The sequence below is a fragment of the Puma concolor genome, chromosome A3, assembly GCF_028749965.1.
Source record: "Puma concolor isolate L17-30 chromosome A3, mPumCon1.1.hap2, whole genome shotgun sequence".
Classification (NCBI taxonomy): Eukaryota; Metazoa; Chordata; class Mammalia; order Carnivora; family Felidae; genus Puma; species Puma concolor.
In genome coordinates, this window is record NC_141669.1 from 25,565,964 (window position 1) to 25,693,613 (window position 127,650).

The 127,650-nt window shown below is 48.2% G+C and overlaps 2 protein-coding genes across 3 annotated transcripts; one reads left to right on the forward strand and one right to left on the reverse strand.

The window, feature by feature from the left end:
• Positions 1 to 590: 590 nt before the first annotated feature.
• Positions 591 to 26,840, reverse strand: CAPN14 (calpain 14). Of its 2 annotated transcripts, XM_086699825.1 has the most exons (21): positions 26,601 to 26,825; positions 25,277 to 25,346; positions 24,316 to 24,434; positions 24,043 to 24,179; positions 23,439 to 23,613; positions 22,764 to 22,829; positions 20,045 to 20,130; positions 18,704 to 18,778; positions 17,484 to 17,647; positions 16,153 to 16,316; positions 15,622 to 15,630; positions 13,075 to 13,280; positions 12,067 to 12,103; positions 11,253 to 11,309; positions 9,706 to 9,763; positions 7,073 to 7,137; positions 5,463 to 5,531; positions 4,507 to 4,585; positions 3,780 to 3,896; positions 3,372 to 3,427; positions 591 to 1,030 (listed from the first exon to the last, which is right to left on the reverse strand). In XM_086699825.1, exons 1-21 carry the CDS (start codon positions 26,823 to 26,825, stop codon positions 1,004 to 1,006), a joined length of 2,061 nt encoding a protein of 686 aa, XP_086555951.1. In that variant the 3' UTR covers positions 591 to 1,003. The 2 variants fall into 2 exon arrangements, with proteins under 2 accessions (XP_086555951.1, XP_086555952.1); XM_086699826.1 differs by lacking the exon at positions 15,622 to 15,630 and having other exon boundaries at positions 16,132 to 16,316; positions 26,601 to 26,840.
• A 24,687-nt stretch (positions 26,841 to 51,527) lies between these two features.
• On the forward strand, positions 51,528 to 78,590 carry EHD3 (EH domain containing 3). Its single transcript, XM_025927358.2, has 6 exons — positions 51,528 to 52,448; positions 61,122 to 61,298; positions 64,474 to 64,571; positions 71,868 to 72,280; positions 72,936 to 73,100; positions 76,363 to 78,590. The coding sequence occupies exons 1-6, from the start codon at positions 52,222 to 52,224 to the stop codon at positions 76,888 to 76,890; spliced, it is 1,608 nt and encodes a 535-aa protein (XP_025783143.1). The 5' UTR covers positions 51,528 to 52,221; the 3' UTR covers positions 76,891 to 78,590.
• The last annotated feature ends 49,060 nt before the right edge of the window (positions 78,591 to 127,650 follow it).

A 127,650-nucleotide genomic window follows, 5' to 3' on the forward strand; every position in this document is an offset into this window, starting at 1 on the left:
AAATGGGATATTTGGCTAAGGCTATTTAAAGTTAAGCCTATTTAAATTGGATAGCCATCATCTTCAAGCGACCAAAATGTGATCGACAACAACATAAACTGTAAAAAGGCTTATCATTGAATTAGCAGTAAGTCTAGAGATAGATGATTCCAGAGTTGGTTGAGTAGCTCAATAAAGTCATCAGTGGCTCAGGTTCTTTCCATCCATCTGCTGTGCCAACTTCACGCACTGGATTTCATTCTCAACCTTGTTGTAGCATAAGCCTTGAGAGCTGTTGTTATTTTCTCTCTTGTAATGCAAGGATCTGACTTAGGCTTTGGTTGACCAGCATCTTGAATAAACACTTTACCAGCCATAGGACTAGATAGAGAGATCTTGGTTCATTTCTATAACTGACCATTTGAACCTCTTGTTTCTGTTTTTCCCCCCTCTTCCCACTTTAAATTCCCACTCTTGTGTTAAAATTCACCAACAGAGAATGAACCCATGAAACCCTGCCCACAACCCCAGTAAAAGGAGAACCCCAGGCATTCTCTCCCTCTCTCTCTCTCTTCCCCTCACAACAACCTCACTGTGCAGCCCTAGGGGTGCTATGTAATTTCCAGGTCTTATAAGTAATAAATCTTTATTTTTTCAAAGTTAAAAAAATAATAAATTGGACAGCCATGGAGGCAGTATTGTCAAAGGTTGACATACCAACTCTGGAGTCAGATTTCTTAGACCACGTCAGCTGACATCCCTGCTGTGACAAGGTTGTGGCTGGAGAATGACAATTGGTCTTTACAAGTCCAAGGCAATCTTTGCTAACTCCTTTCCCTTTTTGCACACTGCCTATCCAAGGGGAAGTTCTGCAGAAAAGAAATCTTCCCAGCTGAGAAGGCGATGACTGGAGACACGGTCCTGAAGAACAGTAAATGGGCTGAATGTGGATTGGTTTCAGTCAAAGGCTACCTTTGAGCCACATGCAGAGTTCTCAGTGAAGGCAGACAGGGCTCCAGCCTTCTCAGGAGTACAGAGTCATCATCAGCCACTGAATATATTGGGGAAGCAAATTACGGTCAGTGCAGGCCCACCTGTGACATTCAGCTAAGGGTGCTTCATTTCTCTGTCACCAGACCCAGGAGGCTGACACAAGACTTAGGACCTCCTCCCCCTCATTCCTGGGAAGCCACAGAGACAGGACATTAATGGATGGTTTAGCCAGAGGGACCACACCATCTGGTAGTAAGTATAAATCAACCTGAAATATAATCAACCTTGACTTCTCATGGTGCCGGTGAATGATGATAACCAAGATACAGGCTGATTCTGTATTCAGTTCTCAATGCAATTTTCCGCCATGAATTCAACTTGGCATGCTCATGACAGCGGTGTGCAGGTGTGTGGACCAACTGGGTAACAGAAATCCATTAGAGTCTATTCTACATGTTTACATTTAAGGGCCCATTTGTCTGACAGCTTTATGTGGGTGTGATGAACAGCCCCTCTAACTCACACAGAGAGAACCTTTGGAGAAACCACTCCCCAAGCCAATTACATCAAAATGGTGATACTGATGATGGTGGCGATGAAGATGATAATGTGAAGTTACCAATGGCGTCAGAGAAAACCTGCGTGAAATTCTAACAAGTTGGCTGCCACTCCCTGTAGGCCTCCTTGGATGGCCCTAAGGATCTCTTTCTATGGAGCCAGAGGTGGTTACAGCTGAAGAGGGCCTTAGAGACCACCTAGCCCAACTCATTCATTTTACATGTGGGGAAGCTGAGGCCCAGATCTATTCAAGTTGATTTGCCTAGGGTCTCAGAGCTAGTTACAAGAGTGCTGTGGGTTCTACCTGGGGCTCAGTCCAGTTCTCTTCCTGTGATGGCACATTGCATTGCTGGGGTCTGCTCAGGCTGTGGACTACCCTGTTTCATGAAGTCCTGCTCTCCCAGCTCTGAGTCTGCACTATATAAGCACTGCTTGGGATCTGGACATGAGCTTGGGGATTTGAGATGGAGATGGACCCAGAAGATTCTAACCATTGTCCCTCTAGCTGAATCTTACCTTCACACTCAGACATGGCCATGACTGAGGTGAGACACATGCTGAGGGTCCCAATATCTTGGGAAAATATTACATGAAATGGACATTTGAGGTCAAGGAAGAAACCTCAGCTTTTACTAGGACCTTTTTAAGCAGCCCAAATAGAAGATGTGTTTTTACAAAGAAAGGGCAGATGGTTTAATTCCAGATTCCAGTGTCTTTGCAGAAAACCCCACTTGGCACCACATCTGACACATAGCAGGTACACAGTAAATCCATGAGGTTTGAAGGATCGGGCAAGACAATCAGTGTCAGGCACAGATTTGTCCTCTCGGTTTATCGCCTCTTTCACTCAACAAACATTCGTGAAGCTCCTATTACATGCAAAGCACACTGTATGAAGTTCAAGAAGAGGACATCCAGACAGATCAGAATCCCTACCTTTATGGGGAAGGCTAAGCCAGCTGTTGAGAAAGATCTGACCCTGATCTTTCCAGACATCTTAAGCCAATTTTGTCATTCTTTATACTCTAGCCAGGACTGCACACAATGTTCCCTCTAGAGGAGGGAGCCTTTCCTACTCTCCACTCTGCCTCCCTGGCTCCTTCTGATCTTTAAGGTTTCAACTTCAATGTCACCTCCTCCAGAAAGGCCTCTGTGAAATGCCCTATTCAGACCAGCTATCTTATTACTGTCTATGCTGGACTTCATTGCTGGCCTGGGTCTTCACCCCCCTCTGTGTCCGTGCCCTCTGCAAGTGACTTTGATGTTCCTCTCATGACAAGGAGAAGGCTCTTTCCCCAAGTGCTGAAAGTAGGCTTGGCCACATGACTTGCTTTGGACAACAGAATGAGTTGCAAGGCACGATGTACCTGATCTCAGACACCCTGCGTGTTTAAGCTCACTTCCCTGTGCTTCTGCCATTGTCCTGAGACCATGAGACTAGCCTGGCCAGAGCTTCCTCAATGAAGGTACCCCAGAAAAGCCCCCTGTTCACCCACTGATCATGAGCCAGCCAGCTGAGATCCACTGACTTCCAGCCACGTGGCCGGGGAGCTCCATGAGTGTTGCTGTCACTGCTGAAGTTAGGTGGATTTGTCACATGGCATTATTGTAATCATAGTTATTGGGTCCCCTGAGTCAGTCTCCTGGTCCCTGCATAGGTGCCCAGCACAGAGTGAGTGCTTCGTAAAGAGCTGGCAAATAGACAAATAGGTGTAGTCAAGGCAGGGCTACATCCCAAACTCAGTAGAATGAAGGACCCAGAACCCTGGTCCTTCACATGGACATGCCGTGACCACCTCTCTCTAAGATGAGGTGTGTCAACCCCACAGAGAAGGGCTTACCTCTGGCTTCTGGAGGTAGATCCCTTTGCCATCTTGGGTTAAGTTCTGAAAGGCATCTGTGAACATGCACCAGAAAGGAACACAGATGTGTCTGGAGACATTACAAACTGGTTCCTCCATCCATCCCCTCACCTGCAAACCCGGTTTTAGCCTGTGTGCAGCCATGTGTGCACTTTACAAGTGTAAGTGAACTGCCTCAGACCTTTGCCTCTGGGACAGGCAAGGTATACATGAGTTTGGAGCAACATAGCTGGGTTTCTTGGGTGCAGAGCCAGAGTGCCCCATAGCTCCTGGCCTATTGTTTCCGCCCTGGTAGCTGTCTTCTCTCCTGCTTGGACTGGGGGCAGGTGGGCAATCCGTGAGGCATGCAGAGGAAGCACCGGCCCTGCCTCCTTCCCCCCAGCTCACCCTCCATGTACTCTGCACGCAGCATCAAGTGGACGAAGCTGACGAAGTCCATCTGGAGGTTGGGGCCGCCATAGCGGATAAGCATCAGCTGGCAGACGTCATTGCTGAGCATGATTCCTGCATTGAACACAGACTCCCCCCATGTGTGCTGGGGACCTCATATCCCCTCCCCTCCACCTGAGGCCCCTTGATTGAAATTGTCCCTCCCCTTCCAGGACCTGAATCCTGATAACACGGGGATCTTCTTTTATGGGGCTCATTAGTTTAATTATTAGCCAATTTTCTTTGTCTCATCTCAACTCCCCCTTCCTGCCCCCTTCGGCCACCAGCTCACCATCTTTTTAGTGAGCGGGTTACTGGCCTTCAAGGCAGGAGGCAGTCTATGCAGCCGTGGTCAAGAGCATCCGCTTTTGAGCCTGATCATCCTGGACTCAAACTCCAGACAACTTACCTAACTTGCCTGAGCTCTAACTTCTCCCTCTGTAAAGTAGGGATTATCCCACGGTGTTGAAGATTACATGAGAGAGTGGATGTTCCAAACCCCACCCCCCGCCAAATGTTAGCTATGACCATAGTGATAGCAATAATAAACCCTTCTGTTATTTGCAGATCCACATCTTTGGGCCTCTGGACTCAGGGAGCAACTGTGCACATTGGAATTACTTCAGAAGCCACACACCCCTCCCCTCCCCGCTCCGCCCGCAGCATCTGCTTGGCCTGCATCTACCTGCATCCCTCATGGCAGCCTGCAGCTGGGTCCTGTTCAGGTATCCTGAGTGACTGCTGTCGTGCTTGTGGAAAACCTCCTGCAAAGAAGCCACACCAAAGGCTCGGGAACCAAGCATTTCCGTGCACCACGTGAGAGCCCCCCCCCCGCCCCCACCATGCCCCAGCATCCATGCTGCTATTGGCCATCGTGAGGCTCTGCCAGCAGCACCTGCTGCCAGCACGAGAAGAGGCAGAGGGTCCGGGCTTCTGAGAAAGGGAGCGTTTTTTGCTTTTGTTTTTGTCACGGGGATAGACAGTCTGGGTATAGCAAAATGTACTTGATTGAGGCACGTCATCCTAAACCTTGAAGGGCTTCCAACTTTCTGACTCAGGAAGGTGAGAGGGACAGTTGTGAGTAATAACTGGAAAAATGGGAAGAAGCCACTTGATGCAGGACTTTAAATGCCATGCTAAGGAGTTCAGACTTTATCGGAAGACCGTGGAGAGTCTCAAACAAAGCAACATGATCAGACGTGCACTTTAGAAATCCAGGAGACTATCGGGGCACCTGGGTGGCTCAGTCAGTGAAACGTCTGACTTCGGCTCAGGTAATGATCTCACAGTTCGTGGGTTCGAGCCCTGCATCGGGCTCTGGGCTGACAGCTCAGAGCCTGGAGCCTGCTTCGGATTCTGGGTCTCCCTCTCTCTCTGCCCCTCCCCCTGCTTGTGCTCTGTCTTTAAAAAATAAATAAATGTTAAAAAATAAATAAAAAAAAGAAAAGAAATCCAGGAGACTATTGCAACAGGCTCTCTGAGTTTGGGAGAGAGGGAAGGCTGGCCCACTGGAGGGAGAGCAGAGCAGACTGGGTGAAGAGTGGGGTACACGGGGCTGAAGGGGTAGTGGTGCCTCACCCAGCTTTGCAGAGCTGCTGCCTCTGCCCCTCCCTCAGGGACGTGTTGTGAAGACGCTCTTACCTGACACAGCATCAGCTGCTTCCACAGGTCCCTGAACTCCTGGATGCTCACGGTACCCGACGCATTAAGCTGATAGAAGGTTAAGGTCAAAGCCACCAGGGGAGTTGCACTCACACCTCTGAGAGCGGCAGCTGACCCTCCACACGACGGGGCGCGATTTGTGGACAGCCCTGTCCCGTGTCTGATCTCCCTACTTGGCCTCTGCTGGCTGGTCAGTCCAGCCCACGGCTCCCTCACCCTTGCTAGGAAAGGACAGAATGAGCCAGAACACAGCCACACTGGGAGAAGTCTGATGACGGCGGTGATGATGGTGATGAAAACAGCTACCGTCTAGTGAGACAGGAGAGTTCGACCCAGCCAATTTGATGTGATTTAAATAAAAAACAGTAACTCTTTTTATGTTATTAATTGCTCAAACCAACTTCTGGAAGGGGTCAGTCACAGGGTGGCTCTTTTATTTAGTCATTTTAGAAAAGGTTAAAAGCTTAATGAGTGGCTTTGAGCCATGTCCAAATACCCCTGCCTCAGAGAGACTGGGTCAAAATATCGTCACACACACCTCCATCTGGGTCCTTCGGGTGGCTCTAGGACCGAGTTACACACCTTAATTACGTTACTTCATTTTCACCTCATAGGTGAGGTGGGTACTCACTCCCCTCTAGAGTGGATGATAAAAGGGGAGCTGATGAACTTCCTGCATCTGGTGATGAGGTTGGGACCTCCTGCAATGCCTGTGCACCTGACTCCCGTCCCGTGATGTCCATGCTGTCTGCAAAGTTTCTATGAAGACTGCTTTTGTATTCACAACCCTCCCACCATGCATTCACACACCTCTCTGTAGTACAGATAATTTTTAAAAAAAATTTTTTTTTCAACGTTTATTTATTTTTGGGACAGAGAGAGACAGAGCATGAACGGGCGAGGGGCAGAGAGAGAGGGAGACACAGAATCGGAAACAGGCTCCAGGCTCTGAGCCATCAGCCCAGAGCCCGACGCGGGGCTCGAACTCCCGGACCGCGAGATCGTGACCTGGCTGAAGTCGGACGCTCAACCGACTGCGCCACCCAGGCGCCCCTGTAGTACAGATAATTAAACCGTGATTAAATGGTTCACGTAGAAAGAGGGTTTGCTAGAAACATCGGAACCAGGAAGGCAGAGTCTGTGGCATGCACTGAACTTACTGAGCTCTGATTTCCTGATCTGTCAAGGCGAGCAGCCACTGCCCTGTCACCAAATGAAAACTTGGAACCCTGAGGCTCTTGTAACAGTTTCTTGTTACTTGGGGGATTGTTACTAACCACCACCCAGCAGCTGCCTCATCCTCCCTATCAGGAAATAAGATTATTTTTAGCAATAGCTAATAGTGAAAATGTAATCGATGACAGCACTTTGCCTGGGTTACCCCATTTGCATTCTCCCACTGATACTACAGAGGAGCTGTAGCATCTCTATGGTGCACACAAGGACCTGGAGGCACAAGGAGGCTACATGATGTGTCCAAGATCACACAAATAGTAAGTGCTTGGGCTGGGATTCAAACCCAGGCAGCCTGGCCCAGAGCGAGGCTCTCCACCAGCAGCATGCGTCCTGCCACAAACCTGAAAAGATACATCCAGTAGGGCCAGGATCCCCTGGCAGGCGTCCAGGCTGAAGAAAGGCTGGGCACTCCCCAGACCTGCAGAGGGACAGAAAGAGTCTGCATGGGGCCCCGCCCTAGGACTGCACAGCCCTTTTCTTAACAGTAAGAGGCAGCACTATCTAGGCCACCTGTAGGTTCTAATGACTGTCATTCATGGGGGGTAGAGGGAAGTAGGAACAAGAGGGCAGGGAAAAGAGAGAAGGCTTAGTGGTGATTCCTACACCCAAAAAGCACCATAAAACCCTGCAGAGAACATCTGATTATAGCCTGGTCTTCTTCCACAGAGGGTCAGATGAATGGAGCCCTGTGTACCTAGGAGAGAGGTACCCTCACAGAGTCACGGGCTCCCAAGTCTGAAAGAGATCTGAGACATTAATTTGTTCAACTTCCACCTAAATGGGAGGTTTCTTTCCTCAGGTGGTTGGTGGATGGTCTGTCAGTTACGGGTGCTCACTTTTTCACATGGTTGGATAGCTCCAGTCAGGAGAAATTTATGTTAATTCCGAAAGAACCGCCTGCAAAATTCAATCCCTGGTCCAAGTTCTGCCTCCAGAAGAGCATGAACAGACATCCGTCTGCTCTTCGATGTTTCTCCTGCATTCTAAACATGCCTTCTAAACCCTCTCCATCTTCTTCTAGACCCTATGCTTTGCCACCTTCTCTCTAAAATGCAGAACCAAGACGGGAACGTACTCCTTCAGCTACAGTTTGATGAGCAGAGAACAATGGGGCTATGACTTCACAAATTTTCAAGCTGCACTTCCCAAAAATTATGTTCCAAGGATGATGTTCTGCAGAGAAAGTGTTTTGAGTTCAAATACATTTGAAATATTTTGTATCTATAGACCCTTTTTCTCCATTCACCATGCATCTTAGCATATAATAGGTACTGAGGAGCCAACATGGAAATTTTGTTTTTGTTTAATGCAGGATTTCCCAAGCACAACTGACCACAGAATCTAACCCCTTTTATTTCATGGAACACTTCCTAAAACTTCTTAGTCTCTAATCTTTCTTGCAACACAATTTCAAAAATACAAATCTAAATGTTTTCATTAAACATAGCCTGAATTCAGATGAGCTGATTTAGCAGCAACTTGAAACTGTTAGCTTGTGTTAAGCTCCAGGTCAATGAAATTAACCAGATATCTTTCACATAAACCTCCACAAAAATGAGATCTCTTCTGTTAGGAACTTATGCAATTAATTTTTAAAAAAATAATGAAATGGCAGTTTTTCATTATCAACCCGACTCTGTTTCATCTTTTTGGTTTTGGGCACAGTCTGTTGTGAGCATTTTCAATTCTGCTATCTATTATGTTAATGATTCCTCCCAGCTTTGTGCCATCTGCAGATCTGAAAAGCCTACCTCCCATGTCTTCTTCTGAGTCATTGATAAAAGCTAGGGAGATGAAGGGCACCAAGGGTAGAAACCAGAGACCCTCGTCTATACTTAGAGACTCTCATCTATAACATAGAATTACCCCTCCGGTTTTATATTTATATAACTCTTGGGAATGGAACATATCTCATGTTGCTACTTTCCAACCCACATGTCATAATTTATCATCAGATAGTTTACCAAGTATTTTGCCCAAATCCACAGCTCTCTGATCTGCCAATCCAGAAATTCTCTCAAAGGACTACAAGAAAGCAATTTGCCCATACACTCTTTGGAACACCATTTTGCATGCTTGTGATCAAATAATCTAAAAAATCATAAATGTGCACAAGCTATCTCTTCTAGATAATTTCCCTAGATTTTTTCCCCCCAAGATGTGGGGGAGCTCTTATAGTCTATAATTTCTAGAATCTCTCCTTCTGGCTCTTTTATGATACCTGAATTTGGCTTTGAGGAACCATCTGGAAATTATTCCAAGCCCTGAGCTATACAACACCCTGGACTACAATTTGTTTGGACTTGAAGTCTTGGTTTCACATAAAGGAGAAGTAATAACATATCTTAGGTGGCAAATACCCTTTAATTGTTTGGTTTACTTTTTTCATTTTGAAGTCCTTCTTCCTCCCCAGAGAAATCATGTTCTTCTCTCTTAAAATATACATATAAACATTTTTCCATGGACTTTAAGCTTTCCTAATAATTTTTCTCAAGCGTCATATGAAGGCATCCACACTAGCCATTTGCAGCCCCCTAAGGGAATGTGCTCCCCTCCTTCGATTTTTATAGGTTGGTCAATTTAAATACGAGTTCATTAGAACGTTCCCTGGTCAGCTCGTCAATACTTAAGATTTATGTACCAGCTTGGGTATGGTCTTCCACACAGAATTTATATGCCAAGAAGTACTCGGATATTCTACTCAAATTCTCAAGCTAGCAAAACTTCAGAAATATTTATTTTCACAGCCATGTATCTCTACACACCCCAACTAAGCAAGAAAACCTCCAAAACCAAAACACTATTTTCCAAGCTACATAAACTTCTCTACTGCTTTCTCAGACCACATGACCCCCTGATGTAAGACACAGCTGTCTGGGGGACCATTGTGCAGCAATTCATGTGCTCCACAGGGGAAAGAGAACAGACCCAGGGTTCAGCAACGTTGTGTCCCCGGAGTCCTACAGGATGACTCTGAAATACTCACTTGACCAGGTCATGTGGTTCAGGACCTTCTGCAGCTGCACTGCATTTATTTCTGGACACTGAAGGGGAAGCAGAGTGGCAGGAGGAAACCATCATTAACGAAGGCTCATTAGATGCAGAGCGGCCGCCACAAAAGAGGGCTGGGAGTCCACTCCCGCATCAGCTCAGCATGGTACACATGCCATTTCTGGGTGGAATAAGTGATGCTGGGGGTCAAGTCCCGAGGACCCCAGCAGGGCAGGGCTCTTAAGAAGCGGACTAATAATGGTGATTTTCAAATTGGGTTTTATCAAGATGCTTCAAAAGTTCGGCAAGCTATTTGGTTTGAATTTGATTTTATTTTTTAATGTCTTATTTTTGAGAGACAGAGAGACAGAACATGAGCAGGGGAGAGGCAGAGAGAGAGGGAGATACCAGAATCCGAAGCAGGTTCTGAGCTGTCAGCACAGAGCCCAATGTGGGGCTCGAACTCACGAACCGTGAGATCATGACCTGGTCCGAAGTCGGAAGTCAGATGCTTAACCGACTGAGCCACCCAGGTGCCAGTGAATTTTATTCTTAATAAGGCATCTTCAGCCAAGGCTCCAAATTTTAATTTCAGAGTTTCTCAGAAGCAATCCTTTACATTAACATTTAACTTTAAAAAATATAAATGAAATACAAGCAACATACAGTTGAGCTTATGAAATAGATACATACTCACAATATACCTTTTTTTTAATCTGTTTTTTACATATTGGGGTTCTTGGTGAGATTCCATTAGATAAAAGGACTGCAACAGAAAATGTTTGGAAACCTCTGGTATGGAGGAAAACCTTTATAACAACTTATGTAAGAGTCTGACTATCCTCTCTGACTACACTATGCAAAATTCCAGGGGTGAATATGAGAGAACATAGGTGCAGGCACATAGTGAATTAAATCCAGTGTTATGAACACAAGGAGCTCATGGTCTTCTAGTTTTAATGACCTCACTAAGGTGTCAGACCCCATATTTCTACAGTATTTCTTGCCATATTCCTCAATGGATTTAGTGCCCTAAAGGTTAGGGATAGAGGGGCCTCCAGAGCCTTGCACACATACCACTGGCCTCCTGATCTGGGTCAAGGAAAGAACTCAAGGGAACCAGGTAGGTAGCCCCAGGCCCTCCTCTTCCCTAATGCCCTCTTACCAGCCCTATCCCCTCTCTAGGTGACCACCCAAGGGATCTTTCTCTTTGGGCTCTCCCAGACTGCTAGGGCTTGTCATGACCATGCTCTGGGCCACTACCGACACTGACTCTTGGCTCTACTATAGTCCATTTTCTCAGGGATTAAAGATTAAAGCTGTTTCTCCTACAACTGATCAATGTTGCTTCCAAGAAGAGATATGCATTTTACAGGAGCCTTCTGGAGACAGTCCACTTTCCCCCAGTTGTCTAAAAACTTGAGGACTTAAATAGAAAGTGGCAGTCTGGCAAAGAGCAGCCTTACATCGTGCTTCGTACACAGGGTCAGTACACAGTCCCCGGCTTTGCCCACTGCTCGCCACCACACCTGGTCAACTTACCTTTTCAAAGAGTTTAGTGAAGAATTCATCCTGCCCTTCATTTTTGTCTACTATTTCCTATAGGAACAGACACACAGAAAGACTTAGTCGTTCACCTGGATATGTGGACGCTCATGGGCGCACTAACGTCTCATGACCCCCAGGCCCCAGAAATCCCTAAGTTTGACCTTGTGCACTGTCTTAAGTTTTCTACCACCATGTTCACACATTCTTTGTTTCTCCAATTCTCACTGCCTTTGGGGAAGTAGCAAACAGTGAAATGGGCAAAAGAAACATCAGGTAGAAAGAAGCAAAAGCAAGTAAATGTATCACCCATGTACCTGGGGCTCTGGACCCTCAATGACAATGATGTGACCAGAAGGATGTGACCAGGACAGCTCCTCTGGTGCAAAAACAGCAGAACCTGGGGGTGCCTGGGTGGCTCAGTCGGGTCTGACTCTTGATTTCAGCTCAGGTCATGCTCTCATGGTTCATGAGGTTGAGCCCACATCGAACTCTGCGCTGACAGCACAGGGCCTGATGGGGATTCTCTCTCTCTTCCTCTCTCTCTGCCCTTCCCCCACTCATGCTCTCTTTCTATCTCCAAATAAATAAATAAATAAATAAATAAATAAATAAATAAAATTTTTAAAATTATAGAAAAACAGCAGAACCTGGGTGCCCTCAGGGCACAACAGGTAATGAAGTATGGGTGCCATGGAGTAGGGTCTGCAGGATCCGCCAACTTTCCCCCACAGCCTGAATGTGAGGGGAGAAGCCCACCATCTTGGCTTTGGAAACAGTCCTGCATGTAGAATCCCACTTGCCTACGTACCTTAGAGAAGACAGCACTGGAATTGCATCCAATTTCACTGAGGGAAAACAGAAGGCAGAATTACTTCTTGGGATCATCTGGGGAGCACTTTGGCCAACAGTCTCCCTCCCCTAGGAACACATCTTCCAAGTTCCTTAGCCGTGTGCCATGTGGGCTTTGCCCAGCTCTCATGCCTTACTCTCACATCTCCTGCTTGAAGTCGACAGAGCAGCCACGTGGCCCAGCACACTGCTTGTCCCTCCCAACATGCCTGGCACTGTTCCTCATCTCCCCGCCTTTGCCCACACCAAGCCCCTTTTGTTGTCTCCACCCACATCGAACTACTCCTACTCATACGTATGACTCGGCACCGACAGGCAGTGAGGCTTGAGGTCAAGTCAAACTACCCAGAGCCAAACCATGGAGAAAAAAAGAAAGGGAACTGGATTCTAAGCATTGAAGGGCTGTCGTGTCAAAACAATCATAAGCAGAAGAATAAGTTGGGCTGGAATGTGTTTGTATATTGATTCACCTACACACACTTATGGCGTCTGAGCCTGCTCATTGATGACGGCCTCTCCTCATCTGCCCAATCCCCTCTATGCATCTCCTAGAAACTAACACCTCCCTGAAGTCAGCCCTGTCTCCCCCCAGGACCATGGAAGGTTGGCTCAGATGCTCTTCCTTGGTGTTCTCCTAACACCCTGTACAGATAAATGCTTGCACTGGATGCAGGATAGCATAAATAACTACTCATATGTCCCGTCCCTTCCAGGCCCTGAGCTTCCAGAGGGCAAGGACCAAGCCTGTTGTAGCTCTTTCTCTTGAATGTCTAGCAGACTGTTCATTTGTTAGAAGAAGAGTGGGGAGGAAGAGGAGAAGGATGCTCTCCATGCAGGGAGCTCCCTGCTCTCCCTACCCCTCTTCTGTGTTGGCCACAGACCCCGTCCTCTGCCATTTCCACCTCACCTTCTGTATCTCCCCTAGCCCCAAAAGGCCCCCACCTCCAGGGAAGTCCCATGTCCTTACTGAAAGATGTGCTTCCTGGAGAATATTCTCAGGACAAACTCTGCTTCCTGGCCAGCCTTGGATGTGCAGGGCACAACGAGGTATGTCCCTGGCTCCAGCTGCAGTTCCTGACTTACTTCTTTCTCTGTGAGAAATGCTTCAGGCCATCTTATGGGGGCATTTTTCCAGAAAAACTCAGAGGGCAGTCTCCTCTGGTCACCATAGTGCTGTGGGTGGAGGACGGAAGAGTCCCAGTTAAGGTGATCCCCAGGGTGTGTAGCCTGGCCTGGGGACCTTGGCCAGGAGACAGGATAAGGTGGTCTCTGATTAGCCAAACCCTACTGCTCCAGGGGAGGGGTGAAGGGGTGAGGAGTGGAGATGAAAGAATAGACCATGACAGGAATGGATACCGTTGCTGGAACCCTGTGCGAGGCTGAGTAGACATGTCAATTCACTTGACTTTATGTTAAAAACAACATCATATACAAATGATGTGAGAAACGTCACCAGGCCTGTATTTTCCATTTATGGTTAAGGGTGTGAGGCTCAGACAAGTCAGGTCATATGCCCAAGGTCACCTAGCTGGTAAGAGTCTCGGCCACGGTTGGAACTCAGGGCAGCTGAGCCTCCAATGTCCATGTCCTTTACACTTCCCGTGGCAGTCCCCATGTATGCGATACAACTTCAAGGTTAATTATGACATGATTATGGTCACCCATAACAGGTGGACCGCCAAACATCTCCCCGCCTACATTATAACAGCTACATACGGATAAATTGGACATTCTACATCATCTCAGTGGAGGGGAAAGAGAGTAGGACGAAAGTTCAGAGGACCTGAATCAGGGCTCTGGCTCTGACATTGCCTGGACACGTGTGGGTTTTTTGTTGTTGTTGTTGTTTTATCTCATACTCTCTTTCTCTTACTCTCTCTCTCACCCTCATTCTCTCTCTCTCTCTGTCCTTTCTTCCTCCTTTATTTCTCTATCTTTCCCTATCTTTCTCTCTTGCTGCCTCTCCCCTTTGTTCTCACTCAGGGTTGTGGAGGGAGACAAGGACCATAAGCAGGATCCTCACTCTAGTTTATATACAGATAACAAAGACATGACCTACCCACATAAAAACATATTTCACAGATTCTACTCAAGGCCACAGAAATAAAATAAATCTCCTGATGACGCATGCTTTCTTTATCAGATGATGAGAACTAGGGAATCATCCTATTGTCATCTTTGCCTTGGCCTCTAGGAATCTCAGAACTAAATTTTATATTCAGCCATATTAGCTGTCCTAGGTTTAGGGTTCCTGGTAGAATCAACTGCTTACTTTATCCATGTATGACTTTTTTCGTGCCTTTAAAATTTTTTTAAACTGTATTTATTTTGTGAGAGAGAGAGTGGGGGGAGGGACAGAGAGAGAGGGAGAGAGAGAATCCCACACAGGCTCCACACTATCAGCACAGAGCCCGATGCAGGGCTTGAACTCACAAACCATGAGATCACGACCTGAACCAAAATCAAGAGTCGGATGCTTAACCGACTAAGCTACCCAGGCGCCCCTTGTCTTTTAAATTTTGAACTGGCTTATAGTTTTGTTCTGTCTATAATTTAATTGTAGGTTGACCCATATATATATATATATATATATATATATATATATATATATATCCCATATATATATATCCCATATATATATATCCCATATATATATATCCCATATATATATATATCCCATATATATATATCCCATATATATATATATCCCATATATATATATCCCATATATATATATATATATCCCATATATAGAGAGAGAGAGAGTGGAGAGAGAGAGAGAGAGAGAGAGAGATGCATGATATAAATAACTATTTTTAAAATTTTATAGGCAACTTTGGGAGCCTTCATGTTCCCACAGGAGGGAAAAAAACAAAACTGACCCAAGATACCTAATGCAAAAATGGTTTCTGTTAAAAAAAAAAAAAAATCAGTTTAATTCAGTTTAATCAGTTTAATGTCAAATAATTAAGTTTTCCACTCCTGTTTCTTTGGGAAACAAAACAATAGCTCCCACCCTTTTGGAGGCTGGGATACCTCAAACCTTAATTGATCCTTCTAGGCTGCCACTGCAGGTAAGGGACAGAGTGGTTCTTGCCCTCTGCCTGGATTTTTGTCCCACTTTCCCGAGCCTTTGCCCCTTGTCTCCAAGGAGATGGGCTGCATGGTCTCCCAATGTCCCATATGTTATAGATCTGTTTTATTATGAGCTTCAAAACTCAGGCAAGGATGTGATTACCATTGTCCCTATGCTGTGACAGCCTCTAGCTATTTCTGTAGGAATTTAATAAATTCTAAAATTTATTGGTTCTGCACCAGGCTCGGAGACCTCCCTATAGATGCAGAAGGATTTCTCAGGGTCCTTGTCAAGCACTCATTTCTTCTACACACACGGGCAGCCAGCATTTTTGCCAGACATCCTAGTAGCTCCTTATGTAAGGCTGCTACGGTCAAGCTGAACCTCACGGGTGACATCACTCCAAACCAGGGCCAGCTGGTCAAGTGTGGAACTCACCTTGCTCAACTGAAACACACAAAAAAAGAGAGACCTCATTAGGCAGGAATCCAACTCTTGCACAAGCCCTAAGTGACGGAGGCTGATGTATAGGGAGGCTCTAGCCAGAGGCCCCCTTCCCTCCCTTAAGACTTGCTGTTCTAGTCAGGGACATTTTAATCCATCATCAAGAATTCTGGAAAAGGGTGAGGGAAGGCAACCTTGGCTCCTTGGGAGAGGAAAAGAACACCAGCCACCAGTACTGATTATAGAAACTGCGTGCCGGGCACCACAATAAAGCCCTGGTGCGTGATGTTCTTTTACTCTACCCTTTGCATAAATATCATCGTCCTCACTTTACAGAGGAAGCTGACGCTCAGGGGCAAGGAGGTGACTTGTTCCAGATGACATATTCCTAAGGGATGGAGACAAAGCCTGCACCCAGGTCTGTTTGTAGACAGAGCAGATGGGGAGGAAGTCGGGAAATGGAAGAAAGGATGACCAGTGGTGGGAGACACCCCGCGAGGCCACATGCCCCCGAGGTCCACCTACCCTAAAGAGGTAGAAGCCAATGGCCAGGTGAGGCTTCCAGTTGCGGTGCCTGTGCCTGGGCTTCTGCAGCAGGGACACCAGCACGCTGCAGGGCATAGGGAACCTCCTGTCTTCCTGAAGGCTCCAGACAGACAGCAGGAACTGCGGGTTCTTCCAGAATGTGTCTGTAGCAGAACACAGAGAGGTGGGTCAGGCCTCCCCACACCCCTAGCCTCTGGCTCCCACAGACCCAGAGCACCTCCCCTGGGCTTGCCACCCAGAGGTCCATGTGGACAGAGTCGGGTTCTCAGCCTCCCCTCTATCCACCCTCCCACTCCACCTCCTCACCCCGTGTTCTGCCATAGACATGCAGACCGGAGTATTCTCACTGCTATAGCCCCTTCACCCAGCACACTCACTGCCCGATGAAGTGACTGCATTCATGAATGGAGGAGAACATGTCCATGACCTCAGGGAGGTTTGCATTTTAACACGGACCAAGCCTTAGCTGAAGGGCAGCTTGAGCGTTGGGGCGGACCTCTCTGGCAGGAGGGGGGAGCCGGAGCAAAGGGCGCCTGGCCGGCTGAGACCGTAACCCATGGGTCTTTCCTTCCAAAGAGATGGCTCAGCACCTCCATTGTGGAGAAAGGGACACAGTCACCAAACCTCTCCACTTGGAGAGTTCAGACACGTTTGCCCCCTGTAACCGGTGAGCTAGGAATCCTTGATGTTATGTCACTACCAAAACCATAGGCAAGAAGGGGCCGATACAGATGATAAAGTTACCATTTCACTCCTGCCTTTAAAGGGTGGTTATTTCGGGGCGCCTGGGTGGCTCAGTCGGTTAAGTGTCCGACTTCGGCTTGGGTCATGATCTCACAGTTCGTGAGTTCGAGCCCTGCATCAGGCTCTGTGTTGACAGCCTGGAGCCTGCTTCAGATTCTGTATCTCCCTCTCTCTCTGTTCCTCCCTCTCTCTCTCTCTCTCTCTCTTAAAAACAAATAAAGATTTAGAAAGAAAGAAGGAAAGAGAAAGAAAGAAAGAAAGAAAGAAAGAAAGAAAGAAAGAAAGAAAGAAAGAAAGAAAGGGTGGTTATTTCAGCATGGAAATGACCTTGTCCTAAAATCAAAGATTTAAGCCACCCTTTTACTGCGGCATGTGTGCCGAGGAGGACACAGCCCAGGGCCAGAGCAAACAGCTCGGTCAGTGAAGTCCCTCCACGCCTCAGCCAGATGGCCCGTGCAGGGTGAGGGCCTCACCACCATCCCCAGCAGCTCTGTCCGCATCCCCACCCCTGCTGGCCAAGCTGCCACATTAGCCCCAAGGGCCCAGGCTCCTGTGCGCGTGCTTACCTCGGGGTGACTTCATCGGGCCACCGGCCGTGATCCCCTTTTCCCATCTTCCCTCCCGCATGGTGTATGTCCACTTCTGGCCTACATCCTGACTCAGCAGGCCCGGGGTCAGTTTGCAGATGACCAGAAGCATGAAATGTGTTTTAAAGTCCTTCAGTGTCATCCTGTGGAGAGGAAGAGGGAATAGTATGACGTCTCCCCATCAGGACCAGAGTGGGGGCTGGAACCAAGCTGCCCCACCAGCCCCAGCCCCACACCACACCCTGCTGAGCTGGCCTTGGACACAGGAGAGCACAGCTGGCTAGATCAGCGTGAGGGTGCATCGGGGGTGATGTACCACGCTCCTGCCCCCTACCCGTGGCTGCAAGCAGCCTCCCACAATGGGTGCCTGGCGGCAATGTTCCTGTTTCGCGGATTGTGGTGATAAAGCTGAACTGAGGCACTCATAACTAGCCAATTAAGATACAAATGTTTGATAATATTTGCACAAGTCGGTTCTCAATTATAAATTGAAAAATTCTTAGCCCCTACTTGCCAACTTTGTGGGTCAAAGCGTGCTAGCCGAACTGGCTGATGCTCAGTTTACTTATCTGTAAAGTGGAAATAATAGTATTTTCAGGGCTTTGCAGTTCAGTGATGACTTCCAAAGAAAGAGGGGTCGCAGCGGTCTAGAACGGGTGCAGAATGGGAGAAGGGGGCCCGTGGGAACAAGGGTGGAAGTTAAGAGTAAGGGCAAAAAGCAAAGGGCAAAGGGAACAAATGGGGCTCATGTCAGACACCCAGAAACCATATTAGCTCAGGGTGTCTTGGTGGCTTTTCATAAAAAAGGGGTGAGTGGCTTTGGGGAGGGTGGCAGTGATGTCATGGCGCTCTGGGGGGTGCAAGTGAGATGGCTCAGAGTTTATAATCTCATCTTCCTTTCAGGCCAGGAAAGGCAAAACCTCAGGATTGAGTGCATTGAGACAGAGCACAGAAGGAGGTGGCCAGCCAGCCCTCTGCTCTGCTTTGAGGGTCCACTGAGCCCCACACCAGTGGTCACAGGTCTCACTGTAGAGACTGTGACCGTTTGCAGGGGCTGTTTGCCCACTAGACTGCGGGCCCCTAGTGGGTCTTCTTGATCTCTACACAAGAGGTGCCTGGCATACACATGGCACCCGATAAATAGGCTGGGTACCCAAATGTAAGCTAGGGTGTTTGTCTCGAGTCCCCGAGTCAGATACCAGAATTCTCCGTCATTGCTTTTCCTCAGGAGCAAAATCTTCTCCTTGGGGCTCAGTAGCTCCCACATACCCGAGCTGAAAATAGAAAAGGGATGTTTCTGGGGTGGGGGGATGAAAGGGTTGCAGAGGACGTGGCAGAGATGCTTTAGTAAATCCTCTGCCATGTCATTATTTACCTCATCTTCATGCTGCTTTGCAGACAACCACACCTCACGTCCTGCTTTATAAAAGTAACACGTAACCTTAACTCATCCCTCACTGTGCCCCCAGCTCTGGGCCAGGCTCTCGACATACTTTCTCTCATATAAGGCTGACCACAATTTTTATTGCCGTTCTACACATTCGGAAACAGAGGTTAAAAGAGATTAATTCACTTTCCAGAAGTCACAAAGTTATGAAATGTCTGAGAGTATTTGAGCCTACATTGGTACTCTGTATTTTCAAAGCCCATGGTTCTGAACTTCCATTGCTGACCGTGAAGGAGTTAAGGCTTCCCTGCGTCAATTCCCCACCATAAACAACTAAAAATGGGAAAAAACATTGAAACAAACAAAACAAACAAACAAAAAAACCTGTTCTCAGATGTTAGACTGCAGGCAGCATAGGGTTCTGACCCCGAGAGAAGGGGAACAATGTCACCTAGACCAGTTTCACCTAGACTCCGCCCAAAACTAAATACCTGGAGGGTGACACAGGGAATCACATTCCGGTAATAGCGATAATAGCGGAAAGCCCAGAGGTCATGACTGGTCACCAGAAGGTTGAGGCCAATCCAGATCGTCTACCTCTGACTCAGCAGGCTCAAGAGCACACTGAACCAGGAAAAGAACACTGGGTTAGACTCCAAACACCTTGCTCGAGTCATGCTGAGAGACCTTGAGGAATTCCTTCGCTAACTCATCAACATCTTCATCCGTAAGATGGGGATAAAACGCCCTACCTTACAAGAGCATTGGTCAGAGGACTAGAGGTAATGAAAATTCAAAGTGCTTGGTGGAAATATGCAAATAGGGGAGACTTCCGCACATGTGAAGTAAGTGCAATTTTTACTTCCAAATAAATAAAAAAATAAACATGGGCAGGGAGAAAAAAAAATATTCAAAGCCGCTTAGCACAGGGCTGGCAAGCTCTCAATAAACATTAGCTCAATTATTATAATGAATGAGAACACAATCTATATATCATTAAGCATCTCATGAATGTGAGAGCTTGACCTTCACAATCTGAAAGCTCCCCTGTCAGCCCAAGAGAACACTTGTGAATTTGTGTGCAGGCGGCCAGCTCCTTTGCTGGCTTGCCCCGCCCCCTCCTGGCCCCTGGCAGCTGGTGTCAGGTGCTCACCTGTCACTCCAGTCCCCTTTCCATTCCACTTTGCCCCAGGGGTTCCGCAGCTTGACTAGATATTCTGGTCCGTGTCTGCAGGTCACCTGTGCAAAAGGAGTTGCAATTTAGGTGGCTGGGCTGAGTGCCAGATGCAAATGTTGCGGATATCTGGGTGGGACTTGTGCCTGCCAGATGAGACCTTGAAAGGGAAGGTTAAAGGCGCTGAGGGTTAAGAGAAGAGAAGAAGGCTCTGTTGCTTCTTAGCTGCTGAGACCTATGGCAAGTTCCTTAACCTCTGTGTTCCCTCATCTGTAAAGTAAAGCTAATTGTCACATCTCGCTGCAATGGGTTGAATGGTGGCCTCCAAAAGTCCAGTCTACCCGAAATCTGTCAGGGTGATCCTATTTAGAAAAAGGCTCTTTGCAGATGTAATTAAATTAAGGATCTCGAGATAAAATCACGCTGGATGAGGGTGGATCCTAAATCTAGTGACTAGGGAAGGGAAGGAGAGGGGGAAAGACACAGAGGAGAAGGCCATGTGAAGATGGGGGGAAAGATTGGGTTCTGCATTCCAAGCTAAGGAAGCCGGGAGCCACCATCAGCTGGAAAAGGTGAGAAAAAATCTGCCCCCAGAGCCTTCAGAGGCTCTCATGACCCCTTGATTTTCAGACTGCCGGCTTCAGAACTGGGAAAGAATACATTTCTATTGTCTGAAGCCACACGATTTGTGGTGATTCCTTATGGCAGCCCCACTTGGCTAATATGCCCACACCCAGGGTTGTTGTAAGGATTGAGTTAACATTTGTAAAGCAGTTAGGACACTAGTTAGAGCAGAGTAAGTGCTAAATTTTGTTACATATGTTAAATAAACATGAAACAAAACATAGGTATAAACATGTAACTGCTATACTGAAAAGCTGCAAAAATAATACAGTTTCTTTATTGACCTCACCCTGCCCTTCCCTACTGTTAACAGTTTGCATAAGCAGGGTGTAATTATCAACTAAAGAAACTGAACATCAATCAATGAAATGTCAAGTCGACTACATCTCATTTGTTTAAATGGATTTTTTTTAATGTTTATTATTTATTTTTGAGACAGAGAGAGACAGAGCGCGAGTGGGGGAGGGGCAGAGAGAGAGGGAGACACAGAATCTGACACAGGCTTCAGGCTCTGAGCTGTCAGCACAGAGCCCGACGCGGGGCTCGAACCCACGAACCGTGAGATCATGACCTGAGTCTAAGTCGGACGCTTAACTGACTGAACCGCCCAGGCGCCCCTGTTTAAATGGATTTTAACAGGTAAAAACACATGGTTCAAAACAAAAATTATATGAAAAGCGCTGTATTAAGTAGTCTCTTGCCTACTTAGACCTCTCCATTTCCAGCCATGCTTCCTTCCAAACACTTTGAATGCTTCTGTATTCAAATATGAATATATATTATTATTGCCTTTTTAAAAAAAATTTAATGTTTATTTTTGAGAGAGAGACCGAGCATGAGTGGGGGAGGGGCAGAGAAAGACAGAGACCCAGAATCCAAAGCCCGAGGAGAGGCTCAAACTCATGAACCACATGATCATGACCTGAGCTGAAGTCAGACACTTAACCGACTGAGCCACCCAGGCGCCCCTACTGCCCTTTCTTTCTTAAAGAAAAAGTAGCATACGATATAAATTCTCCTGTCCCTCACTTTTTCTACTCAACAGTGTTCTGGAGATTTTCTGAGGCACTGCATGAAGCACTTCTCATTCTTCTGCAACAGCACAGTGACATAAAAATCTAAGTTTTGTTAAAGGACTATGAAAATAAGTCCTTTAACTTATTAAAGCTCTTGGCATGCACACACACACACACACACACACACATGACTGGTGCAGATCTGGGAGGAGGAAGAAGTCAGGTTGCAGTGGAGTTCAAGAAATTTAAAACAGTTAAAGGGAATCAGGGACTTGGGGACATCAGGCCCTCCAGGGGACATCAGAGGGTGTTTAAGACTGAACCGGTGGATTTCTTACCTGCATGCTTTTCTGTGTGGCCTCCTCCACCAGGAGTGCCCTCACCAGCCACCCTTCAGGGGCCAGGTCAATGTCACCTCCTCTGTGAAGTCTTTTCTGACTTCCCCCAACCCAATCAGGAGAATGTCTTCTCTCCTCCCTCTGAACCTTGAAATCCTTTTGTCTATTCTATCGGCCCCCCAACTTTTGACTTTGCTTCCTTACCATTCTTGCATATGATGTGTCTCCACACCTGACTATAAGCTCTGTGTAGGCAGGGACCCTGTCTGATTCATCTTGCCCTCAATGGGGGAAGAAAGATGAATAGCAATGAAAAGAACCTGAGAGGTTGACAAAAAGGAACTTCTGAGAAAGAAGTAAGAATTTGGGTGGGAAGCCCCAGATATGAAGGTCATCAGTGGCAGCCCAGAGTGAAGGGGTCTCAAGGAAGGGGTGGAGTCCAGCAGGGCTGGATGGCTGATCGGCTGGGCTGCCACAGGGCAAGAGGGACTGGGATGGTGCCCCATAGGTGGTAAAGGCCAGACCCAGCCCATCACTCCAGAACACAGGTGCACAGGTGCAGGGCACCCACCACCTGCTTTAGCAGGCCTGGAAAACCCATCAGACAATTTGCCTCTGTAGACTGGGCACAAATAATAACACGCACTGGAGCCTTGCTGAGAAGCCTTGGGAGAGAAGGAGAGGGGCCTGAAGAGAAAGAAAGGGGCTGGTTCCACCCACCTTTCTGATTCCTGTGAGGGTATAGGCATGGCCGCCCACCAGCCCGTTCTCCAGCACCCTCTCTTTCTGTGGAGACAAGAGAACTCCTGTCAGCCCACTGCTAACGGTTTATGTGGGGGTCATAGGGACCTGTGTGGTCAAAGCAAGGGCTTAAGGGGAGGGCTGGGAGAGACCCACGCTGTGTCCTCACAGTGGTCAAAGCTCTTCGGCACCCACAGTCTCATTAGAGCCTCTAAATCAGGGTGCCATTCTGCAGCGAGCCCCATCCCATTGTACACAGGACAAACTCAGATTCAGAGCTGCTAAACCATCACGTGGGGTGGCATGGCAGTTGCTCCTGGAGGCAGGGCTGAACCCAGAGCTCCCTACTCTAGTTAGAAGTTTTTGGTTGTTACTAAATCAGGCAGTAAAGACCAGTTGTGCTAGTAAAGCATCTTGCCCCTGGGTGATACTTAGTCACTGTCAGCACCCTTGTCTGCATGCCGTCTGCATACTACTGTGGCCTTGCCCACCCCGAGGGTTCTGCAAGGCCGCTCTGGTTTGAACATCAGGACTCTAGGTGTAGGAGCTGGGTGGGAGTGTCAGGGCCCACACTGAGGTGAGGAGAGAAGTGTTGGTGGATGAAGGGGATGGGAACAGGAGAGGACATTCTGCCAGCACACAACCCACTCGCACCCCTGAGTGTGTCTGGCAGCCAATGAGGGTTCTGCTGTAGGTGGCCCAGGTGAGGATGTCCCAGAGGTTGCCAGGGGCCTCTGCCGGCTTGATGGTCATTGTCACCCCTCCAGTGAAGTCCACAAGTGCTTCAGACACCTGTCCACGCTGCAAGTCTTCATAGGAGCCAGACAGCCTGCCCGGGGAAGGAGTAAACATGGGAGGAGAGGGGAAGGGGCATTTGTATTGTAGCCTAGGATGATCCAAGTGAGTCTAGTGAACCCCCTGTTTGGTTCTTCTCTGGGCATGCACCTGTTACTCCTTCCTTCCATCCCCGGGGCAAAGGAAAATCTACACTCTGACTTCCTGTCCTTGTTAAATAACTCCATCCATTAGGGAAAAGACAAAATTCCTGACTGCCTGTTCAGATGGGGAAAAGTCTACATAAGAGATTCTGGATACATCACTTCTATATTCAAGGAGCCATGCCTCAGTGTCTCTTGTACCTCCTTCCTCTTGCACTCTCCCAGCATTGATGAGTTAGAAACAGAAAGAGAGAGTGGGGGAGGGAAGGGTAGGGAAGGGAAGGGAAGGGAAGGGAAAAAATTTCTGGTGGTTGTCTTACTTAGCATAGGCCTTTTCCAGAAGAGCTCCCCAGAACACGTTTTTGTAAGTGGAAGAGACAAAGACCAGCTGGCCAGCTGTATTCACAGGAAGTCGGTCGTCTATCACCACAGGAACCCACTTCCCAAAGTGCCAGAACTGGAAGGAGAAAGTGTCCACTGGTGAGTAAAGATTGCCATGGAAGGCAGTCAGCTCAGGAGGCAAAGGCATGACTCTTCCAAGAACCTTCTTTCCTATGGCTTCCTCTGGGCTGGGACACCAGGAGGATACTCACCCAGAACTGGAAAATGCCGGCATAGTTCTCAGTGAAATTCTGATTCAGGGGAACGACACGGCTCAGGATGTCCTGATGCAAAGTCAGAGCTTGCAAAGCAGCCAAGAACCAGCAGTCACCTAGGCCAGAGAGTACAGTGTCTGCATGGATGTACCACACATTCAGGCACATTCTACAAGTGTCTGCATGAATCTATTGAGGACTTATCACATGTAAGAAATGCCTAGTCCCAATTGCTATCCTCTCTGGACTTGTAGCCTAGTCTCACAGAAGGGAAAGATCTACTCAGAGGAAGACAGTTAGTGAGGAGGAGGTGGAGAGGGGCATTGGCTGGAATCTCAACTTGACACCAAGAATCGAGTCAGATTCCTGGACCAGCTTTTGGCTTCCTGAATGCCACATCCTCAGGAACTTGGACCCAAACACAACCAAACTTTTCTAAAGTCCTACCTCTGTAAGTGATTTATGTTCTCCTGAGAAAGCCTCAGCTCTCTCTGGACTCCATTTTTCTGTCTGTGAAATGGGTATCACTACATTTCCCTTCCCCAGTGGCCAAGGTTTTTTTTTTTTTTTTTTTTTTTTTTTTTTCTATTCCCCTAAAAGGAAAGTTGGGATGAGAATGGGCTTACTTGGACTCTATCTGGGGTATCTAGTGACTGGTGTGCTGAAAAGGACTCATTAAGGGGACTAGAGTAGAGAGAGCACATTCTCCCAAGACAAAACTTACACCTGTCAACTGGTAATGAGGGTTATTGTTAGGCAAGTTTGGGCGTTCCCATACATCCTCAGAGGACCAGCTGTTATCATTTTCCCAGCAAGGCCACAGCACTTCAAGGTGAAGTTCAGGGTGGCCATTTTCCCCCATTGGGATCTCTCACTTCTCCTCTTCCCCACCCTCACTCTGGGCTGGGCCAGGCTCGCAGGTGCCAGGCCTATGTCTCCAGGGGCTGTGCAGACTTACCTACCACTCCCTGGCACAGGTCCAGCCTTTTGGTGTCAGCAGAATAGAACTGGGGATTGCTGTGCAGCTCCTGCAGTGACAGACGGAATCATCCTTCTGACCAAGAAGTTCCTGGAGCTACAGCGACTGTAGTTTCCCATACCCCAGGACTGGACTTATGGGGATATAGATATAGGATACATGTGAAAGCAGGGCTGGCCCAGGCAATCTGGCATATGGGTTCAGCCCACTGTACTTCTCACTCCTTTTTGCAGCCCACATAAGCCGGAGTCCTGGAGAACTCTGTGTGGGCACTGAGGTACAGGGCTTGTACCCACAATGCCTTTTCTTAGAGCTTCTGTTTAAAATGGAAGTATGTCTTTTGGAAGGTGTTCTCATGTTTTCCTAGAGATCTTCACATTCTCCTCACTGTCGTCCCACGCCTTCCCACCCCACCCTCCAAAATAATGGTTTCTTTGCCTTTCTATGCTGAGACATGGGGCAAGGTGGTGGTGGGAGGTGGGGAGGGGTGGTCTGTGCTTCATGGGAAGCACCAAACCCCTGGGGTTCTGCACTGGCACAGCTCTCCTGAGGTCAGGTATATGACAGACTCTATGTCAGCAGTTTCCAAACTTTCTGGGAAAAGTAGAATCTTGGCTGCTCTCTAGATTGGGAAGCCCACTTGGGAATCTTATGCACAGAAGGGACTTGGTCTGGGGCTGCAGACTTTGATGAGAAGTCTGGACGGGCACAGAAGAGTAGAGAATTTGTAGCACACACTGACTTTACTTTGTTATAGATGTGACTGGGAAATTGTTTGTGTAAATCAAGTTTGGAGGGGGCCAGACTGTCTTTGAACACATTAAGTCGCCTTTTAAAGGAGAACCATCAGAGCACTTTATAAAGTGAAGAACATTGTTGTAAAGTGATTAATAGCTTCTTAATTTACGTGTTCCATGGGCCTGACTTTGGGGTTGGGAGTGAAAATATGTGAAAATGTGTCTCTTTGCAGATGGCCTCAGCAGAGACTCAGGGCGTCCTACCATCTTAGATGAGGTCAGACAGTACTTTGGCCACAGATGCCCAGTGTATTTCCAGGGAGGAGCTGAGGGAGAGACACACCTCAGACCCCTCTCAGCATCACCCCTGGTTTTCTCCATCTGGAAAATAGGAATGTGGGCACTCCCCCATTCCCCTCACATGAAAATCAATGACAGTGAGTAAGATGCTGCATCTGGAATACTCCACCATTCTTTGGTCTGGGTTGACTTGGTGTGTGTGTGTGTGTGTGTGTGTGTGTGTGTGTGTGTGTTGAGGGGATGCTTCCCCACAACTCCCCCCTTACCGGAGGCCTTCTCCACTGCAGGCCGGGCGGCAGCTTCCGCAATAGGGGCCCGCTGCCCACAGAGCACAGGCTGGCCGGGAAGCTGTCATCTTCAAAGAGGCGGCCTTCCATCAGGCACCTTTCCCTCAGGGCCTTGTAGTCCTGCTTGGGGAACTGCGAGGAGCCCCCCAGTGAATTCTTCTGCCCCATCTTCCATCTGCCTCGGAAAGACAGACACAGAGACATGGCAGAGTGTGGATACGGACCCCCGGGGTCTTCTGGGATGGTCTCTGTTGCTCCTGGAATGGAGAGCCGATGTTCAGTTTACTTGCTGCATCCAGAGAAGAGAAGGATGGAGAGAAAGTGAGATGGGCTGGGGCACCTGGGCCAGTTCTCGTCCTAGAGAGTTAGGGTCCTTGAGTGCTTGCTCCAGTGCTGGGGCTCGAGTTGGGGGTCCAGGCTCCACTACCAAGGCCTGAGGGAAAAGAGGGGTGTCGCCAGCCTTAGGCTGGGTCCTGGGCCTGTGACCATGCCAATGTCACTGGGACACTTCTGTTTAGCAGGGAGGTGGGGAGGAGGGCAGCAGGAAGCAGAAGCTCAGTCCATTGGGCTTGAGGGTCCTGGTGCCAGACAAGGAAGGAGCAGTGGCTGCACCTTCTGTCCTGCCCCACAGAGCCTGCTTGCCATCACCCCTACACTCGCACACGTCCTTCCTCCTGCAACTTCCCTGTCTCTGGCTTTCCTCATTCTATATTCTCTTCAAAATTAACTCCTTCCTTAAAGACATTTTTGGCAATGTAAAAAAAAAAAAAAATTCACATACATATCATGGCAAATACTGACAGTTGTCTCTACCTACCCATTCACTCCTTTGCCTTATTAATAGGATCTCAGTTTGGGTCACTCAATTATAAAACTTGATTTCCAAGACCTTCTTGTAGGACAAGTTGGCCACCAATACAGTGCTGGCCAATTAGATCAACATGGTAATCTATCAGGTGGGGCTTTTGGAAAAGCTGTGACTTTACCAGCTTTCCCAGTTGGCACCACTTTTGACTTCTGCCCTTTCCCCTTCCTAGAAAGCAGATGTAACACCTGGAGATAGAGTAGCTGTGTTGGGATCACTAGGAGAAAGCCACATGCCAGGAGTCTGGATCTTGATGATTTCCCTGAACAAATGTGCAGCCTTGGTGGCTTGCCTCTAGACTTATTACATGAGAAAGATAAGCCATTTGCTTATTTAAGCCATAGTGGTGGCCAGACTCTGCAGGGTTCTCTACGTCAACCATTGTTGTGTCTGTTACAGGCAACCACAGCACTCCTAAGTGACAGTCAATGGCATGCAAAATTTTACATACATTTTCGTGAGATCAATGGATCCTCCTTCTGGAGCTCGTCAACAAGCTTCATGTTAAGAGCTCTGCAAGCCAATGGGACCCCACCAACCCCAATATTCTAGTGCTTCCTTACATCTCCTACATCTATTTTTGTGCAGTGGTGATTCCATAAGTCAATGGTTTTATGGCCTCTATTATTTGCATTCTTGTCTACTTAGAATCTGAAAATGTCAGAAGCTAGAATAGGCTTTCGAAATCATCAAATCTAGTATTTCCCCAAAATTATTTTAGCTGTGGGGTTCCTTCTTCAAATGAAATCCTATAGAAACTCAAGGGTAGAGGCAGGTTGGACCACAGTGCATCTTTGCAAGGTTTCTCATTTTATAGTTTGAAACCCACCAGTCTTATCTAGCCCCACTCATTTGTTAAGTATTAAAACAAAAACCCATTCATCCATTGGCTCATCAAAAATTTTACTGGGAATTTGTCATCTGGTGGGCTTGAGCTAGGTAGGCATCATTCCCCAGAGGCAGTCCCTGCCTTTATGGTTCTTCCAGCCTAGTGGGGGTCAAATGATCTTCCCAGGGTTGCATGGGAAAATTTCACCGAGCCCTATCCAGAACCCAGGGCCCTGATCCCCATAACAGTTCTCAGCCCTCAATGCGAACAGCTCTCATTTGCACCAGTACAGTGCTTGGGACAGATTGTATATGCACTCAAAGCAGTCTGCCATCAAGTCTATGCCAAGTACAAGTACTCCCTCACAGCGGTAGGATGATCTGCAGGTCCTCATCATTTGTCAAGGTCTTACCCATCCTCCAAAGTCCAACTTTATCTCCTCCACCAGGAAGCCTTCCTTGACTTTCCGGTCTTCACTGAGTTCCCCTCACCTTGCCTGTCTATTGACCCACTGCCTACCACCTAGGACACTGGTGCTTCTAACTGGTGCTTCTCAAATTATCACTAGCGAAGTACCTATATTCTTTTATCTTCAACTTGTCACACAAATTAATGAATATAAATTATTAGAAAAATGAAATTTAAAAAAAGATATACAAAATACAAGGCTTCCTTTAAAAATTCTTTTCAGATTCAACAGAAACACAATTATTTGGTCCATTGCTATAAAAGTTCCTGAACACTTACCCTTGGTTTTGTATTTAGCTCATCAAGCGCCGTGAGGGACCAGTTCACGAAACGGCCTTGTCCTTGGATTCCCCTGCGGGCTCTGCTCTGAGTGATTCACACACTGAAACCTCACCTGTCTAACACCCGTTTTCATGCCCCACAGGATTAACGCCAGCGGAATGCCGTTTGTCTCAAACCCTTACCTCTCTCTGAGGTTAGCCTGACTCCCTGTTGTTCTTCTATGTCACGGTTGCAGGTATGCTTCCTGGGGGAAGACCCAGCCCCGTCCCAACCGGGGTTACAGGGATCCAAACACTGTTACTGGGGCCTTGTGTTTTTCCCGCGAGTTGCTTACTGATATGGACAATCAGGCGAAGCTTCCTGCACCACATTTACACTTATAAACAAACACAGAGCCACAGAGAGGCTAAATCTTGCTGTTTTTGTCCCTTCAAGCCTGAGCGGCAATCCTTCACAGCTTGTGACATGACAAATAATAACAGGTCCCTCAGCTTCAGAAGCTGACCCAGGCTCGTGCCCTCCTTCCCAAGGGCTGGGTCACACTCAGATCTCTCCCCATGCCCGAAAACATCCCATCACATAACGAGTCCTGGTGCCTTGTGGGGCTCAGAGGATAAAGTGCCCAACACAAGATCCTCTCACCCTCCAAATTTCAGAATGAAACCACACACACAAATATCTTGCCTTTAAATAAGTATTCCTAAGGCACTTGAAGGAGAGTCTACACCCAGATGTGGGCAGTTGGCGATTCTTATATGTCCTCTGTATGTTACAAGTTGTGGGTGAAATCAGCTTGTTCTCAGATTGCCACAGCTCTCTGCAAAGGGCCAGATGCATCTTGGTTGTATTTGGAAATTAATTTTAACTATTGTAAGTAGACAGTGCTGCAGCAGGCCATTAGCATAAGACTATGCAAATGAATGTGGAAAAGCTGACCGGGGCACCTGATATGCAAGTGTGCAGCCTAGAGACACCCCCTCCCCCCATGCCTGAACGTCCTTTCCTTGCCTCCCCAGAGGGTGCTAGACTCCTCTGTCACGTTCTTCATGTCAGGGTTCACTCATACTCAGCAAATTAGTACTCAGAGCCTCCACCTTCACTTGTGAACATTGGTTGTCCTTGACTTCGCGATAGACGTTCGGGGCAAGAGGGACATTTATGATGGGGTGTCCCTCGTGCTCCTAGTCCAGATGAGGCCTTTGGGTGCTAACTGGCTGGTGAACACTGAGGGGCATGGCCAGGTGAGACACCTGAGTGTTCCATGCCTTGAGTCCCTGCCCTGATGTTCAGTGAATTCAGATGTTTACTGAGCACCTACACTGTGCCAAACACTGTACTCACGCTAGGCACATACACTTAGCCCTTAACTCACATAAGGGTAGAGACGGGGCTCTGGAAAAGAAACAAAAGAAGTAAGAACCACATTCTCATTCACAGGTGCTACGAACCTAAAGAATCCTCTTAGGGGATGACTGATTGCCAGAGAACTCTGGCATCCTGCCACAACCCACCAAGCTGTCAGAGGTAAAATTGGAAAAGAAACCTAGGCTTCTCACACCATGGTCTGTCTGCATGATAAAAAGCATCGGATTGGAAACATGATCAATCCCAGGCTCTTGGCAGCTGGAACAAAAGAACAAGACTACGTGTCGGCCCTGCCTGATTTATCTTGGGCAGGGACTATACTTCTTTTGTGTCACTGGCGAGGTACAGTGGTCACGGAGCACTAGATGTGGAATTAGAACACCCAGAACGTGGCTGGGTTTGTCCCTTCTTACCTGTGTGACCGTGGGCAGACCCCTTATCTTTTCTGAGTTGGTTTCCTTACCTGTAAAATGGAGCTCACATATACTGTGTCCCCTCTCAGAACTCAAAAGAGATAACTGTGTAAAGTAGTTTGAAAAAAACTTTAAAGCGGGAGTTGGCAAACTGTGGCCCATGGGCCAAATCTGGCCCACCACTGGTTTTTGTAAATAAAGTTTACTGAAACACAGCTACACTTACCTGTTTTTGTACAAGGTAATAGTCTGTGGCTATTTCTGCAACATACTTTACAACAGCAGAGTTGAGTAGTTGCAACAGAGATCATATATTCAACAAGCCTAAAATATTTACTGGCTGGCCCTTTGTAGAGAAGTTTGCTTAAAGCACTGTGTAATTCACATAGACTGTTATTGCACAGGGGTAGGCTCCAAGTAGGAATTCAGAGAATAAAATGTGATTAACTGGGTCCATCATGAAGAATTTATCTTAATGCAACGGAATTTTATCTCTAATTGATTCATTACTTTTTTATAGACTCTTAGTATTTACAGTTACATTTGTGTCTCAAAAAGACTTGAAGATGTGGCCTGCCATTTCTCTGTGCTAAAGTCTTGTCTCTAATTAATTTTTTTAGATGTGATGACATCAGACATTCCTGGGCAGCTTTCACGTGGTTTTGCGGGTACTGATTATGAATAGGAAAACCCACATCTCTATGAACAGATCATGACCTGTTTGTAAAAGAAAAATTATTTTGCAGTGTAGGGGAGCAAAATTTGCCACCCCAAACTGTCTCTTTGGCATGTGAACTATTTTAGGCTGATTATTTTTAAGAAACGGAGGACTCAAGAAGTGTTTCTTTTTTTGCCTCTCTCCTGACTGCCTAAGTAAGAGAGTTTAGATAGAGGACTTATTTCAGAAAAGGAGCTATTACCATAGATAACTACAGTACAGTATGAATTAGGTGTGGTAGACAGGGTAGGACCTAGAAAAGTCTGTTGGTTAAAATTCTTCTCTGTCTCCCATTGTTGCTATAGGCTCAGCAAACATTTCTTTACCAAACATTTACTCGTTTTCATCTTCCTGTGGATTGTCTCCCTTTCAAGTCCTCAACCCTACCTCCTTTTCATTAGCTTTGAATGGCATATAAGCCTCAATTGCCTGATTGCCATATTCTTTTGGACCCCTCTTACGTAATTAAATTTTATTTTCTCTTGTTAATCTGTTTCATGTCAATTTAATTCTTAGACCAGGCAAAAGAATCTGGGAGGGTAGAGGAAAGTTTTCCTCCCCAACAGCAAAATTAATGGTTTGAAAGGATCATGAAATTTTTTACTATTTAGATATGTCTAATTTGGATATAGTTTTTAACAGAAGACCTCAAGCATTCCTTTATTTATTGGATGAGACATTTGTCTTTGAGGAAACAATGAGGAATGTGCCCCAACTATGAGCTATTGAAGATAAGAATGGTATATATCTTTTTCTGGATTCAACAAAGCCAGGCAATATATCATGAATAAACAGATGTTTGATAAATGCTTGCTGACAGGCTGACTAAATGAACAAATGGATGGTTCTTCATTTGCAAAACGTAAAGAATGATAAAAGCCTACCCTCCCTGCCCCCTCCTGATGTGAAGCTTAAATGAGATATAAAATGTGAAATTTTTTTTCTGAGCCGTCAATCATTTGGCTGCTCTTCTGTTGTTCTGATCACATCCCTAAGGACTAATTTAGGTTGAGGTTTGCTTTCGGGGGCTTCATTAACAGCCCTCCCTTCTAATCCATGCTGGCTTTGGGGTTACTTTCCAGAGGAATTATGCAGATTCTAAGGCAAAGCACCCTGGGGAACAAAGTAAAATTAAGGTCAGCCTTCAAGGAGAAAGGAGTCTCCAAAGGGAACATACACCTTGGGAATAGATTGGGAGGAGGAGAGGCAGAAAGCCTCCTGCTTAGCTAGTGTTCCTGAAGGTTCCTATGGGCTGACTGTATGCCTATTTGGAGATGTTAAACTTTTTTGGAGCTCTCTACCACTCCCAACTGCCCCATCTTCCATCTGATTCCATGGGACACTGCACAGCCACAAATGTGTGGCCTCATAGAAATACAGACACCTTTGGGGAGATAGCTTTCCTTGGGCTTAGGAATATTGACTTAGCTGTGTGGAATGGTGTCACTCATTGCATATGAACCAAATATCAGGCTAGAAGGAATTTGGTGGTCACCCCATTCAGCATCTCTGTGTACACGTGAGACATCTGAGGAAGTTCAATGGGCCCTCAGCCTGTTTAGCCATATGGGGGTGAGGCCCTCATCTAGAACCCAAGTGGGGTCACTCTGTTCCCTCAAGCCTGCTTCTGGTCTTACAGCACCCACCCAGGGTCAGTCCCTGCCCATGTTTCTCCACCACCGTCCACACTTTTAATGGACCAACCCCTTTGATTTGTCTCCTTTCTGCACATTTCAAAACACATTTGAATAAGAATCAGTTCTAAAACAGATCTAAATTAGTTCCTCTTATTTTTTTCCAGAGCATTTGCATCTTAAAAGCGTCCAAGACTTAGTGCTGCATTACCTGGTCAGACAGAGGTAGTTTTTCTTCCAACTGATCCTACATTTGCTTCTGAGTGGCCATTCCACACCACTCCCCTCAGATCCACACAGTCCGTAGCCTCAAAGCAAATGGCTCACCTCTTGGTGTTTTGGCCCCCTTCTGTGTAAACAACCTGCAGCACACTCCTCTCCTCTATCTCAACTTATCTTTTTATGTGCACACAGACACAGGGTTTTTCTTGCTCTCTCTGGTTCCAATGTATCCATCCTTCAAAGTTCAGCCCAAGTTTCCCTTCCTCCCCAGAGTCCTCTCTGCCCCTCCAGCACACTTGATCTTCTCCTCACAGGTGAGTCTCCTCTCTGATGTACCAACGTATTACCTTAGAAAAGGTATTCTAAGGGTCTCTGATCTTATGCAACAGAGACCATTGTAAAAGGAGCTGCCTGGAAAGGACAGTCCTGAATCTGTCATGACCTAGCGCTTACTTGACCATTGTTCAAGTGTGTGAACAGGGTAGGAGGATGCTGAGTAAGAGCATTCCCTGCCCCCACAAAGGCTCAGTCCCAGACTTGAGGAATGATAGCCCCACATCTTCAGTTATGATTTATACTACTCTAGAATATCATGCTGTGTAGTTAGAAACTAAGACAGAACTTTGGAAAAAGTAAGTCCATCAAAAACATCTTTTAGGAAAACTATTTGTCTATAAATACTAAAGCTAAACATATACACATCCTATGATACAACAATCCCTGGATGTAACCCAATAAAAATGCTTAAATTTATGCACAAAAATACATATACAACAACATTCATAACAGCATTATTCAAACTAGGCCTGGACTGGATATGGACTACCCATATGCCCGTGAACATGGATGAATAGTATTGGGCTACATTCACACAACAGAATACCACACAGCATTGAGAATGAACAAACAAGAACTACTTGGTACAATACGGGTAGAATTCACAAACACCAGTGCTGAGTGAAAAAATCCAGGCACAACGACCCTATGATGACATTTACGTAACTTTCAAAAAAAGGCACAACCAATCTCTGTGTTAGAAATCAGTTTACTGGTTACCCTTGGGGTGGACACATTTATCACAAAGCCAATTATGCCACTAATAGATGAGTCTATTCTATTCCTTTCTATTGATTGGTCATTAGAGAGATTTACAGGGAGATTGAAAAGTGGTAGATTCAACTCATTTAAACAAGGCTTTATTGAGTGCCTCTATATGGGCCAGCATTGCCCTTGATTATAGGAGTACAGGATGAATTAGAGTTTCTGCCCACAAGGAAATCAAGATCAGTGGCCAGGCTCTCCCTCTAGTGAGGGCCTTCTTCTCTTCATTGCAAGGTGCTCACTCTGTATAATGGTCAGCACCCACCAAGTCCAAGAATCTTCATTCTAAAAGTCAAAGACACCCTCTCACCCTATCTTGTCAGGGAGATTCCCCAGATCAAAAAAGGTAGGTCCACTCCACTGGCTCAAGGATAGGATCACTGTCCTAGCCTTGAGTTCCTGAAGACTACACCTGGCATTTCTGGAACAATGTTTAACCCATATCCAGGGTGCATCCCGCCCCAAACCACAAAAAAGGATGACAAACTGAGCTGAGAGCTGACTGCCTTCCTCTAGAATCATCCAGAGCTTCAGTTAGTGACTTCTAATGTCCAGAGGCCAGCAAATGGCTCCAACCACAGTGACTTCTAGATTTCTGGTCTAAATGAGTTCTAGCACCATACAGATAACTACTCTGTGAGAGATGTAGGGAAGGAAAAAGTTCTCCTCGACACTTTTAGGGTCCTGGCTGGGTCTGAAAATGAAACTGACAAAGACAGATTAACAGGAGAAAAGCACACAGATTTATTGACTCTTTACATGAACATAGGGGCCTTTATGTGGGAACACGGGATAAAGACCCAAAGTGGCCAAAGCAGGAAGCTTTCATACCTTTTAGACAAAGAAATAATAAATCAGAATAATTGACCAGACAAAGGAGTTTGGGCTAGTGGTAGCCCAACTAAAACTAATTAGTCCTAAATCTCTTTAACTAAGACATGAACTTCCTTATCTAGGACAAGAACAAGGAAGATAAGGGTTAGATTAAGTAGGTGTGTTTGTCTATTGCCTTCTCTGGGCCTGTAAGAGCATGTCTCCAATAAAAGGAGAATTCATTTCCTGACTGTAGGCAGAAAAGGGAGAACTTTTTCTGTGTTTACTACTGGTCAATTGCCTTCAGCTCAACATAATTTTTATAACAAAGAGGCACATTTTAGGGTGGCACATTCTGGTTTCCTTCAGGAACTATCTCCCTCTCACAGAATGTGAACAGCATCACTGTTGTAGTCTTCACATCTGATTTCACAGAAGTCAAACCAGCCTCCCTATTCGCACCCAGAGAAGAGCCTACCTCCCAGAACATCAGGATCTCACAAGGCTCCAGACAGGAACCAGTCACCTCCCAACCCCTTCCAAAATCAAGGAAGCTCTGAAGCCCCCTGGAATGCTCTGAGCCCTGGGAAATGTCAGCACCTAGAAGTATGAGTCACTCCACAAATAACCACGGATAGAAATCAAAGCTGGAGGAACCTCAGAGATCCCCTAGGCGCGAAGACCCCCTTCTTTTAATGATGAGACGGAGGCCAAAGGGCTGAAGTCTATTCCTTAAGGTCACACGGATTCGCAATGGCAAAGTTGAGAACAAAATGCAGGTCTCCAGACTCCACAGCTCTTTCCGTATGCACTCTAACCTGCAAAGTTCAAGCCAGGAGAAGCAGCTACCTTTCCCTCATCTTCTGAAGCCAGAGTCTCTGGAGGTCCCTAGGGGCTCTGGGCTAAACTGGATCCACTCTTGGAGCTAAAGAAATTTACCTGCACTGAAGATCTTGCTTCTTTAAGCAAATGGACAGGCTCTAGTCTTGCTGCCCAAGACCAACCTTATATATGGGCCTTTTTAAGCACATGTGCTTAGCTGTGAGTCTGAGTTCCTGGCTCCCAGAGCCTTGGCTCCTCCCTACTGTATGTTCTCTGGAAGGGAGGGTACATCCAGGCTTTGTGAAGGTATTATACAAATCCAATTATTTTCTTAGAAAACCATACAGACAGAACTTGTTCCAGTAATGCCTTGACAAGAGAAAATTAGTCATCTTCTCACTTCCAGATAAGGGAGGGCATTTGGAGGTTTGATTAGAACATTATTTCATTACAGGAAATAATACAGTGTTTATTTTTGTGTGTGTAGTCTTCGGAGTTTGATGCAGCCCTCAGGGCTGTTTCCTGCTGAAAAGGAGCACTGTGATTCCTCTGTGCTGTTGAGAGATCTCCCTCTTCTTTCCCAACCCTACTTCCTGGGTCCCCCGTTTCCGTCCATTTTGTCTTCTTGTCTTTAGCCAGTCAGGGCGAGAAATGATCTCTATTGATGGTTTTCTTGCATTCCACGCTGGTTATTCTTCCCTCGAAACATTTCGTGGCACTCCCGTATTTGCCCTTCAATGAGGATTTCTTGGCTCTCGCAGGACCCTCATGCTCGTCTCCCAGCACAGCTCAGGCAGAGCTCAGCACAGAGAAGAAGGTGGCTCTCACTTGCCTGACTCCACACTTACACTCCTCGGGTCTCCAGGACATAGAAATGCCTAGTAAGTTCTCAATACCATCAGAGGAATTAAAGAGTCCCTCACTTCTAGAACTCCTTCCTCCTCTTCCTTCCGTGTCTCTGCAGCAGTCTTTGCTCTGACTCTAATGTTTCATACCTTGATCTTTTTGTGCAACTATCTATCACCTCACTGATTTTATTAGTACTGAAAAGGAAAATATATAACACTGGTAATAATAGATGTGATGGACTGACTGTGTCTCCCCAGAAAATTGACACCTTGAAGCCCCAACCCCTTGGTGTAGCTGTATTTGGATTAAATGAAGAAACAAATCAGGTCATAGAAACATGCAAACCAATAGAAGAAACACCAGAGATACCTCTCCCTCTCTCCCTCTCTCTCTCTCTCTCTCTCTCTGCATGTGTGCATACCATATGCAGGTACAGTGAGAAGGCAGCTGTCCATATGCCAGAAGGAAAGATCTCACCAGAAACGGACCCTGCCAGACCTTGATCTGGGACTATGAGAAAACAGAATTCTGCTTTTAAGCCACCTAGTCTATGATTTTTTGTTATGGCATTCTGAGCAGACTAAGACAATAGCCAGCGTTCCAACACTTATGGGACACTTGTGACATGCCAGGTACAATGCTAAGTACACCGCATGCAGAATCTCACTGAATCTGCACAACTTTTGAGATGGTACTATTGTCCCTATTTTACAAAAACGAAACTGAGGCACAGAGTGGTAACTTCTCCAAGAGACTCGCAGCTAGTAAACAGCAGAGAAGGAACTCAGTCGCAGGTGTATCATGGTCCACTAACTTTTCATCATATCGATCAAGAAACCATGTCTTTCTGTCACAGGTAAGTAAAACCCAAAGCTTTCCTCCTGAGTTCAGAGTTCTTTGAACCCTTGCCCCATCTGGTGTTTAAACAGCCAGCCCAGGGGCACCTGGGTGGTTCAGTCGGTTAAGCGTCCAACTTCAGCTCAGGTCATGATGTCACAGTCCATGAGTTCGAGCCCCGCGTCAAGCTCTGTGCTGACAGCTCAGAGCCTGGAGCCTGCTTCGGATTCTGTGTCTCCCTCTCTCTCTGCCCCTCCCCTGCTCATTCTCTGTCTCTCTCTGTCTCAAAAACAAATAAAAACATTAAAATTAAAAAAAATAATAATAAATACACAGCCAGTCCATCCTTACACTATTTGGTCTGAAGGTGTTGTGTGGACAGCAGGGGTAGTGGGCTTAGGACTCATCAGACAGGGGATAAAATCCTGTTTGGTTAAGAAGACTTCAATGTTCTCTTCTGAAAAATCAGAATAATGATTCAACCCTATTAATGATACATCATGTCATGCTTGTGAAAATGTTTTATAAAAACTGCAGGGATCAATGCACATGCAGAGGACTGTTGTTATTATTAGTCTCCAAGTTATGTCTCAGACATAATGTTTTCATTTTTAACTCCTCACCTTGGCATTGATCTTCCCTCACTTGTGTCATTGTTTCAGGAGCTTCCGGCTGGGGCTGTTTCTCAGCCTTGGGTACACTGCCCCATACCTAGTGCAGGGTTGGGGTCACTCTGCATCAGAGCTGTTTTTGTTAGGTTGTCACTGGGCTCGTCATAAACTGTGTGGAAGAGGGCAAGGCCCAGGGGCCATTTCCTCCTTTGACACTCCTGAGAATTTGACACACCTCTGTTCAAGGTGAAGGAAACAAATAGCATGATGGGCCTTCCTAGCACACCCAGAAATCACACAATCATGAAGCTATTGGCTATTCCTGCAAAGAAAAAACATCCAAAGACAGAAACTTTTTAAAAGGTCTACAATATGATTTGTTTTCATTTCTTTTCTGGCTCTAAGTCTGGTTCTCTAACAGATAAAAAAAAATGTTGTCTAGACTTTTTTCTTTCAGTGTCTCATTGTAGACATGTTTTTCTCTGCTTCTATTCTTAATTGTGTTCTTGGCATTATTAAACCTGTCCAAATCGATACACATCTATGGAATATATTTCTAACCATTCCTTTCCCTGCTCCTTACTTTGTTCCTGACATCATTTTCCCCTGAGTGTCTTATAATGTTACCTTTACTTATATATCTGTTTGGGTTGGTTTGTTTATTTTCCTTTTGACTTGTGATCTGGCCTATCTTTCTTGGCAGAAAGTTTGTTTGCCACTGTCATGGTCATGATAGGGAAAACTGACGGCTGGGGGAAACAACACAATTTCCACGTTTCCTTCCGAGAGGTGATGGCAAGGTTTCTGTTAGGAAAGAAGTCCTGATGGTGAATAAACCATGACTAATCTCAGGGATACAAAAATGAGTAAGACAGGTGCCTAATGCCCAGAAGATCCCAGAAGGAAGGCGGGGAACATCCTGAAGTCTGCAGCATCCCAGATGGGTGATGACTCCAGCAGATCTGCCAGTATGGCGGCTCTAATTCCTGAGAGTTTTGTCGTGTGTATAACCATGCAAAGTAGTGTCTCTATCGTGGAGGCTGCAGGGTCTGCAATCGAAGGAATTCCTAACCTTAACAATTATGTCTGTTAGCCATCCTCACCCTCGCATTCTCTGAAATAAAAGGGTTTCTCTACATCCAGAAGACAACAGGCTTTTATGGAGTTGTGTGGGCGAAAGCCTTCAACGGGAACATGGCAGGGATTTCTGTTGAAACAGGTTGTCCTCCCACAGTTTCGTGGAAGGGTTTGTGAGTGCCTTTCAAAACATAAAAGGCCAAACATCCCTTTAACTGAAAAGCATACTTCTGATAGGCTTATAGAATGAGGCAGCAGCTGTTAAAACATCAGGCACCTAGAGGGCCTTCGTGTCTGGGCCTCCCCAGTGCACGGTGCCTCCTACCTTGATCTGCCCTCTCTGGAACTGTGGTGTTTGTGTCCTAGAAAGAGCTTACCTTTGGAGCCAGAGAAACCTGGAGCTTGAACCCAACTACACCACTTACTGGTTGTATCACTGTACCCAAGTTCATCTGCCTGATGCACAGAAGAGACTATCACTGGGACCTTGAGGACACAGCAAGGAAAGGGATTATTTGAAAGGAAGCCAGAGGTGGAGACAAGAGGACAATGCCCCAAATCTACCTCCTCCAGGAAAGTCAGGCAACTTTAAAGGCAAATGGGAAAGGCCAGGGTGAAAAGTTGCAGCTGTGTTTATTGGTCTCATTAACCCTTTGGATACTGGTTTCAGGCAGATAGCTAGCCTTGAGACACTAACTTACCTCTGAGGGTCTCACTCAAATTCTCTGCAAGGTAGTAACCATACGTACTTGGTAAGATGAGCGGAAGAATTCAACATTCATTTTGTAATGAATACAAAGTATTTAGTTCAGTGGCTAGTACATAATAAGCACTCAACAAATTTTACTGAAATAATGATTATGACTATTCCATATGATTGGATTCAGTGCTTCCAGATGGGCCTTTGAGAAGCCCTCAACCCCCAAGACTGAGGGTGCTGCCTACAGGACATCCAGGGCATGCCTAGGCTGCAGATATGATAGTTCATGATTACCCAGCATGAAGATAGATGGTAATTGAAATCTGCAAGCAAGTAATAGCTCAGGAGTAGGTTGATTGTTTGGGGCTCACTCTATATCCACAGAGTTTGCCCTTCATGTGATAGCCCTTCCAAAAAACTTTAAATTTTTTAGTGCTTTAAATTCCTCACAACACAATGGAGGGACTGGCTCCCTCACTGTTGAACGTGCCACATCAAGCTCTATCTTGGGTGTACTGCTTCAGTTCCAGGCCCTAGACTTCATCAAAACCGTGGCACGTCCCCTGCTCTGCCTCATTTTAGGTACTAATCTTCGGTTTCTCCCTTGACGCTTCGAACTGGCCTCGAGAAAATGACATGAGTCATCTGTGTGAGCACACCTAGCATATGTATCAGGCTATTGGTGAGCACTGACAGTCATCGTTCCCTATGTTTGTCTTCATGCAGCTAGAACGTCCTGGTTATTTTTGGCAACCACATCTAAGTTTTGACTCACGCTGAGTTCTCCATAAGTTAAATCTCATGTCTCTTCAACATGTGAATTCTGGCCCGTCCTGTAAAGGAAGACCCTTTGAGGAGATCCTGGGACAATGCTTCAGTGTCCTGGTCACTATCGCTAGATAACTCCCCAAGCTCCTCCTGGGATCTCATTTCTGTTAATGCATCACCAGCTACCCAGGCTTCCAAAAAATAACACTTGGAGTACATACGTATACATGTAACTAGGTGTGTAGGATTCTATAGGCACACAAATACGTGTGCCTGTTAAATTTGAGAGGATTTAACTACTAGGATGCTACGTCCTAGATGTTCTGTTGTAGTAGAATATTTTTTATCTGACCAAAAAGAAAAGAGTGCTGTTAGAGATCACAACTCTCAAGCCAGGGGAGCAAAGAAAGAAAAATCTAGACAGGCATCTAGAAACCAGGAACAAAACAAGAATGTTCCTTTTTAAATTTTCAACATGGTTCTGAAAATTCTGGCCAAAACATGAAATATAATTTTAAACCAAAATAGTGTTAATAAAGAAGAAAAACACTAGCTGGATGATCTTCATATAACTAGAAAGCCTAAAAATAAACTAGAAATTATTATATTAATGAGTATTAACTGAGATAACTATACTTAAGACAAATATTCGAAGAGTAACAACATCCCCGTATACAACAATAAGCAGTTAGCAGTTATCGTAATAGAAATACCTTATCCAGAGTGACAATAAAAATAGAAAATAGCAGAATAATCTTAAAGGAAATATTTTGACCCATTTGATGTAGACTACAAAAAGTGTATAAAGATGTAGAAAACATTTGAATAAATAGGAAGTCATACCATCTTGGATGGAAAAAGTCAATATTAAGAAGACGTTTATCCTCTTAAAATTAATCTATGGCTTTAATGAGATTTTGATTGTAAAAATCCAAGGATTCCATTTGGCAGAGAGGTGAAGAAACAGAGAAGTTCATTGGCAAAACTTCTTTAAAATTGTTGTTGGTGAATAAACACATGACGGACTAATGTCCTTATTGTAAATAAGGAGTTCTTTTCAAAACAATGAGAAAAATGTTACATGTTTTTAGAAAAAGGGAGGAAAAACAAAAATAAACAATCATGGAGGAAATATAAATGGTTACTAAACACACAAAAAATTTCCAAACTTTTTGTAATGATGCATATACTAATTTTTAAAAATGAGGTATCATTGCCCACTTCCCAAACTGGTGAATATTTTTAACTAATAATATACAGTGCTAAAGGGGTAAAAAAAAAAAAAAACCCTAGGAACTCTGATATCATTGTGATAGGGATATAAATTAATGTACCTCTTTTGGAAAACAATTTGGTGGTAAGTACCAAAAGCACTGATAATGTTCTGAATAATTCCATTTTTTAAAGTGTATTTATTTATTTTAGAGAGACAGAGCAATCAGGGGAGGGGCAGAGAGAGAGGGAGAGAGAGAGAATCCCAAGCAGGCCCTGCACTGCCATCATGGAACTTGACCCAAGGCTCGAACTCACCATGAGCTGTGAGACTATGACCTGAGCCGCAATCAAGAGTTGGTCACTCAACCGACTAAGCGCCTCCCAATAATTCCATTTATAAATATGTATTAAGTAAAAAAAAAACATGGGTGAAGATATAGACACAAAAATACTCCTTTTTCATTGATGATCATTAAAACAGAATAGATAACTTTGAAATAGAGCTTTTATTGTTGTTGACGATAATTCTGCAAATGACTTATATGTCCATCATGGAATATGGCTAATTCAATTAATGAAATTTCCATGTAGTTGAATATTAGCATCCATTCCAATTTAATGATTTGAATAATTTTCCAGGATATGTGAAATACTCAAGGTATGATGTTGACTGGGGAAAACAGCACAGCTACTTTTCCCAATTACTTTTCAGTTAGAAGAAACAAAACATGGAGAAAGAAAGAGAGAAGGAGGAGGAAGACAGTGAGGACAAGAGGAAAGAGAATATCTAAGAAATTTCAAACCCACATAAGTAAGGGAGGGTGGATATTCATACAAGATATAAAAATGTATCATAATATCATAGTGATTTCAATGGCATGTTACTAAAAACAGACAAATTTCTGTAAAAACAGGTAATTCTGAAACAGGCTTTATGTTTTTCAATCATTTGTACTAATTTATCTTTTTTTTTTAGGTTTACTTACTTATTTTGAAAGAGAGCGAGCGAGCAAGGTAGGGACAGAGAGGGGTGTGGGGAAAGAGAGAATCCCTAAGCAGGCTCCACACTTGTCAGCGCAGAGCCTGACGTGGGGCTAGATCCCATGAACCCAGAGATCATGACCTGAGCCTAAATCAAGAATGGGACGCTTAACTAACTGAGCCACCCAGGTGCCCCTGTACCAATTTATTTTTAAGAAGACTTGCCATGTAAGAGAGAATGGAAAATTATTTAGCAAAGAACTGCTAAAGCATCTAGAACCATCCCATCACTTTATGCAACAACAACAAAAATAATGATGAATTTAAAAGTTACCTATAAAAATGTCAAACTACAGAACAATTTTGAGAAAAAAAATTGTCAGATTTCTGAGCAAAGGAATTCTAAGTTTAGTGCAGTAATAGAAGGAATCATAAATAATAAAATCAATAGTATCAATCATAAAACAATGGTAAACTTCAGTAAGTTAAAAAATATATAATCAAAACTAGAAAGCAAGGGGCACCTGGGTGGCTCAGTCGGTTCAGCATCCGACTTCAACTCAGGTCACGATCTCATGGTTCATGAGTTCAAGCCCCACATTGGGCTCTGTGCTGACAGCGCAGAGCCTGGAGCCTGCTTCAGATTCTGTGGTCTCTCTCTCTCTCTGCCCCTCCCCCATTCATGCTCTGTCTCTCTCCTTCTCTCTCAAAAGTAAACAAACATTAAAAAAAAAAATTTAATAGAAAAAAATTAGCAAAATGCAAACTAAATAAAATTAAAACACGTACAATTTTAAATAGTGAAAAAAACAAGACTTAGCTGCTGAGTAGCCAACTTTTAAAGACGTGAGCAGGCTATAACTTCCACTGTTGTCTGCTTTTTAAATGCGTGTTTTAAAATAATGACCGCTTATAACTTCTGCCTTTATCAGACTCCCTCTGCCCCTGCATCTTTTGTGATGGTGATGGCTCTACGGTCTTGTAATCACTGGCCAGCTGCAGGCAACTCATATTTCTAGTCTCTGCTCATCAAGAGCCACTGCCATCGTGAGTCAAGTTTGGGGGCCAGCGCTACCCCTGAGCTAGGGATTTTTTTTCCTTTTTAAGTAATCTCTACACCCATCATGGGGCTCAAACTCACAACCTAGGATCAAACCTTGCGTGGTCTACCTATGGAGCCAGCCATGAGCGCCTGAGCTAGGTTTTAAGAGATGCAGGCCCAACCCTCCTCCTCCAAGAGCTTCTTCTAGCTCCCCCTAGTGGAAAGACAGACAAGACTTACTACCTGGGAAAGATGCTCCTGACTCAGGCTGGTACCAGTCTCCTTCAGCTCTGGATTCTTGTGTTTTTGGTGTTTCACTGCTTTGTCACTTTCTCACCCCAGGGAGGTTGTCTAGCAGAATGGTGCGGCCCAATGCTGCTAGTAGGGAAAGATCGATGTATCTGAGTGTGGACCAAGAACTTGCTTCCGTGTTTGCTTTGATCAAGGAGTTGGGAGCCACCCATGTTCCTCACTTCCAAGGAGCCCTGGGATGAACTCATCTTCCCCCAACATTCTCCCTGCACCACCCACCTACCTGCTCATTCTCCTTCTATCTACTGCCTCAAGGGTTAAATTAGTTTTTAGAATTCCAGCAATTTGGGTAAGCTGCCTCACACATTTTGTGGACTGAGGGAAAAGTAGATAGGATGATAGCGAGGTCCATACAAGATGCTCGGGTGGGCAAAGCTTTCAAGTTCTCTGTGCCTGAGTGTCCCTCTCTGGGAAGCATCCCTATCTTCACTTCCAGGATTGCTGTGAGGACCAGATGCTGCAAGAGTAATGCCCCCTCCTGGCCCACTCCCCTTCCCCCACTCCAACCACAGGTGCTACACAAGCAGAGTCAGGCTGAAGGTAATGGTGGGGAGGTCTTCTAACTATAGCTCACACCTCGCAAGTTATATATGTCTTGCCTTTGGGAGATGAGGTTCTCAGGAAGAAAACTGAACCATGGGAGCTCGTCAAGCAGGCATACACCACTGCTCTATGGTGTGGGCTTTCCTTTTGGGGTTTTTGGATCTTCCGGATTAGCTCTGCTCCTGATACACTGAAGGATGAAGCTATGCACCTGCCCATGAGAGTTCCCGTGTACGACAGACATGGGTCCCAGAAATTAAGTAGACATGGCAGTAATGGCATGAATGAGGAAAGCAATTCCTGGACAACTGAACACCTGCACTCATCCTGATCCTATTTTTCAGCTCCTTTTCTTTTTATAAACTTCTGGAGCACGATTTGCTAATCTCTTTATTTTTATTCTAGACTTCCCTGTCCTTGTGTGTATTCAGGTGTCACTCATTCAAGGGAGGAAGTGAACTACTATTTACTGAGTGCTGTATATCTAGTCTAGAATTATATCTATAAATAGATAGAGAGATGTAAAAACACAAAACTATTAGGTCCCCGACTTACACTGTTTTATTCCATCCCCACAATAGCACTGTGTCATTCTTAGGTCTGGTGTCACAGATGATGATGTTATCATAAAGAGATTAAATAGCTTTGCCTAATTCTCAACAATTAGGAACTGGCTGACTCAATGAACTTTCCCCTCCAATGGAGGCCAACAAAATGAACTATGGTCTACCCAGGGGGCCAGCCTGAGAGGGGTCTGGGTTTTAGGGTTGTGGACACTGGGCGCTCACTTGAACTATCCTAACTCCTCCAGCCTCCCTGAGCCACTCAAACCTTTATTCCAAGTTGCCCTTACAATTTCCATCTCTCTCCCTCTCTTTCTGGCCAGACCTTGGTGATCTGGGTGAAAAAGGACAGAGAAAGGGGAAGAGAAGGGAAACTCCCTGATTTGATAGTATCGCTCCCAAGAACCTACAGTGAATGCCACAGATTCTGCTATTAGCAATTGTTTTCTTTTGAGTCAGTGAGCCATCCTCAGTCAAGATACAAAGGAACCAAAAGAACTACCCACTGGCTTATGGGCTTGCTTATTAAACAGGTCCAGAACACAGGGCAGCACACACGCGGTGACTGAAAGTCATGCTGACCATCATGTGAAGAGCTAACAGTGTATGTTGAGCACTTTCAACGGACTGGGCACTGCCCTAAGCACTCCACATCCATTTTCTCCTCCAATCCTGAAAAATCCTATTATGTTCTCCATTTCAGAGACCAGGGAGCTGGGGCTTGGAGAGTGGAGCCACTTTCCCAAGATCACATGGCAAGGATGTTGGGGGACCAGGATTCTGTGTTGTCTGATTGGGAACTTCCGTGAGCCAGTGGGGCGACAGAGTACAGGAAATAGGTGTTGGGTTTGGGAGAGGCACTGGCAGGAGAGGGACACCCAGGAACCAGAGAGGGCTGCAAAGCAATCCTGCTGACATAATGGTGAGTAGGAAAAAACTGAGTTCTAGGAGACTGTGTGCAGTTGGTACGCTGTTTATCGAGTTCCAAAGCCCTGGGCATCAGCAATATGTTGTTTAGACTTACATATATATGTGCTAACATTAACATACAAAGCAAATAAATAGAACACACCAAATTCCGGGTGGGCTGGAAGCCACATAGGGGAGGAACACATAAGTAGGTGTGAATTATCGCTTATTTTCCTAGTCCTTGGATTGGATGATGGGTTTACCGGGTGTTCATTATATTATTTTAAAATGGGTTAAGTAAAAGAAAGAAAAAATGCATTGGAAAAACCAGATACAAAGAGTTTATCTGAAGGCACAGACTATGAAACAAATCGAATTTTGTGCATCCAACGACCAGATTTTTTTTTTCAAAACTAGGGGAATTATAAACGAACAGCCAATTATCCATTTCCAAACTTAAGAAATAAAACATTGTAAATACAGTTGGAGCCCCCCGTGTGCCTATCTCCAGGTCCATTTTCCCCTTCCTAGTCTCCAGAGGACACCCCTTTCCTGACTGTTTTATATTTCCTCACTTCACATTTCAAAAACCCCTACGCATCCATGAACAACTCACTGTGGTTTTTGTGAGATTTCAAACTTGAGAGAAGTGACGTTAGGCTACACATAACAGCCCACCCCTTGCTCTGTTCACTCAGCGCTGTGTTTGCTCATTGGTGGCCCTTGTTCCCTCATTTTCCCTTTTGTGTCATATTTATTTTATTATACGAAATCTATTTTGTTTGTAAGAAATTTATTCTATGAAATGAACACAGCGAAATGTGTCTATCTACCTTCTTGGTCAGGGAAATTCAGTTGTTTATAATATTTTACTGCCACACACAGAGCTGCCATAAACAGCCTCATACTGACCTTTCTGGGTGCGTGTGCAGAGTTTCTCCAGATCACGCCTAGGAGTGGAGTTGCAGAGTGGAGGACGCGCACATTACCAGCTTTGCGCAGATAATGCCAAATTGTTTCCCAAAGCGTTTGTGCCAATCTACGCATCACACAATGTGCCACATCCTTGCTGCCGCTTGGTATCGTCCAACTTTTTTAATTTTTGGCCACTTTGGTGGGTGTAAAGTGTTATCTAATGGTGGCTTGGCGTTTCTCTAACTACTAATGAGGTTTTTCACTTTGTTTTGTTTTAATTTATTTTTGAGATGGAGAGAAAGCACGAGCTGGGGAGGGGCAGAGAGAGAGGGAGTCAGGAACCAAAGGAGCTCTGCGCTGACCATAAAGAGCCCAGTGAGGGGCTCGAACTCACAAACCGTGAGATCACGACCTGAGCCCAAGTCAGATGCTTAACTGACTGAGCCATCCAGGTGCCCCAAGGTTTTATGTGTTGTAAATATCTGTTCACAGTCTTTGTGTATTCAGTTGAACACTAGTGCTTATATTCACCAATGTCAAATTTATTAATCTTTTCCTTTGCAGTTTATACTTCTGCTGTTTTGCTGAAAACATTTCTCCTGACCCTGTAGCAATATACGTGTGGCCTCTATTGTAATTTCTCTGTATATCAGGTTTCCACATTTGCTGGCTCATTGTTCTCTTGGTCTATCCCTGCACCCAAACCACACCATCTTCACCACTGCAATTGATGATGACGTCCACTAGGGCAAGTTCCCTTCACCTAGTTGTCTTCTATTCATGGTACTGTCTTCTGCTCCTTCTGCTTCCTCCTCCTCCACCTCCACCTCCTCCTCCTCCTTCAGTTCTTTCCTCTTCCTTCTTCTTCAATACCTTAGCTATTCTTGGACTATTGTTAGAATCACCTTGTTATCTTCCAGGGAAAACCTTATTCAGATTTTAATTTAAATCCTATCAATTATTGAATCTAGCAATTATGCTGTAAAAAATTCACATCTTTGAGACCCGGAATCTTTTCATAATTAAATATGGTGCGGCTCTCCCATTTACTTAGAACTTCTTTAAAGGTCTCTCCATTCGGTTTTATCATTTTCTTGCACATCTTTTGTTAGATTTATCCCTAAGCTTTTTTTTTTTTTTCCTTTTTTTGGAAACTGTATCTTCTGAAAAGATTCTCCTTTGTAACTCTTGCTACTACATAGGAATGCTGCCCCACAGCTTGGTTCCTTCCCAAAGAACCATGCAGGATTGAGAGCTAGAGTTAGACGTGTCAACAGGCACTCAGGAAATTAGACACCCGGGGCTGACATTCAGTGGCACACAACAGTGTGGCTGTGCCGGTTACTAAAATATTGAAATATTTCCACAGTGGAATCCCCTGATTTCTTCCCCAGCACTCTGGCCATCCTGGACAGACCCAGACCTCCCCAAGCTCCAGATACTACTAATGAGGTTTAACATCTTTTCTTATGTTCTATAGGACATTCATGTAAACACTTTTGTAGAAGGAATTTTTGTGTCTTCTGGCATTTTTTTCCTAGTGGTTCTTCTATTCGAATGTTTTCCTTTTTCTTATAGATGTACAGGCATTAACTATATAGATGCTGTTATGTTGGCTTTATGTACTGTGATATCTTTTTGCTCTCTTTTGTATCTCTACACCCAGCACAGCACGGGACCTTAGGCTAGGCTCTTCTGGGAAGGCAGGTGTCTCTGTTCTTTTTTCTTTTTTTAAATTTTTTTAAATGTTTTTATTTATTTTTGAGACAGAGCATGAGCAGGGGAGGGGCAGAGAGAGAGGGAGACACAGAACCTGAAGAAGGCTCCAGGCTCTGAGCTGTCAGCACAGAGCCCAACGCGGGGCTCGAACTCATGGACTGTGAGATCATGACCTGAGCTGAAGTTGGACGCTTAACCGACTGAGCCACACAGGCGCCCCAGGTGTCTCCATTCTGATGGCTCCATTCCCAGGCCAGCCATGTGAGTTGTTATTTTGGACGTCGCCCCTATGCTCAGATGCCAGTGCTAACATCAACACCCAGGGCGAAACATTCACCTGAGTGGTTACTCCAACAGGGGTGCAAAGAAGCAATCGGCTCTGGGTTTCAAGGAGGGAGTCAGGAGATCTGAGCTGTACTTGGAGAGATTCTAGCCAGCACCCATCTCTGATAGCCCCACCCAAATCCCTACAGTTCCACCAGACTCTTCCACTCAGAGCTCCCATGGCTATTGCGACCACAACCTATTTCAGATTAAACACATCATCTTTATTTATTTTAATTTCTTGTTGTTGTTGAAGTACAATTAGCATACGGAGGTATATTTGTTTCATGTATACAAGATCACGAGTCAACAATTCTATACACTACTCACTGCTCGCCATGAAAAGTATAGTCACCTGAAAGGATGCTCAACATCACTGATCGTCAGGGAAATGCAAATCAAAAACCACAATGAGATACTACCTTATACCTGCCAGAATGGCTAGAATCAAAAAGACAAGAAATACCAGGTGTTGGTGAAGACGTGGAGAAAAAGAAACCCTCATGCACTACTGGTGGGAATGCAAATTGGTGCAGCCACTGTGGAAAACAGTCGGGAGTTTCCTCAAAAAACTAAAAATAGAAATACCATATGATCCAGTCATTGAACACATCATCTTTAACTGCTAACTCTGCCCCCTGCCCGACTCCTCTGACTGGTGGGCCAGCATCTCCAACCGTCTTATCTCCTGCAGTAGAGAATTCGAAGCCATCCCCGACTCAGCCTTACCTCCATTTCCTCTATTGCCTACCAAGGTCTGTCAGTTCTATGCCATCACAAGTCTCTTGCATACGACCTTTTCCCCATCCTAATTGCCGCTGTCTTGTAAATTTTTTAAAAGTTTCCTAACCAGTCTCTTGGCCTCCCGCCTCCTTTGCTCCTCCGGCCCCTCCCTGACCGCTGCCTGCATCAGCAGTCCAGCCTGGACCATTAGCCTGCTGGGTCTTGATCTGTGGCAAGGCAGTGTATGGGAGCCATCCGCCCCGGCGGGGAGGAGTGGTTTATCCCTGGCACTGCTTAGAGTGGAGCCAGTATAAAGCCGATGACGTCGAGTTGGTTTTATTATGGTGTTTAAACTCCGTACAGACACGTACTGAATTTTGCCTACACGTGGCCAAGTGTTCCCACCCCCATCCTCCTCAGTGTGACATTGGAAATAATACGTTCCGCATCACAGCTGCTGTGAAAGTTTCATGCAACACGCTCGCTGAGAACTTAGCCCAGGCCCCCCGCACACGGTAAGCACCTAGTTAACAAGTAAGAGTAACAGCAGTGCTATGGTTCCTCATCCCCTACATGATCTCTGCTCTGGCAAGCTGAGCCTTCTGCCCTGGCCTGGGTCACTCCCTTCCACCTTCCTGATCCCTAGACTCTCGCCCTTTACCCGGCGTGGGATGTCTTCCCTGCTTCTCTGATTCATCACTTGAGATCCGGCACATAGTCATGCCTTCCGGGAAGCCTTCCTCAGGTTATACAGACAAAAAGATTGTCCCTGCGCACCCTCTGCTCTTGCCTCCTCACGGAGCTCCGGGAAGGGAGAGTCCGTGCTGGTCTTTGTGATTGACTTCGGATCCACAGTCACCAGAACTGTGTCTTCCCCCATAACGCCGGCTCCACGCTTGGGGCAGTTTTGCTCCTTTTGTTTTGTGTTATTGGAATGAATGAATGAGTGAATGAATGGGAATGGTTTTGACTTCACCCTAGATCCAGCAAAAAGTTTGGGTAGTGGCAGTTCTGGTCATTTTTGTGTAACCTGATATTGGCCTCTTTTGTTTCCATGCCCCAAGGAAAATGTTCCCAAATACTAGAGTACCTGCCGGTCTTCCTAAGGAATCGGCTTCTTGCAACTAAAGCAAGGGCTGTTTAAAAGCTGGGAGAGGCTGGAGCGGGCCAGCTCTGTCTTCGTAGCTGTCCCGGAGAGGGCGCTGTTCCCAAATCAAACCTCCAGAGGCCCAGACTGAAATGCCAGAGCGTTCCCACAGAACTCCGCATCCCTCCCTTCCCAGGCTGCGGTCGCCGGTCCCCAGCGGAGCGCCTGCCCACACACATGGCGGCGCCCTGCTCAGCTTCTCGGCACCGAGGCCGACGGGCCGGGCTGGCCTTGCCAGTACTCGGGGACTTCCTCCGCGAGCCCGCTTCCTGCACGGCTGGCATTTAAACCGGCGCCTGGGGCTGCGGGCTGCGGCTGCGGATGCTGAGCTGTCCCCGGGCGGGCCAGCGCTTCCTCCTCCTCCCCTGGGCCGGCCGGCCGCGCAGGAGCCGAGCCGAAGCATCCTCTCGCTGCACCAGGGCCCGGGCAGGGGAGGTCGGCAAGCCGTGTGTGGGGGGGAGATCGGGAACCCGGCATCGCACCCCGGCATCTTGCAGTTTAATTGCAGGTTTGACTTTCATTTCCGAGATCGCAGCCCTTCTGCCCGGCGCAGATAATTTCTTCTCCACCCCCCCCCCCCCCCCCCCCCCCCCCGCTCCTGGGTCTCCGCTTGAAGCGGGAGCTGGGCTGGGCCCCAGGAGCTTGGGCAGGGCGCGCTCCCGTCGCCCCGGGGACCCCCGCGCCGCGCTCCCGGCCATGGTGCGGCCGAGCCCCGCGCTCGGGTGACACGGCGGCGCGGCTCGCAGCGGCTGGTGGGTCCTGCGGGGCCCCTTCTCCCAGGAGCCGAGGGCGCCCGACGCGGGGCTGAGCGCGGGGGGCGACCGGCGGCCGCGATGTTCAGCTGGCTGGGTTCCGACGACCGCCGGAGGAAGGACCCCGAGGTCTTCCAGACGGTGAGCGAAGGGCTCAAGAAACTCTACAAGACCAAGCTGCTGCCCCTGGAAGAGCATTACCGCTTCCACGAGTTTCACTCGCCTGCCCTGGAGGATGCTGATTTCGACAACAAGCCCATGGTCCTGCTGGTGGGCCAGTATTCCACTGGGAAGACCACCTTCATCAGGTGAGCCGCCCCGCGCCTAGGTCCTCCCGGTGACCCCTCCTGCCTGGGGAAAAACCGGAAGCCTTCCGTTGTGAGGGCGCTGAAGAAATTCTGGTGTTTGTGTGTCCAAAGCTTTACCCCCACGATTTCATTGCTGCCCCCGCCCCTTCCCCTACCTAGTGCCTCCCTGCCCTTGACTCAAGAGGTCGGTTTGATGTGTTAGAAGTTCAGAGTCATCCCTATTCTCCCCATTTTATGGATGATGAAACTGAGGTCCAGGAGGCACAAGTGAGAAAGCTCCTAGTCACAAGAGCACCTTTTGCTGATGGGGGAGTCTCACACCCTCACTTTTTAGGGACATGTCCTTGGTGGCGAGGACCACCTCCCTTGCCTTTTAGAGGGCTCAGCCACTCCCCTGGGGGCTTTGTAGTTGCCACTGATGAGGTGGGCTGGGGACTCTGGAGCCCTTGCTGGGTAGTGCCACTTGTCCTTTTTACCAGTTTCCTTCTCTGAGCAGACCTACATCTGTCTCTCAGAGACTGGACAGAAGCAGTGTCAGAAGCAGAATGCCTTTTTCTTTTCCCTTGTTTGATCATAATGGCTTAGTAATAACATTAAAGTCTTTTAGAGGTGGAAGGGACACCGGTGATCGTCTCAGCCAGCCCCTTGACTCGGCAGGTGAAATGACCAAGGCAGAGAGGGCTTAATGACGGTCCCATGCTGTGTTAACTGGGTAGGAGGCCCACCTGGGAGGCTGGTCCTAGATGCATGGGAGGACAGGCTTGGCTAAATGCCTGTGGCTTTGATGGTGAGTCATCTATTCCCTTGAGTTACAGAATCCTAGGGCCGGAGGGATCCTCGGGGAGTCAGCTTGTCCACCCTGCATTCAGAGAGCTCTGTGCATTGCCCACCGGAGTAATGACAGTCTTCCCCATCTTTACAGGACAGGCTCCTAACCCAGTCCTCAGTCCACACAATTCTCAAGGCCAGGAGGTTTTCTTTGGCCTCATTTACAGCCATTGCCAAACTGCTGCAGGTGCTCCTTGGCCCTCTGTGTTGAGTCAGAGCCCTCTAGCGAGGCAGTGGGTGCAGTGGCCTCCCCAAATCAGCGGTGCTCATCTCCTGCAGGTTTCAAGGCAGGGGTCCTGTTTCTATTCAAATCAAATCTTACTATAGTCGGGCCACCTGCAACATGCAAAGCACTGTGCTTTGCTTGGCAAGGAGAGCAGAAAAGTTAACAGTCAGCTTCCTAATTTTCTAGCTACCAATTTTCCCTAACAACGAAGCTTATACACAAGCCTGGGAGCAGGGCTTGCCCCGTGCTAACATGTCCGGTCGGAACAGAACACCAGATCGGGCTTGCCTTTCTTTGTAGGGTGGACAGCCTTGGGCTCCGTGGCTTTGAGGGGCTGAGTGATTTCTAAAGAAGTATGGGAGGTAGGGGGTGGGCAGCTACTGGCTTTTGGGTAGCTGACATTGTTAGAGCCCGAGGGCTCTTAGCAATGAATCTAATCCATTGCTTTCCCAACTTTTTAAAAGGTCAGGAGATCCTTTGAAATTCTGACAAAAGCTTTGGCCCTGTCTGTAGAAAAATGCACATACACAAATTTACATGTAATCTCGGGGCAAGAACCCTGATCTGATCCATTTCCCTTAGTTGCTGCCAAAGGCACTTCAGAGCTACCTAGGTTCTGTACAAAGGTTTCCTTTGTAGCCCGCGTCCTCCCATGTACAGATGACTCCTGCCTTTGCACAGCCCTCCTTGGCCCTCTGGACACACCTCGGTTATAACTCTTAGTACGTTATTATTATCTAGAGCTTCTCCTTCGGTAGCACCAGAACTTGCTAATGTGCCTTCGCTCCCTGAGGCCTTGCCTGGGGTCTCAGCTATGGGAGGCTCCCAGTAGAGGTTCACGGAGTGGGAGGGAAGAGCGAGGGGGAAAAGGCGAGTGTCCCTGAGGGCAGGATCCTGAAGCAGCCGACAGGTTTAAGTGCCTCTTGACTGAGACACTCCCCTGGCTTTGCCTGAGTCATGCTGGCTGTTAACTGGGCCTAAGAGAGGGGCAGAGTCGAGTTGCCCAAGGATTATTCCTTATCTAAGAGAGACAGGAAGGCCGGAGGGGGGTGGGGGGAGGCAGTTCCCTCGCTTTCTTATCCCCCAAGTACAAAAGTTCTCCCTCCTGGATCCTGTAGTAAATGAATTTAGCTCCTGCAGTCAAAGCCACCCGCCTTGAGGGCGAGCCCACCAGCAGAGTAGCAAGGCTTACAGCATAGGGAATCCCTCCAAAACCAAATTATATCTTTTCCTTCCTTTTCATTAAATCCACTGAACAGCTATTTTTCCCCCATTGGAAAATGGAGACAAGAATAAATTTGAGGAAGGAGAAAAAAAAAAAAATCACCCATAATCCCATGACTCGGGAGAGACCATTTTAAATATCATATGTATACATCTATCCTTCTAGTATTTTTAGCTATTTTATAACACCGTTGAGCTCATGCCATAATATAATTCTATATGCTAATTTATTTCACTTGGAGGAGCATTTTTTATGGAAATTCAAGTCTTTGTAAGCAATATTTTTAAGAGCCGCATGATATTTCACTATATGTATATGCAAATTATTCATTAGCCTGTCCGCTCCTTTTGCATGTTTTAGGTTGTCTCTAATTTTTTGCTATTGTCGACTCGCTCTACACGTAATATTTTTCCACACGTTGCGCTGTTTTCTCAGGGAGTCCCAGAAGCGAAATCACTAGGCCAAGGGTTGTGCAGTTTTGCTTTGTTTTTAATTTTTTTATGTTTAATTTTGGTGTTAAGAATCCTATTTCTGAGTTGCCAAGAGGGTAAGGTGAGACCACACCCCTTCCCCCAGAGCAAAGAAGGCTCCACTTGGAGTAGCTAAGGTGGTGCTCCCTCCCCCTGCTTCTTGCCTGAAGCACCGTGATTCACAGGCTCCGGCCAGGCCTGAACCTGTGAGGGATGTTTCCCTCGGAAACAGACCTGCCTCTTCATTCCCTGGCCCTTGGCCTTTTGCCTCCTGAGTGTCCATCCACTTTCATTTATATGCACTTGCCACAGGGTCTATTTCTCATCTCAGGAAGAACGTGCAGAAAAGGACATTCTTCTAATAACTAATTAATGTGCTATGCTCTCTGCCTGAAATAACTTCCCTGGCCTAAGGCCCGGCAACCCCGACTCACAAAATAAACAATCAATTGGCCTAGCGGCTGCTCCCTCCACACAGGCTGCCTCTTTCGATACAGTAGCCCTGTGTCCCTCTGGCTCTGGCAGCCTTCCTCCTGCTTCTGCTGATCCCCTCCCTTCGCTCTTCCTCTGAATGGCCCTGGCAGCCTCCAACCCTTGCTCCCTTGCACACTTGGCCCCCCCAGTCCCAGAGCTGTATCTGGGGCCGCCCCGGGGGCTGAGGAAGACCCCGGTGCTCTGGTAGGCTAGAAGGGAGGCCTGGCTGGGCGGCCGCGGAGCTGAAGGAGAGGACTGTGGGATCAAGTGTGGGGCCTGAGGCTGGCAGAGCTAAGCTGCCTGGGTCTGCACAGGGAGGTCTGGGTTGGTCCTGAGGATCCCGCGGCCCTTCTACAACGAGACTCAGACTCTGAAGTATGAGCGCGTGGTGGGGCTGCAGGGGTGAGGTGGGGGCTACTCAGTGGGCGCTTTGGACTCCCCCGCTTCTTCAGGGGGCTCTCTGCATCCTTCCACAAAGGTGACTCAGCATCTGGCTGTGTTGCACCATCTCTCCTCACAGCCCTGGCATCCCCCCTGCCCAGGCCTCATCCCCAGCTTTATAGCATCACCACCACGAGAAAGATGATCCTCCAGAAAGCCAAACGACTAGAGACAGGGGCCACCATTCCACGTAGACCCAGTGACCTCTGCAAGGTCTATCCTGCCAGCCACAGTGCCTGCCACACCTCACTCCTATCCTCCCGCTGAGGTCAGGGGACATCTTTTCCCATCAGGGCTCTGGTCTGCTGGTCCCTCAGTGGGGCAGAGTGGAAATCTGCCCACCTCTTATAAGGCCTGAGTGTTACTCAAGGGAGTAGACAGCCCTAGGCCACCTGCCTCAGGTCTGGCTTAAGATCTGCCTTGAAAGTCAGGTGTCTGGAGGTCATCAAGAGAAGCTTTCACCGGCAGGAGGGGACCTCTGGAGAAACCTCCATCCATTCCCATTGACAATGGAGTGAGGCCATGGAAAGAGCAGAGTCCGGCTCAGCAGAATCCAGGCTCCAACAGTCCTAGCTAAGAGGCCTTGTCAGGAAGGCCTAACCTGTCCAAATCTGTCTCCTCACCTCTAACATGTGAATAGCAATGAACACCTCATAGTACTACTCTCCAGTTAGGAAGGGAAAGAACCAATATAGTGCCAGTTATGTTCCAAGCATTGTGCTTAGGGCTTTCTCATTTGCTCTCCCCTTTCAAGCTGATTCTATAAGCAGAGGCCTAGAGACCAGCCCTCAGGAGTGGGGGGGAACCCCTTTTGGAGGCAAGGATCTTGCCTCTACCTCCAAGGACTGGAGGAGGGGTGGCAAGGGGATCCTGTGGGCAGTGCTGGGTTAGTCGTGGACTGGGTGGGTCAGCCTGTGGCAGGGTGGACAGAGGCAAGGGGAGGCTAATGGGAGGCTCGAAAGCCCAGCCATGAGTCTCCTCTGTGCTGGGGCCGTTTTGTCCCATGGCAGAGGCTGCTGTGTGACGGGGACAGGGGTGGCTGCTCTGTGGAGCACAGAGCCGACTCAGCCCTCAACACGGCCATTGAGGGTCTCCCTTCCACTACCTCACTTTGTGATTATGGGGTGCTTTCCGGTGTCCCTAAAACCTCCTGAGGCCAGTATTACCCAACAGGGCAAGTATTACTGTTTTGACCCCGTTCAAAAGCTCAGACCCCGAGACTGAGACCAAAGATACAGATGTACAACACAGATACCTAGAACACAGAGCAGAAAGTGACATGTGCCTTTCAAGTCTAAAGATCTGTAAAGTAAGAGCTGCAGCCTGAGGTCTGGCCCCCACTGTTGCAGACATGGATACTCCAGAGGCAGACCGGGTTAAGATTCTTGGCCCCACGCCTTTACCCTGGGGGCTTAGGTCACCAGTAAAGCAGGCCACATGCTTAGATTGCCAGCCAAGCGGGACACAAACAAATGAGGAAAGTGTTAGAAAATAATTTGCTTTAAAAAAAACATGAAGAAAACTCATCCTCCTGGGAAAAATCAGAATTTCCTGGGACTTCCTTACACCTGTATTGTGGTTTAGTATTTATTCATTTTGCATGGGATGGCTGGGGGGAGGAGGGCTACCCAAATCTTTTCAGCTCTTAGGGCCTCTCAGTAGTGTTCTTTGGCCCCAAAGTTGAGCAACCTCTATCTCAATTTGCTCAACTGTGGAACTGAAATAATGCTGCCATCCCATGGTGCATCTGGGACCAATTAAGTGGAGTCATTTGGGTAAAGGTCCCAGAACAACACCTACCCCACAGCGGGTACCCCGCCTGCCTGGCCCTCTTGATTCTTGTGTGTCCCCATCTCAGCCATTCCCACCCAGGCTTGAATTCACTTTTCTTTTCTTACACTACTGTGGGAACGTTTTTTGCCTGGCAACAGAGGCGATCTGTATCACTCCCCATAGAGAAGCAGTGATGAGCTCTCTCAATAGGTTTTCCTTTCTGGACACAGTGGTGGCTTTGTTAAGGGGGCGCTCGCTGCTGCAAGCCATACGCAGATGTCCCTGAGAATTTACCAAGCCCTGGGTTCTCTGCCTGGCCCGACTGTGTCCCTGGACTTGCTGGTGGCTTCGTGGGATTCTGTGTTTCTCCAGACCCGTGTGTGGTCAGCAAATTGGAGGTCATGTGGGTTTAGCCGAGACGCCAGGACAGCGGGCCCAGCCTCCAGGCCCTCGCTTGGCTGCCTGAGGCTGCGGCTCTGGAACATCCTGGAAAGTGGCCTCTGTGATGCTGGGAAGCGTCACCCTTTGTTCATCTGCTGGTACACCACGTCTCTCTCGGGGCTGGAATCTGAGGTGCCTGTGTCAGGAAGATACTTCGTCACTGTATTTGGCCCTCTTCAGGCTGGGCATTCTTGAGGCTGCCTCAGAAATGTTTCTTTCTGTCCGTCTCTATTTCGGCTGTCCCTGAGGCCTTTGGTGACATCTGGCACCCTCCTCCAGCCTCAGAATTCACACTTGCCATACCCAGACCCACACAGGTGCCCCTTTCCCAGCACAGGCAAGAATGGGTGGGGTTTCCCGGGCACAGCCTTGACTCTCATGAAGCAGCTTCAGGTTCCGAGAATGGCCTTGTAGAGCCAGTGGCCCTGGCCCTGCTCTGGTGCCCGATAGCAGCCACTTCTGTGTGCCACATCCCACTCATGGAGACTGGGCAGTGAACCCCAGAGGTGGGTGTTGAGGAGAAGAGTACGTTCCTGGGTTTGTGAGCATCGAAGCCTGGCCCCTGGCCAGCCTCCTGCCAGATCATTCCCCCTTGGGGTCCTCTTGTTCCACGCCTCCTTCTGGTCCCCTAGGGGGGCTCAGCCCTTTTGCACTTCCTGGTTGAGGGACCTTAGGCAGGAACGGAGACAGTGAATGTAGTGGTTAGGAGCATGAATTCTTAAGCCCACGTGCCAGGTTCAAATCCCAGCTCTGCTGTTTACTGACTGCATATCCTGGGGCACATTGTGTGACCGTGTCTCCTCCTTTTTACAATGAGTGGTAATCTTGGTGCCAGGTGCTTGTTTAAGTGCTTAGCATCTTAAGCAACACTTAGCGTCTAATGCAACACTATGAGGTGGGCTTTCTTATTAGGCCCATTTTGATGGTAAAGACGATGGTGCTCACATCAGAGATGGGAAGATGAAGTGGGATAAGGCACGGAAAGTCTAGAACATCTAGCATATGGCAGGTGCTTCATAAACCAGAACTATAATCTCTCAGGTTATGGAGCGAGGTAATGAGGTTCGCAGAGGGCAAGTACCTTCTGAAGGGCATGTCCCTCACGGTTAGAGAGACTGGGTCGCTGGCCCCGGGCTGCTGAGATGCCCTACCTCTCCTCTGAGGCCCCGAAGGTGTGTTTGAGAAAGCCAGATGCACTGTCCAAGTGTGCAGCTGCTGTCATTTATTGTTAGCACAACCCAGGAGCCAGCTTTCAAAATGGTCCTCTGACGGGAGGGAATCCTGCCTTCACACCTGGATTATTGGGAGGGAGATGAGAGGCTTCCCAAGGCGGCGGAAAACCCTCCAGAGCGGGCGGGGGTGGCCTCCTGGGCAGCAGCTCGTTGCTGGCTCCTTGGGGAGGGAGCCCGTAGCAACCCGGCTCGAACCGCCCTGAGCCTCAGAGTAAACGAGTAGCTCAGAACACTTCCCGAAGGCACACGGAGGATGTCGACGAGCCAGAGGAAATCCTCGGCTACCAGCCTGCTGGGCAGAGCAGGACCCATGCCCCAGGCCCGTTCTGGGGAGGTGTAAGGTGGGCAGAGAGCTCAGGCCCTGGAGTCGTGGCATCCGGTCCCAGCTCTGCCCCAAACTGTGGGGCCTTGATCAGCTTGCTGTCAGGGCAGAAGACGGCCGGAGAGCAAAGGATTTGGTGTTAGACTGATAGGGGTTTGGATTCCAGCTGTACTACTGGCTGTTTAACGTGGAGAAAGCCACATAACCCTACGAAGCTTCGGCTTCCTCAGTTCCTGCCCATAGGGCCGCCGTGAAGCCTGTCGAAGATGACGTCCTCCAAGTGATGAGCGCAGTATCTGGCAGGTGGAAATGCTATTGAGTGCCGGTGTCAGTGGTTTTATCAGTGAAATGGGAAGGTTGGTCTAGAGCAGGATGTCCCCCCGGGCTGCACGTTAGAATCCTCAAGGGAGTTCCTAGAACAGTCTGGTGGCCCGAGCCCCACCCCTGAGCCAGGGGGGACAGCACCTCCGGGCTGGGGCCTGGGCACCACTGGCTACAGCTACACAGTAGCTCAAACGCACCACCGGGGCTGAGGACCACTGGCCCAGGAGGCCTCCGTGTTCCTTCTCTTCATTCTCTGGCTCGCCGTGTGCCTTTGCTCTTGACTTCTAAAAGGGGCTGTGGAGAGGGGCAGTGGCCTTGGGCTCTCACTGCTTAGGCCTGAAGAAGAGCAAAGAGATGTACGTACAGGCTACAGCCTCATAGTGACGCTAGACAGTGGGACCAGCGCTCGTAGACGGCACGGAGATGGGCCTGGCACAGTGTCCCTTCACACTGGTGATGCAGGAGCTGTCTTTTTATGTCTCATATTAAATGGCTGGCATATGGACCTACGGAAAGCCTGCACAGTCTGTGGATGGTCTCTTTCCTACCTTGCCTCACTGCCGGTATCTTAGCTGGCTGCCTCCACCTGTAAAATCCACTGCGCCCCCTGCAGGAATCCGTGTCAACCCACACCTTGTTTCTGAGCCAAATCTTGCATCTCCTTGCTCTCCAACTACTGATTCCGAGAGGATAACAGGTAAAGACCAGGGGGACAGATTAGATATTTTAAGTGCAGCTAAAATCCCACTTCCTCCACGAGAGGTCTTTGGATTCTCCGTCCGTGAAAACGCGTCCCTACCGCGGAATGTTGTCGCGGTCCCTCTGCCCCTCTGCCACAACTCACGTCCTCACCTGCCTGTGGCAGACGTGCAGCTTGAACAGAGTCCCTACCTTACGACCGTGCATCTTTCTGCCAGGTACCTACTGGAACAGGATTTCCCAGGCATGCGGATTGGGCCCGAGCCGACCACCGACTCCTTCATTGCCGTGATGCACGGACAGGTGGAGGGGATCATCCCTGGGAACGCCCTGGTGGTGGACCCTAAGAAACCTTTCAGGAAGCTGAACGCTTTTGGCAATGCCTTTTTGAATAGGTGAGTGCTCAGGGAGCACGTGTCCTGGGTGTTCTCTATTTTTCTTCCTGGAGTATGGGAAGGAAGAGGAGGGGTTTGGGAGGCTCGGTACCTTTTCCATACCCAGCGTCTCTTGGTTGTTCCTTTCCTGCTGGGAGTGTAACTGAGTTGGTCACTACGGATTAGGGATATAGGGCTAATTCCGGATCATGGAGCAGGGAAGGGTACCGGAGTTAGATCACCTCCCCCCTAATCTAAACCTCCCTCCAATGAAAGTGGAGAGGGCTATTCTGGGTAGTTCCCAGCTTTTGTCTGTACAGCTGACCCTTGACCACACAGGTTTGAACTGCATGGGTCCATTTATATGCGAGTTTTCCACCGAGCAGGGTGGGGGAAATGACACGCCTAACAAACACCCTCATTGTTCCAGGGTCAACTGTACTAGGGAAGGGGTTTGCATCCAACTGGAAGGAGGTAGAGGAAGGTTCCTCTCTATTCCTGGATGTTGTTCTTACTGGGTGGAAGGAACCGTGGGCTGATGGTGGAAGTCCTGAGTTTGAGCACTGCCTCTTTACTAAACTCACTGCGAGACCTTGGACAGGTCACCTCCCCTCCCCTGGGACAAGGGTAAGCCTGCAGTCACCAGGGGTATTGTGTCAATGTGAGTGGCAAAAGCTGTAGGGAATGCTTGGCAGGCTGGCCCAACATTCCTGTTATTATTCTACGTAACCAGAATGCAGGCTGCCGCCCAGTCACGCTTGTCATATAGAGTCACGCCACAGTTTCGCATGTGCATTGTACTTAAACAATTTGAACTACTTTCTTTAATAGGAGGTATTTAGAGTAAAGGCAGAGATGATGGGCTTTGACATCAGATAATCTGGGCCCAAATCCTATCAAAACGGCACCATGGATCTTAGACAAATTTCCTAATTTCTCTATGCCTCGCCTTTCCCGTCTGTAAAATAGGCTAAGAGTAATATGCTTCTCCCAGGCAAGAGTGAAATGAGTGAAATGGCCCTTTCCAGGGTCTGGGTGGGAAAAAAGGACATCTCAGGCAGGAGAAAACTGGGGGAAAAACCCCAGTGAGCAGAGAAGAATGGAAGAATATGGCTCGCTGCAGGAGCCCTAGGAGCAGAAGACCGAGCACTGTGAGGTTTGCGCCTTCCTCCCAGAGCACTCAGGAGCTGAAAGGACGGGTGGTTAGACTGATGTTGGAGGGGGAATCTGCCAGCCGTGTCCATTGGAAGGACATGAGGGGAGAAGGAAGCCCCTTTCCAGGCGCCTCCAGTTCCCCGCAGCCACACCCAGGGAGGCTGCACCACAACCTCTGGCTCCCATCTCAGTGCTGCCCAGGGGTCATGTTCCAAACATGCTCCAACCCCCATAGCCTCCTTCTCCCTCAGCAGATGGCCTTGCCTCCTCTTCTAGAGAAAGTGGAAGCCAGGATCCATGGAGTGTTCCCCTGCCTCTGTCCCCGCCCCCTTCCACCGGTCTGCAGAGAGCTGCGTCCTCTCTTCGGCTCTGCATCTACCTCCTCTCCCCCCCACAGGTGCTTCCGGGCCAGCTCCAAAGGGAACATGCCATCAGGGATTCCCTCTTTCCAATGAGACCACCCTCTCCCCCCTCTCCCATGTAGAAATATCTCCTCTTGACAGCCCTGGAGCAGACCCTACCACCTTCAAGTTTCTTGACTAGACCTCCTCATTTCCTCCTTTCCCCCACCACCTGGGGAGCATGGCTTCCCCCATCACAGCTGCCCATGTGAAGGTCACCATGACCTCTCAGTGATGGTGAACAGCGGACACTTCCCACCATTACCTCACCCCGCCTCTCTTTGGTATGGGTCTCTCTCAGCCACTGTTCCCTCTCAGCTCCCTGGCCCTCCTGCGGCCTCCCTGTCGGCTCTGTCCCCTTTCTCTCTGGCTCCTGTGACCCAGTGTCCCCCTCATTGGGTCCACCCTCAGCCCCCTGCCCTTCTCACTCCAGGAGCTCAGCTTGGGTGAAGGTTCAGTCACAGCCCTCGCCCCCAACCAGCCCCCATGCACATGGCTACCTGGTCATCAAGTGACAGAAACCCGGCTCAGGCCAGCTTCAGCAAAATGTGGGGTTTCTTGTAGGATACTTGGGTGTGCCATAGAGCCTGAGGAGCCGTGGGCTTCGGTAGGGCAGGGGCCGTGCCATTTTCTCTTCCAGCCCATCATCTAGCCCAGCACCCGGCACTCCATACAGATGGCAAGCACTCCATACAGATCTGACGAACTGAACTGGATTTGCTGACAACCGTCGTATCTGACTGAGTCACTCTGTTGCGTAAAATGTTCCTCAGTATAAATGGGTTTCTGTTGCCCTCAGTATAAAACCCAGACCTCTCAAGGCCCCCGTGATGTGAACCCTGCCTCCCTGTTTGGCCCCACTCTGGCCTCCTTTGTGAAGCCCTCCCTAATGCCCCCGTCCGCGTGTCCCAGCCTCCTCACCTACCCTGCCTCTCTGCCATCTCGCTGGGCAGCAGAGGCCCGCTGAACCTGAGATAGTAAGACCCCTTTTTGGCTTCTGCCAAAAACGGCGTGTAAGAGAGGGGCCTTGAAGAAGAGCCTACGTTAGGTTTACCAGTTGGTGTTCTGAGACTTCAGGATGTAGCCCTAGAAATATTTCCTTTCACAAGGCTTGACTACTATCTCGATAGAGGTGCATTTGGAAGCCCAAATAAATGTTCCCGGGTGGTGGGACTCCTTCATCAAGGCCAGCTCCCGAGCCGCGTCCTCCAAGAAGCCATCCCTGGAAGCCATCTCTGCACCTTGGATTTCCCGAGCCCTTTACCTGACCCCCCTCGACATGCTGGTCCCATCCCACCTCATCTTGTGGTGGCCCACGCACGTGCCTCCTCTCCCCACCGGACTGTGCACTGTGGGGCCAGAGACTGAGGTTTGGACATCCTAGTGTCCCTGATAGCAGGGCTGCACAAATTCAGGACCATGGCTGCCTCAGGATCAGCCAGGGAGCTTCCTCAAAGTGCAGGTCCCGGGCCTGGTGCTAAGGCTGAGTCTGGATTGGAGCCTGGGGGTCGGCGTCAGAAGGCAGCCAGGCTTCTGGACCTCCGCCCCCCAGGGCTGGGAAGGCTGGCGTGCGTCTACACGTGTGAGGGTGTGCGGGAGCCAGTGAGAGGACAGCGCGGGTTTGCTTTCGCCCCGCGCAGGTTTGTGTGTGCCCAGCTGCCCAACCCGGTGCTGGAGAGCATCAGCGTCATCGACACCCCAGGGATCCTCTCCGGGGAGAAACAGAGGATCAGCCGAGGTAAGCGACACACCTGCGAGGATGGACTCTGGCTCTGTGCTGTGTCCTTTCCGGTATGTTCTTTTGCTTCCATACTATGAGCTAGACCCCGGGCGCCTGGGTGGCTCAGTCGGTTAAGCGTCCGACTTTGGCTTAGGACGTGATATCACAGTTCGTGGGTTCAAACCCCGCATTGGGCTCTGTGCTGACAGTTCAGAGCCTTGAACCTGCTTCAGATTCTGGGTCTCCCTCTCTCTGCCCCTCCCTGCGTGCGCTCTCTCTCAAAAATGAATAAACATTAAATATATATATACATATATATATGAGCTAGACCCCCAGGACCCTGCCCTACCTTGATGAGCTGGCACCACCTGGTGTGCTGTGGGGACAGTCCTAGGCAGGGGCCAGGGGACAGTTTGGGTCCACTGTGGCTCAGGCGACAGCCGGCCTCCGTCTCCTCCTCTGTAAAAGGACACAGCAATTATCTGCCTTATTTACCTCATTGGGTTGATTCGTTCCCCAAGAGGCACCACCCCCGGGCCAGACCTGGTTTGCTTCTGAAGGTCCTGTGGTCCCTGGCCTGGGGACATCTGCAGGGAAGGCATATACCTGCAGAGAACTTCATCCAGTGACGTGGGGAGGCAAGCGTGCTCTGGGCCTAAGAGTGGGGAGCTGGTATGTAACAGCACTTTGAAAACTCCAGACAGATATGGGGTAACTGCTCACTAAGGGAGGTCCCCAGGCATGGCAGTTAGCGGATGGAACCTCGGTGCCCGATGGCCAGCGTGCCGAGCCTGCTTTGCCGCATCCTAGCTGCATGAGCTCGGGCAGGGTTCTTCAGTTACGCCTCTGTAAGATAGGGGGAAATTGTTCTCTCTACTTATAGGCTTGTTTGAGGATTAAAAGAAATAATATAGGTACAAAAAGCCCTCTGCCCAGCACATAGCAAGTGCCCAGTAAATATGAAAAACATCATCATCATCATCATCACTGTTTTTTTTCTAGCTCTAAAATGCTAGACGATGCTGTACAAAACTAGAAGTCTGCCCCTGGCGTCCCACCCCAGCCTCTCCCACCACCTCCTGCTGTGTGCCCTGGGTAGCCCCCCTGCCCTTTCTGGGCTGTGTCTCTGGCGAGCCATGCCAAGCCACTCCCACCCCAGTACTGGAGCCAGGAGCTGGGCTGGAGCCAAGTCCGCACTCAGAAGTCAGCCTCCGGGAAGGAAAGTCTTGGGACTGGCAGAGAGGTTCTCTGGGCAGTGGCCTTAGGTGACTGTCTGCTTCCCTCCCGCATGTGCCTTGGCCCCTGTGCTCTGCAGCCCGCCAAGGTCTGTCCTGCAGCATGTCTGTGCCGCCATGGTGGGGCCCAGAAACCCCCTCCTCCAAGGGCATGGCCTGCAGGCGCCGGCACCCGCTTAGCCCCGGGCCCCCCGGGAGGAGAGCCCACTGCCTCACTGGCAACAAGCCAGTGCCCCCAGGTCTGTACTAAGGGGGCCCAAGTGCCACTGGTGCTGGCCTGGGTACAGGCCCATAGTTTCGGAGCTAGGCCGCCCTGAGCATTCCTGCCAGCTGGCCCGGCTTCCTCTCTGCGGGGAGCAGGTCGCTTTCTGGGGTGGCAGGACCCAGCTCAGCCCTGGGCGTCAGGAGGGGGGGGTGTTCCCCATGGCCGTGTGGGTGGGTACAGCCAGCCTGACAGAGGGTAGACAGGGAAGATGGCGGGAGAGGCCCTCAGGTCAGCAGCCCACTCCAGGGCCTCTGGACCCCGGTCTGTCCTGCAGGAAAGACAGAGCCTGCTGTCAGGACCTCAGTCTGGAGTAGGTGGGAGCAGGGGTAGGTAGAGGCCCCAACAAAAATGCCCTGTGCCTCCCTCCCATTTCACTGAGGAGGTGACACCTGGGACGAGGGGCAAAGAAGAAAGGAGGGGCCTTGTGTGAACATGCCATGTAATCAGTGGGACGTCAGTGGGGGAGCCTGGGCTCCGGGTGGTGCTGGGGCTGAGGCGGAGCTGGTTTGGAGACATAGAGCCCACGGCCCTGGGAAGACAGGCTCACCTACCCTCTCCTCTGGACCTTCGTGAGCACTGCGGTGCTCGGGTCCAACCCTTGTGGAGGGGAGGCTCTGGTGGCTCTCCGTGTGGCTTCTATTTGTTTCCCTAAATACTCCCCTCCCTCCTTACCAGCACCCCCCCTTCCCCCGCCCTGCCCAAGTTTCATCTGGGCCCATCCTGAGTTTAGGCCTAAAGGGGATTTACTGTTTCACACTAGCCGCCTGGGTGTCCTTAAGGAAGGCTCAGGAGAGCCATGACTTTTCAATCCGAACTACCTGGGGGCTGGGGAGCGGGGAGGTGGCACATAGACCTGTAAGGCAGTGCAGCCTGGCAGGTAGGCCCGGGGAGGACTTCAGCCTCTGGGATTTCCAAGGGCACTGGACTGGGAGGTCAAAGCCCCGGTTTTTAGAACCAGTATGGGTCTCAACAGGCCACATTTTTCCCCCTGAGCCTGTGTCCACTTCTGTAACAAGGGATAATGATACCTATCATAGGACCTTGTGAGGCCTACAGATGGTAATGGAAACCCAGACATCAGCTCTGGGCCTGGATGACAGTGAGCTCCCTTCTCTCCCCTTTATCTGCCAGCCAGGGTTGCCCATTATACAGTAATGAGTAATCTGTATGAATGGCCTCCCTTATAGTTGTGTAGTGCACAGCCTGTGCAGCTGTATATGGCAGCCTACTTCTAGGGACTCCTGCCTTCCTCAGCTCCTGTCCCATTCCATTCGTTCCCTGTTCTTGTATTTTCCGGCCTTCTTTCATCTTTGGACCTCAGTGGCTGCCCTCAGCAAATTGGGTGCTTGGTTTCCTTACCTGCCTTCCTGTCCCCTCCCACCCCACACTGACCTCTAGAAGTGATGGCCCACGAATGGCTACACAAGCCAGTCAGTCCTCTGCCTTCCCTGCAGCCTGTGATAAAAACCAGAGCTGGGAGCTGGGCACTGGCACTGTATCGCCAGCCTGGGCAATGCTGCCCTCAGCGCTCCAAGGAGACCAGGAATGAAAGGGCATCAGATACCCTCAGGTGTCAGGAAAGTTTCCAGTATGCAGAACCTCTCATCCTTTCTCTGCCATAGAACCCGGCAGTTCTGGTTTATACCTACACACATATACACCCCCACGTCTACACGCACCCACCACTCCCTCCATATACACTATCCCCCCCCCCGCCAGACACACACACACACACACACATACACACCCGTGTGTGCACAGAACCAAATGTTCTGTGTGCGGCTTCTTGCCTGGGGCCCTCAGAGCTTTGGGTTTGGCCATACCACAGATCTGGTGTTTCTGTCCTTCCTCTAGCCAGCTCAGGACAGGACATGGCCCCGTGGGTCGTGCCCTGTACAAGCTCACCCGGCTGAGAGGCGCGTAGAGCCTACAATCCAGCCCACACTCCATTCACTGAGCTTCATGCCAGGCACAGTGCTGTGTCTCACCAGCCAAAAGCGGCACCATTATCAAATCTGCACAGAGCCGCCTCTCGCCCGGTGGCCCCAGGGTGCCCCATTCTCGAAAGTGAGCTGCTCCCAAGGGCTCCCCAGGCCTCAAGCTTCACGGGATGGAGCACCCAGCCTTGGGCCAGAGCTGGAAGAAGCATGGCCCTTGTTCAGGGTATGGCCCCTGCGCCCAGGCCTCGGGTGGGTGTCTGAGGGGGAGAGAGGAAGCAGGGGACGTCCGGGAATCTGAGCTCAGGAGGTCCTGGGCCAGCACTTGTCTCTGGATGAAGATGACCTGGGATGGGCAGCAGAGGAGGCAGTTCCTGGAAGTGACAGGATGTGCCCAGCCCCAGGCTCATTACTGGGAAGAAGCAAAATGCAGCAGAAGTGGGAGGGGCTCCGGAAGCCTGAGTGTACTCACACTTGAGACCCTCATTTCCTGGCTACTTGTCAGCTAGAATCCCCACAGGCAGGGAAAAGCCCGAGCTATAAAGCTGCAACGCAGGCTGGTCTCCTTAGACCTAGTCTAGTGGCTTTTGAGTGGTTTATCATCACCTGCCCAGGAGGAGCTTGGGGAGTAGAATGGGGCTGGCTCTCATCTCCGGTCCCCCCGGGGGCACCTTGGAGGGTCCAGGCTGGTCCTGGCAGCCTCACGTGCCTGGTCTGTCCCTGGACCCTCACTGGAGTGGGGCCCCAGACTCCATGCTGTATCTATGCTCCTGTGTGGGCACCACGAGCCAGGGCAGAGCAGCAGAGTCCTGAGGCATGTCACAAGGGCTTGCCGGCAGCCTTATGGTCATCGGAGGCCTATGATGAGTCTCTCAGGCCACTTCCAAGGTTACTTCTCAGTGGCATGTAGTGTGGTGTTTGTTCCCCATTGGCATCTGAACTCTTCCCACGTTTTGAAAATTGATGCCCTTTTATTTCTCTTCTGCTAAAATGTCTTTAAATCTCAAAAGGGATTTTGGGAGGCAGGATAGGACCTTTTATGCACCCACCACAAGTGCCTGGTTTGAGGGCTCAGACCTCTGAGCTCCAGCCTCACACATGGCTATGCATAGGAAGAGAGTGTGGACCCGAGTCAAGGGTCTGGGGTCTAGTCCCGAGTTCGCCACAACCTGCCTGTGTGAGCTTGGCCAGCCCCTAACCTCTCTGTCCCCTCCCCTTCCTGTAAGATGTGTGTGCCCTGTGTAGCTCCTGGCATGTGGACAGTTATGAGGATCAAATGAGATGGTGTGGTTGAAAATACAAAGAAATGTGCTGCCTGTCAGCGTCCATGCTTTGCTCTTCAGAATATGCGGGAAGCCGGTGGGTGATTAAGGAGTTGCCTTGCCTATTGTGTTTGTCTCATTGATTTCCTCCTGCCTGGCATTACTTAGAAATGCTTTCTTTCCAGTCCTCTGGAGCCTGGAGGGTTGTGGGGAGAGCCCCAGGTCGCTGCAGGCTGCGCGGTCTCTGGGCCTGATGCCTGCAGACCAGATCTCCTGGAGCCAGACTTGCTGCACGTAATCCCAGGGTTTCCGGGAAGACCAGCTTTGCTGCTCAGTCTCTCAGGGCTTAAATCTCCCTCCACCTCCTAGTTCGTGTCTTATAAGCCCTTGAGCTGCTGCAGGTGCTCACGAGTCCCTGCTGGGGGGTCTCAGAGCCATTCCCAAGACCAGCCAGGGAAGGGGACCTATGACCCCAGACATTAGAGCAGAGCCTCCAGACTGATCCAGGCCCTCCCTGTGCTCTTGAATCCTATTGCCGTGGCTCTATCACTGACCCCTCATTGGTCAGGTGTTATCATCCCCATTTGACACCTGAGAAAACTGAGGTTCAGATTTGCTAAGGTCACACAGAAGATAAATGAGAGAGCTAGTTCCCTGCCTTTTGCTTAATGGGTCCATCTGTGCCTTTCAGATGCTCCCATTCCTGGATGTGCCTAAGCCCTGTCCGCCCCCCACCCCCCATCCCAGAGACAGTTACCTGTCCTGGAGGCTGCTAGGCTCTGAATAGCTGGGAGCAGGAGGCTGAGCTTCTGAGGAAGCCTACGCCCTCATCACCTGGTCCTCCGGTCCTCGTGGCCAAACCTCGGGAGAAAGCACCTGGCATTACGGACTTTGCAGTTTGATAGCACTCATCACAGCATGCAGAATTTGCAAAAGTGGGAAGATGAATAGGAAGCCTCTGTGCTTATGAAATCCCAGAAAAGGTTTCCAGAAGCCTGTCCTCAAGCAAGAGCAGATTTCACACAGGCCCCCCCAAGGTGTTTAAGACAGAGGCCCCCAGCCTCCTTTCTCCCTGTCTGGCAAGGACTTCCTCGTGTCTCCCCTTCATCCGTCCTGCTCTCCACCCTCACCCCTCTGGTCTTAGAAGCAGGGAGAAGGGAAGCTCAGAGGTCTTCCTGTCCAGCTCCCTACTTTGACAGGCAGAGAGACCGGGGACCAGCGACGACGGAAGGCTCTTTGCCCAAGAACCCACAGCACCTTAATGGCTGAACAGAAACTAGAAGTAAGCTTGCCAGGCCAGTGCTACTCAGGCGACCCCTTCGGAGCACATCCTACCTCGAGAACACTGGGCTGACGGGAATGGGCAGGGGGCCGTCATCTTCTGGCCACACTGAGCTACTACTGTCCCTCCCCACCCCGAAGTGGCGGCTGGTCAGCCTTGCCCTTACTTCCCCCCAAGCCTTTGCAGCGCCCCCTCTTCGGCCCCTTTGCTTTCCTGAGTCCATGGAGGGGTGACCAGAGGGCCTGATTTGGGGTGGGGAGACATGACCCTGCTTCCACCCCTCCCTTGGGGGCCTTTCGCACTCTCTGAGCCTCTGCTTCCTTGTCGACTAAGTGCTGGACTCTAGCTACCCAGCTGACTGGGAGTGGCCACTCTGGGATTTGTTTACAAGGAGCTGCAGCATGCTCTCTGGGCTGCCCTGCCCGAGGCCTGCACGCCACAGCCACAGTTGGGAATGATCCCTGCTGCCCTCCCCAGCCACCAAGGGGGGCAGGCTTGCCGGTTCTGGGCTCCAGAGAGCAGGAGAGTGGGTGCAGGCTGCAGGCTCGCCTGGAGCAGGAATACACAGGCCCCTTGGACTCTGTGGGAGCTACTGGGTGGGCCTGGGCCCTGGGGAGGGAAGGAGAAAGGGTGGAGAGGCAGGGAGGTAGCCACGTGCAAGACAGCTGCCCTCCGCATGTGCGGGGAGCCCAGGTGCGGTCCAGCCCTGGCCCCACCGTTTAGGGTCCGTTTGACTGTCACCTCATCTCTGAACCTGTTTCCTCCTCTGAAAAGCCGGGGTGAGTCTCCTCATCCTGCGTATCTCAAAGGGGGTGAAATGGGGCCATGAAGTGAACGTCTTGCCCGCCAGAACAAGCGCTGAACTTGGGGTTGCAGAGCTGGGTTCTGTGCCCCAGCGGCTGCCTACAAGCAAGGTGGTCTTGGCTGAGTCACTGTGCCCCCGTATCTCCGTGGCACTGACCAGGCCCCTGCCTGGTTGCTGGGCAGAGCCCGCCCCCGAAGCACTTTCTTGAGCCCTGTCGCTGAATGGAAAGAGCCTCTTTGCCTGAACAAGAAGACTAAATGGGAATAATGATGTTACTAATAACTATGTGCTGGGCTCGGAGTGTATTTAGTCCTTATAATTCCATTAGTCAGGTGCTATTTGTCCATCTATGGGTGAAAGAACACTCAGGAACACTAACATGTTCAAGGCCAAAGAGTGGACATGGGGGGTGGGGGGCTGGAACCCAGGCATGACTCCCTAGACTCTGTGTCCAGTGCCTGGCCTCCTGTCCCCAGGCCCCTCCCTGTGCCACGGAGGCCCCCCCTCCTGACCGCCCCTCTGCCACAGGGTACGACTTCGCGGCCGTCCTCGAGTGGTTCGCTGAGCGGGTGGACCGCATCATCCTGCTCTTTGACGCCCACAAGCTGGACATCTCTGACGAGTTCTCAGAGGTCATCAAGGCCCTCAAGAACCACGAGGACAAGATGCGCGTGGTGCTGAACAAGGCGGACCAGATCGAGACGCAGCAGCTGATGCGGGTGTACGGGGCCCTCATGTGGTCCCTGGGGAAGATTGTGAACACCCCGGAGGTGATCCGGGTCTACATCGGCTCCTTCTGGTCCCACCCCCTTCTCATCCCCGACAACCGGAAGCTCTTCGAGGCGGAGGAGCAGGACCTGTTCCGAGATATTCAGAGTCTGCCGCGAAATGCTGCCCTGCGCAAGCTCAACGACCTCATCAAGAGAGCCAGGCTGGCCAAGGTGAGGCTGTCCCCCGGAAGACGGGGAGGTTCGGGGTGGGTCGGTCAGGGGCTGCCGCCTGCAACCCTGAGCTATCGCCTGCTGGGGCGGGCCAGGGGGGTGGTCGGTGTCCTCTAGCTCCTGCATCATGGGCACCAGCTGAGCCCCCCCAGTAGCTGGGGGCAGGATAGTGTGGTGGTTCTGGTCACAGGCCCTGGCATCAGGTGGCCAGATTGGAGTTTATGAAATGTGATCCCAACCTGGCAAGGTCCTTAGTCTCCCTGTGCCTCTTTCCATGTCTGTAAAATGAAGGGGTGGGAGGGTGAAGTAAGGTAAGGAATGTAACAGCCCCGTCACAGTGCCTGGCATCGTTAGAGGTGCTCAGGAAACGTTAGCTGTTGCTGGCTTCCTCGTCCTCAACATCATTACCAGTATTACCATCCCTATAACTGCCTTGACCTTAACCTCCCCCCATAGTCTCACCTTTCCCATGTGATCTAGGAAAACAGCTCAGCGCTGCAAGCGATGAGAGAGCAAGGGGGTGAGATAGAAATGATTGCAGAGGTAGCAGCAGGAGGAGGGATTTATGGGAAGAGAGGGGGCCAGAGCCACCCTGGAGGGAAGAAATGGATCAAGGGTCTTGATCGGAAGATTGCTCTCTTCTCCTGGTTCTCAGGTTCATGCCTACATCATCAGCTCCCTGAAGAAGGAGATGCCGTCGGTATTCGGAAAGGATAATAAGAAGAAGGAGCTGGTGAACAACCTGGCTGAGATTTACGGCCGGATCGAGCGCGAGCACCAGATCTCACCTGGGGACTTTCCCAACCTGAAAAGGATGCAGGTAACTAGGGGTCTGGGGCTCCAGGACAAGGGACAGTCCGATTGCCCAGAATCAGAAGGCAAGGAGATGGCCCCAGGTCTGCCCTCCGTGCTGGACCACCGCTGGCCCAGCAGGTGTCCTACCTGGGTCTGGGGAGAACACAGAGCCCCACTGCTCCCAGAGAGGCTGGGGTATCATGATGCTTGGGACCCGATACCTCCAGTTTAGACCTCGCCCAGTCACGGCCACCACAAGCTTGGAATCCCTGCCATGCCACGTGATATGGAATGTCACCTGACACAGGGTCTCCAGGCCCTCGAGTGCCTAAGTTTACCTCTGAGCTCCCACTTGGGAGCAGTTTGGGACACAAGCCATGAAGAAGCAGAAGTCTGCACTGAGGCCTGCTCTCTTTGGGGTACACCATGGGTTCCTATCTTGGCCTAGCACCATCACACCTGGTTTCTCACGTTAGTCCCCAAAGGGGTCCTCTGAGGGAGGCATTCTTCTTCCTCCTTTTACAGAGGAGCCAACTGAGGTCTACAAAGCTAACTGACCTGTGTAATTAATGGCTGGCAGTTTTCTGAGTGTGCTGTTCACACAGGCTGCTGGTAGAAAAGCCAGAATATCCCCACAGTCCAAGCGAGAAGCCACCACACCAATGCTAACTGGATCCTCTCTGAGACTCTGACTCTTCATCTGTAACCTCAGGCTCCGATGCACCCACCTTAGATGTATGCTATGAGCATCATCAGTGAGATAATATTTGCCAGGTGCTTAGCCCAGGGCCTGGCTCTTAAAACGCAGCCTCGAGTTAGGTAAGATGTCACCACTGAGGGAAGCTGAGTGGTGAACACGGGGACCTACTTCTCTGTACAATTTTTGCAGCATCTCGTGGTTCTGTAATTATTTAAAAATAAAAGCTTTCTCTGGGGCGCCTGGGTGGCTCAGTTGGTTGAGCATCCGACTTCGGCTCCAGGTCATCATCTCATGGTCTGTGAGTTCGAGCCCCGAGTCGGGCTCTATGCTGACAGCTCAGAGCCTGGAGCCTGCTTCGGATTCTGTGTCCCCCTCTCTCTCTGCCCCTTCCCCATTCATGCTCTGTCTCTGTCTCAGAAATAAATAAACATTAAAAAAATAAAAAAGGTTTCTGAGAATTAGGGAATTTTTTTAAGAATAGTAGTTGTAATAACTGTTTTTGCTCTCGTTGCTGATTTTGATCTTTTGATCGTTTCTCAGTTTAAGACTGGAGGTTCAGAACATCAGTACGGTCCCAAACAGGCATTTTTAGTTTCCTATGTGCTAAAAGGAAGAGAAAAAAATAGACATTCAAATAGTGCATGCATTCATGTATCCATTCATTCCTGGAACCACCTACCACAAGCCAGTTACTAATTTCAGAATTACTTTAACATAACTCAGGTTTGTCACTCAGCTGTGGCTTGGAATACTTCAACGTTCAGCTTCTCTTTCTGTTAAGAAGGTAATGATCCGGGGGCGCCCGGGTGGCTCAGTCAGTTGAGCGTCCAACTCTTGATTTCGGCTCAGGCCATGATCCCAGGGTCGTGGGATCGAGCCCTGCATCGGGCTCCATGCTGGGGGCATGGAGCCTGCTTGAGATTGTCTCTCCCTCTGTCCCTCTCCCCTGCTCATGTGTGCACATGCACTCTCTCTCTCTAAAATAAACAAATTAAAATTAGAAAAGAATGTTGTGCTCTAGAAGCAAACATTTAGGAAGATAGCATTCGAAAGGGACCACACGACCCCATTTTTAATGTGAGGAATCCTTTTGCCGCATACAGATTTCACCTTTTTTTTTTTTCAACGTTTATTTATTTTTGGGACAGAGAGAGACAGAGCATGAACGGGGGAGGGGCAGAGAGAGAGGGAGACACAGAATCGGAAACAGGCTCCAGGCTCTGAGCCATCAGCCCAGAGCCCGACGCGGGGCTCGAACTCGGGGACTGCGAGATCGTGACCTGGCTGAAGTCGGACGCTTAACCGACTGCGCCACCCAGGCGCCCCCAGATTTCACCTTCTTATCTGTTTGCCATTCACACATTAGGATCTGTTGTCCGGTGCCCTGAACCAACCATGTAAATGGCCACCTGGCGGTCCATCGATGTGGGGTGATGGGAGCACCCACTGTGCCCCCTGGAAGATATTAGGTTGCCCGTTTGGGAGCCCACCAAACACACCTCGACGTGGACAGGCTGAGAGAGATGCCAGGGACCTTGGGCTAGTCTGCTTCTGCCCTGCACTCCCCCACCGGCCCCCACCTGCCTCCTAGGCTTGGCCCTGCCTTAGAGGGGAGGTGAGAAACGCACAGGCTGACACTCGCTCTTAAAATGTCGCCGTGGGTGTTTTCTGAATTTTTCTGCCGGGAACTCGATGTGCTTGTCCCTGAGATTTCTGTGCACTGGCCTCTGCCCAGTGTCCTGAGATTGTTGTGGTCAGAGCCAACAGCCGGAGCAGAAAGCTCTCACCTTGTCACTGAAAAGGCCAAGGAGCAGCCGGGTGTTCTCGACTCAGACGCCTCAAAATCGCAGAGGTGCGCCAAGTGGAACATATTTCTTCCACCATGTGGTGTGGGTGTCACGGGAAGGCAGGCTTTTACAGAATCTGCCCGCCTGTGTCTACTGTGTCAGAACCCTCAGGGGAGACGCAGGTATCTGAAAACTCTCCAGCTAATTCCGATGAGCAGCATGAGTAAGAATCACTGGTTTGGAGATGAGCCTTGGCTTCTATTAGGATTTGTTTTCAGTTGCCTGTGCCTCCGTCTTTCCTTCCCTTAATGGGGATAGAATGTGATTCCCCTCCCTCTGAGAGGCCCCGGAAGAGCGAATGAGATCACGCAGTGAGGGATTTGCAGTGTTCCCCAGTATTACCACCGTGGTTAGAGCACAGAGACACATACGCCTCGGTCTCAGAGGACAAAGCATTCAGGAACCATCCTTCAATAGCCAAAACTAGCTGAAAGAGAAATGTAATTGCTTTCCAGCGTATTAAAGGGAATCCAGATAAATGGATCAAACCAATATTTGTTCCATTTCCTTTTCTTCCCTAGACCCTGCGACTGTCCTCTCCTGAAAACTTCCACCGAGAGCCAATGTGCCTTTTTTTCTTCTCCTCTCTCATATCTTTCAATATTTCATTATTTTGCGATCAGCTTAGCTTCCAGGGCTGTGAACATTCCAGCATTAGCAGAAGGCAGCATCCCCAACAAGGGGAAATAGCTCCTTCCCTTGCCTCCTACGCTCACCTTCTTTTCTCTTCCTCTTCCCAGGACCAGCTGCAGGCCCAGGACTTTAGCAAATTCCAGCCACTGAAAAGCAAGCTGTTGGAGGTGGTGGATGATATGTTGGCCCACGACATCGCCCAGCTCATGGTGCTAGTGCGGCAGGAGGAGACACAGCGGCCTGTGCAGATGGTGAAGGGCGGGGCGTTCGAGGGCACCCTGCATGGCCCCTTCGGGCATGGCTACGGGGAGGGGGCTGGGGAGGGCATCGATGACGCCGAGTGGGTGGTGGCCAGGGACAAGCCCATGTACGACGAGATCTTCTACACCCTGTCACCGGTGGACGGCAAGATCACAGGAGCCAATGCCAAGAAGGAGATGGTGCGTTCCAAGCTGCCCAACAGCGTGCTGGGCAAGATCTGGAAGCTGGCTGACATCGACAAGGACGGCATGCTGGATGACGAGGAGTTTGCACTGGCCAACCACCTGATCAAGGTCAAGCTGGAGGGGCATGAGCTGCCCAACGAGCTGCCCGCCCACCTGCTGCCTCCATCCAAGAGGAAAGTTGCTGAGTGATGGACGGAGGAGGAGGTTCAGGGCAGGCAGGTGTTAGAGGGGACGGGGGAGAATGAGATGTGTGCGTGCGTGTGCGCACGCACACACACACAGATACACACACGTACACACACAGATCTTGAGAAGTACACTGCAGATGAGAGGGGACAGGGAGCCCCAGGCTTCCAGGCTGGTCTTTGGACACATCTCCAAGTTCTCAGCATTGGTAGAAGCACAGGAGTGCTCCCAGGGCCCCAGGTTCAAGACCAGGTCTCCATCCCTCTTTCCCTCCCATCTCCCACCACCCGCAGAGGCAGTTCACCTGTCCGCGGGTGGCCCATCCACCTCCAGATTCCCTGGGCTCAGAACAGATGGAAAATGCTTCTCACTCAATAGGCGCTCACTGTTTTCAGTGCCGTCCCCCACTCTTCGGCTTCCCAGTGGGGAAAAATGGTCCAGGTCTGAGAGATGGGAGTTAGGGGCTGCTGTGGGGAGCAGGGGTTGGCGGGAGGGATGGCGGGGAAGGAAGAAGCATCCTCTACCTGGTCCCAGATGTGAAGAGACACGACCTTGAGCTGTGTGCTTTCCTAGGCTCGGGCTGTGTCTGCCTCGGCAAACCTGCCCTTGAACCCTACCCCTACTTCATTTCAAAGAATCCCAGACCTGGAGAGAGGAGAAAAAATTGGCAGGAAAGAAGGTAAAGAAATTGCCCTAAATCCTCAACCCTAAGCCATTCAAGGTGGCTTTATTCCCCAGATTTTGTGAGGTTGGTGTTTTCTCACCCAGCCCTGATGTCTGGAAGCTCAGATCCATCTCCCATGTATCCAGCCCCTCCTGTGTGCCAGGAGCCAGCCGTGTTGGGCACCTTACATACAGCATCCCGCTCGGCCCTTGCCAGCCCCCAAGGAAGTAAGCATCAGTCCCCCCCCACTTTGCAGATGAGGAACTTGAGACTCAGAGGAGTTCAGGTGACCTTCCCGAAGTCACAGAGGTCACATGTGGTAGAGAAAGGATTCAGAGCCAAGACCTAAGACCCTTCCTTCTGCTGTGGCGATATGTGCAGGATCCCAGCATCGCTAGTGGGCTATGAACCTTGGAGAACAGGCCAAGCACGCAGGGCACCTCGGCCGCCCAGAGCCGGCTGGTGAGGGAGGAGGGCCAGCCAGCATGTGGTGGGCCATCAGTCTGGCCATCTGTCACATCACAGAAGCAAACCGTGCCGTCTGGCTCTGCGGCCCGTGTTCCTAAAATCACAGAAGTCCAATAGCGCCAGCGGGAGAGTGGGCTGGCCTTCTGGATGCTGTTTGCGCCTGTCCCCGCTCCACCGCCCACCCAGGGGCCTGAATCATCCCAGCTCAGATGCAGCCACCGGCTGTCATCAAGTGGGACCTCGTGCTAACTCAGAAGGCTGACCTGAGAGGTCTGAGGTCCTGTTCCCTGCAGGAGCCCCCACGACTCTGCAGCGTCCTTGGCACATCGCCACCATTCTCCGTGCCCTACGCCCTCCTTTATGGTTTCTCCCTTGGCTTGCTTTGTGGCCACTGAACCAATCACTTTGTATGCTATCCTCCTACTGTGATGGAAAACAAAAACAAGTATAACTTATTTTCTATCTATGTTCAGACTAGAGAGACAATATTCTATGTATCTATGACGTGCTTACTACTGCAGTGCATTTGTCCATCGTACTCACGTTAATATAGCACATTTATCCTTTGGTACCTGCTTGGCCACAGAGCATCATTCCGAAGTAGGCTGGGGGAGGTCGAGGGAGGGAGCATCCCATTGGCCTGAAGCCTCCAGGCCCAGGGACCGTCCAGGCTGACCGGAGGGAACCACTGCCCTCTGGAGTGCAGATGGCCCCCAGCTCTGCGTTCCCTTCTGCATGCACATTTCGCTTTCTCACGGAATGAAGGGCAAGGGAAGACCAAAGCCAAGAGGTCTAACCTCCTCTAAGTTGAGAGCTTAGCACAGCAGAGGGACCATTTCTCAGCTCTATGCCTTTCTTTGAGACGAAGGAGGCAGCGAAAAGAGGTAAAGTTTTTGTTTTTTTATCGCGGAAGAAAGAAGGGTGTGTGTAGCCCCTCCGCCCCTTGCCACTTGGACCCGTGGGCACCTTCCTGCCCCGCATATATCTGCCTCTCCTCCCCGCCTCTTCAAGACTCCGGCCTGGCCTCGAGGGACCTGTGAGGCAGGGGAGTGTGTGGGGGCGTGGTGCCGATCTCCTGAGAAGGAGGAAATGGTGCTTGAGGCTCCTCTCCATGGTCGAGGGAACATTCAAAAGGCACTTTCTCTGGGGCCGTCCCTCTGACTCCTGCTGTCTCAGTCTACTGATCTCCTTCAGGCTTCGGGGCCTGAAGCTCGGGCCTCAGCCTGGAAACTATCTGAGGTAGAAAACAGGGGCACGGCAGTTTCACAGGCAGGAATCCCTAGAGACCCCATGTCCTGTCACTCCTTCCCCCACACTACTCAGCCGGGGCCACGGAAAACGTCAGGGAGAGCAATGCCCTATGCCCCTGCCCCAGTCTGTAGAGTGGAGAGAGGTTGCCCCGAGTCACCCCACTTCCACCTGTCCCCTCTGTTCCAAGAGTCTATATTTATGTGTTAGCTGGTCAGAATCAGCAGAAGCATCTGGAGAGAACAGGCTTGCTTATTTTCCCTATGAGAGGTTAACTGGCCTCTATACATATTCAATCCTTTATTCTTTCATTTGTCCCACCCACCCACCCATCCATCCATCCTTTTTTTGAGTCACAAGACACAGAGACTGTCCAGCAGAAAAAGCCCTAAGGTAGAGATTTATTCTCTGACCTATTCAAAAATACTTAGTAAACACCATCTGTGCTGCAGGGACAATTCTACATGGATCAAATCAAGTTCTGGCTCTCGAAGAGCTAGTGGGGGAAGTGAGGCATTTATACAAACGTTGATAATGCAGCAGGAGAATGTGCCAGGGGTGGGGGGTGGGGAGAGCACAGGCCAAGTAGGGACTCATGAGAGCAGATGGCTTCCAGCTGGGGAGAAGGTGGTCCGAGCAAGCCTGGCTGGGGGTGAGGCACTTGACCTGAACCTGAGAAACTTGCCCGGCTGCGTCTTTCGTGCCAGTCACCTTCCCTCCCTAATTCAGGAAAGATAAGCAGAGTGTTTATGCAAAAGTAAACACGCAGCATTCCCAGCCCACAAAATCATGACCCACTGAGAACCACAGATGTATTTGAAGAAAAGCATGATGAGAATTTTGCCTCTGGGGATTGTGATGGTTTCTCACAGGCCGTTTTCAAGAAAAAACTATCAGTATCTTTAAAGCTGAACTTTTCAGTGCCTGGAGGAAAAAGAAACATGGTAATAGAGGAATGTTAAGTTGCCCCAGCTGGAGCCATGAGGAAACCAGGACAGTGGACAGGGCACGGCTCTCCTGTCCACCTCCCACCAGAGGTGATTGTGTTGTTCACTACACCTTGGTTCTCCATCCTTCCAGCACAAGGAAGATTGAAGCTCTACCCCCTTGACGCTGGGCAAACTGTGCGACTTGCTTGGGCTAGGGAAACACGAGTGTAAACAACACGTCCCTTCCTTGTAGAAGCGAGTGTGTAGTTGGCCACGTTCTATTTTTCCTGCCTCGCCAGGAATGCATGCAGGAGCGGGTGTGAAGAGGGAGCTGGGGTCAGCCCAAGGCCCTGGGGCACTCGGAAGTCCCTGACCAGTCTGCCCTGGATAGGTGGCATGACCATGATGGAAGCCCTGGTCATGTTAATGCCAGAACACTGGTGGTCGTGGGCTATTTATCCCACCTCATAACCTAGACTATCATGACCAAGGTACCCGGTGAGTTCTTCCGGTAGTTTAGCTCACTGAGTGGGTGTAAAGGAGAGAACTTCTGGGAGGCGGAGCTCCTGTCTTCTCAACGACCAAGGTCACCTGGAGCTGAAGACATGTGAGAATTGTTCCGTCTTTCATTGCCAGAGCCACATTCTGTAGCATCTCCCAACATCACTGCTGGCCCTTCAACATCACCATTTAGACTGGGGAACTTGGCACCAATGGAGTCAGACACTGAGGGGACCTGTCTTTTTCCTGCAATGATATAGATGCTGGGGACTGACAGGGCCTTTGTCTGCCTAGAGCTAGGCAGAGGGTGTGCAGGTTGGAAAGAGACAAACTATAATTCCCAGACCCCCTCGCAACCAGGTTCAGGATGTGACTTTGGCCCTGCCAACCAGATACACTCATGGGAGAGTTTGCCGAAGCGGACCACGCCAGAGGCAGACCCAGCAGCTAACACAACATCTTCCTGGCTTTGCAGCTGCCTTTCCACGCTCAAGAGGCTGGGAGTCTTGTTTGTGAGGACAGATGAAGCAGTGGTAATCGGCCATGTGCCACCTAGTGTTTGCCTACCTAACCATGATGCCTGAGCACTGCTGCGATGGGCAGAGGGGACCAGGACTGCAGCAGGGGAGGCTTCCTGGAGGGTGTGTGTGTGTGTGTGTTGGAAAGATGCACTGCAGTGGTTCTTGCTGCATAAGTGAGGAGGAGAGGGTACCGCAGGGCTTTCCAGAGGGAACGATGGCTGGGGAACTTTCAAAGTAATAATCCTTTTCTAAGGATCCAAACAGTAGGAATGTGTGCACTTAGAACACTTGAGACCATAGAATAAGGAAATGTTTATTTATGTTATTATTTTTAATGTTTATTTTTGAGAGAGAGACAGAGTGTGAGTGGGGGAGGGGAACAGAGAGAGGGAGACACAGAATCTCAAGGAGGCTCCAGGCTCTGAGCCATCAGCACAGAGCCTGACACGGGGCTCAAACTTAATGAACGGTGAGATCATTACTTGAGCAGAAGTCAGATGCTTAACTGATTGAGCCACCCAGGTGCCCCGAAGAAATGTTTAAAAACAGCAGTTCTCTCTCCTCACTCAGAATTTCACTTTCACAGGGTGGTTTCACACCCCGACCCCAGGGGACGTACTGAAGCACTAAGGTGGAACCAGGGCCTGAGGCCAGGTTAGCAGGTGACTGACAGGGGACAACAGACGCCCGGATTCCAGCTCAGGACAAGCTGTGTGGCCTCTCTGCCTCCATCTACTTTCCCTTTACGTGGGGGTCATTTCAATGTTTCGGAGATATCGTGAGGAATGCTAAGAGAGGGACAGTTTCCCCAGAACACTAACGCATGTGTGAGTGCTGTTGATGTCGCTAGAAGAGGTTCGTTTCCAGAAGGGGTGAGAATCCCACGGACAGGAAGGAAAGCCCTGGAAAGGTGCAGAGAAGAAAGGGACTGTGGAGGATCGGGGAAGGGAAGAGTGCTTGCATATCTGAACGGTGGCCTGGGGCGGGGAGACTGATGGGGACCTGCAGGTATGGCCCTCTGTGGCCCCTGCCTGGCCTCCTGGCCACCGTGAGCTCGTGCTGACAGCGGGCTGTGGATGCTCAAGAAGCACCCATCCGGGTGGGTTTTGGCAGGGGAGGGTGGTGACATGATGGGCTCCCATGCAGGCCACCCAAGAATTTCACAGGTGACGGCTGACCCCGGGGCACACTGAATATGCAACCCAGATGGCAAACCTCTTCCTCCACAAAGTTTCCGGATCACGCTGTTGTGTAAGGTGAAGGCTCCTTTTCTGCCAGCTAGTGTCTTTTCCTAGCATTTCTCAATCCTTGTTTAAGTAGCAAAGGCCAGCTCAGTGTAGAGAGATGACCCTCACTGCACCCCAGTCCCATCTTGGGGCAGGACCGGGGTTCGGTTCACCTTGCAGAAAATCTCACACGTATTGGCATAATGACGAAACTGGTAAAATGGGACTTCGGTCCAGGTTTCCCTTCTAGGCCACTGCCACCTTCTTCCCTGTTGCTCCTGCTCTCCTTCCCACCCCCATCCCAGGAGGCCAGAGCACCTCCCTTCTCCTGACCGGGCTTCTGTCCTGTGCAGGCCAGCGACGCCCCCACACGCGCACACATACACACGCACCATTCGCAAGGGTCTGCTCTGGGTCTCGCTCTGCCAATCTGGGGAACCAAGGGTCTGCTCGTGTGACCGTGCGATCTGCTGCTGCTGGGACTCTGGTCACAGGTCAATCCCAGCTAGGAGTGAAGCAGGAGCCCAGTGAGAGAGGTTCCTGGCAATGTGGCAGCGCAGAAGGTAAGAGCGTCAGGGTCAGGCAGGTGTTGGGGCACGACCCCACGCCGGCACCTGCTCACATGCAGCCTTCCCCTCTGGATCTTATCTGCTTCCTAAATGCCTCCACAGCTTTCCCAGCAGGACACAGTAATTCCCCTCATTGCAGAAAATCCTACTCCTCAGGAACATGCCGCGGAACGAAAAGACAGAATTCACTCCAGGGAGGTCAGCTGGCACTCTTGTCCCCAAGCAGAGTCGCTGCCTAGGCCCCAGAACAGATGCGGCTTGTCCTCTTGATACCCTGGCGTGTCCAGTGGCCACAGGAAGTGAGGCCTGAGATAACAGCAGCCCTGAACTCTTCAGCGACATTTCCTGGAACTTCTTGAGATAAAGAGAAAGCAAGCAAACCGCCTCTGAGCCGCAGCACTGGACCAGACGGCACTCCTCAGTCCCAGGGATGGACTTGATGTCTAGTTTGGGATTTGGGCCCAGTGGTCTGTGTAAACGAAGCCCCACTTCATGCACCAACCATTTCAATCAGGCTACCTGGACAGGGTAATGACAAAACTCGAGGCAGTATTTTCCAAGACTCAATTCAAATGCTGTCCCCAAGGGATGACTGGGGGGGCTCAATCGGTTGAGCCTCTGACTTCGGCTCAGGTCATGGTCTCACGGTCCATGAGTTCGAGCCCTGTGTTGGGCCCTGTGCGGACAGCTCGGAGCCTGGAGCCTGCTTCGGATTCTGTGTCTCCTCTCTCTCTGCCCCTCTCCCACTTGTGCTCCGTCTCGCTCTCTCTCAAAAATAAATACCCATTGGGGTGCCTGGGTGGCGCAGTCAGTTAAGCGTCCGACTTCAGCCAGGTCACGATCTCGCGGTCTGTGAGTTCGAGCCCCGTGTCGGGCTCTGGGCTGATGGCTCAGAGCCTGGAGCCTGTTTCCGATTCTGTGTCTCCCTCTCTCTCTGCCCCTCCCCCGTTCATGCTCTGTGTCTCTCTGTCCCAAAAATAAATAAACGTTGAAAAAAAAAATTAAAAAAAAAATAATACCCATTAAAAAAATTAAAAGACCAAATACTCTCCCCAAGCAGATGTGACCCGTCTCCCTCCACCCTCTTCCCCTCCATCTGCCTGCCACCGCCTGCTAGCTTTGTCATTGGCATTACTGAACTCCGCCGTCCAGACAATAAGCTCCTTAAAGACACAGAGCGCAGAGCACGGTCCTGTGGCCTCCTCGCCGCACCCCCTAAGTCGTCCTGGAGTGTTTATTGCCCCCACCACAGGCAGTCCTGCTAGCTGCCAGCTCTCAACTTCTGGCTGACCCCAGAAATTGCTCTCGGCTGCAGAAATCTTCTTCCGTGGGGGCCACACCCTCTTCCCGGGACAGCTACATCCTTGAGTGGTCAGTGAGGAAATATCCCCCAACCTGGAATAGCTGTGCTGGGCCATCCGGGCTTTGGAACTCCCAGCGGGTTAGCTGAGCCCTCATGACCACACGGCAGCAGGGTGACCGCCTCCGCCCACTCTGCCTCCTTCCCCTCCCCTTTCCCAGTGTTGAACCCAAGAGCATTCTCTAACAAACTTCTGCATGCTAAACTCCATCTCAGAGTTGGCTCCCCCGGGGCACCCAACCTACAGCAGAGGGCCCGGCAAACAGGAGCTGCTCAATAAATGCTGGTTGGCATAATTGAACAGCCAATGCCTCCGTGGCAAATCCGATCGGAATGGCCTCACGGGGACTAGTAAGCTGACCATGTAAATAGGGGCAGCGGCCTTGCCAGGGAATGAGTGCCACGGGGCACCAGACCCCACTTGGCAGGCCGCTTTGAGTTACCGGGAGAAGCTGGAGCGATGGCACACACGGGAAAAGCCAGAGATGGCTTCGGAATTTCGGAATTACACCTCAGGTGGCTCCAGCCAGAAGACTGTTTACGAGTGAGAGGCTGCAAGACTCTCACTCTGCGCAGAATGACACCATTTTGCAAGCCATCCTCAATCTGTAATTTCTGCCCTTCTTACCAAAAGCAAATCCCTCGCATTCTGGGACATGCCACAGCTCTGAGAGAGACAGAGATCAGTAGTCGGGGGAGACAGTATTCTTTCCTGGGCTGCAACTCCAGCCCCGGTTTCTCAAGAAGTAAGCATTAGAGGGAAGGACGCGTCCTGAGGAACAAAACGGGTTGGAGAGGCTGTCCTTAAGCGGGAGCTCAGACGACTGCATATAGATGCTTTAACGTTCCTACATTTGATATAAAAGCCCTGGTGATGGGAATCAGATTTAGTACTGGAGCCATATTGCATATTATATGAAGCTTATTATATAAACAATGATATGCTATACACAGTTAATAGTGTAATAAGCCATGCAGATCTTATTCCATACACTCAATCGTTTTATCATCTTTGCAAAGTGTGGCAAGAAACAATCCTCTTAAGATACTATCAAACAGGGGCACCTGGGTGGCTCAGTCGGTTAAGCGTCTGACTTCGGCTCAGGTCATGATCTCATGGTTCGTGGGTTTGAGTTCCACACTGGGCTCTGTGCTGACAGCTCAGAGCCTGGAGCCTGTTTCAGATTCTGAGTCTCCCTCTATGCCCCTCCCCCACTCATGCTCTGTTTCTCTCTGTCTCAGAAATAAATACCGTTAAAAAAAATTTTTTTTAAAGATACTATCAAACAAATAGAAGCCTGGACACCATGAATCCCAACTGATCATTATGATAAAGATTTGTTGGGCAGAGTGGGCAGAATGGGGGAGCAGCGCCCCATGGAATACGGCTTCATAGGTCTGTTCCTGACTGTGGATGGCCAGGTTATAGAGCCGCAGAACCTGGAGCTGCATGGGCCCTTGGAAATCATCGTGTCCACGCAGCCTCAGACACCCACCAATGGAGTTCTGTCACCTTATGACTGTCCCTGGCCACCCACATGTCAGGACCTATTTCTTCTGGATGCAGTATCTTCCCGCAGTCACTATCTGGTTATTACAATACTTTGCCTTATCAACAGGCACATAGAACTGCATCAGAAAAGAAAGTAGGGTCAATACACACTTGTCAAAACCCATAAAATGTGGGACACCAGGAGCAAGCTAATGTCAACTGTGGGCTTTGCATGATGACGCTGCATCAGCATAGGCTCCTCCTATGTAACAATGGGCCGTGCTGTGTGGGGTGCTGAGAGAGGGGAGCAGGTGTCTGCGTGGGGACAGGCAGTATAATGGGAACTCTGTACTTTCTCCTCAGTTTTGCTGTGAACCTAAAACTTCTCTGAAAATAGTTTATTAATTTTAAGAAAGGAAGAAAGAAGTCAGGCCCTCCCTGTACATGTGGAGCTCAATACCTCTATGCAGTGTTGACACACTGTGGGCATGAACTCTGGGGTCAACCAGCTGGGTTCCCTGGCTCTTTCCCATCTCATGTAGGCAAAATAAAATGCATGATTGTTGGGTATTGTGAGGGATTGAGTTTCGAGTTGGAGGAATTTGGGTCTAGAAAAGAGAGAAGATGTAAATAGATACTCATCTAATTAATTATCTGCAATGTCCTTATCTTTACAAGGGCAACTCATCTTGGGCACACAGGGTTTCCCTTGTCCCCCAACCCCCTTCTCAGCACCCCACTTTGGTTCTTTAATTGAGGTCACTTCTCTTTGGTGTGGGTCCCGTTTGGTCTGGGCATGGAAAAAAAATTACTCAAGATGACTTGTTGTTGAAAGAAAAGGAGATAAGTTGCGAGAAGGGAAAGAATTTTCCTTTACAGCTCAGGAAATGCAACTGTCTAGATAAGTCTAAAAAAAAGTCTTTAAATGTCTCCCAATGCAAAAATAAAATTTCCTTTGAAAACCAAATGTATCATTCATGTGTCTCAAACCATTGTCTTGTGTTTTTTTTTGTTTGTTTGTTTGTTTTTAATGAAAAAAGAGCTTGGGTTAGAGAGGGTGATCAATTTCAGACTGCTTCCTTTCTCTGTGAACATTAAACAAGCAAGAAAAGTAAGAGAATCCTTCTAATGCCCTTCCCCTGGCTTTTCCCACTGCCCGCAAGGCTGCAAGGGTTTCTTACAAAGTTATTTCAGTTATTGTAGTTTCTGGCCCTAATCCAACATTTTTGGCAAAGTATGTATTGGGAGTACTGCAGTGTCTACAGGGATTCAGCATCTGTGTGTGTGTGTGTGTGTGTGTGTGTGTGTGTGTGTGAGAGAGAGAGAGAGAGAGAGAGAGAGAGAGAGTCTGTGTTCATCTGTGTGTGTGCCTTGTGTGTTTATTTGTGCATGTGTGTGTTAACAGTTTTGTCCTGGTTCTCTAAGTGGTACCAAAGCTCTGGAGAGTCCTCAGGAACAACTTTGCAAAATGCTGTAACAGAACCTTCCAATCCTGCTTCTATTAAGCAATTCTGGCTTTGGAAAAGCAACTTTGAAAAGTGCCTCCAGCTGAGCAATTTGAAGATTCAGGATGATGTTTACATATTATGAAACAGTCCTCTCTCAAGGCCACCAAGCGCATTACCAGTGCCTCTGCGGCATATCATCTGGGCAGGTAATTGAACCCTTCTCTGAACCCCATCTGTAAACTACAGATAATTAACCCACTGTCACAGGGTTGTCCCGAAAATAAAACTGGAGGATGTCTGCAATGGAACTGCACAGAAGACGTGCTCAATAAATAGCAATCGCCTTCCTCCCCCTCCCCTCTTTGTAGCACTGGGGCCAAGGCATGGCTCTATACCCTTCCCTCCCGGCCCTGCCTGCTGGACACGCTTCCACACAAAATGGCCAGGGAATGAGCCCGCTCTGGCGGTCACCACTTTCCCCTCTTTTCAGCCCCGGTTCCAAGTCCCCAGTGGCTCTCCCTTTCCTGAACTTGATAGTACCCACAAAGTCAGCGTCTAATAACAAAAAGCTGAGCTGCTTATTAAGGGTCTCAAGTGTCTTTGTTTTGTCTGCCAACCAGACTATATGGTACCAGAAGGCAGGCTGGGGTTTCCTTTGCCTCTTGTTTCCTCCTAAACTGCCTGGACTAACCTGAGGCTGGGTGTTTGGTGCTGGACAAATTGGGACAATTGAGTCCTGGGAGGTCTGCCACCAGAGAAGTCTCCAGCACAGCAGGACCACTAGAGTTCTGGCCACTAGAGGAGAGTTCTGGCCACTAGAGGAGAGTTCTCCAGTCCTCCCATACTCAAACCTTGTGCCTCTTCTATCCTCTGAAATTGAGGCAAGCAAAGGCAACAAGGACAGATCTTGGAAGGCAAGCTGGTGCCTGATGTCAGTGGCTCCCTTTCCCCACTGGAGACTCCAGATACCCAGAAACCTACATAACCTCAACTTCTATAACCATCACTTACTTTTGGACCAGTTGTGAAATTCACCTCCCCGAGCACAAAAGCCTTCTAGTTTACTTTCCAGAAGCTCTTGGTGTTATGGAGGCACTATTACCCTGCATGGGGAAGGTACTCATCCAGCTGTGCGTAACTACTGATTCTAGGGAGTCAAAGACCCAAGCTGGAAGCCCAAATCTACCATATATTAGCCCCGAATGACTAAATATTAGTGTTTTTCACCTATAAAATAAAGACAATGATGCTTTTACCCCCAGAACTTTTGTAAGAATTAAAGTTATTAATGATTGCTAACATTTGTTAAGTACTTACTGTATACCAGGCTATCTGGACCCCAGAACAGCCTCGTAATGTAAGCACTCTTATGACCCCTATTAGACAGGCAAGAAACTTAAAAAGTCTCAGATGAGATGTCAGAGTTACTTGCTCAAAGTTGACGTCCATTAAGTGGCAAGTCTAGGAAAAGCAACAGGAAGTCTTTTCAAGAGTTGTTATTCTTATGTATGCCTTGTCTTTCCATCTGTAATTGGAGACTTTTAAGGATAAAAAGTATACCTTCTACCTGTTTTATATCCAACTATATAGTTTTTTTTAAACACAAAAAAATGCTTAATAAAAGAACGAAGGAGGTTTTCGGTTTCATTTTGTTGTTTTTGTCTTTTTTGCAGGAGAAAAGGGCGTGAACTCCTCAGAGAAATAGGAATTAGAATATAGAAAACCAGAGATTATTTTCATACAGCTCCACTAGAGACAAAAAGAATAGACAAACTATTCTTCAAAGTCCTTTCTAGACTTTAACACTGGATACTAAAAATAGCTTAACCAATCAAGCTGTTGACCTTGTTCATGTCTGCAATTTGGTGTGATCTACCTGTTCATTAGTTTCCGACCATCATCACTCACTGGAGTGCCCCGTTCTGCCCCTGAATTCCAACGGAAAAATGAATGAGCCTGCGATGAGTGAAAAGGCCTTTATCAACTAGGAGAATTGCTTTCCATGTGAACAGAGCTTCCAGGATTTGACCAACTGGTTCTTACCTGTCCCCATCAGGGTCCTGACTGTACTGTGAGAGCCTTGTGATTAGGAACTTGATTACATGTCAGGGGTTGGGGGTGGGGAGGGTACAAAGGCAGGTGAAGAGAGAGCCTTCTCATGCCAACGTAAGGACAAGAACTCTTCTCCCAAGTCAAGGACAGGAGATTTCCAAAAACGCAGAGTTCTTGCCAAAGATATATCCAGATTTCCTTCTATGCTTTTGGGTGGAAATATTCTATTCCCAGGTTGGTTGATAAGGTCTCCTTCTCCTTACTTCATGCAATAGCCAAACTTCAAAAGTTGTGCACTGAAGGGGCACCTGGGTGGCTCAGTGGGTTAAGCGTCCGACTTCAGCTCAGGTCATGATCTCACAGTTCCTGGGTTCAAGCCCCACGTCAGGCTCTGTGCTGACAGCTCAGAGCCTGGAGCCTGCTTCTGATTCTGTGTCTCCTTCTCTCTCTGCTCTTCCCTGCTCATGCTCTGTCTGGCTCGGTCTCTCAAAACTGAACAAACGTTAAAAAAAAAAGTTGTGCACTCAAACCAAGGGTGGCCAATTCTCATGAAAACCTGCTAATGTGAAAACCTCTCTAGATGGAGCACATCGTCTCCAGTTCTTCCTATCCTTACTCAGTCTGCCTAATAGATCACCTTACCTGCCTGCCTGACCTGTATAGGCATTTGTGCAGATCAGTGAGGGCACAGGGCCAAGACCTGAGCCTGTAGGGGTGTTGCAAATAGGCAGAGAGAGAGCAGAGGGAGCACTCATGCCCTAGACCTGAGACAGAGAAGCAGCAGCTTCAGAGCCAGAAGGAGAAACTGGCATCCCAGAACCCAGTGGTTATCAAGAATGAGGGCTGGTGAAGTTTGATAGGGAAGGTTCAGGAGTTGTCTGGAAAGTAATGGGACATAGTGAGATTATGTATTCCATGTGGAAGAAGTCTAGCAATCCATAGGTGAAAGGGAGTGGAATAGGACATCAAGGGGAGGCAGAATTGTTTAAAGAAGAGGAGTCTTGGGCCTGTTCGCAGGTGAGGAAGAAGCCAGTGGAGGGAAAAATCTTTAGGGTGACCTACCATCCTGGTTTTCCCAGAACTGAGAAGTTTCCTGGGATGTGGGACTTTCAGTGCTAAAACTGGCAAAGACCCAGGCAAGCCCAGATAAATAAGTCATCCTACAAAATGCAAATAGGACAGTATGGCGATGGAGAGAGAGATTTATAGGATCCTGGAAGAGGAAGAAAGGCTAACCGAAAAAGGACAGTGAATTCTCTCTATACGCCCATTTTCATGCTACCGAGAAGCATCCTGGTGCACAAAGGACACATGGGTGTATGAATTATAGAAACACATTCTCAGTTGCTCAATGAGTTTGGCGCAGGGTGAAGTCTGGGTGTCTATGCTAGTTCTCATTTCATGCTCTTGATTGGCTCACTGAATTATCTAGAGCCTTCTGGTCACTGATCTTCCAGCTCTCTGCTCTCCAACTCTTCAACTCTCTAACTCAGGCTTTCACTGTGAGTCCTCAGTTCCTGACAAATATAGCTCCTGGGAGCCGAGGCCCCAGGCCAAGCTTCTCCGAAATGCTGCAGGGGCAGGAAGCACCCGGGCCCACAGCATGCCCAAAGACGTTCTAGAATGTCCCCTCACCCTTCTTCCCCTCCCATCTGGTGACATCCCTATGGAGCCCACATCCTGAAATCTCCCTTTGACACTGTGTCATACCCAGCCTCTCCCATCTGGGACCCACTTTTTTCTACAGTGGCTTCCTAGGAGCACGGGTTAGGCACACAATTCCTGTGTAGTGAATCTTCTCTCAGAGTTTAGGAACTTCTCCAAAGTTGACAAACCTCTCCCCTTTATACCTGCAGGAGTTAGAAGAAAACAAGGTGTCTAGAAAATCAGGAACAGCCCTGGCTGTGCTGCTGTTAGCCATGTGCCTCTGGATAAGTAATTCAAGATGTCTAAGCCTTCATTCCTATATCTGTAAAATGGGTGTAACACCTACTGCCCAGGGCCAGCCTAATCAAATGAGAAGGATAAACAAAATTCTTAGACACACTATAAAGAATTCTAAATTCTTGGGGCACCTGGGTGGCTCAGTCGGTGGAGTGTCTGACTTCAGTCCCAGTCACGACCTTACAGTTCATGAGTTCAAGCCCCGCATAGGCTCTGCACTGACAGTGTGGATTCTTTCTCTCTCCCTCTCTCTCTGCCCCTCCCCTGCTTGTGCTTTCTGTTTCTCTCTCTCAAAAAAAAAAATAAATAAATAAATAAACAAAATGAAAACCTTAAAAAAAGGAATTGTAAATTCTTAGACATGCCATAAATAAGTTGGCAGCACAGGAGGAAATAATCAGTTAAAAAAGACATACTAGTCGGGGCGCCTGGGTGGTGCAGTCGGTTAAGCGTCCGACTTCAGCCAGGTCACGATCTCGCGGTCCGTGAGTTCGAGCCCCGCGTCAGGCTCTGGGCTGATGGCTCAGAGCCTGGAGCCTGTTTCCGATTCTGTGTCTCCCTCTCTCTCTGTCCCTCCCCCGTTCATGCTCTGTCTCTCTCTGTCCCAAAAATAAATAAATGTTGAAAAAAAAAATTAAAAAAAAAAAAAAAAAAAAAAAAAAAAGACATACTAGAAAGCCCAGCAATAAAGATCTGTTGAATGGATGGATAAATTAATGGACAAATGTGGAATCGCTAAGGTCAGTCAGACCTGTGCAGAGCCTATAACCCAGTCAATGCTAACCTAGGTATAAAAACAATGTGAGCAGAGACAAGTTCGCGAAGACAGAAGTTTGAAGTAAGTCGGAGGTGTGAAGACAGACAAGATGGCAGCACACCAGGGGCAAAGCACTGGTCACAGAGAACGTGTCATGGTGGCAGACTGTGCTCTGGCCGTGAGAAGCCTGCTACCTATGAGGCCAAGCGCATGGTATATGCTGTGTGCTAAACCATCCTAGAATCCCATAACAGAGGCTGTGGGAGCCAGACGTGGTGTAGACCTGAATGGAGACAAGTCAAGCAGAGAGGTCTAAGACAATAGACCTACTGGCTCGTGGTGAGCTGGGGAATGTGTGTCCTTTAATAGGGAGATATTTAAAAATCAGTCAAAAGCAGGGCAGCTGGGTGGCTCACCCAAGCCTCCAACTCTTGGTTTCAGCTCAGGTCATGATCTCATGGTTTGTGGGCTCGAGCCCCATGTTGGGCTCTGTGCTGACAGTGCAGAACCTGCTTGAGATTCTCTCTCTCCCTCTCCTTCTGCCCCTCCCCACTGCTTGAAGTCACATGCACAAGCTTGCTCTCTCTCAAAATAAATAAATAAATAAACATTTAAAAAAAATCAGTTAAAAACAAAACCTTTGCCAAGCAAACAAATAGGGATCTAGAAAGCTGCTGAGAGAGTAGAAGAGCTTGCCAGTTTATGGCAGGCCTGCTAAGGGAATGTAGATCTTCTGACCGCAAGCAACACTTTGTTCAGATGTCAGGGGAGAGCCCAGGGCCTGTGGACAAGGCAGACACGAACACGGATCTTCTGTGATCCTCAGCTCAAGATGAGCCTCAGACCGTTTTCAACACTGGCCTTGTTCTGATGCAAATTCTGAGATAAAAGTGCAATAAAAAGTGTTCAAGGAGCCAACAGAGGGACATAATGCCCAACAGGTAATGAGACACAGAAAGAGACTAGTGGTATGAGGCTGCTGGGGCGGCCGTAATGCAGTCCCACAGACTGGGTAGCCTGAGCAACAGAAATTCATATCCTCACGGTCCTAGAGACTGGCAGTCCAAGAGCAAGGGGCAATGGTTTCTTCTGAGGCCTTTCTCTTTGGCTCATCTTCTCCATGTATCTTCATATGGTCTTTCCTCTGTGTTCTCTGTGTCCTGATGGCTTCTTTTTTATAAGAACACCAGTCACATTGAATTCGGACTCACACTAACGATCTCATTTAACCTTAATTACCTCCTGAAAACCGTATCTCCACATACAGTCATATTCTGAGGTACTGGGGGTGAGTCCACATATGAATTTTGGAAGGGACACAGTTCAGCCCATAACACCAGGTGCCGTGGACACAGTGGATTCAGATAATTCAGAGTCTACCGAAAGCATCATTTCTTCTGGTTCTAAGCTTTACTACTTATGTGACCTAAGCCAGATTACTTAATGTCAGCCTCAATTTTCACATCCATGAGACTGGGGATAATAACACCCAGAATTAGAGAAGACAATGCGACATGTGTATAAGGGTCACAGTACGTGGACCTCATGTGTCCTCAATAAATGTAAACCTTCCCCGCCTAAGTCATACTACCTCAGACTCCTCATAAATATATACTAAGGAACAAGTTTGAAATGGAACATCTTTATTTTGCCTGAATTTGGTATGTCCCATTCCAGGGGCAAGACGAAAACAGGACCATAACTTATGAGTGGAGACAATGAATGTGTTATCAACAGCAACGCACATTCCGAGATAGGGCAGGCTCTGCTTCCCAGGGTCCAGCTTATCCCTCCCTTGTCTACTGCGGTGGGTTGAGAAAGGACTGGCACCATCTTGAACCATAAATCATTTCCAAACAGTTCCTGGAGGGCACCAACCCCCAGAGCAGCACCTTCCATGCAGCTAAAGAATTTCCTGCCAAAACAGATAAGAATTTCCTGTTTTGCTTTTCATTATTACTTTAAATAATTATCCTCCGAGTCTCGGATCCTCACGAGCAGCAGGGGTTGAGAGGGTGTGTCAACATCTTTTCTAGATTAACTCAGGGCCATTGCTTTAGAAATGGCAAGTTGAGATCTGGACAAAATGCACAAAATGGCCAGTCGGGAGTGAGAAGGGATATCTGATGCATGGGGTTGCCCTTCGTTTGTCAAGGCACTTTGCCCATCCCTTTGACCATGACTCTAGACCGGGAAGAAGTATCCTTCCTGTCACTCAGCCTGATTCTCGCCTTAGAGTTCAGGAAGGAGCCCCCCCAAGCCTTCGGGGCTTTTTTCCCTCTCAGGAAAGCCACAGGGTGCCCTTCGGGGCATCTGCACATGCTCAGACAGCCCAGGCTGGACAGCTAGAGGATCCCCTCTGGGGGTTCTGGGAAAACTGGCTTGAAATTTCACACCCAGGGGGACGGCTTCAGCCCACCTGCACATTCGACAATTGTCTAGGGCTCTCCACACACTCCCTTGCCTTCTGTCCTCCCTGGAGAAGAGAACAGACCCCCACTTCTAGAGCTGAGGGCACCTCCCCACCTCCCTCACTCCAGACCAGCTCCCTATCCTGATTTCCTTCATTCTGTAGATAATACCCCTTTCTTCTAGTCATATGAACTCAAAACCTCCTGCTTATATTTATTTCTCCCTCTTCTTCCTTATACACTGTCAACTATCAACCCCCCCCTCCCCATCACCTCCTGCCCCGAGGATATCAGTGGCCTCCTACCTGGTCTCCCCCACCCCTTCTCTGGCGTTGCTGGTGCCATCCCCACACTGCTTTACAAGTTCACAGACCTGCTCAAAACTTTCAGGGCCTAGAAGATAAGGCACACGGCCCTCCTACTGGCTCTCCAAGTCGCCCTCGTTTCCTGAGCCACCGAGATTTGCAGGGTGTTTGTCATCACGGCAAAATCTAGTTTGTCCTGATGGCCGTCACTGGAGACCTAAGAGGCCACCTAGTCCCATCCTCTGCTTCACAGGTAAGGAAACTAAGGCTTGGGAGAAGTGAAAGGACTTACCCAAGGTCCCATCATTAATAGAGACTCAGGTCTAGAACTAGGTACCCCTAACCTCTGGTCCAAAGCTTCTTTCCTGACACCATCCTGTAGATCCGTGAGACAAGGACCTAAAACAGGAGTCTGGGATCCCAACCCCTCCCCACCATGACGTAGCTATGTGATCCTAGGTAAGTCACTCCTGCTCACAGGCCTCAGTTTCTCCTCTTCTAGAATGAGAACATGGGACAAAAACCCCTAAGTCTGCCTTGCTATGTTCCCCTCTGTGTGCATGATCTTCCCCACAGCGTTCACTACGTGCCTTGCACAGAGGAGGCACTTACGATGTGATCCACAGTGGTCTTTGGCGTATCCCAGCTCTCCCGTGGGAATGACCAACACTGCTTTCTCCAGGTGGGGCAAAGGCCAGGCAGAGGCGCTGACCCACTCTCGAATCTCCCTTCCCACCTTCTAGGTCCCCACACAGTTGCCCACAGGCAGAAGCTTCTGCTGGTCACATCTACCAGACCCCGCCGTTAGCTGTCCCTCCCTGAATGAACCTTCACAGACCTTAACTGATGCTGCAAAAGTACCTGTTTCTTGGCAGTAGGTGTGCCCTACAAGGAGAGGTGTGGGCTTGCTTCGTCCTGAGGGGGCTTCTTTTGTCTTTTCTTATCACACCCCCATTCTTGAGTATCCTAAGACTTTCAACCTTTTAACCGGGTCATTGTGTTTCTGTCCAGGACTAGCTCTTAAGCCCTTTTCTTTTGTCGTTTGATCTCCTTTCTCTAGGTCGTCTCTATGCAAAAAGAACCAATTCTTTGAAAGTTAAGACACTTATCATGGTTCTAACATGTGGCAGACTATCTCATACTCCTGAATACGGTGGCAAAGTTGGGGCTGCCCCTCAGCCATTAGCCACATGCCTCGCATTCTTAAGGGGATGGTCAACCCCAGAGCAGGAAGGATCTCAGAGTACGGGTGACCTCTTCTTACTGGGGGCAGAGATCCCGCGAGCTGGTGCAGTGCCTGTCAGAGCAAACATTTTGCCACAGACACCGGTTCACAAGGACACTGGCAGCTGTGGACTTGCCCCTTTCCACTGTGAGCCAGCAACGTGGAGGACATAGGACCAACAGCAGAGGAGGAACAGCCAGAGGCGGGGGTCCCTGCCGCCTCAAGAGCCTTCAGTGAAGCTCCCCTTCCACCTGAGCCTGCACAAGTTAACTGACCAGACCACAGATGGAAAGGAACCCGGGGTGTAATTTGACCTGCCCGTGAGAACCACTCTCCTGATCACATACATATATTTCAAATGATCTAATAGCCACATTAGTAAAAAGAAATAGGCAGGTAAAATTAATTTGAATAATACATTTTATTTAACCCATTACACCCAAACTAATATCATTTTGACAGGTAATCAATATAATTTCTGTTGAGAAAGTTTACATTCTTTCGGAGGACGCTATCTTTGAAAGTCAGCGTGTGTTTTACATTTTACCGCACATCGCAGTTTAGATGAGTCACAATTAGGGTACTCACTTGTGACTCGTGGCCTCTGGATTGAGGGCACAGCTGTAACAGCCTCTTATTACTACAGATGAGGAAACTGAAGCTCCAAGATGAGAAGTGAATTCCATCAAGATCCCAGCCCCTAAGGCGGAGTTAAAGCCTAGGTGTTATGCAACATTCTTTTAGCTGTACCGCTAAAACCAAAACCAAACTGAACCAAAACAAAACCCAGAAGAGACCAAAAAGTGCCACTCAGCAAGCAAATAAGATGTTGGTTTATACAAATCCCAGACAAACGGCTCAGGGTACATTAGCAGCGTTATAAGGAGTCACGTGACTTTCAGTCCAAGCAAGCTGCATGTTGAGAGAATTTCTTACCACCCTCTGCAGGAGGTGCTTATTTGTGCTATACTGAAAGCCAAGCGGAGGCAGCCTCCCTGCACAACAGACAGATGTCCCTTCCAAGAGAAAGGAGTCCTGCAGGGCTGCCCCTCCCCCAGCCAGCAGCGCCCCCACTAGTGGCCACTGGGTCCGTTAGCTTGGCTTCTGAACTGCAGCAAGATGTTAAACAAGATATTGGTGGTGAAGAGAAAAGAGTGTGGGTTCTGGAATCGAGTTGACCCAGGTTCCAATGCCCGAGAATCCTCTCTGAGTCTCTGCTCTTTCCCCTGTAAAATGGGGAAGGTGCTGATGCGGCTTGACGGCTGCTGGGAAGATCGAAAGGCCTGGCCCTGCCAGGTACATCCTCAGCACACTGTCAGGCCTCAGTAAATGTTGGCTTTCCTTCCCTGATCTTCCTGAGGCTGGTTTCTCACAGCAAACCAATGCCGTTCTCCTAACTGTTTGGGGGAAGGGAGTGTTGGCGCTGAAGGGCCACTCTTGGCCAGGACTTCTGAGGTAGCTGTCTCAGCAGATTTGTGAGCGTCTCTGGCGTAGCTCCCCAGACCTGACCATGGCCCGCATGGAGCACGGCCCTCCTGCGGCCACATGTGACCTTCATGGCAGCACTGCTGCCCCAGGTTAGAGGGAAAAAACAAGTCAGGATGTCACATCTCCTGCGTCACCGTGCCTGGGAGCAAACCCAGGACTGAGCGCTGGGAGTAACGATTTCGAAGGGGAGTGCCTCGGGGAGGGGATAAATTTAGTGCCCGCCTCGGATAGGAGAGTGCTTTCTCTCCCTTTGGTGTTTTTAATTCTAACATCAATAAAAATAGAATTTCCTGTTGACCTGATAAGAAATTCTTGTTTTCCCATGGAGCAGGGCACCCTGCTGGAGGGTGGGGGGCATGGACAGTGGGGGGGTTACCAACTACTTTCAGCACAGATAATTAAAGAAAGGAGGGGCCGGTGGGCCTCAGTTCACATTGATTTATTTTTAAAGTGTAAAGACAACTCCTGCCAAGAAGAATCACAGGGTGTGATTAATAGTTTCCTACATACATCGAGGACCTTGGCTGGCTTCGGAAGACCTCTTTCTGCTGGTTCCCTGGAGCCCAGGGTATTTTTAGTTGCCAGATGCCATTTGGTCTGAACTTCTCAGGCAGAGCTGTCGGACCTCACGTGCGGAACGTGGCACAGAAGGGAAGCACCAGAGCCCCAGCTGACTTCTGCACAAACCGTTCGAAGACTGTCTCTGGTGGACATTTGAGGTTCTGGGGCCTCCCAGCATTCACTTCTTCTTCCTTCTGGTACCAGCTCCCTTGTTTGCATTTGGAGAGCCACCTCCTCCCCCCCAGGGGGCAGGCCTGATGGAGCTTTCAGTCAGGAAGTCTTGCCCTCCCCTGGTCCAGTGAGTAGCCCATCATCCAGACCCTCTCCTGGGAGCGGGAACCTTGAGTGGAGCCACGAAGGCAGAAAAATGACCCAGTTCTTGTGTGGTCCCTGCCCTTGTGAGCCCGATTATTCATTTCTCCAATTCTGCGGGCTACCCAGTCGCCTTCTGAACATTTTCATTTTCTAATACTTGCAAACAACGCCTTGTGACTAACACACGAGTATACAGAGGGTGACTAAGAAGTGTCAGCTTGCACATCATCTAACAGGGAAATAATAGAGCACAAATGCGTGATCCTTGACTGCTTGAGAAGCCCCTCCAGAAGACAGGTCCTTCAGCCTTTCAACACACTATGAGGAAGGCCAGCAGGGGTCACAGCACACCCTGAGAGACGTACAAGCTACTGCCCAGCCTGGGAGTGGCAGGGCCACCACTTAAACACTGGCCTGCTTTCTGACCCCAACCTAAGGTGCTTGCGACCAGACGGTGCTCTCTCTCTCTCCCAGGCTTCTTGAGCTGACTTGGAGCTGTTTCAACAAGATGGGGGATATTCAATATATAGCTTCTTCTGCCTACTGATGCCGGTGTCCTGGCTCACCAGTGACTAAAATTGGGCCTCTAACCTCTGAAAAACATGTCAGAGGTTCACAGCATCCAGGCAAAGTATACACAAAGACACAGTATTAAAGTCATCTTCCAAATGTCATCAGGAGGGGGAGGGGTGCCTGGATGGCATAGTCAGTTAAGCGTCCAACTCTTGGTTTCAGCTCTGGTCATGATCTCATGGTGTGTGGGTTCAAGCCCTGCATCGGACTCTGAACTGACAGCATGGAGCCTGCTTGGTATTCTCTCTCTTCCCCTCCCCTGCTCTCTCTGTCTCAAAATAAATAAATAGATAAAATTTTTTTAAATGTCATCAGGATTGTACACATATGTTCTTACTGACTGTCCACAATAGCCAAATTGTGGAACACCCCAAATGTCCACTAAAGATGAACGAGTAAACAAATCTGGTCTATCCACGTAATGGAATACTATTCAGCCCTTAAAAGGAATGAAGTACTGATATGTGCTACAATGTGGATGAAACTCGAAAACATGTTGAGTGAAAGATGCCAGAAACCAGAGGTCACATACTGTGTGATTCCATTGATGCGACATCCCACAGGGATAAATCCATAAAGAAAGAAGACTGCTGGTGGCTACCAGGGGCTGGAGGGAGAAGAACTGTCTCATGGGTACAGGGTCTTACTTTGTAGTAACGGAGAAGTTTACAACTTGAGAAAGGTGGTGGTTGCACAACATTATGACTATTTTAAGTGCAACTGAATTGTTCCCTCTACAATGGTTAATTGCATGTGAATTTCACCTCAGTAAATCATATAAAACCTTAAGTGGATAAAATAACATAAAACAAATGGAATAAACAAACAAACAAAAAATCACCAGGGCCCATCCTTTCCTTTTTATTCCTACTAGTTTCCCTGACTTCTTTCCCTTCCTCATTTAAACATTCACACTCACCTGTCATCACAGGGCTCCTTTCACACCATTTTTAGTCACCATGTTAGCTCTCTCAACAATGCCCAACGGCACCCCAGTGAATGCAGATGAAGTTTCAGTTCGGTGTTCAAAATCCCCCAATCTCTGCATCTAAACCACCAAGCATCCTGTCTACGTGAGCCAGACTGCTGTCCCCACTGTCACCGGCCACAGAGGCCCATGTGCTCTTCCTGACCAGCCCCCGCAAGAGAAAGGATCCTCGTGAACCTTCATCCTTCATGAAGCTAGATGATGATGATAATGCTCCCAGACTCCTGCTGCTATACTATGAAAGCTTCCCTTTGGCCAAAGCCATCTCTGTTCCAGCTCTCCAAAGTGTTGATATTGGGGTGCGGATGCTTCCCCTCAGAACTGAGACAGCCTTCCTGAGCTCCCTGCTTGGGTGGCTGGCTCTGGTGTTAACTCCTCCCTGGCGGCTGTTTCTTCCCCTTTTCCTACTATATTAGATAAGGTTCAGCCTTCTCTCACCCTGCATTTCTACCAGGATAACCTCTGCTCTCCTTTGTTTTACATTTCCCCTTGACCTCTCCCCTAGTTGATATGTAGGATTTATATAGTTTGGGTATTTTTATGACCTATTGAAGCTGGACAGGGACATTGGAATCAAGATAGCAGGACAATTGGCATCTATGGGGAATATTCTCATGGGGTGGTGCTGTGTGTCAACAGGCCAAGAGGTCCTAAGAAGAAAATAAAATGAGATCTCCTGAGAGCAAATATCTCTGACTTGAGGGCAAAGTTCCACTGGCCAACCACCTCTCCCAGTCCACTGCATGATGGAAGATGTGACTTCACTACAGCGCTGGGAGGGGCTGAGCGCCAGAGAGCTGTCAAATGTTGCCCTGGGGGGTGGGGTGGGGGGAGAGGCAGATCTGTTTGAGGTTTTGACCAATTGAATGGTTGTTTGGTTATTTGTTTCCTCCTGGCTGATATGCCTTTGCCATGGAACCAATGAGAGCTAAGATTCTGAAAGACAAAGGGCAAGGACAATGGCCACCAAAAGAAGAAGGGGTGTTCTGATAACCCTTTACATATAGTATTTTACCTAACATGTATAATAACTGTAGCTGGAGTGAGATCAACTATCTCTATCTCTACTGTAGAGGTGAGGAAGCTGAGGCTCAGAAAAGTTAGACAGGTTGTCCAAACCACACAGCTGGGACTCAAGGGGTATAGACTGAGTTCCAAAGTCTCCGCTTTTCCTTCTGTTCCAATGTCAGTGCTGCTTCTTCTCTCCTTTATTCCTCCTTCCATGGGCTTTTCTAAGACTTAACTGGGGGGCGCCTGGGTGGCGCAGTCGGTTAAGCGTCCGACTTCAGCCAGGTCACGATCTCACGGTCCGTGAGTTCGAGCCCCGCATCAGGCCCTGGGCTGATGGCTCAGAGCCTGGAACCTGTTTCCGATTCTGTGTCTCCCTCTCTCTCTGCCCCTCCCCCATTCATGCTCTGTCTCTCTCTGTCCCAAAAAATAAATAAACGTTGAAAAAAAAAAAAAAAAGACTTAACTGGCCTTAGATTAGCCCCTCCACCCTGGGGGACCCCTTCTGGACTCCTACATACAGTACTTACTAGTTCTGTTACTCACTTGAACATTGATTTCTTAATCTTCTAATATATTCTGATCTAACCTAATCTTCTAACATATCTCCCACCTGTTTCAAGAGTGCACACCTTTTATCCTCAGTAAGACCAGAGATTACTGGAGATAAGACAATTGTTCTGCTTTCCTTTCCCCAGCTCTGCCTAGCAAAACACTGAACAAGCAGAAAGTGACCACGGCACCCTGGGATCTGGGAACAGAAATGGGCCGAAAAGATAATTCTCTTCCAGGACCAGATTCCTGTAGAAACTCTCCAATGATCACAAGAGCAAAGAAGCAAGAAATATATTGTTTCAACTGACAGCCTCACCCCTGGTCCTTTCTGCCCTTAATTACCAATCTGTGACTTCTTCTAGGAGAAAAGAGTTAATTCCATTCCTTCTAAGATTTTGGCTCTCAGAGTTCCAGAGCTGACAGTCACTGCTATTGAAAGTCAGTCAGAGGACATACTGACTCTGCACTTCTAAGTAGTCCAGGTTCACAATCCCTTATCTGAAACCCTGGGAACCAGGTGTGTTTCAGAATTCAGAATGCTTCAGAGTTTAGACGGGGAATGCGGCGTGTACATCATGTAACAGCCCCCAAGGGCTCCAGAGCACTCGCTCATTAGCGTTTCTAAATATAACTGTGTGCCACTTCAGGATAGGCTTTGCTTCCAAATGAGTTTTGACACCAACCATACAATTTTCAGAGCTTTTTCTACTTTATAGTTGTAGATAACAGGCTGTGGACCTATAATAGGTAGTAATTGTTGAGTGCTTATTATGTGTCAACTCTGCTAAATGCCTACAGCAAGATACGGCACATAATTCAGCAACAGCAGCATGAGGTAGATTCTCATTTTACTTCCATTTCCCAGATGAGGAGACTGAGGCTTTATGAACTTGCCTAAAGATCATGCAGAGAATGGACATTGGAGCAGGACTTCATGGGTAGTTTTGCCATCAACAACCCCCCCTCAGGGAGGGTCCCTTTTGGGGGCATCTATGATGGTGGACCTAGAAAAGGCAAGTGATGCTTATGGGACCTGTGGGCTATAGGCCTGGGCAGGTTTCACCCAAGGGCATGGAGAGGTGGAGCCTCAGGTCTTATAAGCAAGAAACAAAAAAATGTCAGCCACCTTCTTGAACTAATTGAATGACAGGTTCAAGGACAAAGTTTAGCCTTGACCGTGAATAAGACACACATGACATGGGCATCACCTTTCCTGGAGGGTCTGCATACTGCAGTATGCATACTGCATACTGGGGCAGGAGATCTGAGGTCAGACCATGGAGATACTGGGCCAAACAATTCATACAAATGCAGCACCCGGCACGGAGTTGGCCCTCATTATTAGTTTCAAATGAAAGCACATAAGACAAGAAATTGGGAGAGTAAATGGAGAATAACACAGAGAGAGGGAACCGGCCATCTGATCCTTTGGTGTTCAGGTGTCCTATCTGAATCCTCTCCATGCTAACATCACCGCGTTGCACGGTTCTTCACTCTCAGCCATACCACACTGAAGGCTTCAAGGGCAAGAGCAATGCCACGGAGACCGAAGGAAGGGATGTGTACCCAGAGCGGTCCGTGGGGAGATGGCGTGGCTCCTTCTCGCTGGCTTGGGTGGAAGGAGGGGTGGAGCGGGGCAGCCCCCAGAGCCCTGACAGAGGCCTTGCGTGGCATCTCTGAACAGCCCCGATGCAAGCAGATGGGTCATGACATCCTACAGTTCAGTCTACATACATGCCCCGGGAAATGCGTCGGCTGCCTATGAGTTTCCTCCCTGAGAAGATCTGAAATAACAGCCAGTCCTTACAGAGAAAAGTTTGCCCTTCCCCCACAAAACACATGCTGTGTGTGTTTGGCCATCTGGGCCAGAAAGAAGAAAGTGTAACTATGTGTGGTTGTGGATGTTAAACAGACATATTGTGATCATTTCTCACTTTCTCTCTCTCTCTCTCTCTCTCTCTCTCTCATCATTATGTTGCACACCTGAAACTTATATAATGTTACATGTCAACTATCTCTCAATTAAAATTTTTTAAAATAAAGTTACACTAGCATCATAAAAAGAAAGAAAAAGCAAGGCCTTCAACTTGATCAAGAAAAAGAAAATAATCCCGATTTAGGAGAAAAAAAAAAAAAACTAAGTGGGATAAATGAGGCACTGACCTCTAGCTTGAACACAAATGAAATTACCCAACCACACACACGCACATGCACAAAGTGGCCACCTGGGGGAGCATGAGCGTTGGCCACTGGACTGACTAGCCCCTTGGGCCATGTAGGGCAGCCATGATTTGCCTGGGGAGTGGGATGCAAACAGGACCACACTCCTTCACTGGGGGTTTTGAGGGTCAACACTGAAGTCACCTCAGACCTGGGGCCAAATTCCACATGATGCACAAGAACACTGGCTGGAGAGCCCTCCTTTGTTCCGTGAACTCACAGCCAGGCACAAGCACCAGCTGAAGTGCACTGGAGAACAAAAAGTCTCACAAAGACAGGGTGTTTGACCATTCACCACCAGATTCACCATTCACGATCACATCCCCAGGAAAGGACCCCATTCACGATCATGTCCCCAGGGAAGGACAGCATTTGGCAAACGCTAGGTGCTTGATAAACGTTTGAGTGGATAAATGAAAAGAACATGCACATTTTGGACATCACAATAGAGTCTCGGCTTTCGCAGAGGGCTGGCCCATCTCACTCTACCCATCCTGGCCACAGGCTCCTCCAGGCCAGTGTGGAGCTCATCTGAGCACCACGCCTGATGCCTGAGGCCAAAAAGAAAGTGAGCGGAAGCCAGAGGAGTCTGCCCTGACTGGCTGGTCTGACATTGCTGTGAGCAGTGGCCTGTCAACCCCTTATTTAAAGCTCACAATGTCTGCTCTTGTTGCACAGACAGACCTGCCATTAGGAGCTTTCCAGACCAAACCTCGGCTGCTCTGTAGAGCAGTAATTAAATCAGCAGACCGTGATGCCTGCTTTCTGTTCTTTTCACACCCTTGGGGGCTGCCACGTGGCCTGGTGTAGCTATAGCTGGGGCTGGAATGAAAGCTCACATACAGAGTCAGCAACGGGCTATTGATATCAGCCAGGAATAAGTACCCACTTCCTGAGTATTTATTGGGTAGTCCTATGCACCAGGGGCCAGGCTGGCATCACCATCTCTCAGGTCCCTCCTTAAGTGACCCAGAGTTCAGCAATTTCCCCCGGGGCTGAGGAAAGCACAGCACACCCACAAGAGACATTCTGGAAATACCTGCAGACTTGGCAGGGGCAGAAGTGGGTGACAGCTCAGGTCCAAAGCCAGGCCCATGAGAGACTCTGCTGCTGGGTTCCCCTCTCTCCCTGGCACAGCTAGGGGAGCCCCTGGACAGAGTCCTGGGTTTGGAGCATCAGGAATAGAAAGGAGAAGCCTCTGAACTCCCAGGTACCCATCAGAATGGAGGCCAGTGTGTTACCTTCCTCTCTCAGGGTTCCTGTGGCCTTCTCTAAAAACTCCTGGGTGGCTCAGTCAGTTAAGAGTCCGACTTCGGCTTAGGTCATGATCTCATGGTCCGTGAGTTTGAGCCCTGCATCAGGCTCTGTGCTGACAGCTCAGAGCCTGGAACCTGCTTCAGATTCTGTGTCTCCCTCTCTCTACCCTACCCTGCCACTTTCTCTCAAAAATAAATTAACCTTTAAAAAAATACACACAGCCTGGAATTTCTGCTCCACTGAGGGTCTAGGAATAAGAGAAAGCCCACAGAGCTCCCCCTAAGCCCTTTCCCATTCCAGGTCACATGAACGCTCCATGACTGAAAATATCCAGAGCTCTTAAAGGGTCACCTTCCTCACCAGGACCCTGACACAGAGCAGCCCCTAGAAGAGGAAGCGAGGCTGCAGCCACTGCCACAGGGCCTTCAGGCCTTGCTCTGAGGGCCTTTGGTGAGGAGACTGCAAACAGAAGTGTTTCTGGGGCTTGGAAGGTCCTAGAAGACATGATACAGGAGGCCTGTTGATTCTTTTTTTTTTTTTTTTTTAACGTTTATTTATTTTTGAGACAGAGAGAGACAGAGCATGAACGGGGAGGGTCAGAGAGAGAGAGGGAGGCACAGAATCTGAAACAGGCTCCAGGCTTTGAGCTGTCAGCACAGAGCCCGACGTGGGGCTTGAACTCACGAACTGCGAGATCATGACCTGAGCCAAAGTTGGACGCTCAACCGATTGAGCCACCCAGGCGCCCCTGTTGATTCTTACTTAGAAAGAAACCCAACTAAGTTCTGTGTATTTCCCCGATAGCTGTAAAGTCCAATGAAGTAAAAACAGAAAAGCCTATGTGACCACCAAGTCGGGAAGTTGGTACGTTTGCTTCCCCGATGCCTCCTCCACGACTCCAGCTTCCAGGACCTTCCTTGCCTTTTCAGGATGAGGACAGCCCGGGTCTGTGTGTAGGGGAGAGCCAGCCCTGGAGAGGGGCTGAGGCAAAGGAAAGTTTTCACCCTGGAGGGAGCAGGCTGTGGTCCAAGCCTACACCCCACAGCTGGTGTGTGTGTGTGTGTGTGTGTGTGTGTGTGTGTGTGTGTGTACATGTATGGAGGGGGCCAAAGTCTACACCCCACCTCTAGGATGTGTGTTTGTGGCCAGGTCGGGGGGCGGGAGGTCCAAGTCTATAGCCTAATGATGTGTGAGTGAGTGTGAATGTGTGAGAGAGAGTGTGTGCGTGCGTGTGTGTGTGAAGGGAAGAGAGGGAGAGAGAGAATAGGTGGGGATACACAGATACACAGAAAGGCAGCCATGGACTTGGTAAAGGGTGTCCTGGGGAGGGTGCTGGCTCAGCACTATAACGCCGTTTGGGTGGCACTTCTGGCCCTTCAGATGGGCGCGCTCCGGCCAGCCTGCTCCTCACAGCCCCCACCCCCTGATCTGCAAAACAGTCACTTCCTTCCTGAGCTGTAGAGATCAAACGAGATCTTCAATATTATATTTGGAAGTGCATTTGGAACTGCAAAGGTCTCTGCAAAAACTAAAGAATATTGTTCAGCAAATGGCTGGTGAACTGTGTTCCCTAACTGTACTCGTGGCTAATGCTGGATACGCATGCCCTAGTGTTGGATAAAACAGACATCTGTCTGATCACCCTAAATGCATCCACCATCCTCCTCACCTGCTTCTCCTTGAAACTCACATAAGATAATGAACATGTGAGTGCTCTGAACATCATGCTGGTACACACAGGTATGAAGCACTTTGTGTGCACGTGGGGGTGGGGGTGAGCTGCGCTGGAGCCAAGAGAGAAGACCAGCTTCCATCCTTTCTCTGCCATTTACAACTCAGTGCCCTTGAGCAAATCACTTAACTTTGCCTCTGTTAAACAAGAATGGTAACCCATGCTTTGCTTTCCTTACAGAGCCTTTGTTCTTTGGTGTGTGTGTATGTGTGTGTGTGTGTGTGTGTGTGTGTGTGTGTGTGTGTGTGTGTATGAACATATGTATTTGGAAGCATTTTGGGGTGATGCATTGAGGCCAAGAGACTTACAAAGTTCTTACCTCTGGTACGTGGAGAAGTTAGATTGAACCCAGGACATGACTCCCAAGCCCAGCCCCTTTCCATGCTATGCCAAATAGTATTTAGGAATAAAAATAACAGTAATGCTGATTATGAACAGTGATCACCATTGCTCTTTAAACCACCTCAGGCCACCTGGCACTTCTGTGTTTATTAGAACACCTCTCTGGACTGAGGTGGCACGGCTCGGTCAAGACACGAAGGTCTCTATCTCAGACCCCACTCATCACTCCTTCCCCCACCATCCACCTTTGGACAGTGCACAACCTGCCTAACTCCACATTGGCAGCCTCAATGGTTATCACCTTAAGTTTTGAGTTCCTTTTCCACAGCAGGGTGGCTGTGCACTCAATATTTTACTGTCTCGCAGGTTGTCCCCCCACCGCCCCATAGAACAGTGAAATCATTGAGCTAGAGTATAGATTTTGGCCAAGAAAGAGAGGTGCCAGCCTGACAGACATGGAATCCTACAGACATGGCCAGCAGCCTCCATCTTTCCTGAGTGAACAGGGAAGGGGACATGACCTAGAAGCAAAGGGAAGAAAGACAAGGAGGAGGGGAAGACCAATGTAGTCAGGATTTATTTCAGGCACATTTCAGCCCACAGAGGAGGAGAAGGCATTGTCAAACTTCCCTCTAAAGAGGGGACACAGAAAGAAGGGAGTCCTGAATGTTCCCAGTGTTTCCAAAGAGCCTCTCCATCCCTGTTGCAAGTTTCCCCCCACAAAACCAGGAGGTCTAGCCAGCCCAGAATCACATTATCTTCACAGGAAAAACTGAGCCTTCTCTGGTGAGAAGTGAAGGGAGCCCAGTTACATCCCTGATCCCTTCTCTGCATTTATCACACACCCCTTTATTCAGGGTGTGGACCAGTGACAAAGCTGTTTTTTGTGCATCTTGCCTTGGTGGAGACATGACCCAAGTCCTGGACTCACAGGGCTCCATCCACTTTCAGCAGCTGATGGAATAACTCAACATGGGGCAATGTAATACCTGGGAGGTGGAGGCAACCAGTCAAGACACTACTTTGTGTTTCGAGGCCAACTGAGTTTCTAGATCAGAGGGTCAAAGTGTTATCTGATAAGAACAGAGTTTTGAATCCGCTGACATAGATTCAAGTTCCCACTCAGCTACTCCCCCATCAAGTTGGTGTCTCAAGTGAGTTGGCTAGGCGCTCTGAGCCTACTTCCTTATCTGGAAAATGGAATTAATCGCCACATCATGGAATCACAGTGAAAAATAAAACTACTTGTGAGGTACAAAAGACTACAGTGAGGTGGGATAGCATGAAGGTGAAGGATATGGTACCGAACAACCTTGGTTTGTGAGCATAATTCATTCCAGAAGCATGCCTGTAATCCAAAGCATTTGTTTATCAAACCGAATTTCAAGAACCATCGATGCAGTTGTGATCATGTGACATTTGGCATCATGTACTTATCATATTACAAGACATCCCTCATTTATCAAGTAAAAATTTACTAGAAATGTTTGCTCATCTTACAGAACACTTGCAGAAGTTACTCACAATCCAAGGTTTTACTGTATTTGGAATTAAAGAGTCCAGCATTTGGGTCCCAGTCCCCTTGTTCACTAGTGCTATGATCTTGGACGGGTACTGAAACATTTTTTAATATGGACTTTATTTTTCAGAGCACTCTTAGGTTCACAGAAAACTTGAATGGAAATCACAGCATTCCATATACCTCAATCCCTGCAACAGCCTCCCCCTTCAGAACAGCATATCTGTTACAATCAATGAACCCTACACTGACAAATCGTCACCCAGAGCCAATAGCCTACATCAGGGTTCATTTTGGTATTGTACATTCTGTGGATTTGGACAAATAAAAAATGATACGTATCCACCATTATAGTGTCATAGGGAATGATTTCACTGCCCTGGAAATTCTGTGTCCCACCTATTCATCCATCCCTCCCCTGAACCCCTGGCAACCACTTGTCTTTTTATTGTCTCCATTGTTTTGCCTTTTCCACAATGGGATATAGTTGGAATCCTATAATATGTAGCCTTATCAGGTTGGCTTTTTTCACTTAGTAATATCTATTTAAGGTTTCCCCATGTCTTTTCATGAGTTGATAACTCATTTCTTGTTAGCACTGAATAATATTCCACTGTTTAGCTATACCACAGTTTATTTATCTCTCCACCTACTGAAGGACATCTTGGTTGCTTCCAAGTTTTGGCAATTATGAATAAAGCTGCTATAAACATCCATGTGCAGGTTTCTGTGTGGACATAAGTTTTCAGCTCATTTGAGTAAATACTGAAGAACGCTATTGCTGGATCATATGGTTGCTCTAACTTTTCTGAGCCTCACTTTCCTCACTGGTAAAGTGGAGATAACATAGTCCTACAGAGTATTGAGATGTTTATTTGAGCTAATGCACGAGAAGCATTCACCACAGTGCCCAGCACACAGCGCTCAGCTGATGGTTGTCCTGTTCAAACACTGATGACAACACTAATAGGAGAGATGTGAATCCAAGCGTTGACTGAAGGAGAGGACATATTACTGTGTCATAGTAATGGGTCATCTGCCCATAGTCCAAGAAGGCAGAGAGTGGCAGGAAATGCTGAAAGGCCATCAGAACACACCTGCCTTCATCAAGGGGGAATATGGCGGTCTACTGTGAGCCGCGAACCTGAGTCCTGCAGTCCTGAGCAGCCTGAGCTGGGAGGGGAGATGGAGAGAAACCCATGCCACTGTCCACAGGGAAGCTGTCTCAGGTTCAGCAAGTCAAGGTCCTGGAGCATCACAGGCCCTTAGACATCTGCTGGCTTCCACTGTGTGTTCCTCAACTTCCCAAGCCCGCTCTCAGGCAGCCTCCCCCTCCCCTTCTACCACCTGACTTATCTGAAACTAAGCCCTGACCATAACCAAAAGTTCAGAGGTGACAAAAACAAGTTTTTTTTTTCTTTCTCTTTTTACCTACTTCCTGTGTACTCACTTCATTGTTCCCAGAATTACCAAGTCACCAGGAAGCTTTGCTAGCTCAGGTTTTTTTTTCCTTATTGTTTCTTTTTGCTTCTCTGGAAACAAGACCTACTTGGGGTCTAGACTCATATGTAAAGTGTAAGCTGGTGGTAGTTCTTTGGCACCCACTTCTTTGGGATGTCTTTGGAGACACCAAGCGAGGGTATGGGGCTGAATGACAAAATGGGCCCCGCCGTGTGCAGTGTGGTCTCAGAAGGCCGTGAGTTCTTGTCTGCAGAAGGGATGGAAACCCTGGTCCCTGGGCCTCCAGCACTGGGCCATGCTAGCTAGAAACAATAATGGCGGTTGCATCTTGCTGTTTGTATCTCACTCTTCCTTCTCCAGGCTACTATGCAATGATTAAATGGTCTGAGTCAGAATCAGGCCTGAGACTCCCAGAGGACTTTGCTTACTCAACCACTGCCAGTAGCTCTTTACTTAACCTTCTGTCAATGGGGTCATCAGGCCATCCGCGTGCCCTTCTCCCCTGCTCCCATCCCCCTCCTCCGGACAAAACTTGGGGAAAAGCAAGAAGTGCTCTGTTCTTGTTCTTGAAGCAAGGCTTTTCCCTTGGGAAGCAAAACCCTTTGGGAAGCTGGTGTTTCTGCCAGTGATGCTTACAAAGCTTGCGAGTGGAGGAGGCTGCTGGCTGAGAACCTGGTGTATGTACCACTCTAGGGACATCAGCTGAGCGTCCTCTGGCCCATCACCTCTAACATGAAGGTGTTTGACTTGATGACCTCTTTGATCTCTTCTAGATCCTATTGTAAATACTTTTCCAAGTGACCTCAGCACTATCCAGTAGAGGTTTCTGCGATGGTGGGAAAGGTCACTAAAGCTTCGCTGTCCCATAATGGCAGCCAGTGGGCCCATGTGGTCACTGAGCCCATGAAATGTGCCCAGTACAGGCAAGAAACACCATTTATTTCATTTATTTTAATGAATTTAAATGTGAGTCGCCACAGGGGCTGGTGGCTACCATATTAGACAACACAAATCTAGGAAGCCAGATTCTGTGCCTTTCAAACCATGGGTTCCATCAGTTCTACCTGAAAACTAGACCACAAATCCACCCACTTGTCATCATTTCCAGTGAACCACCAGCATCTCTTCATCCTTGGTTTCTCTTCTCCCACTTTCACCTGCTATAATGCTTTTGCCACAGTACAGAGTGAGAGACAGAGCATGAGAAGGGGAGGGGCAGAAGGAGAGGGAGACACAGAACTCAAAGCAGGCTCCAGGCTCCATGCTGTCAGGACAGAGCCCGACGCAGGGCCTAAACCCACGAGCTGTGAGATCACGACCTGAGCCAAAGTCAGATGCTCAATTCAACTGAGCCACCCAGGTGCCTGAGCAATTTTCTTAAAATATAAAACTGACCACAGTATTCCTCTTCTCAAAACCCTTCAACGTCCCCATAGCTATAAAACTGAAAACCCCATGAAGCCCACAGGTGCCTGCACTCTGAACACCATTCCCTCCAGGCCTTGCCTGCTCCCGCCTCCTGCCTCCCCCTTTTACCCAACATTCTAGAAGCCTTTTTGAACTCAAGTGCTTTGCACAAACTTTCACTTGGTTCTAGAGATGTGCTGCCCAATATAATGGCCACTAGACACATGTGACACATTCTCATTCTCTCTCTCTCTCTCTCTCTCTCTCTCTATATATATATATATATTCAAATCAACTGAAATTAAATAAAATTAGAAATTCAGTTCCTTGGGGTGCCTGGATGGCTCAGTTAGTTGAGCATCTGACTTCAGCTCAGGTCATGATCTCATGGCTCATGAGTTCAAGCCACGCATCAGGCTTGCTGCTGTCAGCACAGAGCCCACTTTGGATCCTCTGTCTCCCTCTCTCTCTGCCCCTCTCCCACTAGTTCACTCTCTTTCTCTCTCTCTCAGAAATCAAAATAAAGCATTAAAAAAAAAAAGACTTCAGTTCCTCGGTCACACTAGACAGATTTCAAGTGCTCAATCATCACATGTGTCTTGTGGCTACCATGTTGGATTGCACAGATATGGAATATTTCTATCATCACAGAAAATTCCTTTGGGAAGTATAGTTCTGGAACATTCTTCTTCACACTTGAGCTTGGCTAATTCCTACCCATCTTTCAAGTCTCAACTCAAATATCACATTCTTGCAGAGACTTTTCTGATTCCCCCAGTCTAAATTAAGAGCCCCTGCTGTCTTGCTTATGAAGCCTGCGATTTTCCTTTTTAGTTCTTGCAACTATTTGCAAAGTTAGAGTTACACGTAACTCAGTCTCAGAAAGTGTCTTTTTAATTTACCAATCAAACCCCTGCCCCTATCTCAGCACCTCACACTTAGTAGAAGCTCAATCATGCCGGGTGCATGAATAAAATACTGATAAAACATTGGCTGGAGTGGCTACAAATCATTTACTTGCTTTACGAAGCATTAGGTAAAGAGAAGAGCTCAGGAACTGTATGAGCCTGGAATGGAAACCTGACATCCATATTCATTTTGGCCAAATGGTTAACCTTGCCCAGCACCATCTCCCCACATGTAGGAGGGTATGCTAGTGCCCAGCTCAGAGCTGTGAATGAGGTAGGTAATTGGTGCTGTGTGCATTACTTTTCCTTTGCTACTTCCCCTGACTTTCCAGTCTTCTCCATGGTGCTCTCCCTCTCCCCCTCACTCCTCAACTTCTAAGTCTCTCATCCCTCAGCCCCACCCTCAGTGAGAGGCCCTGAGTTCTCTCTAGGCTGCCACCACTCACTGACCAACCACAACATTCTTCCCAAATAGAGAGCCCACCGTGTTTGGGCCCTTCCTCACTGCCTTCCCTGCCTCTGGCTGTAGGAACCAGCCTAACCCCTGATCCACCCAAAACTCATAAAGAAACACACAGGCATGCTGGAGACATTCTCAGAATAGCATGTGTGCACGGCACCTGGCCTAGAGTGACCCCCTCTTTTCCGGGGCATTCTCAATCATTTCCTACTTGTGGACCATTTAACATTAGCATCCCTTCAAGAGCTTGTTTAAAGTGCAGATTCCTAGATCCCACTTTTAACTCCTATAATCTCTGCAAGGGGGGGGTGGGGGGCTAGAAGCTGCATTTTCAATAACCAGCTGAGGCAAGTCCATGGCTCAAGGCCAAGGCTTTGCAGTGTATAATATTTAGTCCCATGGAGTGCTGGGAGGGTTCTGGTAAATCACTCACCGACCCTCCCTTTCATTTGTATATAATTTCATTTTACATCAAAAGATTACTTAGCAAATACCTATCTAATGAGTTATTAAGTGAATTACTATTATTTGGGATTTGTAAACTCACGTTAAAAATTTACTAAGGTTTGGGGCACGTGGGTGGCTCAGTTGGTTCAGGGTCTCTTGATTTTGTCTCAGGTCATGATCCCAAGGGTTGTGGGATTGAGCCCTGAGTTGGGCTCCATGCTGAGTGTGGAGATTCTCTGTCTCCTTCTGCCCCTCTCCCCCACTCATGCTTTCTCTCTCTCTCTCTCTCTCTCTCTCGCTCTCTCTAATAAAAAAAAATTAACTTACTAAGTTTTAGGGACACCTGGGTGGCTCAGTCGGTTCAGCATCCAACTTCGGCTCAGGTCGTGATCTCACCGGGTTCGTGGGTTCCAGCCCACATTGGGCTCTGTGCTGACCGCTCACAGCCTGGAGCCTGCATTGGATTCTGTCTCCCTCTCTCTCTGCCCCTCCCCGACTCATGCTCTATGTATCTCTCTCAAAAATAAATTTTTAAAAAAATTTTAATAAAATTTACTCAGTTTTACAGTGGACCCCAACTCACTGTTCTCCCCAGGAAGAGGGCAGCCATGCAGTACAAGGCCATCCTGTGGACTCTATGAGGCCTATGTCCAAAAAACTCACTGCAGGTCCCCAGTAGGTTTATAGAAGGACTCACTATAATCAGAGGATCGCCCCTGTTGTCATGATTTTAAATTGCTGCTCTTCTAAGCCTTTGGTAGTAACTTACGGTTGGTTCATCGTTGTTGATTTAACTTATTACAGGGTGCGTGGTGAGCCCTATAGTACGTAGTGGGTACAGATATCAACACGAGCGTAGCCTATACGTGCGTTCTCAGGAACTAGACTTTAACACGTGCAGCTTGCTGTTCAAGTATGAATAATATTAAAGCTAAAGCAGATGTGTATTTCTATAATCTCTCCAAAATTTACTTTAGATTAATACTTTATTGTTGTAACCAGGTTTATTTTACAGGCGGCAGAATAAAGGGTGGGGTTGGCCGACCTCAAGAAGAGTCATGTGACCAGCACTGCGCCCCGCGGGGCTATGGGGCCCTTCCTTTTTGCTGGCTTTGCACCCGTGTTACCGCCTTCGGTCAGAACTGCCAAGTCCTTGGGGCCCTGCCTCGCCCCCCTTTGAGTCTTTCCCCACTCGCCGCTTCCCCTAGTGCCCACCCTGCCAAGGCACAGGGTAGCAGTTCTGGATGGGGGTTTTCCTGGCACTCAGAAATACTTAGAAGCATCCCCAGGCCTAGCTTCTTTCCCCTCTTCCCAGGGGGCCCCTTGACTCTTCCCCATCCTGCATAGGGAATCACAGAGCACAGCGGCAGCCTGATATCCCTGGCAAAGTTTTAGGAATGGTTCCCACATGTTCACTCCTTGTCCTTCGTCAGACCCGGTGCTCGGCTGTCTTATACAGGATCTTAAACCTGCACCACAGCACCCCCCTGCAAGGTGGGCTTTGTCTCCTTCGTGCAGATGAGGGCTGAGGGTCAGAGCCCACTACACTGAGGCTCTCACCAGGGATCCCCACACTTGGATACCGAGGAGGTCAGCCCCTCCTGGGCCTTCCTTCCTGTTTGTACTCCGCCTTAAACCATTTGTTCCCTTGCACAAAAATCGCAAGATCCTGCTGGTTTGCAAACGTAGAACCCTTAATTTTTTTGTTAAATATTGAGGATCATTTATATGCAGTGAAATACATAGCCCTTAAGTGCACCATTCCGTGAGTTTTAATAGATGCAAAACGCACACCCCATTTAACAGACAGAATGTTTCCATGGCCCCAGAAAGATCCCTGTGCGGTCTCCCACTCAGACCTTCCATTTTGCTCAGGCAGCTGGAGGCAGGGGAGGAGAAAACAGGGTAGCAGGAGTTGGAAGCAGCCAAGGAAGCACAAATATTGTCACTGTCCTAGTCACAGCCTGCAGCCACGGTTTGTTCATCCTCCCTACAGCCTGTTAAAGCAACATGCCTTTGCTGTTTTCTTCCCTTTCCTTCCAAGGGAAACAACTTCCAAGAGACCTCCTGGGAAGCTTGGCTGGGTCTCCCTACAGGCCCCCTCTCACCAGGACTCAGGGCCTGCCCAGCCCCCCACACCTGCGTCAGGTTCCCCCTGCAGCTGAGCTCCCACTGCCCTCCGTAGCCCTCAGCCCCTGCTCCGCGCCCCTCCTGTGGCGCGGCCACAGCTCCAGGGTCCCAGGCAGAACCCTCGGGTGCAGCTGGATCAAGTTAACAACAAACCACACACCTGGGCACAGCTGAGAGGCCTGGGTGAAGAAACTGGGCGAGGGGCCACGCACCCTACAGCTGGGACCACACCCAGGCCCCCCTCTGCAGTCCCGCCTAGGGTCTGCTGACATCCTGGTCAACATGCCCTGTAAAAACAACTCTTGTCGTGTTCATCTCAGAGTTGTTTATGATAGTAAAGCAACTTGGGAGGGAGCCAAATGTCAACATCGGGGAACGCAGTAAACAAAACTGTGGTGCCACCCATACAATAGAAAACCACATAGCCATTAAAAATAACATCGAGGGAGAATATTAATAGACATGGAAAGCTGAGCACATGCATTACTAACTTTTAAAGGCATCTCATAAAGCATTAGCATTAGCATCTCACATAGCAACAGTTCTGAGAGTTTCGGGTGATGGGTGATTATTATGTTCTTCTGATTCGCCACTACTTTGTAAAACGGATATTTAATAATATGTAAAAGTTACTTACTGAAGGCGCCCAGCTTTTACACGGTTAAATCGCGAGGAAGGAAGTCTGCGCAGGAAGCGTAGAAGCGCTACCACAGCAATTTCACCCGCAGTGCTGATGCAATGGCACGTCACTCTCCAGGCCCTCGGGGGCCTGTGGCTGCCTTACTCTCGTTCAGAAGGTCTGACTCTACCCAAGAGCTTGCCCACGTATCTCATCATTTGGAGGAAGCTGGCCATTTTATACTCTAGAAAAGCCAGCTGTTCTCACTCTCCTTGCACGTGGTCTCCTGCCTCCACGGTTTGTCCTCTCCATTCCCTCTGCACGAGGAACCCTCTGACGTGGCCCAGCATGTGTAAATTCTAACCATCAGGGGTAGGCACCAGGTGATGGTGCTCCAAAGATGCCCACGGCCTAATTCCAGGATCCTGTAAACATGTTAGTTACCTTGCATGGCAAAGGGGACTCTGCAGGTGCAATGTAGGTTACAGACCTGAAAACAGGGAGAGTTGCCTAGACTCTCCAGGTAGAGATATGATCATGGGAGCCCTTAAGAGCAGAGAACTTTCTCCAGCTGGGGTCAGAAGAGATGTGGCAGAAGGAGAGATTAAAAGCCTGAGAGGGACTCACCTCCCACTGCTGAAGAGGGTGACATATAAAACACAGGGGGGAATGTGGTGGCCTCTAGGAGCAAAGACAGGCCCCCAGATGACAGCTGGCAGGGATATGGGACCTCGGTCCTGTTGCCACAAGGAACTAAGCAACCTGAGTGATATTCATCCCCAGGGGCTCCAGAACAGAACGCAGCCCTCCCAACACCTTGATTTTGACTTTGTGAAACTAAGCAAGGGACCCAGAGGAGCCTCACTGTACTCACACTTCTGACCTACAGAACTTTAGGACAGTAACTCTCTTAGCAGCTTTCAAACAGGCTATGCAGTATTGTTCACTATAGCCCCATGCTGTACCTTATAAGGTGTTGTGTCCGTGCACTAAACTTGTGGTAATTTGTTAGGCTAACAATGGAAAGCTAACACACCATCCTTGAGCACCAGTACAAACACCACTTCCATGAAGCCTTCTCTGGTTTCTCCATCTATAAATGAGTGTGTCCCCTCTGAATCCTCAAAGCATTCTGCTGCTCCTGAGTTTCTTCAGCCATTATCATGGTCCACCTATATAAAGGTTATTTACATACATGTCCTGTCTCTCCTACCAGACTGTGTGCTACTTGGGGCCATATCTGAGGCTTCCTCATCTTTATTTTCCTTCCAGGGCATAGCACATACCTCATAGGTAAACACTGTTAAATTTTTGCTGGAAGGATGTCCCATGACCTCTATGGGTGGCTATTGTTTAATAAAATGAATTGCTGTGGTAATGGACCCCAGGAATATTTGCAGATATCCAAAGGAGTAGCCGACTGATGATGGAAACTGACAGCCTAAGAAAACCCAGAATGTGCAGAAATAGGATATGCTAATTTTTGGATGCTTGGAATCTGAGCACTCTGGCAGTTGGCTCTGAGATGTAAATTCGTACACAAAATAAATAGGAAAGTTGGGATCTAAAATGTTTTAGAATATAACCTCTTAAAACATTCAACTTCTGGCAACGTGAAGTTTTAATTAAAGGAATGTTCTTCTGCTGCTTCAAATGGATATAAATGTAGAAAATGTAAAATCATTTAGCACCCAGCTGAGCTCAAAAGAGAGAGGGGAAATCCCCAAGTTCTGGAAAAGAAAAGGGAACTCAAAGTCAGAATGTCGAGAGCAAGAGCTCCAAAAAGAGATTCCCAACCCAGTTGGTGCAACTACCAGATGGGGGGGCCTATGTTATCCTTGGACTCTGAGTGACTATGTAGAGTAGACCCCCACCAACATCCTTTGATGTTGACATGGGAATGAAGAAACTAAATCCCTAGCATAATAAATTAAAAGTTTCTCCATACCAGGACACCTGGGTGGCTCAGTGGGTTAAGCGTCCAACTTTGGCTCAGGTCATTATCTCACGGTTTGTGAGTTCGAGTCCTGCATCAGACTCTGTGCTGACATCAGAGCCTGCTTGGGATTCTCTCTCTCCCTCTCTCTGTTCCCCACCCCCAAAATAAATATATATTTATAAAAAATAAATAAAAAGTTTCTCCCTACCTAGATAATGGAACACCCTAAAATAAAATATCTTAACAGAAGAAAAGCAGCTAGAATCAGAAAAATATGCAGACAAGAATTCTTTATCCAGCATGGCTGTCATTCAAAATAGAAGGAGAGATAAAAAGTTTCCCAGATAAACAACAACAACAAAAATATATATATATATATATACATATATGGTATATATATATATATATATATATATATATATACCAAAGCATACATATACATATATATATATATATATGGTATATATGTATATATATACCAAAGCAACAAAAGATCAAAAAGGACCAGAGAACACCACCAGAAATTCCAACTCTACAGCATCATAATGGCAATAAATTCATATCTTTCAGTACTCTAAATGTCAATGGACTCAATGCTCCAATCAAAAGACACAGGGTAACAAAATGGATAAGAAAACAAGAGCCATCTATATGCTATTTACAAGAGACCCACTTAGACCTAAAGACACCTTCGGATTGAAAATCAGGGGATGGATAACAATCTATCATGCTAATGGCCAACAAAAGAAAGCCAGAGTAGCCATACTCATATCAGACAATCTAGACTTTAAAATAAAGACTGTATCGAGAGATGCAGAAGGGCATTATATCATAATCAAGGGGTCTATCCACCAAGAAGACCTAAGAGTTGTAAACATTTATGGTCCAAAGGCAGAAGCAACCAAATACATAAACCAATTAATCACAAACACAAAGAAACTCATCAATAGTAATACCATAATAGTAGGAGACTTCAGCATCCCACTCACAACAATGGATAGATCATCTAATCAAAAAATCAACAAGGAAACAATGGCTTTGAATGACACACTGGACCAGATGCACTTAACAGATATGTTCAGAATATTTCATCCTAAAGCAGCAGAATATACATTCTTCTCCAGTGCACATGGAACGTTCTCCAGAATATACCATATACTGGGACACAAATCAGCCCTAAGTAAGTACAAAAGGATCAAGATCATACCGTGCATATTTTCAGACCACAATGCTATGACACTCGAAATCAACCACAAGAAAAAATTTGGAAAGGTAACAAATACTTTATCCAGCGGTATAAAGTATTGAGATGAGTATATCAGATGAGACTGAAGAACATCCTACTAAGGAATGAATGGGCTAACCAAGCAGTTAAAAAGGAAATTAAAAAGTATATGGAAGTCAAAGAAAATGATAACACCACAACCCAAAACCTCTGGGAGGCAGCAAAGGTGGTCATAAGAGGAAAGTATATAGCAATCCAGGCCTTCCTAAAGAAGGAAGAAAGATCTCAGATGCACAACCTAACCTTATGCCTTAAGGAGCTGGAAAAAGAACAGCAAATAAAACCCAAAACCAGCAGAAGACAGGAAATAATAAAGATTAGAGAAGAAATTAATGCTATCAAAGCCCCCCCCCCAAAAACAGTAGAACAGATCAATGAAACAAGAAACTGGTTCCTTGAAAGAATTAACAAAATTGATAAACCATAGCCAGTTTGATCAAGAAGAAAAAGGAAAGGACCCAAATAAATAAAATCAAGAATGAAAGAGGAGAGATCACAACCAACACAACAGAAATAAAAACAACAATAAGAACATATTATGAGAAATTTTATGCCAATAAAATGGGCAATCTGGAAGAAATGGACAAATTCCTAGAAACATATACACTACCAAAACTGAAACAGGAAGAAATAGAATATTTGAACAGATCCATAACCAGTAAGGAAATAGAATTAGTAGTCAAAAATCTACCAAAAAATAAGAGTGCAGGGCCTGATGGCTTTCCAGGGAAATTCTACAAAACATTTAAGAAGAGTTAATACCTATTCTCTTGAAACTGTTCCAAAAAATAGAAATGGAAGGAAAACTTCCAAACTCTTTCTATGAAGCCAGCATTACCTTGATTCCCAAACCAGACAGAGACCCCACTAAAAAGGAGAACTATAGACCAATTTCCCTGGTGAACATGGATGCAACAATCCTCAGCAAGGTATTAGCCAACCGGATCCAACAATACTTTAAAAAAATTATTCACCATGACCAAGCAGGATTCATACCTGGGATGCAGGGCTAGTTCAATATCCACAAAACAATCAATGTGATTCATCACATCAATAAAAGAAAGGACAAGAACTATATGATCCTCTCAATAGATGCAGAGAAAGCATTTGACAAAATACAGCATCCTTTCTTAATAAAAACCCTCAAGAAACTAGGGATAGAAGGAGCATACCTCGAGATCAAAAAGCCATATATGAACAACCCAACACTAATATCATCCTTGATGGGGAAAAAGTGACAGCTTTCGCCCTGAGGTCAGGAACAAGACAGGGATGTCCACTCTCGCCATTTTTATTCAACACAGTATTGGAAGTCTTAGCCTCTTCAATCAGACAACACAAAGAAATAAAATGCATCCATATCGGCCAGGAGGAGGTCAAACTTCCACTGTTCACAGATGACATGATACTCTACATGGAAAACCCAAAAGATTCCACCAAAAAAACTGTTAGAACTGATTCATGAATTCAGCAAAGTTGCAGGATATATAATCAATGCACAGAAATCAGTTGCATTCCTATACACCAACAATGAAGCAACAGAAATAGAAATCAAGGAATCGATCCCATTTACAATTGCACCAAAAAGCATAAAATACCTAGGAATAAATCTAACCAAAGAGGTGAAAAATCTATACACTGAAAACTATAGAAAGCTTATGAAAGAAATTGAAGAAGACACAAAAAATGGAAAAAGATTCCATGCTCTTGGATAGGAAGAACAAATAGAGTTAAAATGTCAATACTACTCAAAGCAATCTACATATTCAATGCAATCACTATTAAAATAACACCAGAATTTTTCACAGAGCTAGAACAAGCAATCCTAAAATTTGTATGGAACCAGAAAAGACCCCGAATAGCCAAAGCAATCTTGAAAAAGAAAACCAAAGCAGGAGGCATCACAATCCCGGACTTCAAGCTATACTACAAAGCTGTAATCATGAAGACAATATGGTACTGGCACAAGAACAGACACTCAGATCAATGGAACAGAATACAGACCCAGACACAGACCCACAAATGTATGGCCAACTAATCTTTGACAAAGCAGGAAAGAATATCCAAAGGAATCAAGACAGTCTCTTCAGCAAGTGGTGCTTGGAAAACTGGACAGCGACATGCAGAAGAATGAACCTGGACCATACACCATACACAAAGACAAACTCAAAATGGATGAAAGACCTCAGTAAGACAGGAAGCCATCACAATCCTCGAGGAGAAAGCAGGCAAAAACCTCTTTGATCCGGGCCGCAGCAACTTCTTACTCAACACATCTCCGGAGGCAAGGGAAACAAAAGCAAAAATGAGCTAGGGACCTCATCAAAATAAAAACCTTCTGCACAACAAAGGAAACAATCAGCAAAACTAAAAGGCAACTGACAGAATGGGAGAAGATACTTGCAAATGACATATCAGATAAAGGGTTAGTATCCATAATCTATAAAGAATTTATCAAACTCAACACCCAAAAAACAAATAATCCAGTGAAGAAATGGGCAAAAGACATGAATAGACACTACTCCAAAGAAGACATCCAGATGGCCAACCGACACATGAAAACATACTCCACATCACTAATCATCAGGGAAACACAAATCAAAATCACAATGAGATACCACCTCACACCTGTCAGAATGGCTAACATTAACAACTCAGGCAACAACAGATGTTGGCAAGGATTCAGAGAAAGAGGATCTCTTTTGCACTGTTGGTGGGAATGCAAACTGGTGCAGCCACTCTGGAAAACAGTATGGAGGCTCCTCAAAGAACTAAAAATAGAACTACCCTAGAACCCAGCACTTGCACTACTAGGGATTTATCTAAGGGATACAGGTGTGCTGTTTCAGAGGGACACATGCACCCCCATGTTTATAGCAGTACTATTAACAATAGCCAAAGTATGGAAAGAGCCCAAATGTCCCTAGATGGATGAATGGATAAAGAAAATATGGTATATATGTACAATGGAGTATTACTTGGCAATCAAAAAGAAGGAAATCTTGCCATTTGCAACTACATGAATGGAACTGGAGGGTATTACGCTAAGTGAAATTAGAGAAAGACAAAAATCATATGACTTCACTCATATGAGGACTTTAAGACACAAAACAGATGAACATAACGGAAGGGAAACAAAAATAATATAAAACAGGGAGGGGGACAAAACAGAAGAGACTCATAAATATGGAGAACAAACTGAGGGTTGCTGGAGGGGTGGTGGGAGGGGGGTGGGCTAAATGGGTAAGGGGCACTAAGGAATCTACTCCTGAAATCACTGTTGCACGATATGATACCTAATTTAGATGTAAATTTTAAAAAATAAAAAAAAAATTTAAAAAGGAATTATTCAAAAAAGCTAATAAAAAAAAAAAAAAGAAGAAGAAAAACAGTTAGTCACACAGGTATTTTACCTGCCAAGGAATGACCCTTAGGTTGACATCAAAAAAACATGGTCCAAGATTGGGAGACACCACTGCCACCTGCAATGCAGTGCCCAGCGAAAGCATTATTTGAGAAGGAAGGAAAAAATAAAGCATTTTTACAAAAGACTGAGTTGACCATTTATAATGTCTGAAAAAACTGCTAAAGGATGTGTTTCTGAAAGAAGGAAAGTGAACGCAGAAGGAAGGAGTGGGTTTTGAAAGCTGGGATGAGAAAACCAAAGCTAAACATGAGTACAAGTAAATATCGGACTCTTCAGGAATAACACCGCCATGACTGTTCCAAGCAGGGGAAACAGCACTCAGTGATGACTGCGTGGTGGGAGACGGAGATCCCAGTGGATGCATTCAAGGTTCTTCTCTGTGTGCTGACAGCGTATGAATAGTAAATAAATGTTTCCTTTGCTAAAGACAGTGGGCAGGTTAAAAATGTCACAATTACCTGAGCGGCTGGGTGGCTCACCCGACTTCGGCTCAGGTCATGATCTCCCAGTCTTTTTCTAAATGGACACTGGAGAGGTATCACCAAGCATGAGGAATTACCCTCCTTGCAATATATACATGTATTATGAAGATGTCCACCTTTAATATTTGCTTCCAGTCCTATTATTTATTCTGTACTACAGTTTCTTAAAACATTTCCATATATTCACACAGTTATACCCAGGAGGGGAATGTCTGATCTATTAGCCAAGTTTCAAGTGGTGTATTTTATAACCAGATACACTGTGACTTTGTTTGCTTCTGTATGAAGGGTGTCGTTTTTCTTTTAAGAGCTTTTTTCCTTAAATGAAAAAAATTAATTATAGTATAAATCAAACGTAAGTATCATGGAGAAAAATCAAAGACACACATACACTTCCCACCCAGTTCTAAAAATGTTTCTTTGCCGTGTTTAAAAATTAATGTTGTGAGTATCGCGAAGCCTTCTGTTGTATCTTCTACCCTCAGGCTTTCCTCTCAGCCTGGAGGTAGTCAGTGTCCTGAGGTCGGTGTCCATCCTTCCCATTCACGTTTGTATATTTTCTATGTGTATATCCAGATGCAATGCCCAGTACTTGTGCATGAGTGTGTTGTAAAATCATATCCATCCACCACTAGAATAGCTAACATTTAACAGATGAAAAACTGGAAAACCCAAAAGACTCCACCAAAAGAATGCTAGAACTGATACATGAATTCAGCAAAGTCGCAGGATACAAAATTAATGTACAGAAATCAGTTGCATTCTTCTACACTAATGATGAAGCAACAGAAAGACACATAAAGAAACCGATCCCATTCACAGTTGCACCAAGAAGCATAAAATACCTAGGAATAAACCTAACCAAAGATATAAAAGATCTGTATGCTGAAAACTATAGAAAGCTTATGAAGAAATTAAAGAAGATATAAAGAAATGGAAAAACATTCCGTGCTCATGGATTGGAAGAATATTGTTAAACTATCAATACTACCCAACACAATCTACACATTCAATGCAATCCCAATCAAAATTGCACCAGCATTCTTCTCGAAGCTGGAACAAGCAATCCTAAAATTTCTATGGAACCACAAAAGACCCCAAATAGCCAAAGTAATATTGAAGAAGACCAAAGCAGAAGGCATCACAATCCCAGACTTTAGCCTCTACCACAAAGCTCTAATCCTCAAGACAGTATGGTATTGGCACAAAAACAGACACATAGACCAATGGAATAGAATAGAGACTCCAGAATCGGACCCATAAAAGTATGGCCAACTAATCTTTGCCAAAGCAGGAAAGAATATCTAATGGAAAAAAAGACACTCTCTTTAACAAATGGTGCTGGGAGAACTAGACAGCAACATGCAGAAGAATGAAACTAGACGACTTTCTTACACCATTCACAAAAATAAACTCAAAATGCATAAAGGACCTGAATGTGAGACAGGAAACCATCAAAACCCTAGAAGTGAAAGCAGGAAAAAACCTCTCTGACCTCAGCCGCAGCAGTTTCTTACTTGACACATCCCCAAAGGCAAGGGAATTAAAAGCAAAAATGAACTATTGGGACCTCATGAAGATAAAAAGCTTCTGCACTGCAAAGGAAACAATCAACAAAACAAAAAGGCAACTGACAGAATGGGAAAAGATATTTGCAAATGACGTATCGGACAAAGGGCTAGTATCCAAAATCTATAAAGAACTCACCAAACTCCACACCCAAGAAAACAAATAATCCAATGAAGAAATGGGCAGAAGACATGAATAGACACTTCTCTAAAGAAGACATCCATGTGGCCAACAGGCACATTACAGATGCTCAACATCACTCCTCATCAGGGAAATACAAATCAAAACCACACTGAGATAACCTCATGCCAGTCAGAGTGGCTAAAATGAACAAACCAGGAGACCATAGATGCTGGCGAGGATGTGGAGAAACAAGACCCCTCTTGCACTGTTGGGAACGCAAACTGCTGCAGCCTCTCTGGAAAACAGTGTGGAGCTTCCTCAAAACATTAAAAAAAGATCTACCCTATGACCCAGCAATAGCACTGCTAGGAATTTACCCCAGGGATACAGGAGTGCTGATGCATAGGAGCACTTGTACCCTAATGTTTATAGCAGCACTCTCAACAATAGCCAAATTGTGGAAAGAGCCTAAATGTCCATCAACTGATGACTGGATACAGAAATTGTGGTTTATATACACAATGGAGTACTACCTGGCAATGAGAAAGAATGAAATATGGCCTTTTCTAGCAACATGGATGGAACCAGACAGTGTCATGCTAAGTGAAATAAGTCATACAGAGAAAGATACCATATGTTTCCACTCTTATGTGGATCCTGAGAAACTTAACAGAAGACCATGGGGGAGGGAAAGGAAAAAAAAAAAAAGTTACAGAGAGAGAGGGAGGCAAACCATAAGACTCTTAAAAACTGAGACTAAACTGAGGGTTGATGGGGGGTGGGAGGGAGGGGAAAGTGGGTGATGGGCATTGAGGAGGGCACCTGTTGGGATGAGCACTGGTTGTTGTATGGAAACCAATTTGACAATCAATTTCCTATGAAAAAAATTAATAAAAAAGGATTTCAAATTATTAAAAAATAAAAAAAATAAAAAATAAAAGTTGAGAAACTATTGGGTGGCTCAGTCGGTTAAGCATCCCACTTCAGCTCGGGTCATGATCTCATAGTCCGTGAGTTTGAGCCCCGTATCAGGCTCTGTGCTGACAGCTCAGAGCCTGGAACCTGCTTCCGATTCTGTGTGTCTCTCTCTTTCTCTGCCCTACCCCTACTCAGGCTCTTTCTCTCCCTCTCTCTCACTCTTTCTTGTTCTCTCTCTCTCTCAAAAATTAAATGTAAAAAAAAAAAATTTTAAAGATGGAAAAGCCAAGTGTAAACAAGATGCAGAGTAACCTTCGACTTCCCCTGTGGTCACACCGGTACCCTTGCCTGGACACTGGAGAACGCGTGGCTCGCTCACACTCCCTTCCTGCTGCTTCTGGCTCTTCCAACCACAGCTTCTCAAGCGACGGTCACGGTTTGGGTCTTTGAGTGGTCCACTGGAAACTCCCCCTCCAATGGCCTGGTTGGGGAGACCTTCCCCCTATAATACACACATACTCTCTCTCTCCCCCTCCCACCCCACCCCTCTCTCTCCTCTTTGGCAGGGAGGATGTACAGCTTGCTATCTTCAGAGAAATCCTCTCTCTCCAATCTCTCAAATTCCATTTCAACCCTTTGTTTCCTGGAGGTAGGGGATGAGCTAAATGACTCCGTTTCCAGCCACCCCCTCTACAAGTCTTGCGTAGGTGACTGAGCATCTCACTCTGGAATGAGGGGGATGTTTTCCACTTACTGTTTTATTCCAATCCGTGGGGCTTAAGAAAGAATCCCATTTTAGCATCCTGCCCCCCTTGCCACAGTGTTTGTCTTGGGCCCCAAGCCTTCCATATCTTCTTCCCAACCAGCATAACTGGATTTCTATCTGACCCCCCAGAAATCTGACCCATTTGCATAAGAGAAGGCCCACTTGATGAGCAGAGGTGTGATTTAGAGAGTCTGGACCAGGAATCTGGCACCCTTGTCGTAAGCCCGTGTCTCTCCACGCTGAAGGGCTGTGAGACCCCAAACAAGTCAATTACCCTCTCTGGGCTTAGGTTTCTCAGGTCTGAAACAAAGAGCTTGACCTTGATGGTACCCACACTCCAGAGCGCTGAGTTGATCTGGGGGATGGTGCAAGACCAGGGCTGGGCCAGTTCAGGGGCAAAGCCTCATATTTCCCCCTTCCACCCATGGGCTGCTGTGTTGCAGGTGACAAGATTGTCACAAGATCTGTCTCCTGCCCTGGGAACGCGTACTCTTCCAATTCAGGATAGAGACAAAACGAAAGGGCAGGCCCCCGGGCCCAGGGGTCGCAGGGTAATGTGAAGCTTCAGCAGGTCCAGGAAACTACATGTTCCAAATAGCTTTATTCCAGGACCTAAAATAGGCAGCAAATGGTTTCCAGGCTCCCCCTCGGCTAGAGATAAAAATAACCAAGGCTCAGGGATGTTCCCAGTCCTAAACCGATAGGCTAGGCCCCTTTCTGTTCCCAGCCTTTGCCTGGGGTTCCTCCTGTGATCTCCATGCATCCTGTCGTCTCCATCCTGGCCCTCCAGCCACCCCAGCTCTGGAGCAGGGCCACGTTCCTCAGCTGCCTTTGGACAACAGTTCAGCAGCTTGGCCACGCCAGCGTTACAACCCAACACCGCCTCCGGGGGAAGAGATAGCATCCAGGGGCCTCCGGCAGCCTCTGCCAGCCTGCTGAGCCCGAGTCCGCGCTGTCAGGCTCAACGACTCCCGGTCTACAGCAGGCTCGCCGAGGGCACCGCCTGTGGTGTTTCCCCAGCAGTAACACCCCCGACTGGAAAGTCCTCTGTGGAGTTGCGGGTAGGACTTCTCCTTCAGAGATTCAGTGAACACTTTCTTAAGGCCCCTGGGAGGGTTCAAGGAAACCCTGCAGGTAAAGCACG

Coding starts and splice junctions, on each gene's coding strand:
- CAPN14 (XM_086699826.1), bottom strand. CDS start 26,825: ATGTCTCTGTGTCTGTCTTTCCGAGGCAGATGGAAGATGGGGCAGAAG. Junction 20,131..22,763: donor CCCTCACAGGAATCAGAAAG/GTGGGTGGAACC, acceptor CCTTTTGCACAG/GTGACCTGCAGACACGGACC. Junction 3,428..3,779: donor GCGTGCAGAGTACATGGAGG/GTGAGCTGGGGG, acceptor GCATGTTCACAG/ATGCCTTTCAGAACTTAACC.
- EHD3 (XM_025927358.2), top strand. CDS start 52,222: ATGTTCAGCTGGCTGGGTTCCGACGACCGCCGGAGGAAGGACCCCGAG. Junction 64,572..71,867: donor GAAACAGAGGATCAGCCGAG/GTAAGCGACACA, acceptor CCTCTGCCACAG/GGTACGACTTCGCGGCCGTC. Junction 73,101..76,362: donor CCAACCTGAAAAGGATGCAG/GTAACTAGGGGT, acceptor TCCTCTTCCCAG/GACCAGCTGCAGGCCCAGGA.